We start from the raw sequence: 144,179 nt of genomic DNA, 5'->3' as shown, positions 1-144,179 counted from the left end.
TCATGTGCCCCAGCCCCCTAATCATTTTTGTTGCCCTATGCTGGACTCTCTCCAATTTGTCCACATCCCTTCTGTAGTGGGGGACCAAAACTGGACACAGTACTCCAGATGTGGCCTCACCAGTGCCGAATAGAGGGGAATAATCACTTCCCTCGATCTGCTGGCAATGCTCCTACTAATACAGCCCAATATGCTGTTGGCCTTCTTTGCAACAAGGGCACACTGCTGACTCATATCCAGCTTCTCATCCACTGTAATCCCCAGGTCCTTTTCTGCTTAGCCAGTCGGTCCCCAGCCTGTAGCGGTGCATGGGATTCTTCCTTCCTAAGTGCAGGACTCTGCACTTGTCCTTGTTGAACCTCATCATATTTCTTTTGGCCCAATCCTCCAATTTGTCTATGTCACTCTGGACCCTATCCCTACCCTCCAGCATATCTACCTCTCCCCCCAGCTTAGTGTCATCTGAAAACTTGCTGAAGGTGCAATTCATCCCATCATCCAGATCATTAATAAAGATGCTGAACAAAACCGGCCCCAGTACCGACCCCTGGGGCACTCCGCTTGAGTAGTACATTACATAGCTTAGATTAAAACATAAAGAGCATCCCCTCCCCCAACCTCATGTTATAATGAACTAAATAACTTCAGGGGACAAAGACAGGGAATCTAGCCAATAGGCTTCATGCCTGGAGATTCCACAACCAGCAGTTAGAAAAAGCCCTGACACAATATGTGTGGTCAGGCATGGGCTCAGATGGAGAAGGACTGCTACTGGAAAACCACTGCCATGGCTCATGCGTGATTTCCTCTGCAACTGAATTCCTACTGCTTTTTGATTGGTGGCAATAACTCTGTTGTAACCATAATGTAGAAATTGGAGGGAAATAGAGACTGCTCTCACTGTAGTGTTGCTGATTTTTTTTTCTGCTGTCTTGCTGCTGGCATTGTTCTTGCCCCTATATGTTACAAATTTATTGAGACAGAATTTAAACCTGTTGTCCTTTTTTAAAATCAGTCTAGGGTTTACAATTGTTAGTTTAGTAACATATCTATCTGAGAAATGTGTTGGTTCACCTCGATTTCTTTTTGAGACAGAGACCAACAAATGTTAGGTCAGCTAAAAAATCAGTGCAGCAAAACAGTGAGATACATTTGTTTGGGGGATTGCTCAGAAAATATTATTTCAAAGGTTTTCTGCTGCCTCTGCACAAATCCAATTTCTCTGTGGTAATTGGTCCCAGTATTGATGATACTTATCTCATTTGTAAAGCACTTTGACATTTACTGATGAAAAGCACTATGTAAGAGCTAAGTGGTGTTTTAATTATTATTGACGCAGAAGGGGAGCTAGATAAAATTTGATAATATTATCACTGTTCTGATAAAATTATTGCCCGTCTGCTGAGAGGTAGCAGGTGTTCATGGCCTTGCGGGTCAGCTTCCTACTGGAGGAGAAATCAGTGATGCAGGGTCTGGGTATATTCTATGAATATTTTTTTTTTTTTTTTTTTACACACACACACAAACCAGTCCTGGAACAGAGATGGTCAAAGAGCATTCAGGCAATCCCCTTTCAGGAATCTCAGCCCAACACCAGTTCCCAGGGAGCAAGTCTGCCTCAGAAGTGATTCCAAGCAAAAACCAGTGTAGAGAACACACTCTCCTGCTGTTTGTACTGCTTCCTATCTCCAGAACCTTGCATAACAAAACAAACATACAGCATGTCTTCCTAAGAATGAATACTTGATCACACAATAAGAAAAATAATTTGGAAGATTAAGTGTCACATAACAATATGTTCAAAAATATCTATTACTTTCTTCTCCTGTCTTTTGAAGAACAAGATCAAATGGGAACTGATTTTTAACAGATGCAAAAGTCCCTTGATTACATTTCTTAAAAATAGTATTAATTTAAGACAAGACCCAGGGCCTCCTGACTGAAAGAGAGTTTTGTGTGGGGTTATATACCACATTGTATCATTATCTAAGTTATGAGATTTTATTTTCTGAAAAATAGGGCCCTTTGATAAGTATTTTAGAAGACTTTCTTTGCCTCTCTCCCATATGGAAAAGAGTATATTTGGGGAAAGAGTATACAAAGACATCTGAAGCTTTGCTTAGTCAAACATGTTAAGAAGAAAATTGAGTGAATGGGACAGAATGTATTGATGATCTCAGCTTTAGCTTGGGAAAGCCAAGCTTGTAAGTTGTCTCTGGTCTTGAGAATTTACAAAAGCAAGTTTTACAAAAGCAAGATGTCTTTATTTTTCCAGCCACACTGAGGAATACATGTTACAATTTTTTTTTGTTCATTATGATGCAGCATTTTTTTGGCCATCAACTTTTTCTGTGCCATAATTATTTGAAGATGACATTGCCACTTATGACCATAACTTAGTGTAAGGCGACTGTTGCCCCCTTACTAACATTCAGTGGGGGTGTTTTGGTTGGCTAACTCCCAGTAACAAAAGGGGAAGGGTGGATGGGAAATCAGGACCCTGAGACTGACAGTCCCCAGGAACAATGGGGAGAGGCCAATGCTCCAGGTCAGCCTGATTGACAGGGCGGGCAGGCTAATCAGGGAGTCAGGAGGCCAGGGGGTCCCATCCTCCGTGTCAGCTGGAATTGCCTGGGTCAGACAGAGTGGGGCGAGCTAAAGAGAAAGCAGGGGCCCAAGCTGAGCTGGGGAGCAGAGCCGTGCCAGATCCACAGGGGCCAGAAAAACAGCCCAGGAAGCAGGTCAGAGTTGGGAGCAGAGTCACTCCCGGTCGAAAAGTGATCCTAGTGGTTCCTGTCAGTGGCACAGCGTGGTTAAAACAAGGTCCCTGCAGCTCTTGGAAGTGGCTGGCATATCCCTGCTGCCCCTAGGCTCTGGGACGTCCAGGGAGACTCCTTGTGCTGCCCCTGCCCCAAGCACCAGCTCTGCAGCTCCCATTGGATGGGAACTAAGGGCGTGGGCAGCGCACGGAGCTCCCTGGTCCCTCAGCCTAGGAGCCAGACATGCTGACGTGCTTCTGGGAGCTGCCTGAGGTGAGTGCCGCCTGGAGCCCACACCCCCTCCTGTACCCCAACCCCCTGCCCCAGCCCTGACCCTCCCTCCCACCCTAAACTCCCTTCCGGAGCCTGCACCCCACACCCCAACCCCCAGCCCTGAGCCCCCTCCTGCACCCCAAAGGCCTCATCCCTGGACCCACCCCAGAGCCTGCACCCCCAGCCAGAGCCCTCACCCCCTGCCCCAGCCTAGAGCCCCCTCCCACATTCCAATCCCTTTGGCCCCACAGCCCCGCCCAGAGCCCCCTCCCACACCTCAGCCCCCTGATCCTCAGCCCCACCCCAGGGCCCACACTCCCAACTGGAGCCCTCACTCCCTCCCACACCCCAACCCCCTGACCCAGCCCAGTGAAAATGAGTGAGTGAGCGAGCGCTGGAGGGAGGGGGGATGGAATGAGTGGGGGTGGGGCCTTGGAGAACAGGTGGGGCCCTGGGGAAGGGGTGCAGCTGGAGGCAGAGCCAGGGTGTTCAATTTTCTGCAATCAGAAAGTTGGCAACCCTATTTGCAGGGGCCCCAGGAGAGTGTACTCTCAGCCCTCTCCTGGTCCCAGGCTCCATCATGGAGCTGGAGACATCATTTATATCCAGGGGCACTGGAAATTTTTTTGTAATGGGGGGTGCTGACAGCCATTGAATAAAACTGTAAACCATATGTCTTCAGTTGCTGTTGTTACTTCAAGCCAGGGGTGCTGCCAACCCCTAGTTCCAACACCCATGTTTATATTCCTTCAGTTGGGAATCAGACTCAATACTGCTGTCCAGCTGGGTCAGCTGATTCCCAGTTCTTGCATGCTGGGCTTCTATCCAGAACAGAGTTGGCTGCCCCATGGCCCAGTTATATGATCCTTTTAACGAAGAGAAAGCACTTCGCTCTGTACCAGAGTTTTCCAAGAAAAATTCCAGGGGAAAGGGAACAGGAAGATAAATTTTAACATTCCTTATAAATTATGTTTGTAAAGTTCAAAAAAAGGCAGGTTTCAAGTCTCCTTTAGCTAGAACATCATAAAGAAGCAAAAAGGGCAAAAACCCAATATTATTTTCCTTTGCAGTTCACCTTTAAGATTGAATTACTTATTTTTAAACCTAATGCTAACTAAGTGAAAGTGAGGCAGCATTAACTGTTGTCTTTATAGTTTTTAAAACTGAATTGATTCACACTACTTGTAAGAAAATGTATACCAAATTAGCATGTAACCAAATGGCATTGTAGATGCAATTTGAATCAATTTAATCAATCTCTCAAGATAACAATTCTGCTTAAAAATCAGTTTCACTGGCGAAGGTCATTAATGAGGTGAGCCTCATCACTATTCATCAGAATGTGATTCGCCGTATTCTATAAGAAGCCTCTCTTAACATTAAATGGGCAATTAGACTCCAATAGAAGATATTACCTGCAGAAGAGTCATTATGATTCATTTCCTTCCTATCTGGTCATTACATCTTCTGTCCATTAATATATCTAAGAGGCTACTTTTCTTATTAATTCCTTTTCCATTGTACAGTGCATACAGTACATTAGAATGAACACTATTCCAAAGCAGCGTAAAAGTAATAAAAGCTTTTGCTTCCCATTAGCCTAACTAAAAAAATGCTTTGTTCACATGTCGCAAGCCTAATGACACATTTAATGTTAATGGACATGATTCATTGATAACCTTAATAACCTTCTTGATTATAGTATCGTGAAACAGATTTTTTAGCAGAATGAACCTTTTTTCCAGTTATCTTTTTAGTCACTGTAATGCTTAATATGGGTCTTGTGCCAGATTACTTGCAAATCCATCAAGGAATATTGTAATCCTTCCATGTCCTAAAGGCATCACCTGCTCCATCAGGTAGAAGAAAATACACTGTATGGTGAAAGCAGTGAGATATGTGTTTACTAAAACCTCCCTGTGTTTGCATAGAAAGCCAAGGCTGCAGTGAATCAATTTTTAAGTGACCTATAAACTTCTTTAGAGCTGTGGGCTTATTTTTGTGATGGATAATAAACATAACATGTTGAGGGATATCAGCCAGCCAGGAATGGTGTACATAAATAACAACATTTGCTGTTGCTACAGTTTTTATAATATAATTGAGAAATTTTGGAGAGAATGACATCTTAGGTTTCTGGTAACCCAAAAATGTCCCCCAAGAGTCAGTTCATCACAAACACTAGATGAAATGATGGCAGCAAAACCCAAATATGATCCAGTTCATTCCCCTTGTCTGGGCTTGGAATGAGAAAATTGCTTAGATGATGTGTGTGTTACCCTCTTTAATGGTGGTGTGCAAACCATTCTAGAAATTAATAGTGGCTCTTGACTCTTAGCATGATATTCCATCGTGGATTTTATTTTACAAAGGCTTCAGGAAATGATGAAAATGAGTGTTGTGAAATGTAAATGGAGGTAAAAGGTCAAGTTCATATTGTGACAGATGTGTGAGCCAGTGGTCCTGGTTTTTAATATAATGTTCACTCTCCCACTTTGAGGACCCTTTATCAAAGTGCACAAGTAAATAATATGTTTTGTGGGGGATTCAGAATTATTTCAGGCCTGATTCTCTTCTGTAGTCAAGTCTGTGCTGAGTGAATACAAAGACCTAAAATTCTAGTAAAGCAGGATGATAGCAATTTGCACTCATGTTGTACAGGTGTAAATAACTAACTACATGTGATACAAGCACAGGTATATAATCAGGGCTGTAATATTGTTATTGGGCCGTATGCTGCTCTGTTATAAATCCAGGGACACTCTGTTGATGTTGATAGATCTCCTTTAGAATTATACCAGTGTGTGAAGATCAGAATTCTGGGCCATCATATCACAATGCCTATCCCTCTCTGTCACTGGATCTTTCTTAGGAGGAATACATTTACATTGATAGGGTCAAGCAGAACTGTACTTACGAATATGGTTTCTGGGTAAAAATGTGAGTAACCTGGCGGCTGACTGAGAGTTGTTTACATCAAACCACTGAGACATGCTAAGGACATAAATAGCTGAATTTTTAGTTGACCACAGATACAATTTTCGAAAGGGCCTACATGAATTAGAAACAGTGGGGTAATGTACCCTACATGGATGTGATTTATAAGTGCACTAATGTTTTGTGCATTAATTGGTCTGTGTAGACCTTGCAGGTGTGCACTAATGGTTCTGTAGTATACTTTGACGTAGTGCTGTTTCAACAGTATTACGTTAAAGCACACTGCTAGGAAACCTAACTTTAGAAATCACATCCCCATACTGCTCATTGCTGCCATGTGTAGACAAGCCCTTAGACTTCTAAGTTACTTCAGTGCTTTAGAAAATTTTACCGCATATCTGCCCTGCATAAGTATTGACACAGCATTGGCAGTACTCCCAAAATCTAATCCCAGAAGGCACTGGGTATGTCATAATCAGTGGAATTGGAGTCTAGGGGCCAGTGTTCGTTGGAGGGACTGTTACTGATGGAACACCATTGCAACAGGCAATGTGGGGAGTTAGGCTGGAAGCAACTCAGCAACAAAGCAGTCCACAGGATTTAATAAAGTTTCACTTAAACTAGGGTTACCATCCGTCAGTATTTCCCCGGACATGTCCGGCTTTTGTGTCTTTAAATAGCCGTCCGGGAGGAATTGGTAACAAGGTTAAAAGGTCCGGGATTTCCCCCCCTCCCCTCCATCCCTCCCTTCCATGCAGAGTGTGGCATGGTGATTGGGCGGCTGGGCCTGATTGAGCTGCTCCCATTGGCCTCCAGCAGCCAGAGCCCCTCCCCTGCTCCCCCCCTGCTGCCTGCAGCCCGGTGTAACGACACAAACAGCCCCACCCCGGCAGCGTGTTTTGCCTACATGTGGAGCCAGCATCTGACCGGCATGGGCATGGTAAGGGGAGTCCCGGGGGGCAGTCAGGGAGCAGGGGGAGGGTTGGATGGGCCTGTCTGGGGGTGGGGGTGTGAATATGGGGTGGGGGGCGGCAGGTTATATTCTTTTGTGGTGCCCGAGCTCCAGCAATATCCAGGGCCAGGGGCCCTGCTCCAGCAATATTTGGAGCTGGGTCTCTCCCCTGGCCCTGCCTAGAGCGGACCCCGGCCTCCACCTGCCACCCCCCCCCCCCGTGCGTCCTCCCCCCGCGGGTCCCCCCCCATCCCTGGCCGAAAGAAAGCAGCGTTCCCCTCTCCCCTGCTTGTGTTGCCTGCTCCCGGCAGCAACTGCTGTCTGCTGCCCCAGGGTCCTAGTGCCCACCATCCACTTACCCTGCCCTTCCACCCTAGCCTTGAGCCTCTCCAATGCCCCAAGCCTCTCATCCCCCGCACCCTAATCCTCTGCCCCAGCCCTGAGCCCCCTCCTGCATCATGAACCCCTCAGCCTCAGCCCCAACCCTCATCCCCCCACACCCTAATCCTCTGCCCCAGCCCTGAGCCCCCTCCTGCATCATGAACCCCTCATCCTCAGCCCACACCCTCATCCCCCTGCACCCTAATCCTCTGCTCCATCCGTGAGCCCCCTCCTGCATCATGAACCCCTCAGCCTCAACCCTCATCCCCCCACACCCTAATCCTCTGCCCCAGCCCTGAGCCCCCTCCTGCATCATGAACCCCTCATCCTCAGCCCACACCCTCATCCCCCTGCACCCTAATCCTCTGCTCCATCCGTGAGCCCCCTCCTGCATCATGAACCCCTCATCCTCAGACCCAACCCTCATCCCCCTGCACCCTAATCCTCTGCTCCATCCGTGAGCCCCCTCCTGCATCATGAACCCCTCATCCTCAGACCCAACCCTCATCCCCCTGCACCCTAATCCTCTGCTCCATCCGTGAGCCCCCTCCTGCATCATGAACCCCTCATCCTCAGACCCAACCCTCATCCCCCTGCACCCTAATCCTCTGCTCCATCCCTGAGCCCCCTCCTGCATCATGAACCCCTCATCCTCAGACCCACAGCCCTCACCCCTGCACCCTCTCCTATCCCCAAACTCCATCCCAAACCCCCTCCCCCTTCCCACACACCCCCTCCTGCCCTCAAACTCCCTTCCAAAGCCTGCACCCCCTCCCTTTGCACCGCCTCCCACTCCCAAACTCCATCCCAGAGCCTGCACCCCTCACCCCCTCCTGCACACCGACCCCCTGCCCCAGCCTGGAGCCTGCACCCAGCACCCAAACCCTATCCCAGAGCCTGCACCCTGCACCCCTCCTGCACCCTAATCCCCAGCCCAGGACCTGCACCCCAGACCTCCTCCCCCCACCCAACCCCCCTCCCAGAGCCTTAGGCAGGTGGGGGGCGGGTTCTGGGCATCACCAACATTTCTACAAACCTGCCACCCATGGCTCGGGGCAGTCAGGGGACAGGTAGGGTCCTAGGGGGGCAGTCAGGGTGGGGGGTTCTCAGGAGGGGGCAGTCAGGGGACAAGAAGCAGGGGGGCTTAGGGGTTCTGAGGGGGGCAGTCAGGGGGTGGGAAGTGGGAGGGAGTGGATGGGGTAAGGCAGGGGCGGGGCTAGGGCGGGGCTCCCCCCCCCCCAGTGTCCTCTTTTTCGATTGTGGAAATATGGTAACCCTACTTAAACTGCATTTAACTTCTCTCTTTGTGAAAAAAACATGATGGCAGTGTCTGTGCTCCAAGTTCTCTGCAGTGCAGCAACTGGCAGTATGAGCCATGGAACTTGGTCTGCAGCCCCCAGGATCCTTGGATTTTACAGACACAAACCTAGCTGTACAATGGCCCCAGTGGAAGGAGGAGTTCAAACTGTGCACAGGCCCAGTCATGCAGGAGGATGACAGCAGCAGGAAAGTAAAACTGTTATTGGGGGAAAAGGCAGAGAGATCTGCACCACTCTGAAGCTCACCACTGCCTCAATCCTAACAGCAATCCTAAGAGCCCTGGGGACCGATTGCTCCCCAAAGCACAATAAAAGTGTGCAGCTACACAAGTTTTTCATTAGAGAGACCAATCGGGACAGGAGGGGATTGGTCCCTATGTTACTACCTTATATACATTGGCTGCTACATGCAATTTTGGGAACTTGACTGACTCCCCGATCTGGGACAGGATAGTCTGCTGCACTGGGAATCACCACATGCGGGAACAGCTTCCCCGAAAGGGAATCTCATATTAGGCAGATGCTTAGACATGGGGTGTGCAGCAGAAGATTCAAGAGAAAGGATGAAAGCCCTAAGAGGCACATCACCCCCAGAGGTGACTGCAGTGAGACAACAGCAAACAGCAGGTGGCCAGGGCTCCATACCCCAAGTGAGATGAATTTACTGTGGGAAACAGCATGAGCAGGTAAAGGAGAAGTGCTCTGCATTGCAAGGAATGTGACAAATGGAACCACTTTAGCAGTGTGTGCAAGAGCAGAGGAAGGTCTCAGAAATATTTGTCTGTCATGTACAAAAAAAGGAATGGCAAATGAAACAGCAGTGATGACATCTTGACTTTCTCCTTGAGTCCAGGAGCATATCAGGTTCAGGCTGCTGGGACAGGAAAACAACAAGGGACAATACCAAGTTCCACACATGCACCAATGTTAATAAAGAAATACCATGTGTGATTTTGGCGGGATAGTGAGGCCTCCTGCAATGTGATTCCTTATGGTGAATTGAACTCAAATATACCCATTACAAAGAGTAGGCACAATCTATTAAAGCAGCCCATAGGAAAATGTGACCTCCTTAGTAGTTAATCCAAAAAAATAACAGATGGCACCAACTGAAGAGTGTGGTGGTGGTGGGTGGTAAGGATCACAGACCCCTTTGGGGAAATACAGCCACACAAGCCATGATTCTGATGAGGGGACAGCATCAGAATTTTATAGCTGCAGTGCAAGAAGCAAAAGTGGGAGTCTCATCAACAATGGAGACAATTTTAAAAGTGTTTAGGGATGTTTTCAAAGACAAAGGATGCCTTGAAGGAAAACTATGACTGGAAATAGACCCCACAGTAGACCCTGTGCTTACCACAATGGAAAATTCCAGTGGCACTACATAATCCAGCATCCAATGAGCTTGAAAGTCTGAAGAGCCTGGGTAGCGCCTGTAGAGATATGTACAGCTTGGATAAGCAATGTGGTGGTTGTGCTGGTCATGGCAGTAAAGAAGTTATCAGACAAATTATGCATCTGCATAGACCCAAACTCATTGAACTGAGCCTTGAAAAGATGCCACTATCTACTGCCTATAATTTATGACATCTTGCCAGTATTTTCCAAAGCCAGACTTTTTATGGTGTGTGTGATGTGATGAATGGATTTTGGCACAGAAGACTGGATAATGAGTCCAGTAGGCTGTCGACTTTTGCAACACCATTTGGTTGCTACAGATGGCTGCACATATCAAAGGGCATAAGGCCCGCACCACAGGTATTCCAGAGAAGATTCACCCAAGCAATGGAAGGACTGCCTGGAGTCTAAATAACTGGAGATGATATCATCATTGCTCTCTTCATCTACAATGATACAGAATCTGAACGAGACCATGACAGAAAACAACAAACTTTTCTATTGTGATGCATGGACAAAAACATAACCTAGAAAACTTAACCTAGAAAAAATGTGACTTAGTGTGAAGTGACATACATTGGACATCTGCTCACAGCAGAGAAACTGAAAGCAGAACCCAACAAGATCAAGGTGGTCAGAGGCATGCCACCTCCAGTGGATGTGTAAGGGTTACAGCACTTCAGAGGAATGATTCATTTTCTATCATTCTTGGCTGCGGTAATGGAACCCCATATGTCAACTCACAAGGCAAGATGTTGAGTGGAACTGGGCAGGTCCCCAACAGCAAGCATTTGACATGCTGAAATAAATTATAGTGGATGCCCATGTTGTGAAGTACTACTAGCCAGGAAAGCTATGGATACTCCAATGTGCTGGATGAGAGAAAGGATTGAAAAATTGCAGAATTGGTCTAAAATAAAGAAGATGAAAATAAAGACAAGTGCAAAGTATTTCACTTAGAAAGAAAATATGAAATGCATGACTACAAAATAGGGAATAACTGGCTAGCTGGTAGTACTGCTGGAAAGGGTATGGGGGTCATAGTGGAGCACAAATCGAACATGAGTCAACAATGTGATGAAGTTGCAGAGAAGGCTAATATCATTCTTGGGTGTATTAACAGGACTGTCATATAGAAGACCTGGGAGGTAATTGTCCCATAGTACTCGGCACTGGTCAGGGCTCAGCTGGAGTACTGTGTCCAGTTTTTGGTGCCACACTTTTAGAAGGATGTGCACAAATTGGAGAGAATCCAGATGAGAGCTACAAAAATGATAAACGGTTTAGATAGCCTGACCTATGAAGAATTTTTTTTTTAAAAAAGAGCATGATTAGTCTTCAGAAAGGATGGATGAGCTGGGCCCTGATAAGTCTTCACATATATTAATGGCAGTTATAAAAGAGGTTAGTGATCAATTATTCCCCATGTCCACTGAAGGTAGAACAAGAAGTATTGGGCTTAATGTGCAGCAAGGAAAATTTAGGTTAGATATTTGGAAAAACTTTCTAACTATAAGAATAGTTAAGCTCTGGAATAGATTACCAGTGCAGGTAGTGGGATCCCTGCCATGGGAGGTTTTTTTAAGAACTGTTGGACAAACACTTCTCAGGGATGGTCTAGGTCTACTTGGTCTTGCCTCAGCACAGGGGACTGGACTGGACGACCTGCTGAAGTCCCTTCCACCCCTACATTTCTACGATTGGATGTAGCTGTTTTGCAGAAGCAGCCAGTCACTTATGCCAGCAGATCCCTGTCAGAGACTGAATAGGGATACATCCAAATAGAAAAGACCTTCTGGCTATGATATTTGGAGTGGACTGGTTCTATCAGTACATCTATGGGAAGCCAGTAATAGTGTAATTAGACAACAACCTCCTAGAGATAATCATGGCAAAGTTCCTTCTTAGTGCTTCAAAGAGATTGCAGTGCATATTGATGTGATGCTGGGGCCACCACATAGAGATCAGATATTGTCCAGGACAACTACTATTGTTAGCTGACATCCTGAGCAGGATACATATACTCTGCATCAGTGAGTTGGGGACTGAATCTGTTAACATGCTGCACTGTCTCCCAGTTTCAGCATCAAAGCTGAAGGAAACCAAAGAGGCTACTGAAAAGAACATCCAACTACAGATAGTCAGGAGAGTGAGACTAGCTGGCAAAGAAAACAAAAGCCATGTACCAGTCCGAGAAGAACCATATTTTCAAATTAATGATGAACTGAGTGTGCAGGCTGGAATCATATTTAGAGGACAGAATGCTGTTGTCTCCTGGCCAAGAACAAATACTCAACCCTGCTTCTTGATAGAAGGATGTGACACCTGCCTGTCGTGTGATAAGTGCCAGCAGAAAGAGACGGTTACCAGATGAACTGCCTACCTGACCATGGGAAAAGGTGAGAGTGGACTTATTTACTTTTAATGAAAAAGCAGTACTTGATTACAATGGGCTACTATTCAAATGTTTGGGAGGTCGGTACCCTGCCTGATACAAGAAGCAAGTCAGTGATTGGTAAACTGAAGGCCTGCTATGTGAGATATGGCATTCCAGGAACTGTATTCACCAACAACAGACCCCAGTTTGCCTCAGAAAAATTCAAGGAATGTGCACACAAATGAGAGTTTGACCACCAGAGCTCCTCCCCAGCATACCCACACAGAAATGGTAAGGTGGACTCAGCTGTGAAAGCAGCTAAGAGACTATTACACAAGCTTTTTTTTTTGTTTCAGACCACTGGTTAGTATTTTGGCACACAGGAATACCCCTTCACAGGGATGCAAAATTCCAGTGTGGGCACTCCTGGGATGAAGAACCAAAACCCTGCTATCAGTTAGGGGAGACCTATGGCAGTCAGAAAGATGGAGATAGTGTTGAGAGGAGATGGCCAACAATCAGAGAAAGCAGATACTAGAGTACAACAGGTCAGCCAAGGACCTGCTGTCTCTGGAGACAGACACACCTGTGAGGAGCCAGCCATTAAAGAGAGACCAGAAGGAGTGGATTAAAGGAGTCATGAGGGGTACAGTGGTGTCAAGTTCATATGAGATAGCTATGAAAGAGGGACAAGTGATCTGAAGGAACAGGAGGTGAGCAGACACAACACCAAGATTGTGCCTACCAAGATACAGAGATCATCACAGAAGAGAGAATCATTTGGAAGCCAACTCCACAGGGAGGGAGGAGATTCCACAAAGAGGTAGTTTGCTAGACTTGGAGACAGAGAGAGGTCCCTCTTTATGCGGTCACCTGCTGAGGAGACCAAACTATCTCAAAGACTATGCAACCAGCTGAGTCTGTGGTGAAGATGAGACTCCATGTGGCTATGTGGTAGCAACCTCTGGCTGAAAGGGGGAGGAAGTCTAGTTGTCAATTACTTGTTTTTTAATGTTTATATTTAAAATACTTGCAAAATAGGGAAGATATATCATCATAACTGGAACTGGAGGTAGAGGTCCAATGTTCCCTGGCAGGACTGATATTGATGAGGCACTAGTGTAGCAGGGAATGTGGGAGCTAGGCTGGAAGCAACTCTGCCACATGGACAGAGTAGTCCATATGGTTTAATAAAGTTTCATTTGTTCAGTTTACATTGCATTCAGCTTCACTCTTTGTGAAAGAAACTTGGGAATCAGTGTAAATCTAGAATGAATTCTCCTCTTTGGTTGTTGGAAAGTCTGGGTCAGGAATATAGAGGAGAGAGAAATTTCCATTTCAGAACATGGAAACATATTTCAGACAACTCCAAGTTCAGAAAACTACTATGTTGGAGTAATATTAGCCTGGTATACGTGTAAGTCATTGTTGTAAATCTAGTCCAGGGGCCTGAGTTTGCAGATTCTGGCCACAGTTATGTTGGTGTAAAGCCAGAGTAATGCCTCTGACTTCAATGTCACTGCTCTGGATTTACACCAAGATAGTTGAGATCAGAATCAGCCCTCTGTTGGTAGTGCCTGAAATTTCTTACCATCTGTTCCTCTTCAGTATCTCATATGAAATGTATTGGTTGTTTCAGTCCAGTTCTTAGTAGACAGCTACCTGTATCATGGTGCTATTATGTCGATTACCACTCTTGTTGAGTATCTCGGCAGAGAGGAGGTGTGTTGAATGGCATTGAAACTAAAATATTTCCTCATCTCTTTTAGACAACAGCAGAGCAAGCTTCTCATGCTGTATCTATTCTATGGGTAAATATGACTTCAGTCATTAAAATAGTAAAAGCATCACCTTTCACAAGGATTAAATTAATAAATTATAGTAAAAATACACGAACACAGGACAAATGGAATGGAATTTCTGGGTACTTCAGCCAACTGCTGAATAACTGAGAGGTCCTCTGAATGCTGCAGCATCATAACATATTATTGAAAAGCAACCTTAAACAAGTCATGTTTCTTTTGTAAAGGCACTACTCAGTACATATAAGAAACACTTTACTTATACAGTAGTACCACAGCCTGAGAACAAACTGCTTTATTCAACTATGTAACTACGCTTTGAAGGATTAGATTTTGATTGGTAAACATCAATTTCACCATGCACACACAAATCAGTGAAACAATATTTCCATTGTTGATAATCAAAATGTACATACAGGTAAAGTAAGAAAAATTCTGCCTGAGAACTTACTAGAGTTTGACTTAAGGGTATTTGCTTTGGATATTCTGACATGTGATATTGACAATTTGTGTTTTAATGATTCTAAAGATTTACATTTTTAAATCTCAGTGTCTACTGTCATTAAATAATTTCTGACCCCCCCCCCATAATTTTGTGAAAACTTAAATAAAAAAAAATTGAAAAAAGCTTAAAATCTATAATTCTGCAGAACTCTGAAATTTTAAACAAATAACAAAAATGCTTAAATGAACATCAATATTATCTGTCAAAATTATACATAAAAAAAATGAATTCTGCCAAGGCTAGGCACAGCACACACTGACTAAACAGGAAGTGTAGAGAAGTGAAGCATGGCTCCAACCCGGGGTGGGCAAACTTTTTGGCCTGAGGGCCACATTGGGGTTGCAAAACTGTATGAAGGGCCGGGTAGGGAAGGCTGTGCCTCCCCAAACAGCCTGGCCCCTGCCCCCTAGCCGACCCCTCCCACTTCCTGCCCCCGACTGCCCCCCTCAGAACCCCCGACCCATCCAACCCCCCCTGCTCCTTGTCCCCTAACTGCCCCCTCCCAGGACCCTCCACCCCTAACCGCCCCCTGGACCCCACCCCTATCCAACCCCCCTGCTCCCAGTCCCCTGACTGCTCTGACCCCATCCACACCCCCGCCCCTTGACAGGCCCCCCGGGACCCCATCGCTATTCAACCCCCCTGTCCCCCATCCCCTGACCTCTATCCACACCCCCGCCCCCTGACAGGCCCCCCTGGGACTCCCACGCTTATCCAACCCCCCACATCCCCTGACCGCCCCCCAGAACCTCTGCCCCATCCAACCGCCCCTGCTCCCTGTCCCCTGACTGCCCCCCAGGACCCTCCACCCCCTTACCATGCCGCTCAGAACAGCATGTCTGGCAGCCACGCTGCCCGGCTGAAGCCAGACACGCTGCCGTGCTGCTCGGCAGGAGCACGCAACCCTGCCACCCAGGGCGCTGACAGCGCAGTGGTGTGGCTGCAGGAGAGGGGGGAGAGTGGGGGAGGGGCCGGGGCTAGCCTTCCTGGCCGGGAGCTCAAGGGCCGGGCAGGACAGTCCCGCAGGCCGGATGTGGCCCGCGGGCTGTAGTTTGCCCACCTCTGCTCCAACCCATAATATTCTGGGTAACCCAGTCAACCCCTTTATTACAGTTTCCTTGTTGGAGTTTCCCCTTTTTCTGTGTTGAATTGCTGCATGAAGGAATGAAAGCAATCTACAAGTGTATCATGTTTGTTTTTGTCACCACATATTTTCCCATCAATGTTGTTACTGTTCTGCCACCTAATGGGTTGCTTGTTAGTGATTTGGCCGCTAGGTGCTATGGGAATACCAACCCATATTTTTTAATAATAATGCTTGTTAGACCACTGGGTCAACAGGTCACTAGTGGTGGTCCCACCATCCTTCGGCTTAATGTGATTATGCGTATTGTATTGTTCACTAAGAGCAAAGTGTACATTCCTTTTTATGTTTCCATAGCCAGAATAAATACAGCCATGATGGAAGTGGTGGCTGGTGACTTTTTTGACAAATGAGGCACAGATCACAAAGTAGTTATTTCCACTCCTGCCCAATGTATATCTTAATAGCTAATAAAACCATACATTATTTATGAAGAAGAAGCAGGCAGACCAGCTGTTGCTAGCTGGACTGGCACAGTGGGTGGAGCACAAGGTGGGACTGGAGATCAATGGTGGCTCCTCGTGCACACATGTGGGACCTGCCCTGTGAAGGAGGGAGTCCAGGATGCACAGGTCACAGGCCCCATTCCTGCACCCTGGGCTTAACTGTTACCAGGGCCATCCCTAGGACGGTGTGGGGCTCGGGACAAATCAGCCCCCCTTGGTGGCACATGGGACCAGCACCTGGAAGCTCAGGTGTGCAAGGCCCGCAGCCGGGATCCCGGGGCTGCTGCAGCACCCCCTGCACCTCTAGTTCCTGTGCCTATGTCTTCCAGGTCCGACCATGCCAGCCAATCATACCAGTCTGTGGGGCTCTCCAAAGTGAGGGGCCCAGAGTGGTCGCCCCTATTCGCCCTACCCAAGGGACAGCTCTGACTGCTACAGTCGTGCCGTGCCACACCAAGTAGTGGTTACTACAGAAAGGCCCTTATAAAGTGACTCCTGGATGTGGTAAATTGCCATGGTGACAAGGCAGCTTCTGGAGGCACTATTGGCAATGCCTCAGGCAGCCTCAGGCAGCAGTACAGAACTTTTTGGCATTGCGTTTCACTACTGGAGAGAGAGTTCTGATATTTAAATCAAATCACAATTTGTCCTTAAATCCATATATATTTATCAACTACATAAAAAAAGAATATTCAAAAAGTATTGTATAGCTTTTGGGTATTCTTAGTTAGGCTATGCCTAAGTTGCTTGGGCTGACAAACCGCCTCTGCATGATGCTATCCAAAGCATGACAGGTTTCTAGAAAATTAGCAGTAATACCAGTGGAATTTGTTGTGAACACAGTGAAGAACATATATTGCTCAAGGCATCTGTCAGCTTGAGACCATGACAGTACAAGAATGGCAACATGATGACAAGTCCGCAGTTTGGAAGGTACACTGATAGAATAGAAACAGCCTTTTTTCCCAGTGCCAAACAAGGGGGTAGAGGGAATCAGTGTTACTTCGCATGTTCAAGTCTGCTCATCTTTCCATTCTGGTGACTTAGCATGCATTTTTCCTTTCCCCATGAGAGGTAGTGTAGTCTGATGGACTGAGCACAGGAGTCAGGAACTCCTTAATTCAGATTCTGCCAGCCACTCTCTGGGTGGCCTTTCGTGAACTGTTTACAGGCAAACTTTTAAAAGCTCAACTGATCTTGGAGTCTTAATATTTGGGAACCAGACATGAGACATTCTGACCAAGAGCCAATTTTTCAAAAGTTGCTAGTGATTTTTGGGTGGCCCAGTTTTCGGGTGCCCAACTGGAAACTCTGTAAAAGGGCCTGATTTTCAGAAAGTGCTGAGCACCCACCTTCTGAAAAGCAAATTGTGCCAATCTCAGCTTTGATCTGGGCAAATAGTGTTGCTGTTGACTTTACTGAAGTTGAATCTGCCTACACTAAGGCTGTCTGTCTCTTTTGAGTTTCTTCTTTTAACATCTCCAGTTAGCAGTAGGTGAAAGTGTTTTAATATCCACAATCTGGATATATATATATATATATATATATATATATATATATATATATAGGAGACACATGTAGTTGAAGCTACAACTTTAATTTAGAGCTACTGCCTAGTATATGTAGTGCACATAAAAATAATAAATAGCAGCATGATGGAGTATAGTGGTTAGCAAGATAGCCTTTTCTTTCTTTGCACACAAAAGTGAAGTGCAAAAGTGTGTTTTCAGCGATCATCATCGTATTTTAGGTCTGTCTTCTGAAGCATAGCAAAGAAACATACTGTATAGCTAGAACAGAATTTAAAAGATCTTAAATACTAATTGAGCTGGAAAATATATCAAATTGTGCATGTGTATATTCAAATAAAATGTACAAGTTACTGTGAAAATAAGGTACCTCCATCTGCAACCATTCACACAAATATTGGAAGAAGAGGAAATCAGTAGTTCAGAACCTTTGACATACCTAAAATGTTTAATTCATTAACATCAGTTGTATGCAGTATTCTTTTATTCACTGAATATATCTTAATGTGTGGTTTCTCAAAGTTTCTGCTTGTCCTTCACTTGAAATCATAGCATACAATCATCCCACAAAAGATTGTTTAGGATTGCTTAGCAAAGGATGCATTGTGTTGTCAGCTCTTTCATCACAGAACAAATGATCTTGTCTGTCTTCACGTGTACATTGTGAAAGCTATAACCTTCCTAGCTTAGTTTATCAAAATTTTCCCACTGAGTTTCTATATGAAAAGTGCCCTTATCCATAGAAACCTTTAAAATATATAAATAAAATACCTGGTTTAATTGTAATTGGTTTGCAGTAATAGAGTTAGAATTAGATCTAGCAAAACTATTTGTAGTAAACAATTTATTTAACAAATGTTCTCTTTCTGGTATGCAAGTTGTTTGCAAACAGGCTTTAATTTTTATAAAGTTGAATATTCAAAATATTTATACTTAACTGTGAGCACACACCAGTTTATTGGTTGTTTACTGCCTATGTTTGCTGTTTCTTACCCCCATTGTCTGATAAGTCCACTTAGTCAGTTACATGACATTGTTTTTTTTTTTGTTTTTTTTTACTGATTGGATGAATGTAACTTCAGGGATCATAATCAAGTCACAGAGCACTTGAATCATTCAGGGAGAGAATGTGAGAAATTTGTCAAGACAGAAAGAGCTAAACTGGATTACAGATTTTTGGGGGGCTATTTTTAATTTTATATTTTCTCTCCCAGTTGAGCATCAGACAAAATCTGAGACATCACAGCTGGTAAAGTGTATGCTATAGATCAGGGGTCGGCAACCTCTGGCACGCAGGGCTTGCTCACCAGGGCAAGCACCCTGGCGGGCCGGGCCAGTTTATTTACCTGCTGACGCGGCAGGTTTTGTCGATCGCGGCCCCCACTGGCCGCGGTTCACTGTCCCAGGCCAATAGGGGCGACGGAAAGTGGCGCGGGCGAGCCAGTGGAGACCGCGATCGGCCGAACCTGCCGCGTCAGCAGGTAAATAAACTGGCCCGGCCCGCCAGGGTGCTTACCCTGGTGAGCCGCGTGCCAGAGGTTGCCGACCCCTGCTATAGATAGAACATATACAGGAATATAATGAGGAGTCAGATTTGAAATTAACTTTGTTCCCATGTGTAGTATGTGGGGACTCACCCGGTGGCACCTCCTGCTGGTCGTCTCTGGGAATTAGCTCATCCAGCCTCCGGAGCGCCCTCTGCAGGCCGGTGTCCCACTGCTGCTTGGTCCCCGTGTCCCTCCTGGACCCGGTGCCCCATTATCTGGGGTGCTGCCCCTGGCCATACACCCCTCAGTCACAGGGTGTCCCCTCCCCAGGGAACCCCCACCCACTATTCCCACCTTGCCTCAGTATAAGGCTACTGCCAGTCATCATCTAGCCCCCGTGCCCTGGGACAGACTGCAGTATCAGCCTACTCATCACCAGCAAGATTGGGTTTGGACCTGCTGCCTTTGCCTACCCCGGGGCTGCCCTCTGCAACCCCCAGTACCCGTTGGCCTTCTGCTAGGCCGCAGCCTGGGGCTTTCCAGGCTGGAGATCCCCAGCTCCTCTGCCTTTCCCCAGCCCTGCTCCACTCAGGTACTCTGCTCAGGTCCCTGCAGCCAGGTCCCTCCCTCTCAGAAGCTAGAGGGAGTCTGCTGAGCTCCTGGCTCCCAGCCTCTTATATAGGGCCAGCTGAGGCCTGATTGGGGCGTGGCCCAGCTGTGGCTGCTTCCCCAAACCCCCCAGGGCCGGAGCGGATGACCACCCCGCTACACGATGCAATAATAGTGTATTATGTGTGCAGGCTCAGTCTTGACTGCAAAGGGTGTGACCATATCTATATCTTGTTTTAGTTACCTTTTGGACCAGGGGGTGTCCAAAGGGGGACACGACTGTCCATCTAATTTAACTGCGCTAATGCCTGGGAGTCATGAGAATGCAGTTTATGGCCAGATGTACTATGGTTGTGTTAAGCATTGTACAATATTTCTATGTCTACCAAGTGTATTTATTAGTTTTCTACCCTTGAATTTTGTTACCTTTCACTATTCATCACAGTGACTGTCAGACACAAATTGCCAACTGTGATACGGGTGTGCATACAAAGTCCTAGTTATGAAGTCTGTGATCAGATACCCGGTATAGCCTTAATGTCAGCTACAGCCAGGTGTCTGGAGGGCAATAGTCCCTTGGAGGCTGTCTTCTTAAGAAATAAACTCTCTTTCATATGTAATGTCCCAATGCTATCTTTCTGATTCACTGGTTTCCAGTTTTCTGTCACATATCACTATTCATCACAGTCCTTAACACAAAGTAATTGCCAAGTTCATGTAAAAGCACAGTCCTAGATGGGAAAGGTGCATTCAATTCAAGGACTCTGGTCAGGCATTTGGGGAACATTTCAACAGGTCTGTCCCTCTGTTATGTTAATCAAGCATTGTCATCCACCCAAAATATTAAACAGAAAGGTAGCAGTGGAGGGAGAAAGGCATGTTTAGGTCTTGTGTGGATGCTGGATGCCTAACACAAGCCTCATTACAGTAGCTTCATTGTCACAATCTGGTACTTCTGCAAGAGGCAGACTATGTCAATCTGCTGTAAAGAAACATCAGTCTTGATTGGGCAACAAGAAAGAGTCTTTTGTTTGTCTTTCCATCTCTATTGAATGTTGTGTAATATAGAAATGATTGCAGACTGAACAAAACATTTTTAGCACAAATGTGAAAATTGTGTGAACATGGTTAATTCAAGGTTGGTTGGGACTTTGGATAGAAGACAGGTAAGATGATGACTGGTTCATGATTAAGACCTGTATACATATCTAATAGTGTTTCTGAGGAAGGGGATGGACTGGGAGCAGGGCGGAGCTCAAATCCAAGATTTTGCTTTGGGCTGAATTCTGTTCATTTATACATACAGGTACAGAAAGCTGATTGCAGGCAGATTTTGGCATGTTTTTTTGTATGTAACTTTATATCAATTGTATATAGGTATAGCACTGCTCTAAAAGTTTTACCTGAATAAATCATAGTGAAACAATAGTTTATTTTTGTAGTCTTATGTTTAGCCAATGTTCAATGACCTTCATCATTTCTCAGTTATTTTGTCTGGAAGCATTCTGTGGTAGGTGCTAATGTCAAACCATCTGTGACCACATTTTCTATTGACTTTGCTGTCTCCTTCTTATGTTTAAGGCCACTTTGGGTCCATAATTTTAAAATCGTTTCCCTTGCCTTCAGGAACAGGATTTTTTTTCAGTTTCTTAACAGGTGGACTATTATTTTTTGGTCTCTGGTACTCAAAATATGTGAGTCAAAGATCTAGAGGGATTTCATTTCATTATTTCATATATTGCTTCTCCCTACTGTACAATCTCCTTTCAAAATGTGTACACTTTGATATTTCTCAAGTTTTTGAAGGAGAGGAGGTTTCTCACTTCTATAATTCAGAAACTCATCTGAGGCAATTCTGTGGATATAATTTCAGAAGGACGAGGAACATACACAATCTATAGAGTGAGCGTATATAGACTGTGGTTCCCCTGTTTGGTTACCAAGAGAGGAGGTGATACCTTTTAATGCTTCTGCCCACTGCTTAAGTTCAATATCTTCCTATAGACAGTTACTTCCGTTCTGTTGTTTTTCTGAGTTTTGCTTTTAGGTATGGGTGCTATAAAATTATATAGTCTGGATATGATTCTGTTAGTTGGTTTTTGGTCATACTTTGTCATTGGTGCCCCTATTGGTATCAAATGTATAATTGTTGAACTTCATTGCCATAAAACCTTTATTTGAAAATGTTGGTATTTGTTGTAATAACTCATTCTTGTGGCCTTGTTTATTTCTCCTCTTTAGTTTTTTTAGGTGTATCATTCTGAATAAGTCCTGCCAAGTCTTGTCCCCCAGTCTTCAGTGCACCTTATGATGGTGTTGTCTTTATTGCAGAAGAAAATGTATACTCCTTGGTACAGTAATATGTTTATACACATGGAAACTTCTTTTTAATGTGATTCTTTTTCTTGAGCTGTGCTCAAACATTTTAAAGAGATGAGGTGGGTGAGGTGCTATCTTTTATTGGACTAACTTCTGCTGGTGAGAGAGACAAGCTTTCGCGCTTTCACAGAGGGGCTTGTATATAAATGTTCTCTCATTATTGAGGTAGTTGTAGGATGCATATTTGAATTGCTTATTCAAGAATATACACAGGCTCCACATATTTCTGGAGCCATTTCCTTCCCTAGGTTTTTCACCTGCTTAGTGGAGGGCAGAAAGTGAGGTGCCAAGCCCTTCAGGTATTTTGCCTACCTTAGCCCTTGCAGACAGAATGCCCCTAGGAACTGCCAGTGATTCAGCGACACTCTCAGCACAGCTCTGACTGGTAAGGCCACAATAGAATCCCACAGTGTATAAATAGATTGCTACTGATTAAAGTAATTTCTCTTGCTCTCACTCTCCCTCTTTTCTCAAAACTCATTAAATGTACTTTTTAGATTAAAATCATAAAGTGGAGAAGTAGAATTTTTAAAAAGTTTCTGTAATATTTTTTTTAAAAAGGCAAGCAATCAGCCTTTTGTTTTTGATCTCCTGAAAGTCTTATAGTTTAACTGTTTTTTTTTTAATTTTAGAAATGTTTTGAACTTTGCAAAATGAAAAAGCACAAAGGAAAATGTTGCTCAATTTCATTTAATGGAAAATTTTCTTGAATTCAGCATGGATGTCTGAAAATATGCTTTAATTATGCTGTTTTCATCAAACCTATTGTAGTCTTGCAAATTGTAATAGTTAAGAAAAATACTTTATTTTTAAAAAGCCTTTTTTTAGGTGAAAAGCAGAAGATTGAGACTAGGGAGTATACTCTAGCATGTTCTATATTGCAGCAAGGAAGAAGGAAGCAAACAGCTATTCCCCAGAACACCATTTTCTGAAGAATGAGCATGGCATGGATTATTTATTTATTCTATGCTGTTCATCACTATAGTATATGAACACCTCATAATCTTCAATAAATTTAACTTCCCAGCACCTTTGTGAAATAAATAAAGAAGCATTAGCCCCATTACAGACGAGAAATCGAGGCACAGACACATTCTAAGGCCTGGTCCACACTAACCCCCCACTTCGAACTAAGATATGCAACTTCAGCTACGTTATTCACGTAGCTGAAGTCGAACTATCTTAGTTCGAACTTACCGCGGGTCCAGACGTGGCAGGCAGGCTCCCCCGTCGACTCCACGTACTCCTCTCGCGGAGCAGGAGTACTGGCGTCGACGGCGAGCACTTCCGGGATCGATCCGGGATCGATTTATCGCGTCTAGACAAGACGCGATAAATCGATCCCAGAAGATCGATTGCTTACCGCCGGACCCGGGGTAAGTATAGACGTACCCTAAGAAAGGGATAGATTATACAGAAAATATCCTATTGCCTCTATATAAATCCATGGTACCCCCACATCTTGAATACTGCGTGTAGATGTGGTTGCCCCATCTCAAAAAAGATATATTGGAATTGGAAAAGATTCAGAAAAGGGCAACAAAAATGATTATGGGTATGGAACGGCTGCCATATGAGGAGAGATTAATAAGACTGGGACTTTTCAGCTTGGAAAAGAGACGACTAAGGTGGGATATGACTGAGGTCTGTAAAATCAGACTGGTGTGGAGAAAGTACATAAGGAAGTGTTATTCACTCCTTCTCATAATATAAGTACTAGGGGTCACCAAGTGAAATTAATAGTCAGCAGTTTTAAAATAAACAAAAGGAAGTATTTCTTCACACAATTCACAGTCAACCTGTGGAACTCTTTGCCAGAGGATGTTGTGAAGGCCAAGACACTAACAGAGTTCAAAAAAGAACTAGATACATTCATGGAGGATAGGTCCATCAATAGGTCCATCTATTAGCCAGAATGGGCAGGGATGGTGTCCCTAGTCTCTGTTTACCAGAAACTGGGAATGAGAGACGGGGAAAGGATCACTTCATGTTTATCTGTTCTGTTCATTCCCTCTGGGGCACCTGGAATTGGCTACTGTTGGAAGACAGGATACTGGGCTAGATGGACCTTTGGTATGGCCGTTCTTATGTTCTTATGTTCACAGACATCCTGAATCCTTAGTCATATGGAGATCCTAAGATACAATACAGTTCCTTGTAATCCCCTGAGCATGCTAACAGACATGATAGCTGTTGAGATGGAATCATGACCCCCTTGGCTATTGGCCATTGCAGCTGGCAAGCTGCAATGGGATCTGAACTCAGCACTGCATTAAAGGAAGCAGCAACTTGCATTCATGCTCTGCATACTTAGGAACTCTTAGAGGCATTGTCTCTCTATCAGAGGCAGAATACATCTTTGAGATCACACTGGGGAGGACAGATCGGCATCACTCAAAACATGAGCTATTGCCTAAAAGTTCCACTGAGCACTATATATGGTAGTATTAATAAGCCATAAATATACACAGAACTGTGCATCTTTAGCTGTACTAGAGAAATAATGTACTGACCTCCAAGCCATTGTAACTGGCACTTCAAGGTGTTGACTTTCCATTCAGTTATGAAGCCTCCACCATATTACTTGTTAATTATATCTGTTGAGTTTAGGGTATTTTCTTGAGGTTTTCTCCCATTATATTATGAGGAGATAATCATTTCCATTTGTTTTGCATGCATTGTTTTTACTGAGCTGTCTCTTAGGAAATTTCAACAATGAAAAACAATAAAAATTCCACTTAGAAAATCAGCTGACAGATTTTAAAAGGAAGTACAGTGTAATTTAATTTTGCATGCCCCCTGAAGTCACACAAAACAAACAAGTCACAGTAAACAAGTCACATAGGAGCCAAAATATGACAGCTTGACTCTGTATTATTCCTTATATTTCTAGTAATCCCAATATCTACTTTATAAATGCCCAGACATGTTTCCCTTTTAATCACAATCCTTTTTCATCTGAATGGGACATTTTACAGCTGCTTTGCTTTCACCGTCATCTGTTGGGATAACCATTATTAAGTTTAGAACTTTGCGAGTCATTCTTCATTCCCATCTCCCCCTGTAACAATGAAAGTTCAGGAATGCAAGAATTGTCATTCATTGTCTATCCTCTGATAATGTAATGAACAAAAGGTGGCTTGTGGCACTTAGCTTCTCTTTCAAGATGTGTGTTTATGCTCTCTGGCAACTATAAAAGCTTCTAATTTCTGATAGCAATTTCCATCTGGTTCCTTCTAATCACTAAGGACTCTGATTCGGTTTCGGTATGAATAACAGAAACGAAAGTCTTATCCTGCACTGTCTTCGTTGTTTCTTCTATTATACTAGCTGATAATTCTCAAGTTTCAAATCTTCATTCCAAAGAGCCTTTCATCTGAGTTCTATGACTGGGAAATATTTTCTTTAGCATCTCTGTTATCTGTCTGTGTTCCTATAACATATACTCTAAAGGTTATTGTAGAAAGGGGCCTGAACTGCAATGCCAGATTTATTCATCACTGTCTGGTAAAATTTGGATTTGGATCCAGGACTGGCAACTGGTACCTAACTCTGTAGTGGGACAAACCATGAGACTTCCGTGCTTCAGGGAAATGGGATTTGTATCTGAATCTAGATTAAATTATTGCAACTCAGGCTCATTTTTAATGTACACAATCTCACAGAAATAATGGAACAGATTTACCTTTGGAGTACCTCTCTATTGTCTTCTGTGGAATTACCCTGGGTATGAATTTTGCCATATAAATATTTCTCCCCACTCCTTAGAGAAAGACAACCCCTTCACAATTATACACCAAACTATATCTAAATACTAACATGGGCCTCTACGAGAATCTAGTCACATTTTTACTCTAAGTATGTTTAAAAACAAGCTATGAATTATATATAGTTTAATATGTATTTTCAACATACTCTGCTTTAATACAGTATATTTAACAGATGAAGTTAATTAGGGTCCTACCAAATTTACAATCCATTTTAGTGAATTTCATGGTCATAGGATTTTTAAAATCGTAAATTCCATCATTTCAGCTATTTAAATCTGAAATTTCATGTTGTTGTAATTGTAGGGGTCCTGACTCAAAAAGGAGTTGTTGGGGGTTGCAAGGTTATTGTAGGGGGGTTGCAGTACTGCTGTTCTTACTTCTGTGCTGCTGCTGATGGCAGCACTGCCTTCAGAGCTGGGCAGCTGGAGAGTGGCAGCTGCTGGCCAGGAGCCCAGCTCTGAAGGCAGAGCTGCCGCCAGCAGCAGTGCAGAAGTAAGGATGGCATGATATGGTATTGCCACCCTTATTTCTGCGCTGCTGCTGGCGGGGTGCCGGCTTGATAGCTGGCCACCCAGCTCTGAAAGCAGCACAGAAGTAAGGGTGGCAATACCACAACCCCCATAACATAACCTTGAACCCCCCCCACAACTCTCTTTTGGATCAGGACCTCCAATTTGAGAAATGCTGGTCTCCCCCATGAAATCTGTATAGTATAGGGTAAAAGCACACAAAAGACCAGATTTCATGGTGGGAGACTACATTTAATCATCTGTGACACCTTTTTCATGACCATGAATTTGGTAGGGCCTATAGATAATCTAATTCAGGGGTCAGCAACCTCTGGCACGCAGCTTGCCAGGGTAAGCACCCTGGTGGGCCGGGCCAGTTTATTTACCTGCTGACACGGCAGGTTCAGCCGATCGCGGCCCCCACTGGCCGCGGTTTGCCGTCCCAGGCCAATAGGGGCGGCGGGAAGCCACGGCCAGCACATCCCTCGCCCGCGCCGCGCCGCTTCCCGCCGCCCCTATTCCCTGCCGCGTCAGCAGGTAAATAAACTGGCCCGGCCCGCCAGGGTGCTTACCCTGGCGAGCCGCGTGCCAGAGGTTGCCGACCCCTGATCTAATTAATTGCAAAACAGTTAGCCTACTAATACCCTACATGCAAATTTGTATTTTAACTTTTGATTAATGATATTTAATAATGATGAAAATGTCATTCCTTATTGTCTGGGAACCTGAGACTCCCCAAAAAACTAAATGTGTGTGATTTTGCTGAAGTACTGAACTGTGACTATGTTCTTGAGACATGTAAGAAGAGAACTGGATGCAGTAGCTGGATGCACTCCAGAAGGGAAGAGCTAGGACTAAGGTTTTGAAATTATAACTTTGATGTTTAAAAAAAAAAATTATTAGGTAGAGCACAGAGGCTGTCCTATCTTCTCTGCTAGCACTTGGCTCTCTGCAAGTATATATTTCTTTCTGTCTTCCCTGTGGAGCCTCTGACCTTTTTCAATTGAAATCAACTGTAGATGAGTTGAAATTATTATCACAAAGATTTTTTTTTTTTTAAAGTGTGGATGGAATTGGATTCCAGTATCTGATTTTTGTGAAAGAATTGAGGAGTTAGCAGTATCTCTTTTAATTTACATGGCACATGTAACCATGGAACTACATAGTACTCTGTAATTACATTGCAAGAACATAGTAATTAAATATGTTTTTCCTGCAGATTCATTAGCATTTACATTTGAAGTCACACAATTATGCAAACATTAAAACTGCAAATTGCAAGATAATTATTATAAATGTATCTTAGAAAAGCAAAATATCCTAATACGTATGTTCTTACAGGGACAGATGAATTATTTGGTGGGGGGGGGGAGAAGGGGGAAGGGGACAACTCAAACCATAGCCTGAATATTAAATATAATCCAAATCTTTAAAATATGGATTACTTTATATCAGCAATGCCCCTTCCCTTCGTCACCCAACACCCAATAGGTCCCCTTAACTTTTGTTGATATTATGCAAAATCCATTGTGTGGCCTTACTGTACAGTGAGGGAATCCCAGAAGTTAGAACTAGAAAACAGCTATTAGGTTATCTACGTCATATCTGCCAATGCATGTCTGCCAGTCTCTATTAGGCTGTTTGCATCCCTTAAATCTCACATCCTCCAGTGTTTCTCTGGAATAATGATACAGAATAATAATACTTCTTTTCATTTTATAGTGTCACCCTTCTGAGGATATGAAAGTGTTTTACAAAGAGAAATTAAGCACATGATCCGAGTGAGATTGGTAAGTATTACTTTATTACACCTATTTTATAGATGGGTAAGCAGAGTCATAGAGAGACCTAGTTTGCATCAATTCACAGGTTGAAGAGTGGCAGAATTTGGTATAGGACCTAGGAGTCCTTACTGCCAGTCCTATGCTATTATCACTAGAGAGACAAGGTGGGTGAGGCAATATCTTTTACCACACCAACTTCTGTCTCTAATATCCTGGGACCATCACTGCTACAATAACACTGCAAAATATTATCACTAGTAACCACTCCCTATCAGAAATATACCACTCCCTGTTAGAAATATACAGTTCTTTCTGATGTGCCTCATCTGTTTAGAGAACAGACATGAATCACATAAGTTATATGTGATTTTATTATGAATCTTAATTTAAACTGAGCAAAACTGAAAATTTTTAAGCACTCTGGAACTAATTCCACTTCAAATGCGGTTATCAGGAACTCATTGTTTGAAAGCCCAGTTCCATCAAATGCAGTGGATTTGGTGAGTTATCAGCTAAGGTAGGGAAAAAACTTGAGGTCATGGATGGGAATGTTGGAGAGATTAGGCATCAGAATAGAGAAGCATTTGTAGTTGGAAGATCATGGGAGACTGAGTCAAGACAGAGGTGCAGCTAAGAGTCTGATGATACTCAGGACAGCAGGTAAGGAGAAAATCAAGGTGAGTTGGGGAATGGATGAAATTAGAATAAGACAAGGTGAGGTTTGGAGGAGGTAGAGAAAAATTGGGAAGAAAGAATATCTCAAAATGTTTTGATAAGTTTAGGAAACTTCATGTAAAAATTCACACTTGTCTGTGCTTATCCAAACTGAACTTCACCTTTCAACCTTTTCAGTTTTGCCTATGGCTAGCAAGTAGCCAGTTGTTACATAAGAATCATATACACAAAATGACAACCTCCTCTGCATCAGGCAGGGAGACATCTGTATGTTTAAGGATGTCTCCTTTTACTTTACATACCAACACACACCAACCTCCTGCTCCATATTTTTTAATATACATTTCATCTTATGGGAGATCTGTGCTTTGGACCTTCCTTTCAGACTTTCATTACTAATTTTTCTTCCCTGTAATTCCACAGCAAACCCCAGTCCCCTCCCCCCCCCCCCCCCAGTGTAGGCATAAAACCATCAGAGATATAGTTTGCGGTTCCATTACAGTGTCGTGTTTTTCATCCAGTTCCTCTTCTGTATCTTGTCTGGTCTAATCAAATCTAATTTGTAAATGACAATTAAGAATAAGCTCTGCTAGATATTTTTCAGTGCTAGTCTCTATTATACACGTTATATGATAGCAGAAAAATTGCAACTCAGTGTTGCAGGATTGTGCCTTTGCTTTTGTTTTCCTACTGCTCTTTTAAATTTTTGCACGTGTTCTACTGCCCTATCTGTTCCTAGATCACAAACATCAAATCTGGAATTACTTGTTGAATGTCTCCTGAGGAATAGTCAAAATTCTTTAGAAACATATGGAGAACCCTTATGATCTGAAATGACCACATCAGGTAATTCATATGTAGTGTGATTACCTAGGGAATGGGTTACCCAGGAAGGTGGTGGAATCTCCTTCCTTAGAGGTTTTTAAGGTCAGGCTTGACAAAGCCCTGTCTGCGATGATTTAGTTGGGAATTGGTCCTGCTTTGAGCAGGGGGTTGAACTAGATGACCTCTTGAAGTCCCTTCCAACCCTGATATTCTATGATTCTATGATTCTATATGTCCTGTTTTTTTTCCCAGGAATGTGTTGTTTTACCCCAGTTTGTCCTGGATATTTAGATGGCTAAAATGGGACACTTAGTGTCCAGTTTTGTGCTTAGCATCTTGTGACAGTCCTCCTCCTCAACAGGGGGCACTGGTGTGGGCTGTGGAAAACCATCCTTTCCAAACTCCCAAAGAAAATAGTTGCAGCAGTTCTTCCAGTTGTGATTTATGAATGATTTTGATATTTAAATGATTTAAGGCTGATTTTTTTTCAATACGTATATTCATTGTGATTTTTAATTTTATTAAGTGTGAAAGAAAAATTGTAAAACTATAAATCCTCTTTTTTTATCTTCTTCTTTCTTGCCACTTTCCTATTCAGAATCAACGACTTTTCGAGCCTTCTTCCAAAACTCATGATTGTACACCTATCTGTTGTGCAAATGGGTCTCGCTAAGGTCTATTGACATCTGGTCCATGTACAGAGACTTTGACCTCACCCTTGGTCATCTTCTGTCCACAGTCATCGTAAAAGCCATCCTACCAATATAACTCTCAGGTCTTCACTGGACATGCCCTGTGAAGGAGTGACCAACATCCATCAGGTACGTCCCAGGGTGGATGATAGGGAAACATTCTGCAGATGCAGGATGCTGTGAATATCCAATAAGCAACTGGTAGCATCTCTGAGCAGGTCATGGTGGGGTAGCTGGTGGTGCAGCTACCACTATAAAATATCACACAGGCCCTATGACAAGGATGCCAAGGTGAATAAAGTCTGCCTTAAAATAAGTCTTGTTGGAGCAGAAGGGGTTTGGTAGTTTCAGTAGGCAGTTTGCCTAGAAGAAGGGAAACTTTGATTTCAAACCAGGGATGTGTCAGGCTTGGGTAGCTGACTTACAAAGCTTTGTCCAGTAGATATGCTACTTGAACTGAGGTCCATGTCAAGTGTACCTCTTTAAAAAAACAAACAAACAATGGGAGTATACTAATGGTGTCATAATTCAAATGTTTTAAGCTTAGTTATTAAGTTTAACAAATCACCCTTACCCCCATCATAAGCCACCTTCCCAATAAACAGCAAATATTTCTTGCAATGCCTTAATATTCTTAGTGTTCACCATGTGTACTCACCTGGGAAAAGCATAAGCCACAACTAAATTCAGTGTATTTGATTATTATCTTGTGTGAAATCAAGTTATTGCCTTCCCAGGGCTGAGTGGCCCAGTAACCTGGATGATTTGGAACAGTTTTCTGACAGATTTTGGTGTCTGCTATGTAATTCATATTAACTGCTTTTCCTATAGCTGGCGTATCTTTCAGCCAGACTTTTCATTTTCACTGTGTCTTGATAGTGATCATTTATTTCAACCAGCATCCTTGCATGTAAGTTGTATACCTTTCAGCCACCATTCAGCTCTCAATATTCTAAGGCTACCTGGGGGGTAACCTAAACCCCAGTGCAAATCAGAACAGGTTTAGGGTTGCTCTAATTTATAATCTGACTGCATCCGACATCCAATAGCAGAGAGAAGGCAGAGTGAAGCAATGCTCCATCCATGGTTGCCCCTTCCCCATTCCCAGTCAGAGTCAGGGCCGGTGCAACCCATTAGGCGACCTAGGCGGTCGCCTAGGGCACTACAATTTGGGGGGCGGCGACCACGGCGGTATTTCGGCGGCGGGCCTTCCGCCGTTTCTGTGGGGGGCGGCATTTCGGGGCAGGACCTTCCACCGCCTAGGGCGGCAGAAAAGCTGGTGGCGCTCCTGGTCAGAGTGCAGCAATGCTGGGATGGGGGCCAGCATAAAGTTGTTTCTGTAGCTCTAATACAGCTGGGGACAACCTCTTTGTGTTGATGGTATTCCCCAGAGGTACTTCTACCTCGTTCATAGTTCCTTTAAATCTACAGATGGTGGAAAGGGGCCACAGAGTAATCAGTTGTTGGGCCCAGTGGATCTGATCCTTCATTGACTTCCAACTTTTGTAGTCATTTATATCTGTGCAAAGTGAAAGTAGAATGCAGCCACCATGGTGAGTGAGTGGAGAATTAAGATTTGGTGGTGACTGATACCCACTTTGCCTAGCTCTTGCAATGGTGGCTCTCTTGCACTGGTAGGGTTCAGGGTACGTTGGCCCCTGTACAGCTGAATGCAAGTATATAAACTCTCCCTTCATCATGAGCCCCATCTCATTCTTGGATTAGCATCTCCCGCCCCTGGGATTAGCACAGAAAAAAAGCTTTTTCTTTTCTTTCTTTTTTTGGTCTGCTGTGGGCATGGTGCTAGTCACCTCTTTGGGGATTGGAAAGGAGTTTTTCCCTCAGATTGTCTGGGGCAGGAGTGTTCCCCCCCCCCCCATCTTTCCCACAGCAGCTCAGGGACCCAGTGGGGTAGGTCAGGAGGTACAGTTCAGATTGTTGCAATTCAGCAGGCACTCCTTCCATGTGGGGGGGAGGCACTAGTTCCCTGATAAACCAGAGTTAGAAGTGGAATTAGGAGAAGGCATGCTCCTAAAGAAGCTGGGGAAGGGGATTAGAATTCTTAATGTCTGATACAGTGAGGAGACAACCTCCTTTCCCCAACCCCTTCACTTACAAATGTGTGTGTTGGTGGGAGGTGGGGGAGAAATGGAATCCTAGCACTGAGCTGGAACCAGCTGAGTGGTGGTAGGCTAACGGCAGCCCTCCTCCTGGTGGAAATGATTAAGTGAGGAATCATAACCTGTACAGTATGAGTTAGTACTGGATAGTTCCCAGGGAAGTTAATAAAATTGCAGCCTAAATAAACCACATCCCCTGCATCTTGTTTTTCTTCTCCTGTGTCTGGGACAATTCCAGCTTTCAGTGCGTATTACATATGTGTTACAGAACTACCAGGAGATGAGATGCCCAGAGTTGTGGGAGTCATGGTGGGGCAATGTATCCAGCTGCCTAGTGGTAGCTAGAGAGAGGGGAACACTCCTAGTTCCTTTGGCAGCTGATGGATCTGGTAAGGTCTGATGGAAGGGAACCCCACTTTGGCAACTATTTTTATGTGGTTAATTTATACTTTGCAGCTATTGTGCGGGGTGTTTTGTAACATGAACAAAGTTGCTGGTCACTGAGAATTTTGTATTTAATAGTGTGTGTGAACTCAGTGTTTAGTCCGGTGTCAGAATTATTTATGTAAACTTAGCTTCTGTCTTCCATATTTTAACAGGATTTTTTGTTCTTACTTTCTTTGTCCCTCTCCCCCACCCCATGTATTCAATAGAACATCTTCTTGAATTTCTCTTAGCAATCTTAACTGTTACTTAAGAAAGTGCTTGGGGTTTTTCTCTCTCTCTTTTTCTCTGTGTGTGCGTGTGTGTGTGTAATATATATAAATGAATTCATTGAACCTGGTATACTGAGTTTTTTGAGAACCTGACAAACTATGAGCTTTGTCAAGATAATTATGCAATTTCCCCCCTCAAATATGATATTGTACTTTTTTTCCAAAGCTTATCTGATGGACAAACCTTCTTTAAGGCCAGAACAGCCCAAGGTACACTGACATTAGTAGACGTGTGTGTGTGTGTGTGTGCATGAGCCTAATTATATAATCTTTGTATTTTCATGGGTGGTGGTGTTTGTTTTGTGGTGTTTTTGGTGAGGGGTGGAGGGAATTCTGCTATCTAATCCTCTTTTCTCCAACTGTCTTCCTCTTTTCAGTCTCTCCACATTGGAACTTGAGCCCAGTAGTATTTGGATTGGAAATTACTGTGGAGAGCTAGATGGGCGCAATTCCCCCTACCACTTGAGCAGTGTAAAGAAGAATTTCCTTTAGCAGTGATAGTATTAGGGCTTTTCTGACATAATTTATCAGTTCTAATTCCATCCAGAAGATGGCAGTGGTGTGTATAAAAACAATGAGGAGTCCGGTGACACCTAAAGACTAACAGATTTATTTGGGCATAAGCTTTCATGGGTAAAAAAAACACTTCGTCAGATGCATGGAGTGAAAATTACAGATGCGGGCATTATTATACTGACACATGAAGAGAAGGGAGTTACCTTACAAGTGGAGAACCAGTGCTGACAGGGCCAATTCAATCAGAGTAGATGTAGTCCACTCCCGATAATTGATGAGGAAGTGTCAATACCAGGAGAGGGAAAGTTGCTGTTGTAGTGAGCCAACCACTCGCAGTCCCTATTCAAGCTGAAATTAATGGTGTTAAATTTGCAAATGGATTTTAGTTCTGCAGTTTCTCTTTGAAGTCTGTTTTTGAAGGGTTTTTTTGTTCAAGTATGGCTACTTTTAAATCTGTTATAGAATGTCCAGGGAGATTGAAGTGTTCTCCTACTGGCTTTTGTATGTTACCATTCCTGATGTTCGATTTGTGTCCATTTATTCTTTTACTGTCTGGTTTGGCCAATGTACATGGCAGAGGGGCATTGCTGGCACATGATGGCGTATATCACATTAGTAGATGTGCAGGTGAATGAGTCCCTGATGGTGTCGCTAGAGTAGATATGGGGACAGAGTAGGCAACAAGATTTGTTACAGGGATTGGTTCCTGGGTTAGTGTTTCTGTGGTGTGGTGTGTAGTTGCTGGTGAGTATTTACTGCAGGTTGGGGTGCTGTCTGTAAGCGAGGACTGGCCTGTCTCCCAAGGTCTGTGAGAGTGAGGGATCTTTTTCCAGGATAGGTTGTAGATCATTGATGATATGCTGGAGAGGTTTTAGCTGGCGGCTGTATGTGATGGCCAGTGGTGTTCTGTTATTTTCCTTGTTTGGCCTGTCCTGTAGTAGGTGACTTCTGGGTACCCATCTCGTGTATAGACACACTCACCAAAGCCTGTATAGTGCATAAAATAAGAACAATCTAAGTGAATGGGGGTATATTGGTCAGTATGTTTTGATTAATTCCTTTATTTTCTGTCTGTACTACATCTGGGTTTTAACAATTTTTAGGAGGCAGTTTCTGTTCTGTTCTGTTCTGTTCTGTTCCTTCTCTGCCCCATCATTATGCTTAAATTAAGGCAATCCATAGTGTATGACCTGAAAACATTTGTATTTTAAAAAGAAAGAGGTGAATGGGGGCAACAAATGTTGAGATTTTTTGAGTGTAATCTTGTACAGAGCCCTGCTGTCCTGACAAGTGTCAATTCAAAACACTTTTTGAATGAAAAGGAAAACCCCTTTTATTGATACAAATCCTAGAGATTTTACAGAGGGTTAGAGCTTTGTATTAATAAAGTGACAAATAATCAGCGTTTAGAGAGGCACTGTGTAAGCTCAGCTCAAAATGATTGGAAGCTGGATTTGTTGATGTTGGAAATGTGCTCCCTTAAAGTGTCTATATTTTTAATTTGCATAGGTCAAGCCCTACCGGCCCATGGCTCAGCAGTGGGTATGCCAGTTTTGTGAAGGAAAAACTATTTTCCTGCAGTTCCATTTGTTACTTCCTTCCCAACTTTCTTATGAGAGTAGTTAATAGAAAGGTGAGATTCAAGGTGAGATTCCAAGGATTCTAATCTTTTGCCATACACACCCTTTTAGTATTGTTGATTTTCTGCATAGAAATATCACATGTATATAGGTCATCGGCAAGTTTTTAAAAATCTAATATAACGCAAAAATCCAGAAAGCCTATCAACAGTAATGTGAAATAGCCAGAGGCATGGCTGCCACCTACCAGCAAAGCTCCTGGACATATTCTTTCTAGAATGGACTGTCTTCTGGAGTCCAACATCCTGTTCCTTTGCTTGCCATCTGAAAGAATTGAAAAAAGTGGCAGGGATCATTTTGGGGCAAATTTTACCACTCCTTCCACAATTGGGGTTTTTGGGGGGGGGGAGCGGGGGAATGAGGTGGAGGCAGGTACTTGCTTGTCAAACATATATAAATGCTAATGTTTATTTGATCAAAATGAAAAAAAATGTTTTTGATCAGTCTGATATGTAAGAGAAGAATATAAAAGAAATGTAAATGCTTCTTCTTCTTCTTCCCCTTTGCCAGCTAGCTGGACTCAGTTTGCCAGATCAATCTTTTCCAGGTTTGCTGATCCAACACTCACTCCATATCTACTCCATCATCTCTCACACAGTCTAGCCACTGTTTTACCTGACCATCCTCTTGCTCTCAGCCCACAAACTCTAACCTCTCATCCCTCCCTAACAGGATTCCCTTCGTTCATCTTTCATACATGCCCAATTCATCTCAGCCTCCTCTCCGGTAGCTTCTCTCTGACACTGCAGACTTTGGTCTCACTCCTGATGACATTGTCCAACATAAGGTTCAGCAATGTCACCCCTCTTACTGCCTTCAAACATCTTATTTCAATGTCTTCATGTCTTCTCAAGTGCCTTTCTTTAGCTGCATGACTCTGATCTGTACAGAAGAGCTGGTTTTACCATCATTATGTATAGTCCATTAAGCTTTCTGGGCATCTGTTTATCATAAATCACTCCACTTTTTGTGCACCAGACTTCCCCTGCCATCAGCAGGGTTGCTTGCAATTTTCTGCTGATCTCTCCATTTGCTGCTAACCAGCCTCCCAGGTACTTAAAAGCAGAAACCTGATTTAGGCTCTGGCCTTTGATGTTAATGTTCATCTGTCTCGGTTCTGTACAAGACACCCATATGACTTCAGTCTTCTCTTTACTCATTTTGAGGCCATTGTGTGCTTTTAATCAATCATTTCATTAGGGTGTGCTGTCACCTGTAACTTTTTTATTTGTTTATAAAGACAAAAGTAGGATGGTTTTATAACTATGCTGCAATAAAAGACCTGCAGCACTGCAGCGGCTGGCCCAGGTCAGCTGACTTGGGCTTACAGGGCTCAAGCTGAACTTGTGGTGTAGATGTATGGGCTTGGGCTGGAGCCCAGGATCTGAGATCCCATGAAGTGGGAGGGCCTCAAATTCCAAACTTCTATGCTGCTCTTTTTAGTCCCAAAGCCCAACCCTCAAGAGCCTGAGTCAGCAAACTTGGGGTCTGAGACTCAGTGCCGTGCGTTTTTTATCTCAGTGTAGACATACTCAAAATGGCTTCTGACAGAGATACACTATTGATAAATATTTAACTCTGGGATGTGACAGACTCATATTTTCAGAGGCAGAATGGCCACACATTTCAAAAATTTCAAAATTTGGGCTGTGACCAGGTCTGATACCCATCAGGGACCCAGGATGGTCAGGAAGACGTGAGTTTCCAGACATGAGTAGTAAAGAGTGAACTCACCAGATCCCAAAACATCTGGGGCTCATTAGCCTTCTACGAAACTAGATCATAGCATTTAAAAAGAAGAAGAAATCAGTTGTTGGGAGTTGCTGTGCAGGCATGTAGCTGTGCTGAAGATGCTCACAGAGGGAAGGTTGTGAGTTAGTTTGCTGAAAGCCCATTGGAATTTTCCCAGGAGGAGGAATTGGGATTCTCTTTGTGTACAGATTGTTTATTTAAAGAAGATTGGAATTCCGTTTCTTCTTTCTGAAGAAAAGGAAGGAACAGAGACTTTGTTTTTCTTAAACCAGAAGGTCTAGGAGGCTTTGTTACTTTCATCTTGAGTTATGGAAACTTTAGTACCATGTCCAGAGTAACTTCCCAGAATGCATTTTCTTTTGTTTGTTTTATTTTCCTGCTTTAGTTGCCTGTGCTCCATTCATAGCTTGAAGGGCTACCAAAATTAGGCATCTAAACCCGTGTCTGTGGCCTGACTTCTCAGAGGTCCACCTATGGGTCCCACAATGTTAATTGACTTCAATAGGTTTTCTTATGAATGCCAGGGGATGCTCATGCAGATCTGATTCCAAGCTCAAGAATCTATATTTGCACATGCAAATCAGGTAGATACAGTACTTGTAACTTCACACTTAGCACACACACACACACACACACATACTTTTATTTGTTCAGGTAGATATGGGGCCAATGGTGCTGCAACTTAAGAAAATGAAAGTTTCAGTTGGAAGCTGTTTCTGAAAATGTTGATCCTTTCTGTACAAGTCACAAGACTGCAGTGAGTCTTTCCTCTGGATAGTTAAGTTCAGCAGTCCCTTTATTTTTGCTGCTAGAACAATAGGTTATCATATACCAAAGCCTTAGAAGCTAATTGAGGCTTTGAATAAGGCATTACTGACACATTCCTAGAACATTTTAAAATGAATAATCACTTTGATCTGTTTTAAACTTCATGTATATTTCAATGAAGAACAAAATATTGCTAATAAATTCTATTATAAATTGGTCTAATTATAATTTAATAGGATCCTAGAGTACTGCACCTCAGACATGTATTTAAAATAGTATTTTATGCAGGAGGGGGTTCTTCTATGTTTGGCTCTAATAAGCACCAAGCCATTTAAAATATAGCCCCCATTTTTAAAGCTTTTGAATAGTGATGAGACTTTATGCTCATCCTTCTTAAAAATTTTATACATTTCCTATGGTTCTGTGAGCAGAAGTGTCCACAGTGAAGAGTTCTTAAAGGTGAATTGGAAAGCAAACATGAAAATTGAGTTAAGCCCAAATTCCTTTGCAGATTCCCCATATTATTTAGGACTGGGAGTGGTATTCAGCACAGAATAGATTTAAATTCTGTTTTTTTCTCTATGAAATCCTTATGGTATAATACTTCCTGGTTTTTCTGACAGTAGCCCAGAATGCATCATTCTGTGACATCATAAATACTATGGATTGTAATGTGCCTTAAAGATATTGCTTTTGGGGAAACTAAATCAGAAAATACCAAGAGGATTTCAGAGGAGATTAACAGAATTTTAATAAGGTGAGTGAAATCTTACTTCTGTGTTAACATTCCCTATTTCCGGTTACTGTCGCCTTGCAGCTCAAAGATCTGGGCTCAGTTCATTTTCTAACTTTTATTTTGAAAATCTCTTAATGCACTGTTTTACTTGCAGAGCAATTTAGATAAACAATGAAAAGTCCAATGTATTAACCATATGTTTATTGTATACATAATTTGATAACCAATATTTGAACAACTTTACTAGCCTATAGCGATGAAATTAACATGGTGATAAATTATAAATATGTTGAAGGGTTTTAGATGTAGCCAAGCCTTTCTCTGCTACGAGACCCTTTAAGTTAAATTTTGAGTCAATGTAAATGGTGATCCAATATCTGTATAAGAACAGTAGTTTATTGATCTTCAGACTTGAATCATCCCAAAGAGACTGTAACCCCAAACGTTCCATTTTATTCTGACATCTGTTTTTCAGCTGGTCCTGAAATTTCAAAGTTGTCAGGTTGAATAGCTGGACCTGGCTGTCTTCTTGATTACATTGATGTAAAGTCATTAACTTCAACAGTTACTTGTGATTTATACCAGTGTGAATGAGAGAAGAATCAGGTCCATTGTTTTGGCAGCTAAATTAATAATGAATAGTGGGAAAGATCTTACCAAATCTCATTCACGGCATGTCTAAGGGTATGTCTACACTACGAGAGTAGTTCGATTTCACTTAAATCGAATATGTGGAATCGATATTACAAAGTCGAACGTGTGTGTCCACACTAAGGACAGTAATTCGACTTTGTGAGTCCACACTAACGGGGAAAGCGTCGACATTGGAAGCGGTGCACTGTGGGCAGCTATCCCACAGTTCCCGCAGTCCCCGCTGCCCATTGGAATTCTGGGTCGAGCCGTCAATGCCTTCTGGGGAAAAAAATGTGTCGAGGGTGCTTTTGGGTAGCTGTCGTCATCCGTCTGTCACTACCGCCCTCCCTCCCTCCCTGAAAGCGCCGGCGGGAAATCAGTTTGCGCACTTTTCTGATCAGTGACAGCGCGGACGCCACAGCACTGCGAGCATGGATCCCGCTGCGACCATCGCTGCAGTTGTGGCCGTTCTCAACGCCTCGCAGCTTATCATACACCTTTCCCTGAGGCAGATGCAGAGAAATCAGGAGAGGAGGCTACGGCACCGCCGTGAAGGCCTGAAGTCGGAGAGTAGCACAGAGCTGTCAGAAACCACGAGACCCAGCGCCCAGGACATCACGGTGGCAATGGGTCTTGTGGATATTGTGGAACGGCGATTCTGGGCCCGGGAAACAAGCACGGACTGGTGGGACCGCATAGTGCTGCAGGTCTGGGATTAATCACAGTGGCTGCGAAACTTTCGCATGCGGAAGGGGACTTTCCTCAAACTTTGTGAGTTGCTGTCCCCTGCCCTGAAGCGCAATGACACCCGGATGCGAGCAGCCCTGACTGTCCAGAAGCGAGTGGCCATAGCCCTCTGGAAGCTTGCAACGCCAGACAGCTACCGGTCAGTAGCGAACCACTTTGGTGTGGGCAAATCTACCGTGGGGGTTGTCGTGATGCAAGTTGCCAACGCAATCGTTAAGGTACTGCTCTCAAAGGTACCCTGGGAAACGCGCAGGTCATTATAGATGGCTTCGTCGCGATGGGATTCCCAAACTGCGGTGGGGCTATAGATGGAACTCACATCCCTATCCTGGGACCGGACCACCAGGCCAGCCAGTACATTAACAGAAAGGGCTACTTTTCAATGGTGCTGCAAGCACTGGTGGACCATAGGGGACGTTTTACCAACATCAACGTCGGATGGCCGGGCAAGGTTCATGACGCTCGCGTCTTCAGGAACTCTGGTCTGTTTAGACGGCTGCAGGAAGGTATTTACTTCCCGGACCACAAAATAACTCTTGGGGATGTGGAGATGCCTACAGTGATCCTCAGGGACCCAGCATACCCGCTAATGCCCTGGCTCATGAAGCCCTATACTGGCGCCCTGGACACAGAAAAAGAACTGTTCAACTACCGTCTGAGCAAGTGCAGAATGGTGGTGGAGTGTGCTTTTGGCCGTCTCAAGGGGAGATGGAGAAGCTTACTGACTCGCTGTGATCTCAGCAAAACCAATATCCCCATTGTTATAGCAGCTTGCTGTGTGCTCCACAATCTCTGTGAGAGCAAGGGGGAGACCTTTATGGCGGGGTGGGAGGTTGAGGCAAATAGCCTGGCTGCTGATTACGCCCAGCCAGACAGCCGGGCGATTAGAAGATCAAAGCGGGATGCGCTGTGCATCCGGGAGGCTTTGAAAGCTAGGTTCCAGACTGAGCAGGGTAACCAGTGACTGTTAAGTTTGTGGACACAGAAGCTGAACCTGCCCCCGTTTCTTTACCCAGTTAATGTTGACTATCCTTCCAAGTTACATACCCCCTTCACCACCTTCCCAAAAAATAAAATCTGTTCTGTTTTGTTAATGAACACCGTTGTCTTTATTACTGTTTTCACGGGAATGTTTTAAACCGGGGACGCAGACTGTGGTGGGGGGCGGGTTTAGTGTTCTGATGCAAATGATGCTTCTAAACTCCAGGAATGACAGGCTCCGCAGTGGTGGACTGGTTGTTTCAACGGAGCCTGCCAGCACTCCTGGGCGGGACTGCGTGTATGTGTCGGCTATGTGACTTTCTGGCAGGGGGAGGAGGGTCACAGATCCCCTGCTGCGGGGCTCTGTGATCCAGGATAAGGACCGCGGCATAAGATGTGTAACTGCCCTCCCCCGCCACAAAGTCACAGATCAAACCCCCCCCCCCCACAGAACATGAAAACCACCTCCCAGACTGACCAGGGTAACTAGTGACTGCACTGTGTATGTGTCCTGATGCTGGACCTGCCCCCGCCTCTGTACCCTGCTAAAGGTGACTGTCCTGTGCAATTACCAAGCCCCTTCCCCCCCTTCAGACAGAGTCTCCTCCAAAAGAAAATCATGGAAACAGTAATTAACAGAAACGAATATTTTATTATGAACCACACATGAAACGGGGTGGGGGTGAAACTTGGACGGGGGCTTGTGTGAGGTGGGTAGGAAAGGACTTTTCAAATTTTGGGGAATGAGAGCCTTCTAGTGCTAGAGCAGTCTGCAGGGGTTGACTGAAAGTTTTAACGGCCCTTGCCGCCCCTCCTTCTTTGGACTTTGGGTGAGGGGGGTGTGGGACTTGGTGGCGGGGGAGGGCAGTTAGAGATAGACTGCAGCGGGGCTCTGTCCTCCTGCCTCCGGTCTTGCAGAACATCCACAAGGCGCCGGAGCGTGTCCGTTTGCTCCCTCATTAGTCCAAGCAGCGTTTGAGTCGCCTGCTGGTCTTCCTGACGCCACCTCTCCTCCCGTTCCATGATTGCTCGGTGCATTTGGGACAAGTTCTCCCTCCACTGTGTCTGCTGGGCTGCCTGGGCTCGGGAGCAGCCCATTAATTCTGAGAACATGTCCTCACGCGTCTTCTTCTTCCTCCGCCTAATCTGCGCTAGCCTCTGGGAGTGTGATGCCAGGCTGGGTTGGGAGACAGTCGCAGATGTGTTTGTGGGAATGGGAAAAAGGGAGTGAATTCCTGAGACAGATAAATGAAGTTGTGAACAAAGAACACAGTCTTTCTCTGTGAACAAGACCATGCACTGCACCTCTCACATGCGCACTCAGGACAAGGTCGAATTTTCTGCCCTCGCCTTCAGTGCCTGGGGTCTTGCAGTGGCGATCTGAGAAGCGGGGCAGGACACCTGAACTTGTGTAGCAGGCAAACATGGTAAGCCGTAGACTTGTGGCTGCTTAAAACTTTAATAGTAGCACTGGGCTCCTTTCGCATTGAAAGCAATGCCAGTCTCTGCTGGCAGCAATCAGGCAAGCATGAACTCTGCCCCTGTCCCACCCCCTCGTGGCTGTCCCAGGGAAAGATCCCTGTATGCTGCCCCTCTCCCGCCTCCACCGCGTGGCTGTAAAGCAGTCCCAATACTAACATTCCCCTCCCTAATTCAAAGCAGGGCATCATGAGCGACATCACCCTGATGAGGATCTCGGACAGCGACAAGGAACGGATGCTTAGGGAAAGCATGCAAAAACCAGGGCCGTATGCCGCCATGCTCTGCCGTGCAATGATCCCTGAGTACTTGATTGACTCCTGGCGCGGAAACGTCTCGTACCATGGAGGACCCAATAAGATCGCTCTGCCAAGGAACCTGATGCACAGGCTTGAACATTACCTCCAGGAGAGCTACGTTGAGATCTCCCATGAGGATTTCGTCTCTATCCCCGGACATATAGACCGGATTTTGGTGTAGCTGTACTGGCAGGGACTACAGAGTGGAGCGTCTTGGGCAGCAGAATCATGAAAATCCGGACATTGTTAGATTTTTTTTAAATAGTTGGGACTAAATAGTTAAGCGCCTAAGGCAAAGAAATCATGACAAACCCATTGTTAATATTATAAATATTCCAGTTCTGTTAAAAATAAATGTTTAGATGTTTAAAGCACTTACTGCTTGATCCTTCCCCTGATTCTGTGTCCGGGGTAAGGGATGGGGACGGTTGGTAGGGGATCTCGGTAAGGGTGATGAAGAGCTCCTGGCTGTCGGGGAAATCAGCGGTGCAAGCGCTGTCGACTGCCTCGTCCTCCTCATCTCCTTCCTCATCTTCCCCGTCCGCTAACATTTCCGACGAGGAACCGGCCGCGGACAATATCCCATCCTCAGAGTCCACGGTCAGTGGTGGGGTAGTGGTGGCGGCCGCACCTAGGATGGAATGCAGTGCCTCGTAGAAACGGGATGTGTGGGGCTGGGATCCGGAGCGTCCGTTTGCCTCTTTGGTTTTTTTGGTAGCCTTGTCTCAGCTCCTTGATTTTCACGCAGCACTGCGTTGCATCCCGGCTGTATCCTCTCTCTGCCATGGCTTTAGAGATCTTCTCATAGATCTTTGCATTCCTTCTTTTGGAGCGCAGCTCGGAAAGCACGGACTCATCGCCCCACACAGCGATGAGATCCAAGACTTCCCGATCAGTCCATGCTGGGGCCCTCTTTCTATTCTGGGATTGCACGGCCATCTCTGCTGGAGAGCTCTGCATCGTTGCCAGTGCTGCTGAGCTCGCCACGATGTCCAAACAGGAAATGAGATTCAAACTGCCCAGACAGGAAAAAGAATTCAAATTTTCCCGGGGCTTTTCCTGTGTGGCTGGTCAGAGCATCCGAGCTCGGACTGCTGTCCAGAGCGTCAACAGAGTGGTGCACTGTGGGATAGCTCCCGGAGCTATTAGCGTCGATTTCCATCCACACCTAGCCTAATTCGATATGGCCATTTCGAATTTAGCACTACTCCTCTCGTTGGGGAGGAGTACAGAAGTCGAATTTAAGAGAGCTCTATGTCGAACTAAATAGCTTCGTGGTGTGGACGGGTGCAGGGTTAATTCGATGTAACGGCGCTAAATTCGACATAAAAGCCTAGTGTAGACCAGGCCTAAAAATGACATGTTTAATTATTAAATATCAGAACACAGCTGCACAAAAAGAAAGTAAACTGTACAGTTCAACTGGTTAAAATTTAGCAGATGCTATAATTGAGAAGGAGGATTTGAAATTGTTATGCCACAATTGGTCAGATTTCAAGCAGATATTCTCTACTAGTGTTCCTGCCTCCTGCCATTTAATTTGTTCAGTTTATTGAAGAATTGCAATATGGGGCTAGTTCTATGAAAGGAAATGCCATCAAAGGGCCAGATAATGCTGAGGGTCAAGATGTGCCGAGGCAGGACCAAGTAAACTAAGACCATCCATGACAGGTGTTTGTCTAACCTATTCTCAGAACCCTCCAGTGATGAGGCTTCCACAACCTCCCTTGGACTGTTCTTTTAGTTGGAAAGTTTTTCCTAATATCTAACTTCATGACAACTGGTCTGCCCTTCATCTCCTTCTGGACATCAGAATACGTACTTATATTCTTGATGTATAATGCAACACTTCCTCCTCCCCCACCCCACCCCAGCTTGTCCTTCCTGTACATGCTGTACCCTCCTTGCCAATATTACAGTCATAAGATTTGTTCCACCAAATTATACTGAATTGCTAGACTATCAAGGCACTGGGGCTGATTGTGGAGAACTTGATATTGAGGGTCAGGTAATTTCTCCCCTTTCTTTTTCTTTTTGTGGTGATATGTGTAGAAAGATTTGCAGTTATAGACAAGTGAGGTTGCTAGCAGCTATCTGGCGATACTTTTCTTCTTCTGGGTAGATTCTTTCTTGCTATCTAAGCTCATGACCCCCTGAGAGGAGGAATAAGAAGCATACTTCCTCTGCTTCTAGTATTTCTTTGGCCACTAGATCCTTATTTATGACAGTGTTGTGTGACTGTAGGAAAATAGGAATATCCATAACAGATCAGATAAATGGTCCATCAACTGTGGTATCCTATTTATGACAGTAACCAATATCATAGGCCTCATAAGAAAGTGTAAAATCCTCATAATAGACAATTATACAATAACAAGCCTGTGAGGGAAATTCCTTTCTAATACCAGGCAGTTGGTTGTTGGCTGATACTGAATCACGAGGATTGATATCTCTTCTTCTTCTTCTTCTTCTTCTTCTTCTTCTTGTGTCCTCATACTGCTTCCCACCACATCTACGCACATCCGATTGCCTGATCATTGCACTCTGCCAGGTCCCTGGAAGAATGTTCATGCTCAAGCAGCTGGCATCACAGGAGATGCTTCATATTTTGAGGCTTTCTGCCACAGTCACAGGTACTAGAGCCAGAGATGTAGCCTCACTTGACCATCATGTCTCTAGTCTGGCCAGCTCCAGTGCAGAGTTGATTTAGGCAACGCCATACGGTCTAGGGCTGATCTGCACCAGATGGTAAGTGCTTGACTGGTGGGAGATGCAGAACACGGGCTACAGGGTTGTTCTCTACTCTGGTTTGCCATAACTGAACCCATGTCTGTTTGGTTGACAATGTTGGGGATTTAACAGTGGCAAGAAAACTTTGTCGTGACTTCAGTGAACTCAGCATCAGTGTTATATAGATCTGGATCAGTGCATTGCTTGGTGCACTCTACTCTACTAGCAACTTCCCAGTGTATACCAGGAGGAACAATACGTGCAAGGATGTAGAGGCTGTTGATGTGAGTAGGCTTAAGGCATCTGTAGACGAGCGGACTCACCCCTGCGGCACCTCCTACTGGTCATCTCGGGAATTAGCTCTTCCAGCATCCTGGAGCGCCCCCTGCAGGCCGGTGATCCACCTGTCCTCTGGCCCCCGTGTCCCTCCCGGACCCCAGTGCCCTTGTATCTGGGGTGCTGCCCCCTGGCAGTACCCCTCAGTACTAGGGTCTCCCCTCCCCAGGGAACCCCCACCCACTATCCCTACCTCGCCTCAGAATAAGGCCACTGCCAGTCACCAACTAGCCCCCGCTCCCTGAGGTAGACTGCAGTATAGGCCACTCATCACAGGCAAGGAGGGTTTGGACCTGCTGCCTTGGCCTAGCCCTGAGCTGCCCTCTGCAATCCCCAGTACCCCTTGGCCTTCTCCTAGGCCGCAGCCTGGGGCTTTCCAGGCTGGAGCTCCCCAGCTCCTCAGCCTTTCCCCAGCCCTGCTCCACCTAGGTACTCTGTGTCTAGCTCCCTGCAGCCAGGCCCTTCTCTCTCTGAAGGCAGCGAGAGACTGCTGAGCTCCTGGCTCCCAGCCTTTTTATACAGGCCAGCTGTGGCCTGATTGGGGCATGCCCCAGCTGCGGCTGCTTCCCCAATCAGCCTTGTAGCTTTTCCTTTGCCCCAGCCCTGTACCCTGCCTGTTTTAAGCCCTTCAGGGCAGGAGCGGGGTAACCATCCCGCTATAGCATCCTGTAATGTAGTGGCAGGCAGAGTTAAGTTCACGGTCTAGCTTCTTTGTGTGAGGGGATCATGTCCATACAGACCATACTAGAGAGCAGAAGATTCTTTGTGACCTTTAGTGGTAAAGAGAGCCAGTGGCGATGACAGAAGAATGCTTTCCCACAAGGTAGTGTTTTAGTATCAACGTTAGTGAAATCTCTTATACATTTTAATCCTAGCTAGTGGTAATGAGAGAAGATATTCTTGTTATCCATATCTAAACCTTTTTTGAGTCTCAGTATGTTCTTTGCCTTAGCAATATCTCCCAATCCCTTTATAAATAGTTGAATGAGAAAGTATTAGGTTATACTTCTTCCCAACATCAAGCCTTTGGGAATTAGTGGTTGCTGGTTGTATTGTAATAAAATTGTCAAGTGGCAAATTTTCCTTATCCTGGTGAGTGTCTTTCTACTGTGGCAATCCTATTTATTAATTGGTAGGCAATAACTTTTTATATATATATATATATATATATATATATATATTCTCAAAGAATATTGTCTGCTCTGATTTTTATTTTGACAGGGAGGTATGGGAGAACAAATGACACTTCTATACCTTTTATGGCTACATTTAAGTTCAGATATTATTTGAAAAAGTAAACTTGATACAAGATGATTTGATTTATGTGGCCCATCCATCATGTTGTCAGGCAGTGGACAAATATTTTAGGATAATGTTATCAGATGTCAAAATCATCTTAAAGCAAATAGAAGCTGCAGCTATTATATAGGATTGCTCGCCTATAGGAGAAATTTGGTACCACACAGTGATATATACTCCTTTGGGGAATATTCTGACAGTATCATCAAATCAAACAATATAAAGTGGAAATGGAGCACAGTTTGGTGCTATGTAACTAAACTTATGTGCTTCTTGGTTTTAGTAATAGAAAACATAAATTGGGGAGGATTTTAAGGTTAAAATCGTTTATTGATATTACAGAATCACTAAATTCTCCTTCCCCCCTCCATCCCTTTTTTTCCCTTCTGTAGCTTCAAAAATAAGCTATTGGCCTCTTTACAGGCTTGATGTTTGCTGAAAAGGAGTATCAGCAGAGATTGCTGGTTAGTCCAGGAAAACAAGCAGAGTACTTCTAAAAGGTACCTATATGATCAAATCCAGAGTTCCATACTGCAGGCCAAATGCTTCCCTTGTATGGGAATGCTCCCAAATTGGGAACATAAATACAACAAAATGCAGTAATGACATAGACCCATATTCTGACCAGCAGTGTCCTCACATATAGCCCAGAGCACTAGCTCTGCAGCTCCCTTTGGCTGGGAACCGCGGCCAATGGGAGCTGCAGGGGCAGCTCCTGCAGGTGGAGGCAGTGCATAGAGCCTGAGCTGCCTACCGTGTATCCACCTAGAAGCAGCCAGGACAACTTCCCACTTGCAGGGAGCCGCCCGAGGTGAGCATCCCCCAGATCTGGCACCCCGCACCCGCTCCCATGCCCCAACCCGCTGGCCCGATCCCCCTCCCACACCCAAACGCCCTCCCAGAGCCCACACTCCAACCCCCTGCCTGCCCCACGCCAACCGGACTATAAACCGGAATTTCAATGAAGATCAGAAATGCCGGTTTATAGAGCTTTCCGGTTGGTGAAGTGCTTTTATTGTACCGACTCTCCTCTTTGTTTGCAATTGCACTAAAAGATGGCTAAAAATACATAATCACAGAATATTCTAGTTTGTAAGGATGGAGTAACCATAGAAAGTCACTACAGTACTTACAGCGCCATACTCCAACCAAAAGTAGAATCAGAAGTGCATGCACTTTCAGAGGTCTATTAAAGCATAAAGTTACAGTTGTTTCTATTTCAGTAGTGCCTACTATTGCAGGATTGGGTCCTGTCGCACTAGACATTATATGAACACATAGGAAGACATTGTGAACTCCTCAGGGCAGTGACAATGTAAAGGTGAAGGCTGTAATGAAGCACGACTGGGGTAATGGCAGGCATGTATCATAATATTTCTATATCCTTTATTTATTTTTACATATTTGTTTTATTTATATGACAAAATCTTAATTTAGCATGGAGTTCTTTTGTATTGAGGGAGAGGGAATTATTTGCAAGAATGTAACTGCAAGATTCATCCATAGATATTTACATACATTTCTGGGATAAGAAAAAAACCAGAAAGGTATGAAGTTTCCATTCTTCTTCCGTTCTTTACTCCATCCCTATAAGATGGGCTTTGTGAAGAAATTTTTGACTATATCGTCAGAGTGCTCAACATAAAAGCCAGTAATGATTGTCAAAGAACTAAATACTCATAAACAGCATAAAGCTTTTCGCAATCCTAACAGTCCTAGAATAAATTTCCCATGACTCAAAATTGCTGCATCCAAATGCCCCAGATTAAAACAAACAAAAGTGTTGGTTTAAAAAAAAATGATTTCAAGCTTTGATCATCCGCTCTCTTCCTTGTCTAAATAATCGTAGTGTTCATATAATGCTTATGGAGTGTTGCTTAATATAATATAGAGCACATGACATCTCATTGAAGGCTTAGACCATTTATGACCTATATGCAAAATTGCCTCTAAATAAGCAGCTTTTCAGTTTTCTTCTTCTTTTTTTTATTTCTTTGGGGTATTTGTGTGGAAGCAGGATATTTGCTTTTAAGATTTCATCTGACCCTGCTGCTTATTCTTTAGCTGAGATCATAACCCTCAATTTGACATCCCAATAATTTCCACTACAGCCAGTTGTACCCTCTGCAGTATTATGAAATCCTATTAAAACAAGAGGGTCCAGTTGTTTACTCCTTCAGAAAAATGTATAGAAGGGGAACAAATCTCATCTGCAAGTTGTATAAAATTCTCCACTCAAGAAGGATAAGCTTCTAGCCTTTCCTGGGAGGAAAAAACACAGCCTAGAAAATGAAAACTGTGTGCGACCGCTTGGAATTGGTTGTATTAGGAAAGTGGAGGATGGCTCTCTACAGTGCCTCCTAGGGGCCTAACCCAGTGCCCATTCAAGCCAATGAAAAGGCTCCCATTTGGCTTCAGCGGGCACTGGATCATACCCTATTTGATCCTGGTAGTAAGCATCCTAATGCTTGTCCCCCTATGTCCATTTAAGAATGTAGAAGAGAATGAATAGTTAATCCTGCTTCTATCAGCATTAATTCCTGGGTAGATTTCCACTTGCAAATCCATCCGTCATAAAAACAATGTGCTCAAAAGCTGCTGCCTTGCTCGGCCTCCCCTGCTGCAACCCCACCCATGGTATCTATGAAACCACAGTCCCATGGTGTGCCTCTGGAGGGGCATCTACAGGCTTGCAGAGTAGAGCAAGCAGGCAGCACAGTTCCTTCTTACCAACTTCCATGCACTCCTGGCTAATCTAACCACCTTTAATCCTCCTTCTTCAATATAAGTGGAGCAGAACATCTAGCCGGAGATTATAGTTATTTTTCAGGGATCTTTTATTTTGAGAAGGAGACAAGATAACTTCAGTTATAGGCCCAACAAAATATAATTTTCTAACTGCAAACTAATTCTAGAGTTAAGTTACATTCTTTCTGTGCCAATCATTTTTATTATTATAATTTTCTTCTTTGGTTATTTTTGTTCTCTTTGTAATGGTTACTGTCAGCAACAGCGCTTAAAGCAAATACTTCAAAAATAAACTTTAATTTAAGCAAATTTGCCAAGAAAACAAGTATAATGATGAAAAATTCCAGTAAAATACTAGATGTAATTTAATGTGTCAAAGAATGTATGGAACAGGAAATGTTTTTTTTCCTTACATTGGGTAGTCTAGCCGAGGACTAAGATGCTATCTAACATAAGTAAGGATGGCAGAATCAATTCATTAGCATATTTGCACGGATTAAATAGTCAGAATTCAAATTCAGGCAGAAAGACGGGTGTTTCTTTTCAACATGCCATATATTGTAACTTAAAAAGTTATTCTACTTAGGATTTGGTTAGAGCAGGAGGTTACTGCCAGTCAAGTGGTCTTGCTCTTGAGCATTCAGTAATGTGTCTAAAAAGTAGAGAGATGTGGAGATGGACTTTTTCCACTATTCAGAGAAAAGCCCACGCTGCACATGAGTGAGAAGAGCAGGAAATGTTTTGACCACCTCTATTAGTGTGTATGTGAACCACTGCCCTGCACTGGATGGAATCAAATTTGCTTGATTATGTCACCTGCTAGTGGCTGGACTATAAAGATAAGTCAGTCATGTTTTGCTTGTAAGCTCTTTGGGGAAGGGACTGCCTTTTTCTTCTATGTTTATACAGCACCTAACACAAAAAGAGTCCTGGTCCCCTCAAGGCGCTATATTAATACAAATAAAAATAATAGTAAAAATGCATAACATAAAATGTTGACAGAAAAGCCAACATCTATTAACACACTAAAAACAAGTTCATAAAAAAATAATGCAGTACAATAGAATAAGCCTGAACAGTTCAAACAGGGAGAGGTAAAAAAGATACAAATCTCTCTTTCCCAAAGACAGACTATGGCCATTCCAGTAGCTCAACAGTTAACAAGCCCAATTCATTTAGTTTGACTTGCTTGGTGGTCCTCTAAAAAGATGACAAGAACAGAATAGTTGGTTGATTAAAGATTACAAAACTCTGGGAGGTCTCCTTTTAGCTCAAGAGGAAGAGGCTTGTGTTTTATTTATTTTTTCAAAATAAAAACACCCTAGGTTTTGTCCTACGTTACTGATAACCACATTATCTACATATATGTACCCAGGGATTTATTGACTGTGCATGTTATTATTGAATCAATAAAATATTTTGGAAATTTCAAGTAAATATCTTTTGGCCTCAGTCATAACATTCTATGCCTATGTCCAGGCAAGGCAAGAGCAGGTGCAGGTTGGAGTCTGGTGCACTGCAAGGAAACAGGAGGTTTCCAGGCTAGATAGTGCTGTTGCTCAGACTGATCTGCAGCTCCTCTGAGGTTGTGGAAATACCTGATCCTGGGATCATCTGACCCAGGCTCTGCTCAGTGATGCCTGAGGGCTGAATCGCTGTAGGCTCCAATGAGTGCTGACTCATCTCAACAGCTGAGCAAGCAGCCCTGATCTGGCTGTGAGTTTGCTCCACGATCTAGGCCAGAAGCACATTAATCAATTACACTGCTCGACAGCCAAAATGCTTCTGAAATAAATATAGTCAAACGTTACTAATTCTGGGTCACTGAGAACGAAAATGATGCTTAAAATTGTTGATTGGCTCTAGTTTTCAAGATATGCTATTGGGTCAGTATATACGACCCTTGACTTGGGAATGGCGGAGGATAAGTGAGTTATAAAGGGAAGGGATCACAATTTAAACCAGAAATGACTAAAATACATCTTTGACTGGATCTATGAATAAATCTATGACTGGGTTTGGACAGTACTTGCTTTTTAGGCAAAACAATGAATGATGCAATCTGAAGCTGGTATTGCGTCATACATGATATGAATTGCATCATGTTATTCCTAGAAGTCATGGATGATGCAATCATAACGAAGCTTACATCACTCTGCTGAACAAATTGCCCTATATCAGCTCTAGAAATCATACAGTGTCGTGCTCTCTTATTTGTCAGTGTTTGATTTTGCAAAGGGACACATTTCTGTTTAGCCAAAGTGAGCAGAGATGCCTCGTACTTGTGTGAACAGTGCAGATAACTTCTGCTATGTTTGTGGTGAAGTGACTTTTGCATCACAAAAGCGCAGTATAACCACTATGGTTAAGAAAGCCTATCACCTTTATTTTGGCTGCAAAACTGGAGATCAGGAGAAGAGGTGGGCCCCACACATATGCTGCAACACTTGTGCAACAAATCTTCGCCAGTGGTTGAACAGGAAAAGGAAATCTATGCCTTTTGCAGTGCCAATGATTTGGAGAGAGTAAACAGATCATACCAGCAATTGTTAATTCTGCATGGTGCCTCCAGTTGGGAAAGGTGTGTCAAAGAAGAAAAAGTGGACTGTGCATTATCCAAACATTCCATCAGCTATACGCCCAGTACCCCACGGAGAAGGACTGCCGGTTCCTGATGCACCAGAATCATTCTCACTTGAGTCAGACGAGGAAGAGGATGAAACTTCTGGTCCTGAACCATCAATGTCACAGGACCCACATTTTCTCCCATCCTCCTCCTCTGAACGACACCTCATAAGACAAGGTGAACTGAATGACCTTGTCAGGGATTTGGAACTACCCAAGAGTAAGGCAGAGCTGTTGGGCTCCAGACTACAGCAGTGGAATCTCCTGGCAGGTGATGTTAGGGTTTCCATGTTCCGTGACCATCAAAAGGATCTTGTCCCATTCTTCTTCATGGAAGGTGATCTTGTAGCCTGCAACAACATCGATGGTGTGATGGCAGCCCTCCACATCGTTCACGATCCAGATGAGTGGAGACTGTTCATTGATTCATCGAAGACGAGTCTTAAAGCTGTTTTACTGCATAATGGCAATGTTTTGCCATCAATTCCAGTTGGTCATGCAGTCCATATGAAGGAAACCTATGACAACATGAAACAACTTTTGAGGTGCATAAACTATGACCAAGATCAGTGGCAGCTTTGTGGCGATTTGAAGGTTGTTGCTCTCTTGCTTGGTCTGCAGACTGGATACACAAAGTACTGCTGTTTTCTCTGCAAATGGGATAGTTGTGCAAGAGATTCCCACTACATCAAGAAAGATTGGCCACTCCGACAGTCATTGGAGCCTGGGAGGAAAAGTGTTCAGCATTCACCACTTGTTGAATCAAGGAAGATTTTGTTACCACCCTTACACATCAAGCTGGGTCTGATGAAGAACTTTGTCAAGGCCATTGACAAAACACAAGCAGCTTTCAAGTACCTCCGTGGAAAATTTCCAAGGTTAAGTGAAGCTAAGATAAAGAAAGGCATCTTTGTTGGTCCTCAGATTCGTGAACTTCTTCGAGATGATGCATTTGACCATGCACTGCGTGGCAAGGAAAAGACAGCATGGAAAGCCTTCCAGTTAGTGGCAATAAATTTTCTCAGAAACAACAAGGCAGACAACTACAGGTTGTTGGTGGAAAACCTCCTCAAGGCATACAAAAGCCTTGGTTGCAACATGTCACTAAAGATACATTTTTTGCACTCTCATCTAGATTTTTTTCCACCGAACTGCGGAGCAGTGAGCGACGAGCGATTTCACCAGGACATTGCAACAATGGAGAAACGCTGTCAGGGCAAATGGAGCCCATCAATGCTTGCAGACTATTGCTGGACAGTGACAAGAGATGCTCCATTTAATGAATACAAGAGACAAGCCAAGAAGCGCCGAGTAGACACTGAATAGGACTAAACTATGTACAGAATAGTTTTTTGCCTTTTGTTTCATAATAAATCTTATTTATATAACCCTTTTGCTGATTTTTAAAGTGTTACATAAACAGGACAGGTGAAATATTATCATGTAAAGCAACCATAAACACATGAAAAGACCTAGGTTTACAATTTATGATTAAAACTCTACTATCTACACAATATACATAGACATAAAATGTAAAAACTGAAATATCTTAGAAACAGTAGCCAATCAGTTGTTTTAATTGTCATATTTGAATTCAGCACATCAAAATACATAATAAATAGCACATTTTATCTCTGAAGCAGACGACTTCTCACAAACTGTAGACCAGTGTTATGGGGATAGTATATAATTTTCATATATTCCATGAGTGCTTGCAGTGATTGATGTACTAAGCTAATAAATACCATTGTGTTTAGAAAATATTTATATTCTATTGTTTCTTGAGATGCTGATCAATACGATGCCATTAGTACTATTTCACATAGGTGATGACTCTAGCAGAATTTTAGACAAAAAGGTTTCAGGGGCATGGAAACTGGTTATTCCTGTGGCTCAACATTCTGCTTGTTTTAGGGAACGGGCTGTTGCCACCTCAAAGTTAAACTGTCAGTTGTCGCTGTTGTAAAAACTCTTTTTTAATCCACATATAACTTTGGCTTGAAAAGTTGCCTTGGCCTGGAAATTGTCAGCTTTACTCTGAAGGGTGAGGAGAATATTTCTGCAAAGCTTGAGATAATTCATCAAACTATTTTTTTCCCCTAGAATGAAAAGTCATTAAGAAATTACTCTGATTTGAACTTGTCTAATCTTTTTTTCATTACCCTCTGACACAAAGGGACTTATTATCCTCTCAGCCTTCCTCAGATCTCTTTGAAAATTTGGCCACTGGCTATGTTTGAAAAATAAAGGCTTTTGTATTTAAGCAAAGTTGTTAATGGGTTTTGTTGTGGATAGTTATGAGTCCAATCCTGATCCCACGGATGTCAACAGATTTTTGCCACTGACTTCAAAGGGAGCAGAAATAGGCGTTATATGGGCTTATAAGCATATTGACCTCTATCATCTAGATGAGAGAAAAATATGCAATGAATATAATTTGTTGAACAAATTATTCAGTTACTATCATTTGATCAGATCTACTCAAGCTGGTAGGCCAGCTCTCTCCTTCAAGGGAGTTAAGAGACTGTCAGCATTTCCAATGTGAATCCGGACTTTTAAAAATATTTTTATTTGGCCCTGGAATTTTCATTGCCTAGATACATTTAAGCCAATAATTCAAATGAGGCTTATATATATTTTAAGTTATGGTGTGTCACTCTATATGTCATCCAGCAGAGGTGCTTGCACAGGGAGCAGCTGTCAGCTTCTCACTAGATTCTGGAATTTGTGCAAAGTTTTATGACAAGGATAATTTCTTTTCTTATTGAGCACTCACTAGCACATCAAGCCTGTCTGATTATCCATTGCCATGCAGCAAGTTCACTTAATTTCTCACAGACACACTTCTAGCTTATTCTCTTCTTCCCTCTAAATGCCTTATTGTCTTTAGGTTAGAGGCATGTATGACCTTATTAGAAATTTATGGATAGGGTGTATACATTTCTTAGTAAAACTCTTGCCATCAGTGTTCTATCTTCTCTTATATATAAATCCAGCTCATCATCTCCTGCTTTCCCGACCTTCTGTAAAGTGTAAAGGGAAAGAAGCATGGCTAGACCGTTGCAAATACATTCCAATCCAAAAGCTCTTAACCCTTTTGAATTGGAATGTGAAACTCAAGTGACTATGTGCATTTGCTGGTGTAAGTTGCTGGAATCTTAGCTGTGCATGCTGAAGGAGCAGAAGGGGAGAGGTGGTTGTGGGAAAAACAATTAAAAGGAGATGTAAGAGGATAAAAGGTAACACTCCTTCTGCCACTCAACTTTACACTTCTTAATCTCTCCTGTTGGTTTCTCTTGCAAGCTAAAGGCAGAAAGGCAAAGAAATTACTCTGTTACACCAGCCCTCTGTACTCTTGTAACACATGCTGTGGATACCAGAGCTGTGAGCCACTGTGTTACCTCTCTGTCTCAGCAAGAGTGAGCTTTGCTGACAATTAGATTATGTCAGCTCCCTTCCACGCCAGTCTGTTTTCCTCACCAGCAAACTCCTCAAGGCTCTCCCAGCACAAACTTCTCCTAGCAGGTAACAATCAATTAACTCCAGCCCCAAAGCTCCTCAGAGATGTTTCTCTTTTATGCTCAGCCCCTGCCACTGGGTGTTCACAGAAGATATTAGGTTCACTGCTCCATTAAAAAGTCAGTACAGCAATTTATTAATTTGACTGGGGCAAATTCACGCTTCCCTTTAAAGACAGCACTGAATTGGTTTATAGTAGAAGTAAAACAAGTTTATTAACAAAAGAGCATGGATTAAGTGATACTAAGTAAAACTGATAAAGGTAGAGATGGTTACAAGCAAATAAAAGTGAAAATAGTATCAAAGGGGTAGCCGTGTTAGTCTGGATCTGTAAAAGCTGCAAAGAGTCCTGTGGCACCTTATAGACTAACAGACGTATTGGAGCATGAGCTTTCGTGGGTGAATATCATGTTTGTGGGGGTGGCAGGGCAGAAAGAGAATCCCCGAGATAGGACAGACTCTTCTGCCGGGCTGAGTGTGTAGTTGGATAGATTGACGATATTGCTGGGTGGGTTAGGGTTACCACTGTTGTGGCCCCATGTGGCAGGTAGGATTTTAGACAGCTTACAGTCCTTTTTCCTTTGTAGAGAGGTGAAGTGTGTAATGTAGATCTCCTGTCTTATTTTAGCGAAGTCCATTTGTGTGGAAGTTTGGTTATTGATGAGAGTCTCCAGGTTGGAGAGCTCTTTTTTGATGTTTTTTCTGTTTGCTGTATAGGATGCTGATCAGGTGGTTCCGCAGTTTCTTTGATAGAGTATGGCATAATCTCTCACTGTGGTCTGTGTGGTATGTAGATAGCAATGGATTTTTCACCTTCAGTCCATTTGGTATGATGTCCATCTGTTTGCATTTGGAAAGGAAGATGATATCTGTCTGTACTTGTGCAAGTTTCTTCATTAGGTTGATGGATTTCCACTCCATACAGCTAAATTCAGTGCCTTGCATGGTGTCAAGTATCAAAGAGGTAGCCGTCTTAGTCTGGATCTGTAAAAGCAGCAAAGAGTCCTGTGGCACCTTATAGACTAACAGACATATAGGAGCATGAGCTTTCGTGGGTGAATACCCACTTCTTCGGATGCATGTGCATATGCAAGATGGTTTCTCTCAACCACAGTCTTCTTTCCAGCTTTTTACTGGCCAGCCTGGCCAGGACCCATCATGGAGATCAAATTGCTTGGCTTCATTGTCTCCTAGGTGAAGGATAAAGATGGAGTCTCTCTCTGTTCCTTCAATCCCCAAAGGAATTTCTTTGTCTTACAAGTCAGGAAAGCCTCCTGGGGATTTAGCCTTCTGTCTCTCTCTGGGCTGCAGAAGCCATTTTAATTCTCTGTCTCTTGAGTTCAGGATCAAGTTAACCCCTTTTGTCTTAGCTTGATGGCTTTGTTTACGGCTAATAGGTAAATTGAGGTAATCCCCACATTCCTTTGTCATCTTTATCTAGGCTAGGCTGTCCTAAACATGTTCTAGTAATATCATACAGGGGGAATTCAGAACTTTACACATAAGATTAACACATGCATTGTACGATGATATTAATAACCAGCATGTTCTTAGTTTTCATATGATACCTCACAAGACATATTTTGTACAAATATTATTGCAGGAGCATGTAGGGTGGAATACAGGCGTACCAATGGTCACAGCTCCCTCTTATTGCATTATAACTTGCATCGTGGTTTGTCACCTCTGAATTGGGCTCTAAATATATCATGCTGTTAAAATGGCAGATTATCATGGGCCAGCACATTATCATGGGCCTGTGATATCAGTCAAATATCACTGAAGACTACTCTCAATGATATTTATCCACCCTCACGCCATTGATTCAGCTTTGTTATTGGTTGGGATTCCTGGCCTTGACACACCAATTCAAACTGCATTGATATCAATGTAGGAGCTCCTAAATTGCCTGTACTGCAGCATAGAAGATAAATTTGAAGGATAAAATAACCTGAACTATACCACTCTCACAGGGAGATAACCAACAGAGAAAGTGCACTGGATTAATATACGGTATGTCTAAAGAAAAAGCAATTAACAAAATTTCTGGTGAATTGCAGTTGTTTCGTACAAGGAGATATTCCCTGTTAGGTATTGATTTATAACTGATTTGTACTCAATTATTCCTGCTCATGCTTATAGTACAAGCAACTTTGACCTTAGTGCCAGGACTGTCAACACTTCTGTACAGAAACATATTCTTTGTCCTTACTGTGCCAATGAACCAATGCTGGAACAATGTCAGCAATTCTAGTTCCTTCCATGCAAATATGCCACATATTTTGCATATTCAATAAAGGACAAAAGTAAAGTATCTCATTTTTGGACCTTAGCTTAATATTTTGGTGTAGTATTCTATTTTCAATTTATTTTGGTGAAATAATTTAGCCATTAAATTGGGTAGGGTCTTTTCCATGTTGTTTGCTTTTTTGTCCTTTACAGTTATGGCAAGTGGTTTCCACTGAATCCAAAACAGCACCTTAAGATCTCATGATCTGATTATCGGGTTGAAAGAAAAAAATAGATGTTGCAGATATAGGGCATCAAATGGCAAAGGGATACATGCGTTTTAGGAAAGCCAAATTATTTAAGTATTTGGGGGAAATGTCTGTCTGGATCAGTACTAACCCTTATATTAATGTTGTTGCCTAACACTTTGTTTTAAAAATTCTTCCAACCATTGTGACTAAGTTCCTCCTCTATCTTGGTGGGTCCTGTGCTTATTGGCAGATTTTCTTGCCTCAGAGATTCACCATGTGGGTTGGGGAACAGCCCAGAGACCTTCCCCTCTGGGAGAACCCACAGTCCAGGTCAATTGGGAGGTTTGGGGGGAACCTGGGCCCGCCCTCTACTCCGGGTTCCAGCCCAGGGCCCTGTGGACTGCAGCTGTCTATAGTGCCTCCTGTAACAGCTGCATGACAGCTACAACTCCCTGGGCTACTTCCCCATGGCCTCCTCCAAACACCTTCCTTATTCTCACCACAGGACCTTTCTCCTGGTGTCTGATAACGCTTGTGCTCCTCAGTCCTCCAGCAGCACACCCTCTCACTCTCAGCTCCTTGCGCCTCTTGCTCCCAGCTCCTCACACTCCCCCCACAAACTGAAGTGAGCTCCTTTTTAAAACCCAGGTGCCCTGATTAGCCTGCCTTAATTGATTCTAGCAGCTTCTTCTTAATTGGCTCCAGGTGTCCTAATTAGCCTGCCTGCCTTAACTGGTTCTAGCAGGTTCCTGATTACTCTAGTTTGTAGCAAGACTTCACAATTTAGTAGGGGCGTAGTCTTGGGTATGAGAGTTGCATTTTGCTAGTCCTATAAAATCCATCCAGATTTGGCCAAGCTATAAGATGTTGAAAATTGCCATTTTTCATCTGTGTTTCACTCGCAACAGCTTGTTCTTGATTTACTGCCAAAAACTGTCAGCATTCCATTAGCACAATGTATGCACTCCCCCGGGTGTGTTGCTTCAGTATGTCAAACAACTAAATCGCTGAATAGGGCTCAAATAAAATGGTGGCTACTGTTACCACCACCACTCCTATCAAAATAGCTTTTGGATTGGGGGATTCCGAGTTCTAGAATCACTGCTTCCACAGACTGGTTTTAATGATTCTGTGCCCTTCACAACTCTTGTTTATATATTGAGCAAGGCCACTGAGAGTTACACAAGCTGGGAATAGAACCCAGATCTCTTTCACCATTCCTTACTGCAATGACTTGTATCAATCCTGCTCTGATTGGAGTTCATGGCAATATTCCTTTTGATTTAAATGGAAGCAAGATTAAGGTCCATTGACGTTCAAGAACTGGATCGCTACAGTACTGTTAAACTTGAATGAATTACAGTACATTATAATTTGCTGGTTTCATTTGGTATATTTCAATGACATTGATTTACACTGTTTACTGATATAGGACGCTCTGCACAAAGATTAGTAAGTAAGAAAAAAGTTTAAATTAGAAAAATATGAGATACTGTACGCAAGATTTTTTTCACATTTTACACTTTAAGGTAGTGGAATAGTAATAGAAGTACTGAGCTGGCCAGATTTCAAAGTGTAAATGATAAATGTAATGATAGCATAGATGAGTTTAGAGACCTCTAACCATCTCTCTTGGCAGTATATGGCTCATTATTAAGAAAAGGTTTATGTGCTTAGAATTAGTGCTTGTCGCTTACTAACTTTTCTATTTCAAGTGTTATTTCCTGTTTTGAGTTCATCTTACACCTATATAAAAATTATACTTATTACGGCCATTAAGAATTTACTTTGTGTGCATTAAGTTTTTCCTTTTTGTAACATGTACATTTTTCTCAATTTAGTTTTCCCTTCCATACATATATTTCCCCCCCCCCTCTGTATTTGCATATAACATAATATATTTGATAGTATTCAAAAATATGTAATCTAAAATACTTAGAACAGTACTAATAAAAACAATGGCAAATAAGATTTTAAGTTTTACTGGGTGACCATTTATCACCAAATCCAGCTTGCCTGGGCACCAAGAAAGATTGGAAAATCTAAGGGGACTGACTGACTCTGTGGTGAGACTGTTATATGATCTGGGACTTCACATTTGTCACTGGATTAATGAAATCTAATTATAAAACTTACCATCAGTTTGGGGGGTCTGGTCTGTTTTTGACAGTCAGCCCTGAGGTAGGAACTCATGGTCATGAGCCACTCCAGAGAGTGTGACAACCTCCTCCTGTATTGAAGAACTTGGGGATGCAGCCTGAACACTAAAAAGCAATTGTAACCCTTCTGTCAGGTGGAGCCAGCAGCAACAAGGGCCGGGTTCAATATCTAGGGGTTCGTTTTCAACAATATAACACAGAACTGGCTCGAGCCCCCACCGAGTAAACTGGGAAAATTACACTTTCACAAAGTTTCTTCCTTGGGCGAGCTTTCCACTCCTCGGACAATGGCGAATCTTCAAAGTCAAACTTTGCAGGATCTATTGCCGGAACTTCAATTTCACACTGGGGTTTTACAGTGGTTTCAGGCTCAAAGAGGTTTGCTACGTTTTGCCCTTGTTCACAAAAACATCATGGCTTGTTTCATTAGCAATCAGTATAATCACCTTTTCCTGTGCTTCAGCAGGTAGGGTTATGACTCCACTGGGGACCAGCACTCCTTTGGGGAGTTCTCCTTCAGCTGACTGCTCTACCATTGCTAATGTCCCTTTACTGTCTTGCAGCCAGGTACTCATGACAAGCACTTCTAGCTCCGTCCTTGCAGGCACTACTAAGGGGGTTGTGCACACGTACCTCAATGCTCTCATTGGTAGCTCAGACATCTCCTTTTTAGTTCTCTCAGTTTTTCTATAGGCTTCAGCACAAAGTGTATGGATCATCAGGGTGTTTAAGTATCAGTCCCCACCTCATTGTCTGCAGTAATCCACAAGTACTTTGACAAGTCTGGAGTTGGTCCCTAGCAGCACAGACACATCAGAGATTCCTTTAGGATCAGGGCATATTAAGACAGCAGTGTCTATCTCTACTCTTACCCCAGCAACCTCTTCTGGAACTTCCAGGTGCACTATGGGGTATTTATCCATGATGAGGCCACACAGGCCAAGGCCTGTCAGTGGCTGTACAGGCAGGTGCCTAAGCATCCGTTGGTAGAATGACTGAAATATAATCGTTACTTGAGATCCAGTGTCATGCACTGCTTTACATTCTGCCCCTTCAGTCCTCTCAGTGACCTCTGCTCGGGGCCCTATCAGTCCTGAGGGGATCCCAGCTGGACAGTCTTTTCCAGAGGAGCCTTCAAGTCCTGTGGGTCTGGGTGGGCCCCTTCCCCAGACCCTTTGGCAGTTCCTCAACCCCGCCCAACTGGTCCTCAGCTTTCTATACACTAAGAAGGGCTTTTCTTCATTATGACACTTGGCATCACTGTGTCCATCCTGACCACACCAGTAGTAGAAGAATTGTCCTTTCCCACTTCGCTCAGGTGGGATGGTGGCTCTAAATGCTGACTTCTCCATCGCCAGAGCCAGAGGCTCCTTATGCCTGGAAGTCTTAGATCAATCATTGGTACTTTTCAGCTTAGCTATCTCTTCTGTTAGGACCTGCACTTGTTGGACAAGTTCCTCTCTGGTGCTCACCATCAGTGCATTGTCTGTTTGCAGGGGTGCTGTGCTGGCTGGCTTAGATGGTTGGGCTTCCCAAAACTCACTGACAGCCTGCCTTTCTTCCTCTTCTCTGACCTCTTTTGTCATCTGGGAGTAACTTGGGGGATGTTCCTGTTATTCTCTTAACCAGAGATGAAGTAGAATCGGATTCTGATATTGAGTTCCTCTTACAGTTTGAGCCACCCCTCCCCTTTGGACAGCTCTCTGAAGCAGTCTCTCCAGCCTCTGCATATAGGCTGAAACCGTCTCACCCCTTTGCTGTCGGGAATTAAGGAACTTACAATAAATGTCCTCAGAGCTCTCTGTGCTTCCAAAGGTATGATTGAGGGCCTCTAAGCAGTTCTTCACACTGACCTGAGGGTTAGTGAGCTTCGGGGTGCGAATTTCATCTAATGATGGGCCCCTGAAGCTCTGCACGAGACATCTTCACTTTTCTGAATCTGGTACGGCTCTCTCCTGCAGCATGTAAGTGGTATGTTCCAACCAGGGTTCAAACTCCTCTTCCCCAGGTATTGGGATGGGATCCCCAGCAAATAACCTTAACTTAGGATAGGAGCTTGACATAGTACGGGACAACACAACCTTTTCCAATGCTTGCCCCAGTGTTTTTGCCCACTCAACGGCCAACGCTGCAGCCCCCGAGCTTGGGGCTGCGGAGTCAGGGCCCAACAGACCTGACAGATTAGCCATTATACAAACTGTGATTTCCCCAAAATATAAACAAAATTGTTTTCCCAACTTAATGGATCAACATGTGCTTGTGAGGAATACTGACCCAGGATCCCAGACAAGCCCCCCAAAATGTAACTCTTCTGCCAGGTGAAGCCGGTAGCAACCAGGGCAGGTTCAATATCTAGGGGTTCCTTTTCAAAAATACAACATAGAACTGGCTCGAGCCCCCACCCAGTAACCTGGGTACATTACACACCACCCTTGGGTGCCTCTGAGAGGCAATACTTCCCCTCTCACAAGCACAGAGTCTGTGGTGTAGAAAAGAAACTTTTAATGAAAGGAGGGAAGTCATCCAACATTAATTGGGGAAAATGCCACAAGCAGGATTCATAATCATAAAACTCTGAGCAAGATACCCACCCCAGAGTGGGTGGGGCAGTGCCTTCTGCCTCATGTTCTTGAGTTCTACAACCAACAGTTCCTTTTCTGTGCCCCTCTCTGTTCCCTCACCAGACCCCACTCACAGTGGTTGTCCTTGGTCAGTGAGGACCCAGGGTTCAGAGGTTCTGGGTGAGTTCACCTCTCACCTGGGGAAGAAGTCACCTTGCTTGGTCTGCCATCTGAGCACATGTGCTGGCTGGCCATGCCACCACCTGCTCATTCCTCTCCGCTGGCCGCCCCGTCAACCGCACATTCCTCTCCGCTGGCCACCCCACCAGCCGCTCGTTCCGCTCCACTGGCCACCCCACCAGCCGCTCGTTCCGCTCCACTGGCCACCCCACCAGCCGCTCGTTCCGCTCCACTGGCCACCCCACCAGCCGCTCGTTCCGCTCCACTGGCCACCCCACCAGCCGCTCGTTCCGCTCCACTGGCCACCCCACCAGCCGCTCGTTCCGCTCCACTGGCCACCCCACCAGCCGCTCGTTCCGCTCCACTGGCCACCCCACCAGCCGCTCCTTCCGCTCCACTGGCCACCCCACCAGCCGCTCCTTCCCCTCCACTGGCCACCCCACCAGCCGCTCCTTCCGCTCCACTGGCCACCCCACCAGCCGCTCGTTCCGCTCCACTGGCCACCCCACCAGCCGCTCGTTCCGCTCCACTGGCCACCCCACCAGCCGCTCGTTCCGCTCCGCTGGCCACCCCACCAGCCGCTCGTTCCGCTCCGCTGGCCACCCCACCAGCCGCTCGTTCCGCTCCGCTGGCCACCCCACCAGCCGCTCGTTCCGCTCCGCTGGCCACCCCACCAGCCGCTCGTTCCGCTCCGCTGGCCACCCCACCAGCCGCTCGTTCCGCTCTGCTCACCGTCTTGTTATCCACTCGGCTGGCCAACTCTGTCAGTCATCTTCTGCTGCCACCTGCCTCTCTGCTATGGCTGCTGAAGGTCAGTCTCTTAGTGATTTTCAGCTCTTTGCAGGCTGGGCAGAAATGCTGTCCCACCACAAGTGATTTCAGTTCTCATTTGAGCACTTTGAAATAACAAAAGGCTCCTAATGAAGACTACTTAGCTCTATATTTGAACAGTGGGGAGGAACAGGTTAAACCAGACCGGGGACCCTTAGGGAGAGTCCACACCTTCTGGCTGGGACACCTGTCCCCACCCCTCTTCCTTTCACAGAGGGCTGGTGTTTGAGCCCCTGGCTTACACAATAAAGCCCTGGAGTGGATAACATGCAAGTAAGACCAATTTAAATTGGTGGAGAGGCACTCATTTGGGCATACCATAAACTCATCCCAAGTTTGATTTGGGAGTTTGGAAGACGACCCAGGACTTAGACACAGTCCCTGATAGTTCCTATTCATAAAAAGTCTGGGGGCACCAGCTGTTTGTGGAAATTTCTGCACAATTTCATTGACACAGCCTAGTAAAATCACCCTGAAGAGAATTGCTTCCAAGATAGAGAACTTTGTGGCTGAAAAACAAGCTGGGTTTAGACTCAAAAGAAGTACAGTGGGGTAAATATTCAATCTGCATATATTGTGCAAGAAAGTACTGGAGAATGATTTTGTGGAAAAGTGTTATAGAATTTAACAAAAATGAAACCAGTAGGATTGTACAGAGATTACCCTAAAAACTTGGAGAACCTAAATGATAATACCCTTTCTATAGGATTTTTTAATGCTCAATAGAAAGGATATAATTTGTATTAAATTCTATAGGTTAGTAAAAAAAAAAACTTTAAAAAAGATTTTTGATATGAATTTCCTATTAAATTTCTCATATGTATGGTTACACTAGTCACTGAATAGAAATGTCATTTATATGGTATATGACAAATAATAGATTAATTACATCTCCATATTTAATAGGTACATAACATGGAATAAAGTATTAACACATGTAACGCCTTTGCACATAAGTTCAGTATGATCTGGTGATGTCTTCAATTCATGATTCATTCACTGATAATATTTTCAGCGTGAATATAGCTGGCATCCTTAATGACATAAGCTTGCAAGATAAAAAACAGAACCAAAATTGTTTTAAAATACAGCAGCTGTGATTATATGATTTGTGGTTTGGTGTTTGACCCACATTGCTAATAAAGAATTTTGCCAAAAGATTCAAATAGAGGAGAACTTCCCAAAATGTGAGCCATGGCTGCCTTGGGAAGCCACAAAGTGCTCATGGGGGAACCACAAGTGTGTGGGAAATTTTTTTAATTGATATTCCCTTTTTGTTCTCTAATTGAGACTATTAAACCACTTCTATCTTATCTGGGTCTGCATCTTGTGCTGCTGCTGCGATCCCTTCTCTCCTGAATGAGGCCTTCAGCAGAGAGACTTTGGGCTGGGGGAAGCATTCAGCCAAAAGTCTCTCTGCTTCAAGTCCACCACTGGAGCAGATGACAAAGAGGCTCCCAGCCCCAGCAGCAGCAGCAAACAGTGAAAGGGGGCTGAGGAAGAGTCAGGTACATCTTATCTTTATATTGAAATCGTTTTTATGCAGTGCTAAGTCGACATGTAAGAAATGTTCAGCTGAATATGATGATCCTGGGCAGTGAAAACACAGTGTTTTAGTATGCTGTGCGAAGAGATGGGCAAAATATCTGTTTCATAGTGAAGTCACGTGTTTGTCATGTGGGAAAGTTTTACAACATGCTTTTGAATTACATGATGAAACCAGAATTTTCCTCTGTGGGAAACAAGACCTTGCAGATTACATGTGTAATGTGGATTTCCTGGCTGTTACCTTAGCTGGTAAGTGTATTTGGCAAACTGAATGCACTGAAGGGCAAGAATACAAATATATTAGATATGAAAGAGAAAACTGGTGGATTCAAGAAGAAGATTTATCTTTGGAGACGCCACATTGAAAAGAGTTACAGAGGTGTTTCCAGTGCTGTCAGACTTTTGAAAACAACAGAGTGAAAGTAATCAAAATGTTAAAGACCAAATATTAACTAACTGTCTGGATGTATTCCCATTTTGATGAATATTTTCCTGGTATTGTACACAAATCTCCAGATACTGATTGGATTTGAAACCCATTCTCCAAAACAGTTGATTTAATTCCAATCATCTGTATCTCAACTGAAGAAAATATCTTAGGAAATATCTGTCACGTGATCATATGCTGAAGATCAAGAAATCAAATCTAACACACAAAGACTTCTGTATTTCTGCTAGAGGATAGTATGAAGAACTTGGTGATGAAGCTGTGAAAGTACTGCTAATATTCACTTACAATTATCTCTGAATCTGGGTTTTCAGCAATTATTTCTGTGAAACCTAAACACAGAAAATATTAAGCTTGGAAAGGACTTGCATCTGGTGTTATCAGAAATTCAATCAAACCATGTGCAAACATGCAGTTTGAAACAGGCTCATTTTTCTCACTAAAATCTTAGGCTGTGTCCCAACACCCCAAAAATACATATTTTCAGTCATGGTTTTAAAAACCCAGATTATATAATTAAACTAAATGTATGTATTTGAATAAAGTCCCCAAACAGTCAAAACTCTAATGTCCTTAAATCTAGTGTCCTGAACTCTTGTATCTATTGTCCTGAGTTGGCTAAAATAAAACAAACAAAAACAATCAGTACAGTATTTGGTTTTGGGGAGCCACCAAGTTTTAAACTATCTGTAAGGGAGCTGCAATACTAAAAATGTTTGGGAACCACAGAAATAGAGTAACCCTTCTTATCTGTTCAGGGAACAATGTGATTTTTTTCATATTTCACACATTAGATGTTTGGGTGTTATCAACTCTTTCATTGTATAAATAACACAGATGGGTGAACTGATGGAGGTTGGCACCAAATTAAAAGTTGGTCAGTTCAAACTGACATCTACAGATGCACTTGGGAGCCAATTCCCAGCAGTTGGTAAACATCACAATATCTGCCCTACCTGACCTGAGGAGCCTCTAACTGGGATAACATTTTGGAGTTCTGGGTTTGAAAAGGTTTTGAAGCAGTACAGCAAAGAGGATAAAAAACTTTGGTTGCAAAATGATAATTTTGACTACTTTTCAGAAGCACTTACTAGAGAGATAAAGACACTTTTTAAACATACCTCAACAGATTTGTATAGCTGCTCGGGTTGAAGCTTGTAAAATTACATTACCTACTGCCCCCACTACTGCTCTGTTCCTCTGTTTACATGCAATTTCATCATTCATTAACCTACATAATATATGCATCCCAACAGGAATGTGAGCTATTGCAGGAAAAGAGTGACAACTGAAAGAAATGGTCACCACATGAGCAATCATTGTGGGTCACAGAGAAAGTACAGTGTGTGCTATGCACCCTTGAAAAGTGTAAGGGACTTTCAGGTTCTTGGAGAGCTTACTTTTTCCATTTAACCATTATCTAAGATTCTCTCCGTGAGATAACAGGGTTCCCAAAAAAGTTTTACAAGTTTGTTTTAAAAAAAAAAATTGAAAATTAGTTTCAGTTAAACAACCCCACGTCAAAAAAATTAAAAAAGCATATCACAGAAGAACAGCAGATTTATCATGTGGATCTGAACTCTTCCTGAATCATCAGACATCACTTAGATCAGTGGTGGGCAACCTGCGGCCCACAGGCCGCATGTGGCCCATCAGGGCAATCTGATTGCGAGCCGCGAGACATTTTGCTGATGTTCACCATCCGCAGACACCACCCCCCACAGCTCCCAGTGGCCGTGGTTCTCTGTTTCCGGCCAATGGGAGCTGTGGGAAGCAGCGGCCAGCATGTCCCTACGGCCCGCGCTTCCAGCAGCTCCCATTGGGACTCTAATGCCATTTTCCCATTGTTCTTGAGGCTTTCACTTGTCCCATACTTTGCTGAAGATTTCAGTGGTTTTATCAATGGTCCCATCTTTGCAAGCATTCAGCATTTGCTCAGTGACTTGTTCTTCAGCTGCAGCTTTTCTAGGTTTTAACATTTTAATTGTGTTCTTTCACTTTTTTGTTTTGATGTGAGATATCATGATGTCCAGTTTGGGATGTTTATGTTGTTAAAGTCAATAGTTTCTTGTGGTGTTGATATGTTCAGCACTCTTGAAAGTGCTTTGCCCATTCCTATCTTCGTTCATTTTCTGTTGTTAAAGTCTTTCCTTGTTGATCCTTGACAGGCCTCACTTACCTAGACTATTGATTTACTTGTCTGGAAACCAGCAGTGTCTGATACTGTTGTGCAGAAAGGACCAAGACATAATAATGTTGACTTTCATGGTGGATCTAAGTGTCATAGGACCTGAAACTTGGTTCTTCAGTTCAATTTTAAATTGCTGCAGTAATGTGTTTTTCAGCTGCCTTTAACTGTCATTTTTCTTAATTCTTTATGGGGTTTTGTTTTTCTTGATTTTAAATTTCAGTGCAGTGGTGCAGCTGCACTTCTGCAGCTGTGTGGCTGTAGCACTTCAGTGAAGACACTATCAACACTAATGGGAGGGATTCTCCCATCAGCATAGGTACTCCACCTTTCCAAGAGGTGGTAGCCAGGTCAAGGGAGAATTCTCCTGTTGACCTCCCAATGTCTACACCAGGGGTTAGGTTGGTTTAACTGCATTGCTTAGGGGTGTGGATTTTTCACACCACTGAGAGATGTAGTTATATCAACCTAATTTCCTGGGGTAGACCAGACCTCAGTCTTGCCACACATAAATTGTGGTCACTTGTGACATCAGCTCCTCTATGTGTTCTGATGTCCTGAAGAGTTGATCTAAATTTCGTTCCATTACATTGAAGGTCAGTCTGGTTCCTGGTGACTGCATCTGGGGAATTCCAAGTTACTTTATGGATATGTTTGTGTGGGAATAACGTTCCACCAATTATGAGCCCTGATACCAGGCACAGTTCTACTATTCTTTCACTAGTCTGATTATGTGGCTCAAGCTTATGCTTGCCTGTTGATTTCTGTAACCAGTGTTATCCTTCCCAACCTTGGTATTGAAGTCCCCCATTACTAAATAGATGTCATGCTTGGAAATTTTGTCAATCAGAGTTTGTAGTAATAGGATTGATCTTCGATCTCATTATTGTGGTTGTCTGTTGGTGTGTAACAATGTATAATTATCAGAGGGGTAGCCATGTTAGTCTGGATCTGTAAAAGCAGCAAAGAGTCCTGTGGCACCTTATAGACTAACAGACGTATTGGAGCATGAGCTTTCGTGGGTGAATACCCACTTCGTCGGATGCATATGTACAATTGTCATTTTCATGTATCATGTTTGAACAACACTGGAGCAATTGGGTGTTAATTGGCTCTCACTTTGATTGATTTTTCTGCTTTGGAAATCATAATTAATGGTGCGCCTTCTTACTGATGATAATCTTGCCTCTCCAAATATCTTACAGTTTTGTTTTCATTCTTTAAATTGCCTTTTGCGAGCTCCTGGCCATCAACATTGGTTTACTCCAAGGATGTCAAGCGTATGTATTTTTGGTTATCATGAATGCTTGTCACAAAGAGAGTTCCTGTACTCAATAATTTTGTGTGGGTATACTTTGAGAATGGCCATTATAATGGCTGTGTGATAGGCAGAAACATAAGGCATGTACTTTGGGCTTTCCTTACTAGTTGTGAAACATATCTATGAAGAATTTTCAAAGCATATATTTCCAGTCCTGCATTTACGTTTAATGCTTATAAAAAAAGGGAAGAAAATAGCTTTTTAGAGACACTGATATAAATATAACAGTAGACAGATGCAATGAGAAAACATTTGATTAGCTTGGAGTGTAAGTGTCATGCTTTGTAACCAAGTGCATTGCCAAAAAGCCTTGAAGTCATTGTAGAAACCACATGAGTAAGTGACAATACATGCACGAGGGGTGAAATAACAGTTCTAGGTCCATAATAAATTTGCCCAGGATGTGCTTATGCATCTGTGATGTGCCATGTTTGTATTTTTTAGCACTCCCAGAGATATTTACACTTTGAAGGTGAGCACTGATATCAAATATGGTAAAAAGGGTTAAAAACAAAATAGTCTTATGTACAGTTTCCACCGGGGCCTAAGCTTTGTTTCTCTATACCAGGGATCGGCAACCTTTGACCACCAGGGTAACACCCTGGCGGGCTGGGCCGGATTGTTTACCTGCTGCGTCTGCAGGTTCGGCAGATCGCGGCTCCTACTGGCCGCGGTTCGCCGTCCCAGGCCAATGGGGGCTGCGGGAAGCGGCGTGGGCCGAGGGATGTGCTGGCTGCTGCTTCCCACCTCCCCCATTGGCCTGGAGCGGGGAACCGCGGCCAGTGGGAGCCGCGATCTGCCGAACCTGCAAATGCGGCAGGTAAACAAACCAGCCCGGCCCGCCAGGGTGTTACCCTGGCGGGCCGCATGCCAAAGGTTGCCGATCCCTGCTCTATACACTCTTTTTTAAAGTTAAAATTAAATGGACTTGGATTACTTATTACATCATTTGCTAGATCACACAAATACCACACTTGGTGATGTAGCCATATAGATTTATCTGGCTGTTAGAATGAATTGGAGTAGTATTTTCTGGCCTAACTAGACTGGGAAAGACATAATATGCACAAGTCATTTATTTGCAGATGTAACAATTTTTACCTGCAGGTGCTGGCTTCCCAATTCCAATCATGCTTCTTGGCTTCAGCACTCAGTCAGTTCTTTTCCTGGCTGCCTTAGGGCCCTCTTCCCCTATCAGTCTTCTCTCCTTTCCCTGCTAAGGTTTGCAAGAGGAAAGCCCCATTTATCCTAATATGCCCTCTAAGCAGTGCTATTAACTCTTTGCCATCACAAGTGTTCTTTGGACCACTGCTCCCATTCATTGTGTGGAGAAGAGAGCAAAAGAAAAAAAATAGTAGTGCAAATGGCCCCAGCTGAGAGGAAGCAAGTGCTAAGAACTCAGATACCAAGGTATGGTTGTGGTAGACGAAGCTGAATAGTTTGGTGGCATTTTCCTCTCCTTTCCTGTGAATCCATGGAAGCCTTTCTGGATGTTGTGGTGTAAATAGCTTTGTTACTCTTATGCCATTTTTTAAAAAGTACTGCACCTTTAAATCTCTAAGGACTGACAGAGATTTTGTTTTAACTGAGCAAATATTGTTAGAGGGTTCCTAGTCACTCGAGTAATACAAATAATAATATTAGTGTTAGAATCCCAATGGGCATCTTCTATTTCAGTGGTATCTTGAGTTATGACTTCTCCAATTACTTTAAACTCTGGAAATTATCCAGTCTGTCAGAGGCTGAGCAATCATACTAGCTCCCGAGACATGGGAAAGATAATTCCGTTTTGTAGAAATGCTGTGGCTAAATGCCACTCAACAAGAGGAGGATTAGAACTTTAGTAGCAACAAATAGCATGAGAGAAAATCATGGTCTCTGTTGTACTATCATTTATGGAGTGTGTAACTTATTTTCAAAGAATTGTAAATAGGAGATCCACATAAAGTGGCTAATTAATCCTAAATAATGCAAGCTCACATCTAAATTATTCTATAAATCGTAGATCACAATGTCCTTACTCAGTGATGTTTGTGGGAGAAGAGGCAAAGAGAGAAGAGAGGTATAGTCTGTACATATCCTTGAAAACAGGCAATGAGTAAATTGAAAATAAGTTAATATGGATAAAGTAATGCCTAATTATTTTTTTAAAGATGAAATGTGTTGCAAAAAAGTAATAAAATAAATAAAGATGGTCTCAGGGTTTGGTTTTTTTCCCTCAATCTGCCAGTTTATAGTCATCCATTGTAAAGTAAGCAAGTTCGGCATATCATCACTTCAGTTGCTTAAAACAGTGAGCAAATGTACTGCTGCATTCTGAACCAGCTGCAGGCAATGGAACTGTCCTACTGTAAGACCTATGAAAAGTGGAATACAATAATAGATCCTTATGATCCTGAGGGTTGATGTTGCTGTGGTGAGGTCATCACAGGATAATTAAAGGGGCAGACTGCAAAACTTAGAGAAAAGGGCACTTTCATCACATTTCCCAAACAAGGCTTTCCATGGAGACGGCATGGTTGAAAGTGACACCCAGATTCTTAATGTGACTTACTATCTCTGAACATATCCCCTTAATAACCGGAAACATGAAGGAAGAGTGATCCCTCTGATAGCGTTGACCTCTACTCGCTAACAATACTTCTCTCTTCCCAGGTGTGAGCTTGAGGTACCTTTGATGCATCCATGGGGCAATATCATTTAAGAATTCTGCTATGGCAGGGTGAACTTACAGGCACAAAAAATACCACTGTGTGTCTTGAGCATACCATTGATACACTCTGACTTGTGCAGATCAGAGCACTGTTGGTAATATTGTGTATTCAATGAACAGCCTGAGTGAGATGTTGGATCTTCGGGGATGCCATATTTCAAATCCTTTACTGGTAACATATAATTGTCTACCACCACCAACTGACTTCTTTTCTTCTGGAGAGTAAAGAGCTAACAAAAGAATTTTCTGACAAGTCTTTTAGGAGGTGCTAGTGCACTTTGTCTATGCCAGGGATTGGCAACCTTTGGCATGCTACCTGTCAGAGAAATCTGCTGGCGGGCAGGGATGGTTTGTTTACCTGCAGCGTCTGCAGGTTCGGCTGATTGCAGCTCCCACTGGCCCCGTTCCGGGCCAATGGCGGCTGCGGGAAGTGGCGTGGGCCGCCTGCCAAAGGTTGCCGATCCCTGGTCTATACACACACACACACACATCTGAGGTTGTCATCCAATTGCAGTCTCTAAAGGGCCTGAATCTGTGTGATATTAAACCTCCTATGTAAGGAGCTGAACAATTTAAGTTCTCCCTGAATACAAGGGAAGATAAGGATTCTCAACACCTAGAAAGATCAATCTCTGAGACCAGAAAACAAGGTTGTTTAGTACATTCTCATTTTCCCTCTTTATATAGTGTTTCCCCTATGTTTCAGAATAGGGTATATCTAAAGTCATGTGTTCTGCAATTACATTGTGGCTGAATCCACCCCTTGTTGTAGAACTGTGCTCCAAAATCTGGGCTTTTGTTGAAAAAAATATTTCTAACCATTCTGATTTCAGAGAGAACCTGGAAAAATGTTAATTGAATTTAATTAATGCAATGTTACCAGCTAGAGTTTGCAGACAGCTTGAAATAACAGCTCCATGAGGTGTTTGTTGCCCTAACCAAGGAAGATGCAATGGGTGAGATCCAAGTTCAAATCCCTTGATGTTAGACAGAAGGGGGAATTGAGCCAGGATTTCCCACATCCCAAGAGAGTACCCTGACCACTGCGCTGAAGTTATAAGGGAGGTCTTCTTTCCTTCCCCTGGTGTTCTGTGAATCTAGTTCTTTCCTTTTTCAAAAATGCCCCAAAATGAAAAAAATATTGGGTTGAAACATTTCAATTTGACCCAATTTGAAACTTTTACTTTGATTTGATGATTTAATTATTTTTTTTCCAGTTTGATTTGAAACAAAACTTGTTTTTATTTATTTATTTTTGGAATTGTTAGCAAACTGAAAAATCCATTATTTAGCCAGTGCTACTCTCAACTCTTTTGGCCCACCCTGCTCAAGCTCTTGTTAATGAAACCTTGGGCTAGGAAGGGAAAGTAAGAGGAGAAGAATTACAGTACAAGTTGTCAGAGACCTGGACCTTGCAGCTCTACTCCAGAGGTAGCTGCTACCTTTGATGGACCCACCTTTCGTTTGCTAGAGGACAGCCTCAGAAAAGTATTTGAGAAACCTTAACTCTAAGTAAATGCTCAAGCCTTATGTACTCAAAAATAAGAGGGAATCCCAGTTAGTATATTTGTCTGTTAGTTTGTTTGTTGTGTGCTTACTTGTTTGCCACAGGCCTGCTTGATTGAAATTTTGGTTGATTGTGGTGTGTTTTGGGGACTGTACGCTGAGCCATGTGATCTGCTAGGGTTGGCTGAGCGCTCCCTAATGAGGCTTTAGTCTGCTATGTTTTGATATCTAATTTTTTTAGGATCCCTTGACAATGGGACGGGGCCAATGTAAAGAGAACAGGGGTTTAAAAGGCCAGCTCCTAAGTGACCAAAGGAGAAGCAAACAGGAAAATTTAGAGAGGGAGCATGAGTGCCAGATACACCTAACAAACATACTCTAATTCCCCCCTTCGCACCCTAAAAACCCCCTCAAAAGAACAAACAAACAATAAAAGCCCCTGCAAGAGTAAAAATAATGCAGGCAGAAGTCCAGCAGCAGAGTGGCGGCTATCCAGTTTATTGCACTGATTGCAGCATTTACAATTACCTGCCTTTTGGGCAGGTAGCATATGTGTGAATTTGATGCAAGCAACTCATTGCTCTCAGAGACTGAGTACATGATTTTGAGATTAGAGAGGCTGAACTGGAGGAGCTAAGGAAGACAGAGAGGTACATATACAAGACTTTAAGGAACGCTGTAGAGTGGTCCCCACCCGTCTTGAGTAGCACAGAGAGACTTGGAGAAGGAAAACATCAAGCTGAAGTGGAGGGAAATGATCCCAAAGTTGAGAACCTGCTTCCAGATGCTATCATAGTATCCTCTCACACTGAGAATACCCTAGTTATTAGGAATACAGGTAATATTAATAGGGGATTTGATTATTATAAATATAGATTGAGTTTGTGATGACCAGGAAAACCTGGTGAATTGCCTGTCAGGGGAATTGCCTGCCAGGTATAGGCACCGACTCTGTGGGTGCTCCAGCCCCACTATCAGAACCTCCCCCTGCCCCCAGCGCTTCCTGCCCACCAGTGGGCCCTGCCGATCAGAACCTCCCCCTCCCTTCCAGCGCCTACCGCCTGCCACGGATCAGCAGTTTCGCAGCATCAGGAGGCGCTGGGGGGAGGGGGAACGAGTGAGGGCACAGCACACTTGGGGGAGGGAGTGGAACTGGGCAGGGAAGAGGTGGGGCAGGGTGGGATGAGGCGGCGGGGAAGAGACCGGGCGGAGCAGGGGTGGAAAGAAGCAGGCCGGGGGTGGGGCACTGGGGAAGGGGTGGAGTGGGGGTGGGCCCTGGGCAGAGCCAGGGTGGGGAGTACCTCCCGGCAGATTAGAAACTTGGTGCATCTGCTGCCAGGCGTGAAATTTGCGGACCTCTTGAGATATCTAGATAGACTTATGTGCAGTGATGGGGAGAAGCTGGTGGTTATCATACACATAGGTACCAATGACATAGGGAAAGGTAGAAGAGAGATCTTGGAGGCCAAATTTAGACTTCTAGGAAAGATTACAATCCAGAACCTCCATGGTAGCATTCTCTGAAATTCTTCCAGTTCCACACACAGGGCCAGTTTGACAGGCAGAACTGCAGGATCTCAGTGTGTGGATAAGATGATTGTGTAGGGAGGAATGATTTAGGTTTATTAGAAACTAGGGACTATTTTGGGAAAGGAGGAGCCTGTACAGAAAGGATGGGCTTCACCTAAATCAAAATGGAGCCAGATTGCTGGCAAATCAGGGCTGGATTAACCTTTTGTGGGCCCTGGCGCCAAACATATTTGTGGGCCCCCATGTAGTCATTGTGGACTCTGAGTGTGGGCCTGGTGTGGCAGTGCCATTGGTGCCATAGTATACCCAGAGCTGAATCTCAGAGACATTTTTCATTTTGATCACACACCTCTACATATGCATTGCCATACACAGCTCCCTCAGCACCCAGTTTTTCCTCATTGAGCTGTATACCCCTGTGGGTTTACCAGTGTCCACAGTGAGCAGAACTTTCGTAGTGATCAGGGAAACTCCCCACAGATTTATCTCCTTCCTCATTCAGACCTTCTATAGCCATGTCTCCAGTACCACCCTATTTCACCAGTCACTGTATGTGGTCCTAGTCTCATCTCGAAGTTCTAAAGCCAGCAGATACCTGATCAATTCTGACAGATCCCTCCCTCAGCACCCATCCTGCCATTTGAGCAAGCCACTTGCAAACACCATTTCCCAAAAGTGAGGACTTAGCTCTTGGGAATCTGAAGACACCAGCCTTTCTCCCTCTGCTCCCATCAAAATGCTAGTCTACTACCTGATCACCACTACCTCTCCCCATACTTGTTTCCTTTCTACTTTGGACATGCTCCCCAACCAGCTGGGGCTATTCTCCCCCTGCAAGTCTGACCTGCTTCCTCTTTTCCCTGCTCCCCTTGACATTCCTTTCCTACTGGTGACCTCTGTTCCTTGAGGTTAACTCCAGTTTCTTTATCTACTCTAGCTTAATGGCCCCCAGTAGCCACAGAGCCACCTGCAGCTTCTCTGGCTATAGCCATGGGGCCAATTGCCAGAGGCCAGCCTTAGATAGCTGCAGCTACTAGTAAAGGGAGGGTGGCAATGCCAAGGCTGAGCATGCTTGAACCTTGCAACAGCGGCACTAGGGACTCTAAATCCTCAGCACCGGCCCTAGGCAGCTGCAGACTCTGCAGTTAGGCACTTCCCTCCTCTAGGCCATGGCTTTAAGTACCTGAGATGCCCATCACCTGCAGCAGAGGCCACCAATTCCCATGCACCCCTCAACTAGCACATAGTCATGCAGAAAGTGCAGCCTGAATGATTTTGGAGGCTGGGGTGCCAGGAGGTTCCCATCCCTGAGCAGCAGCTCTGCAACAAGCTCACATGCCCCCCACCTCCGCTGTGGGACCAGGACCCTGTGAAGACAGTGGAGTTACCCTGAGTATAACCAGTTCTGTCCAAAGCCTCTTGAATTGAGTGGGAGTCTTTTCATTGTTTTTAATGGGCTGCATATAGAAGCAAAGGACCCATTCTAGTCTTAGGAGCAAAGTGCATTCTATGCTGCACTGGTTTACTATTGTAACAGGAAGGTCTCACATTACCTAGTGAATAAGCAATATCTCCTACAGCACCTAACTTTTTCTGAGAGGCTTCCCACCCAATTACTAAATGTAAACCTGCTTCGCTTACAAGGGCTGAAAATATCGGGAAGCCGCGGCCAGCACATCCCTCGCCCGCGCCGCTTCTTGCCACCCCCATTGGCCCGGGACGGTGAACCGTGGCCAATGGGGGCCGCGATCAGCCAAACCTGCTGCGTCAGCAGGTAAATAAACTGGCCCGGCCCGCCAGGGTGCTTACCGTTGCCGACCCCTGCAGTAAGAATTTTGGATGTGCACAGAACACAGACAGGACTGGTTCCTGCATGGTTACAGAACTGCAGTAAAGTGGAACAATTTTCAGCTTGTGTGATTGGAGGATATCTGGATCCATATTATAAGCCTATCCTACATAAATGAAAAAAAGTTGAGGTGCCTTTATTATTCTTTTGTTCCACTCTTTGTTTCTATGGGGAATTTACCAATGGAATATTACTGTCTTCCTTTTAAACAAACAAACAAAACTAAAGAAAATAAATGGTAATGGCTGTTGAACATAGCAATTCCAGTCCTAGTTAGCACTGGGAAGACCCCAGCATTTGTTGCTCAATTTTATCCTACTTTTTCTACAGCAAATTACAGTGGATCAGTATATTTGATTTTGGAGAAATGACATGACATAGCTGCCCAAATTGAGCTTGAGCATTCCTGAATTTTGAGAGTGTTCAAATCTGGAAGGCAGATGCTAGATTCCCTTTCTGAATATTGGATAAATCTGGAAAGGAAAAGTCAATTTCTGCTTCCATGGCTCAGAAGTGGAAATCCTCCTGCGTGCCTGGTACTGTACCTAAAGCTGCCCAGGTCCTCTAGTAGAGCCTCCCCTCCCTTACTTTTCATTTTAACTTCTCCTAGTGAGGTCCACATACCTCCCTTGCTAGCCTTCAGATAGAGAGGTGCACTGTCCATTCATTCCATCCAGTTCCTTCTTTGGGGGCTGCCAGGCAAGGTCACACCACCATCCCTAATCCAGTCTGGGGAAGTCTTCTGAGGGCGATATCTTCTACTCCTTGGGCATACTTGTTCCCCATTCACACTGCCACTCCCTTCTAGCAGCCAGCTCTCCATTCACAGCAAGCTGCGATGCATGGGGTCTCAGCTTCCCCACTCCTTCGCCCTCCCTTTCCTGTTGATAGCGGCCAAGGGAATGCTGGGAAATGTAGTTCCTTCCCTGCTCCAGGGCAGGCTCTCTAGGCAGGGAGCTGGCCAAGGAACTACAGCTCCCAGGGCCCCTTGGGTTCTGAGCTCCCATGCTGGATCCTGCTGCTCGGTGGCTCCGCTTTTGCAGCACTGCGAGAGGGGAGGGAGTGAGTGTTATGGCCCCCTTCTGAGCTTGGGCCTGGCGCCATGGTAAATCCAGTACTGGCTGGCATGTAAAATTTAAAAGGTTGTAGAGGAGTTTTTTTAAACCGACAGGTGCAGAGAAACATATAGTTCAGACAGAGACATCCCCTAGGGGACGATTTATTGAAGCGGATACTCTATATCAGGGGTCGGCAACCTTTCAGAAGTGGTGTGCCGAGTCTTCACGTATTCACTCTAATTTAAGGTTTCGCGTGCCGGTAATACATTTTAACGTTTTTAGAAGCTCTCTTTCTATAAGTCTATATTATATAACTAAACTATTGTATGTAAAGTAAACAAGGTTTTCAAAATGTTTAAGAAGCGTCATTTAAAATTAAATTAAAATGCTGATCTTACGCCACCAGCCTGCTCAGCTCGCTGCCAGCCTGGGGTTCTGTTCACCTAGGCCGGCAGCGGGCTGATCAGGGCCTATGGCCGGGACCCCAGACCTGGGGGGGGGGGTTTCAGGGGTCAGGGCAGAGGGCTGGGGGAGGGGGTTCAGGGCAGAAGGCTGGGGTGTGTGTTGGGGTGTGGGGGCTTCAGGGCAGAAGACTGAGTGTGGGGGGGTTCAGGGCACAGGGATGGGGCTGTGGGGGTGCAGGGCAGAAGGCTGGATGTGTATTGGGGTGGGGGGTGCAGGGCAGAGGGCTGGGGGGTGTGGGGGGTGCAGGGCAGAAGGCTGGGTGTATGTTGGGGTGCGGGGGTTCAGGGAAGAAGGCTGGGGGTAGGGGGGTGCAGGGCAGAAGGCTGGGGTGCTCAGCTCGTGGGGGTGCTCCCAGCCCCCTGCCCTGAGCAGCTCATGGCAGGGGGCTGGAAGGGATATGACCTCTTCCACCCCCTTCCCCCAGGCTCTGTCCCTACCTCTTCTCTGCGTCCTCTACGGAGCTCTGTGCATGCTGCCTCTCTTCCCCCTCCCCCTCGCTAGGGCCATCAGCTGATTGGTGCAGGGAAGGAGAGGAGGCGGGGCAGGAAAGCACCACGCTGGGTGAAGAAGCGGGGGAGGGGGGAAGCTTGGCTGCTGCAGAACCAAGCTTCTGCCTCCTGCCCCCGCAGGGGAGAGCAGTGGGCGGGGGGGCTGAGTGGGGCTGGGGGCCGGGACCGCGGCAGGGAGCTGCGTGCCACTCAGAATCAGCTCGCATGCCGTGTCTGGCACGCGTGCCATAGGTTGCTGACCCCTGCTCTATATCCTAGTTCAGAGGAGAGGATAGAAGTTGATAAAGTACAGGTAGAAACCAAAGAGAAACTGTCAAACAAAAAAAGAGTTCTATCCAGTTACATCACATGAAGGCAGACAATTAAACACCAACAATTTTTATAAGTGCTTGTATACAAAAGTTTGAGGTCTAGATACTTAGATGGGTGAACTTGAGAGCCTGGTATTAAATGAGAGTATTGATATAATAGGCAACATAGAAACTTGGTGGAACAATGATAATGTTCCCAATCAATGGGACATGCTAATACTAAGGTACAAAATATATAGGAATGACACAGTAGTTTGTGCTGGTGAGGGAGTGGCACTATATGTGAAAGAAAACACAGAGTCAAATGGAGTAAAAATCTTAAATGACTCAAACTGTATCATAGAATCTGTATGGATAGAAATTCCATTCTTGAATAATAAGAGTTTAGCAGTAGAAATATACTACCAAACACCTGACCGAGATGGTGATAGTGATTGTGAAATGTTCATGGAAACTAGAGAGGCTACAAAAACAGAAAATCCAATAATAATGGGGGATTTCAATTACCACATATTGATTGAGTACATGTCACCTCAGTATGGGATGCAGAATTAAAATTTGTAGACACCATTAATGACTACTTTTTGGAGTCCTGGAACCCATATAAGGAGAGAGGCAATTATTGATTTTGTCCTAAGTAGAGCACAGGATCTGGTCTAAGAGGTGAATATAGCTGAACTGCTCATTAATAGAGATCATAACGTAATTAAATTTAACAACCTTGGAGGGGTCAAAATACCAAAGAAATGCACTAGAGCAATATTTAACTTCAAAAGGAGGAAATACACTAAAATTAGGAAGCTAGTTAAATAGAAATTAAAAGGAACAGTCAGAAGAGTGAAATGCCTGCAAGCTGCAAGGAAACTATTTAAAAACATGATAATAGAGGCTCACACTAAATGTATACCCTAAATAAAACAAAAAACATTAAAGAGACTAAACAAATGCCACCCTGGCTTAAGAACAAAATACAAGAAGCAGTTAAAGGCAAAAAGATATCCTTTAAAGATTGGAAGTCAAATCCCACTGAGGAAAATAGAAAGGAACATGAACTCTGGCAAGTCAACTGTAAAAATTCAATTGAGCTGGCCAAAAAAGAATTTGAAGAACAACTAGCAAAAGACACAAAAACTAACAGCATTTTTAAAGTACATCAGAAGTAGGAAGCGTGCCAGACAATCAGTGGGGCACTAGACAAGATGCTAAAGGAGCACTGACAGGGCCTTTCCAGAGACGCTAAATGTTGGTCTTCACTGCAGAGGATGTGAGGGAGATTCTCACAGGTGAGCCATTCTTTTTAGATGATAAATCTGAGGAACTGTTCCAGATTGAGGTGTCAATAGAGGAGGTTTGGGAACAAATTAATGAACAGTCACAAGTCACCAGACCAGATGGCATTCGGCCAAGAGTTCTGAAGAAATTCAAATATGAAATTTCAGAACTACTAACTGTGGTATGTAACCTAGTGCTTAAGTCAGTTTTCACAGTGGAGAGAAGTAAATAGCAGGGTCCTTCAAGGATCATACTGGGACCAGGGATGTTCAACATATTCATAAATGATCTGGAAAAGGGGGTGAACAATGAGGTGGCTAAATTTGCAGATGATACAAAATTACTCAAGGTAGTTAAGTCCAAAGTTGACTGTGAAGAGTTACAAAGGGATCTCACAAAATTGGATGACTGGGCAACAAAATGGCAGATGAAATTCAATGTTGATAAGTGCAAAGTAATGCACACTGGAAAACATAATCCCAACTATACATACAAAATGATGGGATGTCAATTAGCTGGTACCGCTCAAGAAAGAGATCTTTGAGTCATTGTGGATACTTCTTGGAAAACACCAGCTCAGTGTGAAGTGGCAGTCAAAAAAGCTAACAATGTTAGGAACCATTAGGAAAGGGATAGAGAATAAGAAAGAAAATATAATGCCACTATGTGTATCTACAAGATGATTCCATAACTTGAATACTAAGTGCAGTTCTTGTTGCCCTACCTCAAAAAGATATATTAGAATTGGAAAAGGTAAAGAGAAGGGCAGCAAAAATGATTAGGGTATGGAACAGCTTCCATATGAGGAGAGATTAAAAAGACTGGGACTGCTCAGCTTGAAAAAGAGACAACTAGGAGAGGGGGATATGATAGATGTCTACAAAATCATGAATAGTGTGGATAAAGTGAATAACACATGACACAAGAACCAGAGGTCACTCAATTAAATTAATAGGCAGCAGATTTAAAACAAACAAAAGGAAGTACTTCTTCACACAACACATAGTCAACCTGTGGAACTCATTGCCATGAGATGTTGTAAAGTCTAAAAGTATAACTGGATTAAAAAAAGAATTAGATGAGTTCATCGAGGATAGGTCCATCAATAGCTATTAGCCATACTCTGCATGTTCCTCAACCTTTGACTAATAAAACCTGGGCGTGGACGACAAGGGATGGATCATTCAGTAGTAGTTCTGTTAATTCCATCTGAAGCATCTGGAACTGGCCACTGTTGGAAGACAGTATATTGGGCTACATGGACCATTGGTCTATGGCCATTCTCATGTTATTTTGAAAGTTCCAATCTTTTGTGTTATAATGTGTTACGGACCTGTACCAGATAGGAGCTACTCCTTGCTGATATAAAGAGGGTACAAGTCTACTACTACAGTTAATATTTTCTTTTAACTCCATTGGTAGAAGCCTGTGCTTTCTTCTTCCCACATAGTGTAGTCTTTTGTATGCCGTTGTATATAAAACAGTAAATGACCGTGAAGGGTACATGGTAATGGATAAAATTGGAGGGCAATCGCTCCCCTTCATTGCATCAGGACAGGCTTTCATGTGTATATATGAAGGTGAATGGCACACAAGATACACATACAGAATTTGAGAATAAAGCTCTCTGCATTTAAATGCCTGCAAAACTAACTTTAACCACTTTGAAACGAGGAGCTTACCCTCTGAAATATAACAAGACTTGCTGAAAAATATATTTCTTAAAGTACCAAATTGGGCAGTTACCTAAAAGTAATGAAAGCTGAGTAAGCAGCAGAATTTATAATGTTTTGTGTTTTAATAAAACAGAGGAAATTTAGGAAATAGTGTGACAAAGCTTGGGGGCGGGGGATATATTACATTTATCTCTTCTAAAAATATAACATGTCAAAGGTTTGACCAAGAAGCACTGAAGTAAAATGCCTTTAATAAACCTACCAAAAATACCCATAACATAGTTTAGTGGGAACGCTGTTTTGGTTAGATTGTGTATCCTTACTCAAGTTGGTATTTACTTTCATGAGTAATCCTATTGATACTCTGCAGTGTATGTGAGGATTCCACATTCAGGCTCATATTGTAGAAGTCTCAAGTTAAGGATCAATATTTTGTTGTCAAAGAGGAAGTTAGAAGCAAACAATTAAATAACTGTGAATAAAAGTGTATTAGTTACTCATCATTGAGTGAAATGTCTTCCATGGAGAGAGGCTCTGCCAGTAAATGATTTAATTTCATTGTTTTGTTGACTGTTCACCCAGTGGAATTTGCTTTATATACTAGTTGATATATTTGTAGAAAGGGGCCAGTGCATGAGGAAATGACAAGGTCTAGTTTCTAAACTCTGTCTGCTCTTGGAGATGCTGTATAATTTTGCAATCTGTACCATTCTGAGCATCCTCTGGGGCACAATAAACATACTTTTATGCTATTGTGTTTTATTTAACAGACAGTAGCTCCGCAGCTCTGCATTAATGGTAACTTTGGTGAACAAATAAAAGTTTCACTTAAAGCTGGGTCTGAACTTAGGGAGGTAGGATGGTCTAGCTGATAAGGCATGAGACTGGGAAATCCGATGCTGGTTCAGTTCCTGATTCAGCACAGACTTCCTATTAGATTTTGGGCATGTGAAGTTATGTCATGCCTCCATCACCCACCTGTATAATGGGGGAAATACTTACTACATAATAGAGGGTAAAAATCTATCAGTGAGCCCCTCAGATACTGTGGTGATGAAGGCCATAAAAGTAGCTGGATAGATACAGCCCTATTGATAACTTTGGTTTAAAACAGGGATCGGCAACCTTTGGCACACGGCCCACCAGGGTAAGCACCCTGGCAGGCCGGGCTGGTTTGTTTACCTGCTGCGTCCGCAGGTTCGGCCAATCGCGGCTCCCACTGGCCATGGTTTGCTGTCCCAGGCCAATGGGGGCTGCGTGAAGTGGCACGGGCGAGGGGTGTGCTGGCTGCCGCTTCCCGCCGCCCCCATTGGCCTGGAGCGGTAGTGGGAGCTGTGATCGGCAGAACCTGCAGACATGGCAGGTAAACAAATGGGCCTGGCCCGCCAGGGTGCTTACCCTGGCGGGCCGCGTGCCAGAGGTTGCCGATCCCTGGTTTAAAATAACCTAACCTTTTGCATGCCACAGAGCACATCAAACTTAGAGAGGGCTGTGGAAAATATTTTAAACTAATAACAGTTTAAAGAGAGGGAGGAAAAACAAACCACCACCTTGGAACTGTCAATTACAATAGAAAATAGCTCCTCTTCAACATTAGAAACACCGAGTAAGATTAATCTGTTCATTGCATAAACCTTTGACTAGATTATTTTAATATGCTAAAAAGTAGGGGTCATTTTTATAGTTTACCCATAAACTTGTTTAAATTTGAATCCTTAAAAGGGTATTAGGAAATCTTAATTTCAGACAGAAAGAACTTGGCAAGTCCAAGAGGGAAGTGGAAGGCCCAGGAGAGCCAAACTAGACAAAATGTGCTTCTCATTAAATCTGGAGCCATGAGGGCTTAATGGACTTGGCATGTGGTTGAGTCTAACCAGCTGTTTGGGAAACTCTATGTTGTGCACCTGTTCAAATATGATTATTCCTCCCTATAGCCTTGTCAGTGTTGGCTTTATATTTGTTATCTTTTTATATCTGAACTTGTAAGTTTTTGAAAATCCTTTAACTGGCAAATTGGAAAGCAGGAAAAATGTATAGAATAAACTGGTAAACTGATTGCAGTGGAAAGATACGTGGTACAGGACAGAGGATGTCAGCTTCATTGCTCCCTGGTCGGAAGTGGTGAAATTTGGAATCATTTAAACATGAATGGACAAAGCAACAGGGGATGTGCTGTGTGGCATACAAATCTATATCAACAGAGAGAGGAACTACACTGATCCCTTATGGCAGGGGTGGCCAAACTGGCTCGTGAGCCACATGTGGCTCTTTTACCTATTGTTAAAGTGCGAATTGCAGAGCCCCCCCACCGCTTTCCTCCATTCTCCACCTACCAGACTGTGGAGGATTCTGCCCAGCGGGGAGGAGGGCTAGGGGCTTGAGTCCCACGGGTTGTGCCTGCCAGGGCTCGGGGCCTTAGCAGGAGCAGGGCTGAAGCCCCGAGCCCTGTCAGGCAGCTCCCACGGGGCTGAAGTCCCGAACCTGGCAGGTGCGCCCTGGCTCTCGAACTTCTGAAGATTGTCGTATGAGGCTCCGAGGGTCAGTAAGTTTGGCCACCCCTGCCTCATTCCTTTTTTAATCTTTAACTTTATAAACTCACCCTGCCACATTAGATAATACAGTGCCTGAATGAAACAAATAAAAATTCAAAAAGAAAGCAATTTTGCTGATGCATCACAGTGAAAACTTAATAATGGCAGAGAGCAATATGTATTTTTGAAGTGTTAGTTTTATATTAGTTAATGTCTTTAACAGTTCACCACCAAGAAGTTCTCCACAGGTCTAAGGAATTTATTAGTAGACTTTAAAAAAAGAAAAAAAAGTGATTTAAAAAAATTGCTATATATATATATAAAAGTGTGTGAGTGTGTGTGTATGTATGTATATATATAAAATAAAGTGGTGCCTGGCTGTAGCTGCTCAGGAAGTTAGAATATTAGAATAAGTACAAGGGAAGATGGATTAATCAGCAAATGGCAAATGAGACAGTCAAAGGTGCATGATAATTGAAATTATCACATAGCGCTGCAATTTAGCAGAAAAGTATCAACCTCATGTGATAGTGTGTGTGTGTGTGTGCAGGTACATGTACATATGCATATGTTTGCTGTTCCAATTTTATATACCACCCCCTGAAAATAATCCAACCAACCAACAGCTGTCAGAGTAGTGTTTCTTCCTCCTCCTCCTCCTTGAGTTTCTATCCAAAATAATTGAGGTTATTATTTAAGGCTCCACACTGACAAGCTTCAAATTGTACCATCAATAATACATGTGTGTATACATATGTATATAGACAGAATTGTTCCACTTTTAAAGCCTGTCTCCTGCCCATATAGGACTAGAAATAGGAACTTCATAATTTTTGGAAAGATGAGCTTCCTAGCTTTCCAACGAGATGCTCAAAACTTGCTTTGAACTCTGGAAAGGCCAAAAATAATGCAAATTAAAGTTACGATATTTTTAAGTATGGAAAACTTTTTAGTTCATTTTTAGAGAGGTTACATTTATTAGTGTTTGTATATTTTTATTTTTATTCCTCTCTGCATGCTGCATGGTTAGAATAATGGAAAATAAAGCACTTCTAGATAAATCAAGATTTAGAAAAATGTTGGTTTTACAACCTACATTGTGTTTCACAGATTCCAGTCCCTACAAATAGAAACACATGATTACTGACGGTGTTTTTAAAAGTCACCAATTATTGCTTGGTTTTAGAAAGTAGTTTGGTAGGTAAGCAGAGATCAAATCTATTCTTTGTCACCTTAAAATTCTTCCGAAATCAGTGGGGTCTGATTCTCCACTGCCTTGCAAGTTATAAGTTGGTAGCATTTTGCACCCATTTTGGACAGGTGCATGATTATGCAAGATGCAAGGGACTGGAGAATCAGATTCTAGGAATTTTGTGTGTACAATTAATGTGGGATCAAGCCCCAAGTTTTGAAGCTGAACCATACATATATTATGTATTAGCACACTTCACCTTACAAGCAATTGAAAGCCTGCAAGAGTCCTCATCCAAGATTTCTTGCCAAAAGACCTACAAATATCTCTCAGCATACAAACAGAAGACATATTAAATAGTTTAGAATAATCAATCCCAACCCATCTATTCATACATGGAGATCAGAAACTTTAACCAAAGAGTAATTAACAGAAGAAGAAAGTGCTAGGAAAGCCTGTTTGAGTGTCTAACAGAAGAATAAACAGGGGAAAAAAATCTTGCATATACAATATAATCAAATCCTTGTGATGGGGTTGTCATGAATGCTATGTTTAATGGGGCGTGAAAACACAACAGTATGAGAGTTTTGAGGTGCCCTGATTTTTTAACTAATTCTGATGTTTTGGGAGGGTTGTGTGCATGTGTACTACAGACACAGGCTAGCAGAGTCATTTGGATACAGGCATCAGAATCATGGAGGCTGAAAAGTCTGATTTGTGTTGTGGCTTTATGCTTTTTTTTTTTTTAATTGAGTGACCCCGAAAAGTGTGTCATGAGCAGTTAAACTTGCTTGCAGTAATAAAACACTCCAGTTTGTTCAGAGAATACCAGTCTCCTTAACTTCTTTTACAGGCCCATAAACAAGCAGCTTTCACATCTTTAAAAATAAGTGATTGATATAAGAGCTTCTTTAAAATTCAGTAAGCACTAGAGATACTAAGGACTTAAGTCTCTCTGTCTGCTCCATCACCTGCTGTGACACACAGGGGAACTCTTTTGTCTCAAATAGTGCATGAATTGACAAGTGGCTTCTGCTGGGAAGGACTTAGCACAGCAAAATGCACATTGACGTTGGTAGCAAAATTCCCAGCCCTGAGGCTGCTGCTTCAGCTGGTCATCATGGCTGAGACAGCAAAGTTACACCAGCAGGTATCACTTTTAGGGTTCTACTTCCAGAAGTAACATCCAACAACAGTGACTTCAAGTTCGCAGCATCCCTGCCATTTATATTTGGTCAGGTCTTCAAGGACAAATGTTGGCACCTCAATGTCTGGTGAAAATGGTCCCTAATCCTGTGATTCTGTTGGACAGAGGATGAGGGAGAAATGGTGAGGCCTCTATGCTGTGGAATATTATTTTACAGGTGCTCCTGCTGTGGATATATACTGTGGGTGAGAGATTTGGAGGATTGACTGTGCAATTTCTCCAGCCTTCAAAGGAATAGAGGGTCCAATGGTTAGGGTGTTAGTTTAGGACTTGAGAGATCCAGCTTCAAGTGCATGCTCGTCTCTCCTCCTCTCCCCCCCCCCCCCCACCTGCCTCCAACGCCATGCTTTCTATTTGACTTTGGGCATGTTACCTTTTCCATTTTGCCTCAGTTCCCCATTTGTGCAATGGGAATAATAGTACTTCTTTATCACACAGAGGTTTTGGGAGTATAAATACATCAAAGTTTGAGTTACTGAGATACCATGGTAATGGAGTACCTTAAATGGTGAGTTAGGAGGAGGGGAGGGAGGCACAAGGAGTATACTAGTAGGCTGGTAGAGTGGCCAGGGGGCATTTCTGCAGCTGCTTATTATTTGCTTCTGTGTAATTCACTAGCACTTAGCTGAGTAGAGCTAAGCAAAACTTTCTGGATGAGTGGTTTATTTGCTGCAAGACACCGTCTTGGTCAACCTGAAACTATTCATGAATTTGACACATATTTGCCAAATCCTTTTGACCAATGTTTTAAAAATCTAGATGCCATTCACAAAACATCCAGAGTGCAGTGGTTAGGGTACTCTCCTGGGATATGAGAGACTTGTGTTCTATTCTACCCTCAGCCCAATGTGGAAAAGGCATTTGCACTTGGGTCTCCCATGCTGCAGAAGAGTGCCCTAACCACTGGACTGTAGGATATTCTGGTGTGGGCTTTCTTAGTCTCTGCAACTGAAGCTGTTCTACTTTGTATAAATAATTAAATAGTCACTGGAGCAAGGACATGAATTTTCGTGTCCAGCCTCCTAGGTGAGTGCCTAACCCACCAAGCTATAGAGTCATTCTCTCTCTGGCTCAGTGACAATACAGGTATTTTATACAAAGTGAATAGCATCAATAGGAGACATTGCGACCCCCATCAGAATGTCATGTAGCCCATTGGCTAAGGCACTCTCCTGCAGCATGGGAGACCCAAGATCAAATTCTCCATCTCAGGAAGAGGAGGGAATTGAAACTGGGTCTCCCACTGTGTAGAAGAGTAACCTGGCGAAGAGGGGCTCCTGCTTTAGTTGTTTTGTGAATCTAGCTGTTCATTTCCTTTACTTTTATGTTAAAAAATGGAAACAAAACTGTTTCATTTCAGGTTAGAAGAAATGTTTCATTTGATCTAAAATGAAAATTGTGTTGACTTTTTGACCAATTCCAACATAATTAGATCTAATTGTTTAGTAGGTTCCCCCCCCCACCGAACTACCAGTCAACTGAAAAGTCAGTTATTTGTCATCTCTATAGCTGAATTGCTGGAGCTTGCCACTGACCTTGCTTTAAATGAATAACCAGTAAAGGGAATAACTGCAAAGATACACGGACACTACAACAATATGGTTATTAGCCCCTCATACACTTTCACTTATTAAATGTCATCTTTCCTTTAGACAGACATATGTATGTAGATCTTTGAGTTTGGTACAATATAGCACAAAGAGAATCCATCCATAACAGTACACAATCTCCACCTGTTGTGATGGTGTGCCTTATTATTATTATACTACAGAGACAAGGTGGATGAGGTAATATCTTTTATTGTTGGTGAGAGAGACAAGCTTTCTCTCTTACAGGGTGGTCTTCTTCAGCTTGTCCCCTTAACCCACAGAAGCTGTTCCAATAAAAGATGTTATTTCACCCACCTTGTCTCCTCTAAATTATCCTGGGACCAATATGGCTACAACACTTATTTTTCAGTGTAATTCAGAGATTCTAACCCCAAAGGGGGCCATTGTGATTATCCAGTCTGGCCTTCTGCATAACATAAGCCATAATTTCTTTGAAATAATTTCTCTTTAAACTAAAGCATTTCTTTTAGAAAAACATCCCATTTTGATTTTAAAAAATAATTCAGTGATGGAGAATCCACTACAGCCCTTAATATTTTGTTCTAATGATTAATTACCCTCACTATTCAACATTCAAATCTATTTTCCAGTCTGAATGTGTCTAGCTTTAAATTCTAGCCATTGGATCTTGTTACACCTTTGTCGTCTAGATTGAAGAGCCCACCATCCAATATTTGTTTCCCAGATAGCTACTGTGACAAAGTTCCTCCTCTATCTTGGTGGGTCCTGCGCTTATTGGCGGATTTTCCTGCCTCAGAGATTCACCATGTGGGTTGGGGAACAGCCCAGAGACCTTCCCCTCTGGAAGAACCCACAGTTCAGGTCAACTGGGAGGTTTGGGGGAAACCCGGGCCCGCCCTCTACTCCGGGTTCCAGCCCAGGGCCCTGTGGACTGCAGCTGTCTATAGTGCCTCCTGTAACAGCTGCATGACAGCTACAACTCCCTGGGCTACTTCCCCATGGCCTCCTCCAAACACTCTTCCTTATTCTCACCACAGGACCTTCCTCCTGGTGTCTGATAACGCTTGTGCTCCTCAGTCCTCCAGCAGCACACCCTCTCACTCTCAGCTCCTTGTGCCTCCTGCTCCCAGCTCCTCACACTCGCCCCACAAACTGAAGTGAGCTCCTTTTTAAAACCCAGGTGCCCTGATTAGCCTGCCTTAATTGATTCTAGCAGCTTCTTCTTAATTGGCTCCAGGTGTCCTAATTAGCCTGCCTGCCTTAACTGGTTCTAGCAGGTTCCTGATTACTCTAGTGCAGCCCCTGCTCTGGTCACTCAGGGAACAGAAAACTACTCATCCAGTGACCAGTATATTTGCCCTCTACCAGACTCCTGTACCCCACTGGTCTGGGTCTGTCACATATCCCTCCCCCCTGCTCAACACCAAGGGGTTGGGCAGCTTGGGACGCCAGACAGTGCACACGTGACAAGCCATCGGCATTGCCATGACGGCTCCCTGCTCTGTGTTGCACACGGAACTGAAAAGGTTGGAGGGATAAGAACCATCTGGTCACCCTTGTGGTGTTCTCCTTGTTCCGCTGCATCCATTGAAGAGGGGCATGGTCAGTCACAAGGACAAATCTGCGCCCGAGCAGGTAGTAGCGCAATGTTTCCATGGCCCATTTTACAGCGAGGCATTCTCTCTCCACCACTGCATATTTTTGTTCCCTTGGAAGGAGTTTCCGACTCAGGTATAGAATTGGGTGTTCCTCCTCCCCGACCATCTGTGATAGAACGGCCCCCAACCCTACTTCCAATGCATCCGTCTGCCGGATAAACTCCTTGGTGAAATCAGGGGCTATCAGTACAGGGTTACTGCAGAGGGCAGTCCGTAGGTCTGTGAATGCTTCCTCTGCTGTGTCGGACCATCTCACCAGATCAGGTCCACGGGCTTTCACTAGGTCTGTCAGGGGGCTTGCCCTTGTGGCAAAGTGGGGGATAAATCATCGGTAATACCCCACCACACCTAGGAACGCCCGGACTTGTTTCTTGCGACTTGGTCGGGGCCAATTTTGGATGGCCTCTAACTTATTCACTTGGGGTTTTACCAAACCTTTTCCCACAATGTAGCCAAGATATCTGGCCTCTGTAAACCCTACAGCGCACTTGGCAGGGTTTGCTGTAAGGCCAGCTCGCCTGAAGGTATCGAGGACTGCCTCCACCTTCTTCAGGTGGGTTTCCCAGTCTGGGGTATGAATGACCACATCATCCAAGTAGGCAGCAGCATAACTGTTATGCGGGCGTAATAACTTGTCCATGAGGCGCTGGAAGGTAGCTGGGGCCTCATGTAGTCCAAAAGGGAGGACAGTATATTGAAAAAGACCCTCTGGTGTAGAGAACGCAGTCTTTTCCTTTGCATCTTCTACAAGGGGAATCTGCCAGTACCCCTTTGTCAAGTCTAGGGTAGTCAGGTACCGGGCATTACCCAGACGGTCCACTAGCTCATCTATGCGAGGTATGGGGTACGCGTCGAACTGGGATACTTCATTTAGTCACCGGAAGTCATTGCAAAATCTTGTGGTGCCATCAGGTTTGGGCACCAGCACGATTGGGCTGGACCACTGACTGTGAGATTCTTCGATGATCCCCAACTCCAGCTTTTTACTTCTGCTTTTATTTCCTCCCTTTTTGCCACTGGCACCCGATAGGGCCTCATTGTTACTCTGGGTTCGTGACGATGTGGTGATATGTCTCGGTTGTTCGACCCAGTTTTGTTGAGAACACATCTTGGTTCCGGAAGATCATTTCAGACACCTCATTCTTCTGGTCTGGTGTTAAATCGGGAGACACCCTCACCTGTTTGGAAGGCTTGTTTTCCTGGGTTAGGTCGTTTTTGGACCGTTGTGCATGCCTCTTGTGCATGCCAGGGTTTCAGAAGGTTAACGTGATAAATCTGTTATTGTTTTCTGCGTCCTGGCTGCCACACCTTGTAGGTTACTTCCCCCACAGGTTCAACCACTTCATAGGGCCCCTGCCATTGGGCCAGAAGCTTGCTTTCTGCCGTGGGTACCAACACCATAACCCGATCCCCTGGTTGGAACTGTCGCACTTTTGCCTGGTGATTGTAATGGGTTCACTGGGCCTCCTGTGCCTTCTCCAAATGTTCCCGTACAATAGGGGTAACCCGGGCTATCTGGTCTCGCATCTGCATTACATGCTCTATTATATTTCTCCCCTCATTGGATTCCTCTTCCCAAATCTCTTTGGCGATATCTAGTATGCCACGGGGGTGACGCCCATATAATAACTCGAAGGGGGAAAACCCAGTTGAGGCCTGAGGTACCTCCCGGATAGCGAACATATGGTAGGGTAGCAGGGTGTCCCAATCCTTCCCACTCCGACTTACCACCTTCCTTATCATAGCCTTGAGGGTTCGGTTAAAACTTTCTACCAACCCATCAGTCTGCAGATGGTAGACCGAAGTTCTCAGGGTATGTATATGGAGCTGCGTACAGAGGTCCTTCATTAGCTTCGACATAAATGGGGTTCCTTGGTCGGTTAATATCTCCTTCGGTAGCCCCATTCGGGCAAAGATCCCCACCAGCTCTTTGGCTATAGTTTTAGAGGCCGTGTTCTGCAGGGGGATGGCTTCTGGGTAGCGAGTAGCATAGTCCAAAACAAGAAGTATATATTGGTGGCCCCGAGTCGTCTTCTCCAGGGGTCCCACTAGGTCCATGGCTATTCGCTCGAAGGGGACCTCTATGATAGGAAGGGGTACTAAAGGTGCTCTCAAGTGGGGACGGGGACTGTGCAGCTGACACTCCGGGCAGGAGGCACAGTACCTCCGCACTTCTTCATGTACTCCGGGCCAGAAGAACCATCATAGGACTCGTGCCAGGGTCTTCTCTACCCCCAAATGCCCCCCAAAAAGATGACTATGAGCAAGACTTAATACAGCGTTCTGGTGTTTTTGAGGTACTAGGATCTGCTGTACCTTCTGCCCTGTACTGGTGCAACCCGGTATAAGAGATTCTTCTTCATTATGAAGTAGGGTCCTGGTCCCTGGGTTTTCCCTTCCACGGGGACCCCATCTATTTCAGTCACCTCCTTCCTAATGTTGTCATACCTTGGGTCTTCTGCCTGGCCCCGTCCAAAATTTCCTCTCCCGGGGCTAATCTGCCCAAGATCTAGGGGCCCAGTCTCTGTTGCCTCTACTGGTTCAGAAGCATTAGGGTGGGGGTCAGACTCAGGTGCTTCTCCCTCCTGCGTGGCCTCCTTTTCAGCTGCGCGGGTCCGCCTACCTACAAGAGTGACCCTCTGGCTTTGGGTCAGTATTCGGGTTCCCAAGGCCTTAGCTGCCCTCCTTTCCCTTTTTGTCTTCCTACCCTGTCTGGGAGTGGAGAACAAATCTGGGGATATTTCAGAGAAGATTGAGGGTTGACAGTCTGCTGTGGATGCCTCACCAATTTTAGGGTCCCCATCTTTCTCCAATCCCCCTACTGGAAGTAAGTTTCCAAACCCTGGGAAATCCCTCCCTATGAGCACCGGGTATGGGAGTTTAGGGACTACACCTGCTGCTACCTTAGTAGTGTTCCCTTGGATCTCGATTTTTACCGGGATGGTGGGGTAGTAGCTAACTGTCCCATGGACACATGTTATCCCCGTACGTTTAGCCTGCAGCAGCTGACTACACTTCACGAGCTTCCCTGAGATAAGCGTGATAGCACTCCCCGAATCAACCAGTGCCGTGGTCCCTACCCCATTTAGTTTCACTGGTCTGGTATACATATGTGGGGTTAGTGAGACCCCCACAAGGTGGATTAGAGAGCATGGATCTGCCCAGTTCCCCAGGTTACACTGCATATGCTCCTCAGCATTGGGACACTGTGCAGCTATGTGTCCCCACTCCCCACAGGCATAACATCTGTATGGAGCCCTAGGCGTTCCCCGGTCTCTTGGTTTGGGCAGTCTAACATCACGATCCTCTTCTCCCTCAGTGCTCCGACTCTTTGTGGCCTCTGATGGGCCTTCAGCCTCTCTCTTTTTCCACCTGGGCCCTCCTGGTGGCCCAGTCACCCGAACTTTAGGGCTTGGTGCTGCTAGTTTAACCCGGGGTGCCTCTTCCTTAACTGGTCGGGTCAGCTCCCTCGCTGTCCTTCGCCTCTCTACCAGGGCGACCACCTCGTCATAGGTGGAGGGTTCGTTCTGGCTTACCCAGGCACGAAGGTCTGGTGGTAGTCCCCTCATGTATCGGTCGATGACCAGAACTGCTAGTATCTCTTCCGGACTCCGGGACTCTGTTTGCAACCACTTTCTTGCGAGATGGATGAGGTCATACAATTGGGACCGCGGGGTTTTGTCTTCCTGGTACCTCCAACCATGATACTGCTGGGCCAGCACTGCTGTCGTTACCCCAGATCTGGCCAGGATCTCTGCTTTCAGCTGGGGGTAGTCTGCCGCATCCTCTTCAGGCAGATCATGGTAGGCCTTCTGGGCCTCCCCACACAGGAATGGGGCAAGGATGCCAGACCACTGATCTTGAGGCCAGGCCTCCCGTAGGGCTGTCCTCTCAAAGGCCAGAAGGTATGCCTATATCATCCTCCCGTGTCATTTTCTTCAGCCAATGGCTGGCCCGTATGAGCCGCGTCCCATCATGGCCGCGATTCAATTCTATAAGGGACCAGTTCCCGCAACATAGCTCCGTCTTGAGCAGCCTGTTCCATCAGCAGGCAATTAGTCTCTTGCTGCAGCCGCACTGCCTCCTGTTGGGCGGCTGCCTGGACACGGGTAGCCTCCTGCTGCGCCGCCGTAGCTTGTATCAGTGCCCGCACTACGTCATCCATTTTGGTGAAAAAAAATAAACCCTCTCCCTTTTCTTTTTTTTTAATCACCCTCCTTCTTCCGCCGCGCTGTGCACCCCAAGATCCCACCTCTGACACCAGTGTGACAAAGTTCCTCCTCTATCTTGGTGGGTCCTGCGCTTATTGGCGGATTTTCCTGCCTCAGAGATTCACCATGTGGGTTGGGGAACAGCCCAGAGACCTTCCCCTCTGGAAGAACCTACAGTCCAGGTCAATTGGGAGGTTTGGGGGGAACCCGGGCCCGCCCTCTACTCCAGGTTCCAGCCCAGGGCCCTGTGGACTGCAGCTGTCTATAGTGCCTCCTGTAACAGCTGCATGACAGCTACTTCCCTGGGCTACTTCCCCATGGCCTCCTCCAAACACTCTTCCTTATTCTCACCACAGGACCTTCCTCCTGGTGTCTGATAACGCTTGTGCTCCTCAGTCCTCCAGCAGCACACCCTCTCACTCTCAGCTCCTTGCGCCTCCTGCTCCTTGCTCCTCCTGCTCCTTGCTCCTCACACTCGCCCCACAAACTGAAGTGAGCTCCTTTTTAAAACCCAGGTGCCCTGATTAGCCTGCCTTAATTGATTCTAGCAGCTTCTTCTTAATTGGCTCCAGGTGTCCTAATTAGCCTGCCTGCCTTAACTGGTTCTAGCAGGTTCCTGATTACTCTAGTGCAGCCCCTGCTCTGGTCACTCAGGGAACAGAAAACTACTCATCTAGTGACCAGTATATTTGCCCTCTACCAGACTCCTGTACGCCACTGGTCTGGGTCTGTCACAGTACTCATAGACTATGATCAAGCCACCCCGTATATGTCTCTTTGTTAAGCTAAATAGACTCAAGGCGCTCAATCTATCATGATAAGGCATGTTTTCTGATCTTTTAATCACTCATGGGTCTTCTCTGAACCATCTCCAATTTATCAACATTCTTCTTGAACTGTGGTGACCAGAATTGGATGTAGTATTCCAGCAGTGGTTGCACTAGTTACAAATACAGCAGTGATATAAGCACTCTACTTATATTCAAGATTCCCCTGTTTATGCATCCAGTTGATGCTTTTATTGTCATGATGCAATTTTATACTTTAAATTTGTGATACCAATACACAGAATTTAAATAATAATTTATATAATATTTAAATTCTGTGTATTGGTATCACAAATGTAAAGTATAAAATTGCATATATATATATATATATATATATATATATGTATACACACACACCAAAAATCTGAAAGCTAAGCATATGAAGAAGTGAATCACCTGCCTCCCATGAATAGTCATTTTTTACCTTTTTACACATTGCCAGGATCGAATATTTGCAGTTCAACTGTAATTGTGCCTGAAAAAGGAAACTTGATAATATCTTCTGTGGAGATAAGAGAGTAATAACAACAACCACAGCAGAAAAGAAAAAAATGCACCCAAGGCACCAACGGATATCTACAGCATTTGTGCTTGCAGCATTTACTTCCCACTGAGAAGAGGAAAATAGTGTATGTTTCTTTACACCTCAAAACACAATGGGCTAGCACTGTGAATCACATTAATTCATTCTTTATGTAATACTAAGCCAGATGTGATGAAGAAATGGGAAGTGGTGCAGCACAAAGGAGATTCAAAGTATATGGCTCCTACCGGAGAGAACAAGTTCAGGAGAGAGAGAGAGAGAGAGAGAGAGAAAGAGAGATAACAAGTCTATTTAAAGTGATTCATTCATATATATCTGGAAATGTGGCTTGCAGTCGACCCATAGGTATTTGGCTGCATTCATTGTCTGATGCACAGGTGTTGCTGTGAGTATGCACTGGGGAAATTCAGAAAATTCACTGGCACTTGGAACAACGCTTCACACTGTGTGGTGCTTTAGGTTAATCCACTGAGCTGTAATGAAAAAAAAAAAAAGTAGAAATACTATCTGGCTCTTGACCCCTCCTCTCTCCCTTTTTATAATTTCTTTTACCAGCTGTGCTTCTTTATATCTAGCTGCATCTCTTTTTTGTTTCCACATTTATTTTTAGCACAAATAGGTAAGCAGCAAAGTGAGTTTTATAGATGCTGGTTAAATGATAATAAGGATAATAAAAAGCCATGGAACAGATGAAGGCTTCAACCAACCAAACAAACAAACAAACAAACAAAACCCGCCTTGTATTTTTGTGCTTTTATAATTACCTCACTAACGGAGGATTGTATGAGGGTTTTGATGTTGCAAGGTGCTGAGTGCCTTCTGCTGCTACTCATGTCAATTGTGCCCTCAGGAAGCACTTGGCACCTAGCAGACTCAGTCCTTAAATACCTAGAGCAGGGATCGGCAACCTTTGGCACGCGGCCCACCAGGGTAAGCACCCTGCAGGCCAGGCCAGTTTGTTTACCTGCCGCATTCGCAGGTTCGGCCGATCGAGGCTCCCACTGGTCACGGTTCGCTGCTCCAGGCCAATGGGGGCTTCAGGAAGCGGCGGCCAGCACATCCCTCGGCCCGCGCCGCTTCCCACAGCCCCCATTGGCCTGGAGAGGCGAACCGTGACCAGTGGGAGCCTTGATTAGCCGAACCTGCGGGCGCGGAAGGTAAACAAACCGACCACGTGCCAAAGGTTGCCGATCCCTGACCTAGAGAAATAAATTAGATATATACAATGTATTTGATCCTCTTTTTGAAAAGGCAGTGAAGTCCTGTACACATGAATAAACAAGCGTACTGAGATGTAGTGACTTTTGTATATGTGCCATCCTCTAGCGAAGGGAATGTCAGACCTGCTCAAGTAATTATGAGTTGGTCATGGTTTCACCCTCTAGCACCTGGAGGCCTGCAAAGAGATTATAAGCATTGAATGGAAAGCCTGCTTTCACTCAAGAAGCTGCTACCTTTGGAACAAAGCATCCCTGGTTTGAGTAGTGCTGAGATGGAAACCAAATGCTACTTCAAAAAAAAAAAAAAAAAAAAAAAGGAGTTTCAACAAACCACTTACAGTTGCTAAGTGACAACCGTGTATATACCTATCATGTCCTTTACAAATTCCAAGCACTTAAAAACAAGGAAATGAATATGCAAGCCCTACTGCATGCACAGGACTCTATCTGATATCATTGAAATCAATGGGAGTTTTGCCATTCACTTCACTGGAACCAGTATCTTGACTGTAATAAATATAAACTGTAAAAAATATTTAAAAAATCAGGAACAAGTAAATGCCTGTTATTTTAACTTCAAGTCCTAAACATTTTATTTTAATGTTTCTTCTGTGTATGTAAATAAAGACAGTTAAAAAACATGGGATGGACTGGTTGCTAGATCCTTAAATTAAATGAGTGAGTAGCATTGGCCAAGCTAATAATGATGCTATCTTACTGGCTTTGAAATTACAAAGAAAGTCTGTCAGTGAAAATAAGAAGGGAAATGACATATGTCTGTCTATAAAGTAATGAACAGTATATAAAAGGTCAGTTGGGTGCTTCTAGTTACCCTTTCTACAAGTACAGGAACAATAATATGGCCTATGAATATTGCCACAATTATACCATTGAGGCTATGAAATCAATGGGATTTGAGAAAGGATGGAAGGCTTATATAGGGATAAAAACATTTGCAGTGTTTTTAGGGCTAGGTTGTGAGAACAGATTTATATGGGAGTGGAGGTGCACACAAAGGTCTGGTCTACACTGGGAGGGGATCGATCTAAGTTACGCAACTTCAGCTACATGAATAACGTAGGTGAAGTCGACTTACTTAGATCTACTCATCGCGGTGTTTTCACTGCAGTGAGTCGACTGCTGATGCTCCCCCGTCAACTCCACCTGTGCCTCTCTCTCCGGTAGAGTACCAAAGTCGACAGGAGACCCCTCGGCAGTCGATTTATCGCGTCTATACTAGACGCGATAAATCAACCCCTGCTGGATCGATCGCTGCCCGTCGATCCAGTAGGTAATGTAGACAAGCCCCAAAAGTCCCTCCCCAGCATCCCACAGCAGCAGTCTTTGCAATGGGTGGCACTTAAGGTTGTACTGTAATGATTTACTGTGAGGAGTTCAAGGACTTTTCACTCCTCCTCCTCCCATACAGGGATCAAAGTGCTGACAAGTTGGGGAAGAAGGATAAGGAGGAGGTAGGTCATGGCCCTGGTCCTGTTCACCAGCCTGCAAGTGGAGTAAGCAATCTATACCTCCCTAATGACTGGTGCAAAGCTCCTTTCTGTATTTATATGGGTTAGCTCCAGATGAAACTCAGCCTGACCAAGATACAGTTTCTTGTTTCCAGATTAGTGCCACAATCTAGAATTTAAGGCCCAGTCACTCAAAGTGCTGCTCAAGGAAAGTAAATTTAGCAGAACTGGACTCTTACGAAGACATATACCATGTACTTCAGGGTATAAACCAATCTCTAAGGGACAGATTTTTTTAAAGGGTATTTAGATGCTTAGAGATACAGATAGGCACCTAGGGGGATTTTCAAAAGTGCCTAAGTAAGCACCTCACTCGTATTGATTTCAATGAATTAGACACCTAAGCACTTTTGAAAATCCCCCCTAGATGCCTATCAACATCCTTAAGTGCTAAATTTCCTTTAAAAATCTGTCCCTAAGTGTCTGTAGGAGGAAATTGCTGTTGTTCTCCATGAAGTTCCTTGCATCTTGCTATGAAGCACCTGGTTTTGGCTATTATTGGTTGCAGGATACTGCAATGGACAACTGATCTGATCTAAAATGGCAATTCCTGGTGCCCTAATACATGACACCCCATCTTTGCCTTGCTTATTGAAATAGTATTTCTTGAGAGAATGTATGCTGTCATCTTATTCTTTTCTCCGTTGGCTGCACTGATGGAGAATTGTGTCCTAGTTTCTGCTAATAACAGTTGCTTAAATATTTTACTATTCCTGTCCTTAAATTGCCTGTTGCATGAGCCAAAATCAAAATCTGTCTGTCAATTTTTAAAGTGATTATCAAAGCTCTGTACGTGGATTAAAAAAATTAAGCTCTGTGGAGCAACATACAAAAACATTATACATTTCACAAATATTTTTTAAAGAGCTATGTTTTTAATCTTAAAAAGTACTTAGTCCTTTTATTCAAAAATTTCAGAATATGTTCTAGTTGTCAATGAGACTTAAACCTACAAATAAAAAACAGGGAGGTGGGTTTTTTCCCCCCCCTTGTGGGTTTATGTTACAAGTAGGATAAAAACCTTATGGAACTTTGGTCTCAACCTCAACTAGAAAGAGCTTATCACCTCTCCTTAGTAAACTGTACACAGCTGTAGAACAAGAACTGGAATGCAGGGTGCTTGGTTCCAAAACCAGAGGTGTTCCAATTACATGAGCTAATGGGATCTCGAAGCTAGTGATTATAAAAAGTACTCTTATGTTCATTCTGAGATACAACCAGACAGAAGAAGGGGGCAGAATTGATCTTTGGAGACCCTGGTCACCTTGTTCCCTCCATCGGGTTCAGCACTACGACAGAGAGAGGAACTCCCTTGAGAATTATTTTCAGAAGTGTTGAACATTCACAGCTCAGTGGGAGCTGCAGTGCTCAGTACCTCTGAAAATCATCAGACCCAGATGACTCAAGTTGGACATGTAAAAATCGAGGCCCCCCAAATCGATGGCCACTTATGGAAATTAGTGCATAACTGACTTACCCAAACTCACATAGAAAGTCACTGGCAGACCTAGAAATGGATCACAAGTCTCACAACTTGAAATCCAGTGCCCCATCCCCTTGACTATGTTCACACTATTTTGTAAACAGGATATAAAAGTTTGAACTGTCAGTATCAAATGTCTCAAATACAGATGAGTCAAAACAAAAAAATTGGATCCAGATTTGCACTTTGCCATAATTTGGGGTGTTTGGATAAGGATAGAAACATAGAATCATAGAACTGGAAGGGACCCTGATAGGTTGTCTAGTCTAGCCGCTTGCACTCATGGCAGGACTAAGTATTATCTAGACCACCCCTGACAGGTGTTTGTCTAGCCTGCTCTTAAAAATCCCCGATGGAGATTCCACAACCTCCTTAGGCAATTTATTCCAGTGCTTAACCACCCTGACAGGAAGTTTTTCCTAATGTCCACCCTAAACATCCCTCACTGCAATTTAAGCCCATTGCTTCTTGTCCTATCCTCAGAGGTTAAGAAGAACATATTTTCTCCCTCTTCCTTGTAACAACCTTTTATGTACTTGAAAACTGTTATCATGTCCCCACTCAGTCTACTCTTTTCCAGACTAAACAAACCCAGTTTTTTCAATCATCCCTCATAGGTCATGTTTTCTAGATCTTTAATCATTTTTGTTGCTCTTCTCTGGACTTTCTCCAATTTGTCCACCTCTTTCCTGAAATGTGGTGCCAGAACTGGACACAATATTCCAGTTGAGGCCTAATTAGTGCAGAGTAGAGCAGAAAAATTATTTCTCATGTCTTGCTTACATCACTCCTGCTTATACATCCCAGAATTATGTTCACTTTTTTTTTTTTTGGCAACAGTGTTACACTGTTGACTAATATTTAACATGTGGTCCAGTATGACCCCCAGATCTCTTTCCGCAGTTTTCCTTCCTAGGCAGTCATTTCCCATTTTGTACGTATGAAACTGATTGTTCCTTCCTAAATGGAGTACTTTGCATTTGTCCTTATTGAATTTCAGCCTATTTACTTCAGACCATTTCTCCAGTTTGTCAGATCATTTTGAATTATAATCCTGTCCTCTAAAGCACTTGCAACCCCTCCCAGCTTGGTATCGTTCGCAAAGGAGTGCTGTTTCAGTGTATGATAGGAGTAGGGGAATTCAGAACTGGATTCAAACTTCCTTTACCATTTGAGGGGCTCATATATGAAATATTTGATTTGTGCCCATTTGTAATCTTACATTGTCCTATGTTTTATATTGTGATCAATGAGTGGCCACTGCATTATCAGAGTTAAGAAATTTAATACATTAAAGCTATTGATGTAAAATTCACCCACTTATCTAGGATATTCTTGCAATTCTGTTTGATGCAACTGTGGGGGAGAATAAAAGGGTGGTAGATACCAATTATCACTTAGGTCCTTGGTAACCTGGAAAGACATTTCTGCTGAGGCAAGGAAATCCAGCCATGGTAAAAATTAAAAATTTTAAGGTGTAAAATTCGAATTTTGCATCATATGCATTTTAAGTTATGCTGTTGTATTTTTGAAGTTCTAATTATATGCCGCCCAAAATACAGACATCTTTAAAATGTCTAAGCTCAATCTGTGTCATTTGATGATTCTATTTATTTTCATAATTGAGATTCTGGGTTGTAAAACAGCTAAAATGAGGTGAGTGAGAAATTGCACAAAGATATTTTGTTAAAAAATAAAGGATGCCCTATTTTTAAGTAGTAATAACTTATAAAACCAATAATAAGTGAATAATTTTTATTTTTATTTTTGTATTGTGCCCTAAACATTTCTGGCAATCATTATGGGTGAAATTCACCATTGCGAACATTGCCCACACAAGGTTGATGCACTATTTACTTCCTCAAGAATGGCTGTAATCAGTGATTTAAGGATGGATCGCTCCCACCACTAATAATAAACATATTTAAATGTATTGTAGTTAGTAGGTATTTCTAATATATATTTTCTCTATTACACTGTATCTAATATGTGTTGGGTAATTGAATAAAGGCTCCAGCATGATTCAACAAGAAGAGAGCTATTATGTTCTGTTGTGACAATAATCCATGCAGTAAGGAGTAAAGAATATGTGAATTATAATGGGTATGTCTTGATAATAACTAAAGGCTTTTCTGACAGTTTAAACTTTTTTGTAATGTTGGTACCATTTAAAAATACATTTATGCCATAATATAGATTTACATATAAAAATGTGTATTAAAAGTCTGACTCAAAGTGCAGTCTTATTTTACAAAAATGTATTTTCCCTCAGTGACTCCGCAGAATCAATGTCAAAAGGTGTTTGTTTTTTCCCCTAACTGCTAGCCCTGCAGATACAACCTTGTGTCTAAAAATCAGGACATGTTTTGTCTGCCCATGACATCATCACCACTATTAATGATCCTATAGTCAGAATTTAGCTGACAAGTCTGTTGATGACTCATTAGGTAAAATAAAATCTAGTTCATTCTTCAATAGCTGTTGTCTGTCAAGTTGTAACAATAACAAACCACGGTTTATCTATATGTAACCCCTTTGGGGTTTAGAGAGCATGGCCCTTTAAACCTTTTTTCCTAAGGGGGAGGGGGAGAGTAAGAAAAAAGGTGGGAAACTCCAGGGGGCAGCGCTGGAGCTCGAGGGAGAGAGAGAGGCAGCCTGCAGGCCCTGGAAAAGTGAAGCAGAGAGAACCTGCCCGAGGCCTGAGATGGACAGGGCCGATCGGGAACACCCCAGGACAGGAGCCAGGAGGAGCACTGTGCCAGGAAAGAATTGCCCGAGAAGGACAGGCCGGAGCTGGACCCAGTATCACGGCTACCCAGAGCTGCATGGGGCTGTGAGTACTGGGGCTTCTGACTCTGCATTGGGAACAAGGAGGAAGGTTGCTAGATAGTTAAGTGGGGAGGTGGTCGCTCTGTGTGGCTTTGCAGAGAGCGGCAGAAGAGGGCACCGGAGGGATTTGTTGGGGGAAAGTTCACTGGCGCCGAAGACGACCAGGAGCACCCAAGACTCACCACTGGACTGGAACTTTGCTCAGGACTCCTGAACTCTGTGTGCAGACACATTGCTCAGTGTCTGCCCTTCCAGACTGTGCTACCACTGGGCCTGTGGGGCCTTGGCTTGGATGCAGCCCTGTCTTACTGCTCCCCCTATATTTCCCCTTGTTGTTTTTCTCCTCTCATCCCTCTGTAAATAAATATTTCCCTTGTTATATCCACTGTACTTTTCCTGAGGGTGGGTGTGTTCACTCTGGGGGGGTTGGAACAGGTGCCCCTGGGGTGGAAGGGATTTCTCCTGCTGCATTCCTGCGCATGCCTTCTCTTGGCCAGAGCTGCCTGCAGAGCAGACTCCATCTTGGCCATGAGGGCGCTAAAGTTACATGTAAACTAAGCAGATATGACCCAGTCACGCAGAGTATAATCCTAGTTCCACAGAAGTCAGTAGCAAAACTCCCACGAACTTCACTGGGAACATGATGGGAAATACCATCTGCACTTCAACTGCAGTGGAATGAGGTGTTATGCTTGCCAAGGAAATTCAATGAATCTTTCTTCTTGAAAGGTGTAGCCTGTTTTCTCCATGTGCTTTCTCAATAAGTTGTTTATCTCTACCCTAATGTGCCCTCTGTTTGGCAGTTAATACCGCTACCAATATAGCAAGTCTTATTCTGCTTAGTACTAGTAGACAAACTATAATTACTTACTGTCACACTGTCTGGAATGGTTCATGACCATGAGTGTCAACTGCAGAGCACACTGTCAAAAAGCAGGGCAGACACCCCAAACTGGTGATAAATTCTATAATTAGATTTTACCAACCCAGTGATAAATGTGAATTCCTGAAGCACTGGGTCAGTCTTACTGTGGAGTCACAGACAGTCCTCTTCAGCACTCCAATCTATCTTGCCAACCAGGTAAGCTAGACTTAGTGTTAAATGGTCATTTATACCAAAGATCACAAAATAGTCAGGTTGCCCCCAATCTTAAGAGACCAGTCACTTACCCCAGGTCAATTTGTACCTTAGATCTCACACTAAAGAGAATGCTTGTTGCCAATCCTATAGTAAACTAAATAAGTATTTATTAACTAGGAAAAAGAAATGAGAAAGTTATTTTCAGGTTAAAGCAGGCAACACATATACACAAATGAGTTACAATCTATGGTTCCAAAAGATGACAGAGATGCAGTAATCTGTCAGCATTGAATGTGTTTTAGGACTAACCTAGGTTTACACTGGGGATCTCTGCTTTTGTTTCCTACCTCCAGCCCTTTAGAGTCCAAACAGTCAAGAGATGAAGAGTGTTCATGTCAGCTATCTTTATTTCCTTTTTCCAGAATTCAAACTGATGGGATGAGCTTTCTCGCATGTAGCACTCTCATAGGTGAAAGAGGACCATCAGCTCATTCTTTGTATTGTGATCTTTCAAGATGGCCCACTTAGGGTAGGTCTACACTTACCCGTTAGTTCGGCGGCAAGCAAATCGAACTTCTGGGTTCGACTTATCGCGTCTTGTCTGGACGCTATAAGTCGAACCCGGAAGTGCTCGCCGTCGACTGCGGTACTCCAGCTCAGCGAGAGGAGTACGCGAAGTCGACGGGGGAGCCTGCCTGCCGCGTCTGGACTGAGGTAAGTTCGAACTAAGGTACTTCGAACTTCAGCTGCGTTATTCACGTAGCTGAAGTTGCGTACCTTAGTTCGAATTTGGGGGTTAGTGTAGACCTGCCCTTAGTTTTGATAGTCCTACTTGATGAGTGGGTGAATGACTCCTCCCGCCTGGGTTCACAAGTTGAAAGCAGGCATTTTTACAGTTATAAAGCAAAACTTACATATTACCATACAGCATAGGATACAGACATTAGAAGAAAGATTAATGAATGCAACAATTTCAAGCATTTTACATAATTTAAACACTAAACCCATCCTTACAAGTCTAACACCTATCTTGAACGATACTAACATACAGGTGAGCTGGTCTGGTTTCCAGCTATGAATTTGTCACTGGTCAGCTGACACCTACAGCCTTGGCAAGAGCTGGCACCTGGTCTACTAGTGTCATACTTATCTATGGTTCCATTAGGAGAAAAGGGCTCTTTGCACCCACTCTCTGCTGGCAATACCTGCATAATCTAGTCTGTATAAAGTAAGAATCAGCCAGTTTTACTGTTACCTTTCTAAACCACACTTTAAAAAACTATTTCAGTCTCTTGAGAAAATATGTATTTAGACATTTATTTTTCAGATACAAACTGCATTATGTGCTCAATTAAACTAGCATTTTGTTAAGCCTTGTGGTTTATCACATAAAACATGTCCTGATAATACATTTAAAACACACATTATACACTTGTGATGAAGTTCACCCCAGTGCAGAGATCCAGTCAGTGGCTATGCACCAATTAAATCCTATGTTGAGGGCATAAGAGGCATGTGAGTGGTTCATAGGCTCTCTGTGCTGATATGGATTTTAAACTTAATAAGCCTCCACAGTTGTTTTGATCCTCAGGATAAGTATATACCTTTAATTATTATTTAAAGAGTGAGTTTTAGGAAACATTGTCCACCCTGTTAGTTTACAGATGCTAGTTTATGGATTATTGATTCAATGTATCACCATGGTATATTTTGGTACAGTTGCATGCCTGCTGAAATATTTATAACTTTCAGCACTTATGAAAAAACTAATTTCTGGGTAAACAATTTAATGGTTATCTCCCTTATGTTTTCAGATACTAAAGAAGGAAACAGATTCTACAGTGGGGGAGGGACAGGCAACATAAAATGCCTATAAATATTTATCTGAATTTATAAAAGATTATCACCCACTGAAACAACCTGCTCCCCTGCGAACCATGCCAACCACCCAAAATCTCTAGTCATCCTCCCATGTGTTCCCCCAAGATAGCCTGGAAAATAGATGAGCTTTTCAGCACATCCTGAAGGTCACCAATTTGATTAGAAGACAGAGGGGAAGTCAGTTCCAGAGCTCAGGACCTCTCACTGAGAACCTCATTGAGGCTGATGACACAACTTCACTGGAGGCCCAGAGCCATGTCTTCCCTCTGACCGCGTCCCAAGGTATGTTAGTTTTGTGGGCCCATTTAATGAATTATCCAGAAGGTACTTCAAAAGGGCAGCCTTGTGGAGCTTCACTCCCTTCCTGCCCTCTCCTGAGGCTTTTACCAGGGGAGGGCATCTATCTGGCCCATTAATTCTAGACACAAAGGGTGTGCTTTTTCAAATGCACTCAGAATTGGCCTTAGGCTTTTGAAAATTCCACCCCAGATGGTTGTGAAGATCCCGTGGCTTCTAAATCATGAACGTTTGCAGTTTTTAATTCCTCAGAGAACCAGCCCATTCCTGGGTATACTTTTATTTTTAGTGAAATTTATGTTCATAAAAGGAGTCTGACTGAAAGCCATAGACATGAGGTCTTCCCCAGGGATTCCCCCCGCAAAGGGGGATATGCAGGCTGTATCGGGTTCAGAACCTCTGCAGGGGCAGAAGAGGGACATGTAAGTTGAGTGGAGTTGTTATTAAAAAGGAAATAAATAATTTAAGTTATGGTAAAATTATTATGGAACTCTGCAGTCCTTATTCTGTCCTTCAACCCTCAGCACATGGGTACTCTCCACCTGTACAGTAGGTGGGGGGATCCAGGGGCTCCGCACACTGCTCCTGCCTGCAGGCACCAACACTGCAGCTCCCATGAGCCGTAATTCCTGGCCAATGGGAGCTGTTGAGTCAGTGCTTGGGGCAGGGGCAGTGCGCAGAGCCTCTGCCTCCCCCCCCCCCACCCCAATGGGACATGGGGAAATGCTTGCCACTTCCGGGAGCAGCGCAGGGCCGGGGCAGGCAGGGAGACTGCCTTAGCCCTGCTGCGCTGCCAGACTTTTAGCGGCCTAAAATCTCCCGGTTTGGCTTCAGTAGCCTCCAGGAGATAGAGCCTGATTCCGGTAGACTCCCGGCGAAACCAGGAGGGTTGGCAACCCTAACAGTAGATGGGGCTCACTGGCCTCTGTAGCTCCATCTTTCCCTCCCCCACAGGAAACTGCAGAAGATGCTATAGAAGCTTGGGCTTTTGGCCCATCAATATCTCTGGCATAGATTCTTGGACCTGCTGAGTGTGAATTGTGTGCTCACAAAGATGGTTTGTTATAAAACCCTGGAGGCTAAAGTAATCTATTTAATCACCTAGCTACAACATGGGCATCAGTCCTGCGACTTTCTCCAAATAAATGCATTAGTGTGGTTCACCTCTGGCCTGGAATGCCTGTTCTGTAGTTGGGAAAGTAGCTCAGCTTCTAGAATTACTCTGTCATTGGCCTGTCTGCTGAGATTGAGAGTCAGGGTGTCTATTAATACAGGCATTAGGGGTGTGTTTGTGTTGAGAATATTTATTCACTGGTAACTGGGTGGGACCACCAAACTCATCTCACTAAGGCCACTGATCATAGGAAGATTTTTTTCACTGCTCCAGTTTGAAAATAATAGCAGTTTGACCAATCTGATAAATAATAATCTGATCAATCTGAAAAAAATATTTTAATTATCTCATGATGGGTCATATTATGCCATCATTTTTTGTTTGTTATTTTTGAAAACCAAAACTCTCCCCCATTGGTTTCACTGGAGAGGTCTGCATATAAGTGGATGACATGATATGATCCCCAGAGTGATTTTTGGGCAAGGGTCTTCTCTTCACAGCAAGGAGCAAGTTCTTGCTATATGTCATCTCGTTTGTTCAGTTTTTCATTCTTCAACATCTGAACTAGCAGATATGATCCTTACATTATGGTCTGTGTTTTAGTGGTTTACCCAGGTTTCTATTAAAATATTTATATTTCTTTTTTTCCCATGTTTGTCAGGGGTTTATTCTTTTTATTTGTCTTTGCTTTGTTTTATTTATTATGTATCATCATTTATTATTAAACTAGAGAAACGCCGAAGAAGGGTAACACAAATGCTAAAGTTTAGATAACATGGCCTTATGAAGAGAGGGCAAGGGAAGTGAATTTATCCAGCCTAGAGAAAAGAGGGGCACTCCTGCCCACACTGGGATGCTGAAAGCCCGATATTTTCCTCTTGGCTGACTTCCTCCCCCAACCTGGTGTGTCTCCGAAATCTGACAAAATTAAAGTTGAACATTTTCTTGATTTTTACGTTTCCTTATTTCAGGAAATGCTTTCTTTGTTGTCTGCGTAGGCAGGACCCATTTATCTGTCCCTTATCAGTGTTCAAGCTATGGCCCAAGGTGGTTGACAGATGGTCCATAGAGGGCTGGTTGGTCATATGGTGCTGTATATTCTCCTTGTATCTACAGTAACAGACAGCCAAAATATATTAAGGGTGGGATTTTCAAAAGTGCTGGCGTTAACTTGACTGCCAATGAAGTAAATGGGAATTTTTGAAAACTCCACCGTAAATGTTTTCTTAATATTACTGCTCTATGTAATCAATTGCTGTAGCTGCCACAGGGATTTTATGCAATTATGAATGGGAGAGAATGTGCTTTGCATGACTGGGAAAGGGAGAGGAGGTGCCCTCAATTTCTCTTTGTTAAGATATGCTCCGTGCTATAAAAATCATAATTTGAGATATTATTTATTCTATACAAAGCCATTTTTGGCTCCTGTAACCATAATACTTTTGGCACCACTAGCTACAGCATGATCGAATTTCCTGAGAGCCTAAGAAATCCCCCAAAACTGGAGGTTAAGTAGAAATAGTAAAGGTGATCCAATATTACTGGTGAGTACACCAGGACTGTATATGTGCAGGGCCATTCCATATTGCCAGCACTGCTGGGGGAAAAAACACACTGACCTTGGGCATCACTAAAAAAGGACTTCTTATATCTTCAGTTTTCTTCATCAATATCTTGTAACTAATATTTCTGGTCCGTATGTGGTGTGACAGAGTCAGGCCAGATGGCTACAGGAGAGTGATCCTATTGGGATCCAGGAAGTGGGCGGGTGATACAGGAGAGTGATCGAAGGCAGATATATTACCCTCAGATTAAGCAGGTCCCATTTCCCTGGGTAAGGTAACAGGGGTGGTTACAGAACAATCAGGAACTTGCTGGAACCAATTAAGGCAGGCAGGCTAATTAGGACACCTGAAGCCAATTAAGAAGCTGCTAGAATCCATTAAAACAGGCAGGCTAATCAGGGCACCTGGTTTAAAAAGGACCTCCCTGCAGTCAGTGAAGGGCGTGAGAGGAGCTGGGAGCAGGAGGCGTGCAAGAAGCTGAGAGTGAGTAGGTGTACTGCTGGAGGACTGAGAAGTACAAGCGTTATCAGACATCAGGAGGAAGGTCCGGTGGTGAGGACAAAGAAGGTGTTGGGAGGAGGCCATGGGGAAGTAGCCCAGGGAGTTGTAGCTGTCATGCAGCTGTTACAGGAGACACTAAAGACAGCTGCTATCCACAGGGCCCTGGGCTGGAACCCGGAGTAGAGGGCGGGCCCAGGTTTCCCCCATCCCCTCAACTCCCTATTTGATATAAGAGGAGTTGATCTGGACTGTGGGTCCCACCAGAGGGGAAGGTCTCTGGCCTGTCCCCCGACCCATCAGGTGGGCCAGCAGAGACTGTGCGGGATTGTTCTCCTCCTTTTCCCCATGCTGGCCAGTGATGAAGTTAGATGAGTGAATGGCAGGTTTGAGCCACTAACAAAAGGAACCAAACTGAGGACTGCCGAAAACCTCTTAGGCAGGGATCGGCAACCTTTGGCATGTGGGCCGGGCCGGTTTGTTTACCTGCGCGTACGCAGGTTCGGCTGATCGCGGCTCCCACTGTGGCGCGGGCCGAGGGATGTGCTGGCCGCTGCTTCCCACCGTCCCCATTGGCATGGAGTGGCGAACCGCGGCCAGTGGGAGCCGCGATCAGCCGAACCTGCAGACGCGGCAGGTAAACAAACTGGCCCGGCCCGCCAGGGTGCTTACCCTGGCAGGCCGAATGCCAAAGGTTGCCTATCCCTGCTCTGAGGCGAGCAAATCCGCCAGAAAGCGCAGAACCCACCAAGGCAGAGGAGGAACTTTGTCACAGTGGGCACTTTTCATAATGGACCACTCAGTTTCTTTAATTTTAATCTAATTTCTTTCTATTATTGGCAGTAAAACTTCCTTTTCTTTAGTTTGATTGGTGTTTAATGTGAAGAATGCAAAATTGAGAATGACACTTGGGAGAGACAAATAATCTAATCTCTGACCTCAGAGGTGACTGGGTCATAAACAGAGCAATTAACTGAGGTTGTGGCCAAAGGGGATTATACTTCCCCTCTTCATATGTGCTCTGGCACAGGCCATGTAGATGCAATGAGACCTGGACAATTTGAAAGGTACTAGGCTTTGTTACAGTATGACATTAACATGAAGCATCAGCGAATCAGTTACCTCTCTTCCCTGGCATTCCGCAGTAGAATAATACATTTTTCTCAAAATGGAAAAAAGACTATTTAAGCCATAGCCCATGGGTTCGGTCATACAGAAATCCTTAGTACTTCTTGTTGTTTTGTGCTATCTCCCAAAAGAATGAAATGTTGGTAATACTCTGTGGCCTGAACAAATTAGATTGCTCTAATTTTATTTTTTTTATTAGGTACACACAGTATACACTGGAGGCTGAGATGTCCAGGTCTGTTCTTTGGAGGAGTGCCAGAGGTGGGAAGAATCAACTGTAAACCCCTTTCAACTTCTGATGCAATCATTATTGTTTCGGTCTGAAGGAGCAGAAATTGAATGGGATAGCTTCCTACAGCTCTACAGGTCTTGTAAACACTTAAGGGAAATTTTTACTTTAAATGTTTTATCCTAATCTCTTCATCAGAAAACAATGAACACTGGTGACAATCCAAGAAGAAACTAACATCAGTCCAAAAAACTCAGCCTTTTAATTTTTAAAGCACTATGTCACATCCTTGGCTTCTACCATAACATGAAATGATTCCAGTCTAAGGATGTTACTATGTATTACATCTGCATTGGGAGGTGGCACGAACTACTGAAGCATTCTTGGGCTTGTTTGTTTTTTGTGAAATTATTTCATAATACGATTTCTGTATAACATAATTATAGAATCATAGAACTGTAGTGCTGGAAAGGACCTCAAGAGGTCATCTAGTGAGTTCATCCCCCTGTGCTGAGGCAAGGGTAGGTATACATAGACCATTCCTCACAGGTGTTTGTCTAACCTGTTCTTAAAAACCTCCAATAGCTGGAGCTGGTGTGTTACCTTTTAAATAAAGGTAAATTGTAAGTAGTGCAGACCAAACTATTCATTACAAACAATGGGTTCAATGGATTGGGTCCTTCTTTCTGTATTTCTTTTCAAACACATAATTATATCTAATTGTTCAACTCTCTTGGTTAAAAAAGCATATTTCCACTTAGAGCGTTTTTGCAAACCATTTGTGAAAGTATATCTTTGTGTGATTGGTCACCTAAGTGACATGGTATGGCAGCTCCTCTCTGACTGAATATCCTAACATTCTAAGATAGGAAGAATGCTCATCATCTGCTCACATGACTGGACTATCAAGAGAACTGAGAAATGGAAATTCCCTTAATGCTGAAGCTGTAAAATGTGAATGACTCCAGATAATGTTGAATGTTATCCATTATGTGAAAGAATTATATACCAAAATTCCTCTTCACTTTAGATTGATTGAGACTGCATAAATGGCATCCTAGAAATAGTAAGTCTCTTCAATCAGTAATTGTTAGTGAAGTCTCATCCATGTTCACAGTTCAGCTACAGTCAAACACTGAAGTAAAGGAAAATGGGTATAGATTACCTTTATTTGACAGCACCCAATACTGACTTGTCTTTTGCTATAAGTTACCAATCTCTAAAATATTTTTAACTCCTGACATGACAGCAGAAATAAATCTGAATATTGATTTTTTTAAAAATGCATATGTCCTTAAACTTGAACATAGATCATATGATCATATTGTGTCCCATGGCAATATTGATACATATGTATTATATTATATTTGTTGCATGTCAGTATCAATACAACTCATTATGCATGTCATAAAACTCCAAAGCATGTTTAGGGTATATACAGACAGCTCGCAGACATGCATTTCCTTACCATTATTAGGGAATCATAGAATCATAGAACTAGAATGGACCTTGAGAAGTCATCTAGTCCAGTTCTCTGCACTCGTAGCAGGACTAAGTATTATAATATAGATGTTGAAAGAGAGAAGATAAATCAATGCATCCCTGTGACATTGCACTCCATATGTTTTATGGAAATATGCATATGATTGTGAATATGATGTAACTGGAATATGCTTTATGCAAAAGGTCTTTTGTAAGGTATCATAACAAAGGTTATAACCAACTGAATATGTTCCTCCTATTTGTATGCATCTATCATTCTTGTATCTGAAACTAGAAATATGAACTATAACTCTGAGGTCCTATTGTAACTATGCAAAGTGTGGGCCATTAATGGTGGTTTAGAATCTTGATGGCTCCCATTGACTAGGACAATTGGATGTAAATGGTTTATTTACCTGCACACCTTCCTGTGGGCCTGTGGGCCGACCCAGGAAGAATGGAGACTAGGGGTCTTACAGTGACATGTGACCATGTCACATGATGCTAGAATCTATCTTAATCCTTGTACTTATCCATTGATGAGGCAAGGGTGGGGAGAAGCACAGACAAAAGATTCCCGCCTTGTGCCAAAGCTATACAAGGGGGTGGAGCTGCCAGTCATGAAAAATACCCTGCTTACCACCTGAGCTGTCCGTTGGAACTAACAAGGACTGTACCAGGGGAAAGGATTGGGCCCAGACTAGGAAGGCGTCTAGTCTGTGACAGAAGCTTATTGGAACATCATTGAGGATGAGATATTACCTGTAGTCAGTTTCTTAATGTATTAGGCTTAGACTTGCATGTTTTGCTTTATTTTGCTTGGTGACTTACTTTGTTCTGTCTGTTATTACTTGAAACCACTTAAATCCTACTTTTTATACATAGTAAAATCACTTTTGTTTATTAATAAACCCAGAGTAAGTGATTAATACTTGGGGGAGCAAACAGCTGTGCATATCTCTCTATCCGTGTTATAGAAGGCGGACAATTTATGAATTTTCCCTGTATAAGCTTTATACAGAGTAAAATGGATTTATTTGGGGTTTGGATCCCATTGGGAACTGGGTTCTGGGTGCTGGAGACAGGTAACCTGCTGAGCTGTTTTCAGTTAAGTCCGCAGCTTTGGGGGCGTGGACCAGATCCTGGGTCTGTGTTGCAGCAGGCTCCATATCTGGCTCAACAAGACAAGGTTCTGGAAGTTCCAAGCTGGTAGGGAAAATGGATTCAGAGGTAATTTCAGCACATCAGGTGACAGACCCAAGGGGCTCTCTGTGACCGAACTCATCACAATCCCATTCAGCTAAAATTTTGCATGGGAAAATCTAGTGTCTAAATCAGATAACAAACAAACATCCTAAGCTATCAGCCGATGTGGTCAACTGAAACAAGAACATCCGAAAAAAATCACAATGTTTGTATTACATCAGAATGAATTTCACTCAATATCTGGCTTAGGAAAATGCAAATGCCAATGAGAGGGAAAAAAGGCTAAGCAAGAGGGATGTTAAATATATCAGTCATGCTCTACTCACATCACATATGCTCTTGTACAAACACCTGAAGGGATTCCACTAGCTGAACTAGGGGAGGAGGGGATGGAGCCCCTCCCTCATCCTCCCTCTTCACTAGCATTGACCCCCCCCCCAAACAACAATAACAGATTGAAAAAATAAAACCTGTGTTCTCAACTATCAAATATTGCCTCAAAGCCTGTTTTTCAAGACACCCGGTTTTCAGTGCAAAAAATAAATACAGCATTCCCCACTGGAACAGCAAGTAAGGGGATGTCAGAATGTCTTATGTTAATTTCAGAGTCAATTTCATTCATGATGACTGATTAATTGCTTCTTGCTGGCACCAGAGCAGCCTGAATCCTCCTTCAGATATTTGCCAAAAACTAATCTCTGCCCTCAGATTTGTGTGTATAACATCTGCTGATCTCCAAAGGAGCCACATGTACATATTGTAGGACAAAATTTAGACCTTAAATTTTCAAACACATCTGTAGGATATATAGTTTGCAGCTTGTTATGGCTTTTTTTTCTCCATACTCCATACAAAGCAGCCATTTTGTTGTCAGGATTGCTGTGGCCTGTTTTAAAGGGGATGCACACACTGTATTGTGACCTTTACTTTTATTTTATTGCTATTATTTTCCCTTAAGCTAAAAATAAGTCATTTTAGATCAAAACTTCATGTTTTGCTCTGTGTTTGGATACATAACAAAATTGTAACAGTTCAGATGAAGTTGTCTTTGATATTTGCATTGCAGTAGTACTTAAAGGCACCAGCTGAGTTAAGGGCCCCATTGTGTTAGGCATTGTACATATATACAGTAAAAGATGATCCCTGCCCCAAAGAGCTTGACATCTAAATTTCTGATCTTTCAGGAATCTGAACCAGAACACAATACCACTTGTTTTAATACATAATGCTAAGATTAAAATTTGGTACAGGAAGCAAACTGCATATCTGTCTATGGTCTGGTCTACACTAGGAGCTTATATCGAATTTAGCGCCGTTACATCGAATTAACCCTGCACCCGTCCACACCAGGAAGCTACTTAGTTCGAAATAGAGCTCTTTTAAATTCGACTTCTGTAATCCTCGAAAACGAGAGGAGTAGCGCTAAATTCGAAATGGCAATATCGAATTAGGCTAGGTGTGGATGGAAATCGACGGTAATAGCTCCGGGAGCTATCCCACAGTGCACCACTCTGTTGACGCTCTGGACAGCAGTCTGAGCTCGGATGCTCTGACCAGCCACACAGGAAAAGCCCCGGGAAAATTTGAATTCCTTTTCCTGTCTGGCCACTTTGAATCTCATTTTCTGTTTGGACAGCGTGGAGAGCTCAGCAGCACTAGCAACGATGCAGAGCTCTCCAGCAGAGTTGGCCGTGCAATCTAATAGAAAGAGGGCCCCAGCATGGACTGATCGGGAGGTCTTGGATCTCATCGCTGTGTGGGGCGATGAGTCCGTGCTTTCAGAGCTGCGCTCCAAAAGAAGGAATGCAAAGATCTATGAGAAGATCTCTAAAGCCATGGCAGAGAGAGGATACAGCCGGGATGCAACGCAGTGCCGCGTGAAAATCAAGGAGCTGAGACAAGGCTACCAAAAAACCAAAGAGGCAAACCGACGCTCCGGATCCCAGCCCCACACATCACGTTTCTACGAGGCACTGCATTCCATCCTAGGTGCGGCCGCCACCACTACCCCACCACTGACCGTGGACTCCGAGGATGGGATATTGTCCACGGCCGGTTCCTCCTCGGAAATGTTAGGTGACGGGGAAGATGAGGAAGGAGATGAGGAGGACGAGGCAGTCGACAGCGCTTGCACCGCTGATTTCAACGACAGCCAGGAGCTCTTCATCACCCTTACCGAGATCCCCTACCAACCGTCCACAGCCCTTACCCCGGACACCGAATCAGGGGAAGGATCAAGCAGTGAGTGCTTTAAACATCTAAACATTTCATTTTAACATAAGTGGAATATTTATATTGTTAAGAATGGGCTTTTCAGTCACTCAGTTAAACATAGAAACTTTTATTAATAACAAAACAGGAATAATAACTATATCAGTAATTTGTTGTTCATGATTTAGTTGGCTTAGTAAACTTTTTTCTACTAACTATGTATAGAAAATCAAGTACTGTCCGGATATTCATGATTAGTCCACAACACGGCCCCTCCACTCTGTAGTCCGTTATGCTCAATTTAAAGGAAAAGGCGGTCAATGTGCCCGGGAATGGACAGACAGTCCTCCTGTGATAGCTCCGCATAGCTCTCCTGGAGGTACCGCTCCAGCATGCGCACGAGGTTCAACGGCAGGGCAATCTTGTTTGGTCCCCCGTGGTAGCACACGTTCCCACGCCATGAGTCCATGAGGTAGTCGGGGATCAGTGCGCGGCACAGCATGGCGGCATATGGCCCAGGCCTCTGCATGCATTCACGCAGCATCCTTCCCCTCTCGGTCTCCGAGATCCTCATGAGGGTTATGTCACACATGACGCCCTGCTTTAAATTAGGGAGGGGAATGTTAGTATTTGGACTGCTTTACAGCCACGCGGTGGAGGCGGCAGAGGGGCAGCATACAGGGATCTTTCCCGGGGACAGCCGCGAGGTGGTGGGACAGGGGCAGAGCTCATGCTTCCCTGATTGCTGCCAGCAGAGAGTGGCCTTGCATTCAGTGCGAAAGGAGCCCAGTGCTACTATTACATGTTTAAGCTGCCACAAGTCTACGGCTTACCATGTTTTCCCGCAGCAGAAGTAGAGGTGTCCTGCAACGCTTCTCTGATCGCAACTGCAGGACCCCAGACACATAAGGCGAGGGCCGAAAATTCGACCTTGTCCTGAGTGCGCATGTGAAAGGTGCAGTGCATGGTGTTGTTCACAGAGAAAGACTATGCTCTTTGTTAGCAACTTCATTTATCTGTCTCAGGAATTTACTCCCTTTTTCCCATTCCAACAGACACATCTGCGACTGTCTCCCAACCCAGCCTGGCATCACACTCCCAGAGGCTAGCGCAGATTAGAAGAAGGAAGAGAAAAACTCGTGAAGACATGTTTTATGAACTTATGGAGTGCTCACGAGAGCAGGCAGCCCAGACGACACAGTGGAGGGAGAACTTGTCACAAATGCACAGAGCAGTCATGGAACGGGAGGAGAGGTGGCGCCAGGAGGACCAGCAGGCTACTCAAACCCTGCTTGGACTAATGAGGGAGCAAACGGAGACGCTCCGGCGCCTAGTGGATGTTCTGCAAGACCGGAGGCAGGAGGACAGAGCACTGCTGCTGTCTATCTCTAACCGCCCTCCCCCGCCACCAAGTCCCACACCCCCCTCACCAAAAGTACAAAGAAGGAGGGGCGGCAAGGGCCGTTAAAACTTTCAGTCGGCCCCTGCACACTGCTGCAGCACTGGAAGGCTCTCGTTCCACAAAGTTTGAAAAGTCCTTTCCTACCCATCTCACACTAGCCCATGTCCAAGTTTCCTTCCCCCCCCCCCCTTTTCATGTGCGGTTCGTAATAAAACATCGGTTTCTGTTAAGTACTGTTTCCGAGAGTGTCTTTTGGAGGGGATTCTGTCTGAAGGGGGGGAAGGGGTTTGTTACTTGGACAGGACAGTCACCTGTAGCAGGCTACAGAGGCGGGGGCAGGTCCAGCATCAGGACACATACACAGCACAGTCACCAGTTACCCTGGTCAGTCTGGGAGGCGGTTTTCTTGTTCTGGGGTGCGAGGGGGATTGATCTGTGACTTTGTGTCGGGGGAGGGCAGTTAGAGATCCTATGCCGCGGTCCTTATCCTGGATCACAGAGCCACGCAGCAGGGGATCTGTTACCCTCCGCCCCCTGCCAGAAAGTCACTTGGCCGACACATACATCCAGTCCCGCCCAGGACTGCTGGCAGGCTGCGTTGAAACAACCAATGCAGCACTGCGGAGCCTGTCATTCCCGGACTTTAGAAGCATCATTTGCATCAAAACAGTAAGCCCGCCCCCCGCCACAGTCTGCGTCCCCAGTTTAAAACATTCCCGCGAAAACAGTAAAAAAGAGAACCTTCTTCATTAACAGAACAGAACAGATTTTATTTGTTGGGAAGGTGGGGAAGGGGGTATGTAACTTGGAAGGATAGTCAACGGTAACTGGGTAAAGAAACGGGGGCAGGTTCAGCATCTCTGTCCACAAAGTAAAAAGTCACTGGAGACCCTGTTCAGTCAGGAACCTGGCTTTCAAAGCCTCCCTGATGCACAGTGCGTCCCGCTGTGATCTTCTAATCGCCCTGCTGTCTGGCTGGACGTAATCAGAAGCCAGGCTATTTGCCTCAACCTCCCACCCCGACATATAGGTCTCCCCCTTGCTCTCACACAAATTGTGGAGCACACAGCAAGCAGCTATCACAATGGGGATATTGGTCTCGCTGAGATCACAGCGAGTGAGTAGGCTTCTCCATCTGCCCTTGAGACGGCCAAAAGCACACTCCACCACCATTCTGCACTTGCTGAGCCGGTAGTTGAATAGTTCTTTCCCTGAGTCCAGTGCGCCAGTGTAGGGCTTCATGAGCCAGGGCATTAGCGGGTATGCAGGGTCCCCGAGGATGACTGTAGGCATCTCCACATCCCCAACAGTTACTTTGTGGTCCGGGAAGTAAATACCTTCCTGCAGCCGTCTACACAGACCAGAGTTCCTGAACACCCTAGCGTCATGAACCTTGCCAGGCCATCCAACGTAGATATTGGTAAAACGTCCCCGATGGTCCACCAGTGCTTGCAGCACCATGGAAAAGTAGCCCTTCCGGTTGATGTACTGGCTAGCCTGGTGGTCCGGTGCCAGGATAGGGATGTGAGTCCCATCTATAGCCCCACCGCAGTTTGGGAATCCCATCTCGGCAAAGCCATCTCTGATGAGCTCCACGTTTCCCAGGGTCACTACCTTAGATAGCAGTAGCTTGACGATTGCCCTGGCTACTTGCATAACAGCAACCCCCACGGTAGACTTGCCCACGCCAAACTGGTTAGCGACGGACCGGTAGCTGTCTGGCGTTGCGAGCTTCCAGAGGGCTATGGCCACTCGCTTCTGGACAGTCAGGGCTGCCCGCATCCGGGTGTCCTTTCGCTTCAGGGCAGGGGACAGCAACTCACACAGTTCGAGGAAAGTCCCCTTCCGCATGCGAAAGTTGCGCAGCCACTGGGATTCATCCCAGACCTGCAGCACTATGCGGTCCCACCATTCCGTGCTGGTTTCACGGGCCCAGAATCGCCGTTCAACAGTATCAACAAGACCCAGTGACAGCGAGATGTCCTGGGCGCTGGGTCTCATGTTCTCAGAGAGGTCGGAGCTAGTGTCCGACTTCATGTCGTCACGGTAGTGCCGTAGCCTCCTCTCATGATTGATCTGCAGCTGCCTCTGGTACAGGTGGAGGAGAAGCTGCGAGGCGTTGAGAACTGCCACAACTGCAGCGATGGTCGCAGCGGGATCCATGCTCGCACTGCTGTGGCGTCCGCGCTGTCAGTAATCAGAAAAGCGCGCGAACTGATTTCCCGCCGGCGCTTTCAGGGAGGGAGGGAGGGAGGGCTTGAGTGACGGACGGATGACGACAGGCGCCCAAAAGCACCCTCGACACATTTTTTTACCCAGAAGGCATTTGGGGCTCGACCCAGAATTCCAATGGGCAGGGGGGGACTGCGGGAACTGTGGGATAGCTGCCCACAGTGCACCGCTTCCAATGTCGACGCTTGCCCCGTTAGTGTGGACTCACAAAGTCTCACAAAGTCGAATTACTGTCCTTAGTGTGGACACACACGTTCGACTTAGTAATATCGATTCCACATAGTCGAATTAACTAAAATCGAAGTACTCTCGTAGTGTAGACAAGGCCTATAATTGCCCATTGTTAGTACATACTCACATATGTTAGTAATATCACATACTTTTGGTATGTGATACTACTTATGTATATATAGTGCTTTAATCTGCACACCTACACATGCTTGAAGACATACTTAATAGAATGCCTCCTAATTAGGTCTTTTGATATTATACTCCAAATATTACACAGTTGTAAATTGGGCACAAGACCTCATTAAGGCAAACTAATTAAAATAGGAATAGTCTGTCACAAAATGCTAAGGTTAAAATGGGATGTGTTTGTAAAGCAAACTACTTATTTGCCTAAAAAAGTAATATTTTTAAATATCCAAACTTTTCACCAGACCTTCTATACCAGTTTATTATATAGAGACAGGAAAAGAGTTACATTTTAGTAATGTATTCCTAAGATCAAATCCTGGACTATCTTTGGCTGAGGAAAAATGCATATTTAACTAAAATTCTCATTGACTCCCATTTGTTACATTGACAACAATGGGTATTTTGTCTCATGAGGAGAAAGGTGAAGGAGTTTGCTTCTTATCTTGAATAACTTAATTGAAATCTCTAAGTAAGTATAACCCATTAAGTTATTCTCAATGTATTATTTTCTTGGCAATTAAGCCTTCATTGGATTGGCAAATGAAATCTTTTCAGGCATTGTGTCTCCTGTATTTGAAAAGGCAACTGTTTAAAATATTTTTGTTAAAAATAAAATAATAAATATAATCCTGACTATGTGGGTTGCTGCCATATTCAACTGTCACTCCATAAAAAAGAACTGTGATTTATTTGTTTACAATGGTTCGAACGATTAATATCTAGTGGAGGAATGTCCTAAGCATTCTAAATATCTATTTTTTTAAAAATCCCCCTAGCTGTGTCACATGCACAATTAATTAATTGATTAAAAACTAATTATGAAATAACAACAGCATAGTATAACATGTGCACAGGTAAGTTGAACACCCCCACCTCCTTCCATGCCTGTCCTTTCACATATTGTGTTAAATACCAGGTAAAGTAGCAAACACTTCAATGGCCTTTTTAATGGGGATTAAACTGCTGCTACCCTCTTCCGACTGCATCTGGTGTCTGCTCAGGTGGAAATCAAAGGTCATATGACTCATTTGAGAGAGCAGGGAAAAGCCTCGATGTCCTGCCCAACATTCTTCGCTCAATAAAAACAGGTTTAAATATCCCGTGCTGTGTCTGGAGGTATTGCTAAGTTCAGACCTTCAGCACGAAACCTAATAAAAACAAATTGTATTCCAATTCTGCTGTTCACTTAAATGGAAAAATAAATAGAGAACAGCAGTTGTCAGAGCTATGCCTATGCCTTCTAATATTATCAGTGCTATTAAAATATATCAAAGGAAAGGAAAAGGGAGGGAGAAGTAAACAAAGGATGTTAAACTAATATGCCAATATGTTTGTTTTGAGTGTGTGTGTGTGTGTGTGTGAGAGAGAGAGAGAGAGAGAGAGAGAGAGAGAGAGAGAGAAGATTTCTAAATAAAGAAGGGCAAAATCAGTAGAGGAAAAAACTTTGGTCCTTATTTTGGCTGGTCACTATGCTGGTGCATAACAGTGATAGGGAGTGTGAGACGAACTTTCCCTACTCTTCACGCCTTTCACCGTGACTGATCAGAATCTCAATTCTTAGGCTTACCTGAAAAAGGTGGCCTGTCCCATGCAGTCCTTGCAAAGTGATAGTGAAGGGTATAAGGAGTGCTATGAGTCCTTCACAACGCCCACCAGAAGATCTAGTTGGCTTGGAGGAGAGCATGTATTACCCCTCCTTAAGCAAATGTAGCAGTGGCCATGCTTCCCTATGCATCAGGAACCATAGGAAGGCAATGGAAAATGAACCAGCCTCTTCCTCATAGTGCTATTGGTCTAGGTCCTCAGCTGATGTAAATCAGAATAGCTCTATTGGAATCAATACAGCTACACTGATTAGACCAGTGAGGTGTTACTCCCCAAAACTGGAATTTGGGACGCTGCTATAATAACCTGCCTATCGCCCCCTTAGTTTGTTACAAGTGTCCAGTTTATAACAAATCGCTGACAGCAGTTCTTAAATAGCTTTAAAGTTTGATAGCTTGCAATTAATAACAGAATTTTATGCATTCTTATAAACACACATGCTAACCCGATATACTATCCTACAGTATGCTTTTACTATGCTCTAATTAAAGAATAACAGGCTTACTTTATAAATCCATTGATATCGCTTTATATATTCTTTAGTATTTTTTTCTAATCACTGTTGCTATTCAGTTCCTGGTCAGTCTGCTTTGCTCCGCTCCAGTTTTCTTCTCTCTTTCTGTAGCAGCTTTTCTGACTTCTTCCCAGCAGCTTTTCTCGTTGTCTTTCATCTTCTCCCAATCGTCTCTTTCGCTGACTCAGGCTCGGACTCCGAAACTGCCTGATGACAGCTGGCCTTCTATGCGACATTGTAGCTGCCTTCTACTATACCTTTCTATTTTTAGAAACAATTACCTCACTCACATATGCCCAGTATCAACCATTACTTCAGAGTTCTGATGGACAGCTCTGACTTTTAAAACAAGTTGTGACCAGAATGATGGGGCTATGACTGGCTAGCTGCTCAGTTAACTAACTTCTCTGTCACCCCTTACTGCACATGCTCAGTAGACACTAATTTTGAACATGCTCACTATTGTTTATTACCTTCGAGCTGTGATTCTGCTGATCCACACACACATACTTGGCCCTTTGTCAGGGCACCATTTTAGAAATTCTGAGTTTTCAAATGAGCATTCTCAGGGCCCATCTCAGGGTGGAGTGACTTTTGCTTATTTAGAATAAAGATTAGAAAAAGAAAGTAGAGACTGAAGAATTTCTCTAGTAATTGAGGATCTGGCCCATTGCCTCCAAGTCAAGTAGGGCTGAAGCATATTGGCATGGCAGTGTGGGAAGCTTGCTCCTTGTACTGCTTTTTCACATACTAGTATTGCACCTGAGGATAGAGGCACGCCTCACACTGAAATGAAATTAAAAGAAATTACTGACTTTGAACATTAGAAAATAATAGTAAAGATCAGGTATGCATTCTACATAGCTTTACAGAGATGCAGTTCTATTGCAGATGACTAAACCCCTCAAATTGCCTTCGTATTTTTGCCAGGGAAAATCTTTTGTTAACCCTGACCTTTTCTTTCACACATTCTTTGCTATCTCATGCACATACTGGGCCGTGCATAATCTCTTCCAACATCAAACTGCCTCTTATACCTTTTACTTTTCTTGGAGGAACACATTTGTCATACCTGACACACACACATCTCGACATGGGACATCCATTGCTTCATAGGGAAAAAAAGTTGCCAACAAATCAGGATGGAAGATAACTTTACAGGGTAATAAAAAGATTTAAAACACAGAGGACTCCCCTCAGGACTCAGCTTCACAGTTACAAAAACAGGAATAAAACTACCTCTTAGCCAACAAATCTAGCATGTCATGAGATGGATTTATATTTTCTCTCAGTACAACATTCTCTATCCTTTTTTAAATTAAGTAAACAAAGCAAGTTTTAGGCAGACAGTAAACAGTCTGACTGATGAATTCTTTGTTTATCTTTCAGAAGTGTTCTGCTAAAAGTTATCATGGCAATAAACAAGACATAACCAAAAATAAATAAAAATAAATAAGTCATTATTTCCTCAGCAATTCCAGAAATCACACCTGCAAAATCAGGATGGAAGATAACTTTACAGGGTAATAAAAAGATTTAAAACACAGAGGACTCCCCTCAGGACTCAGCTTCACAGTTACAAAAACAGGAATAAAACTACCTCTTAGCATAGGGAAAATTCACAACCTAAAAGAAAATATAACCTAACACATTTCCTTGCCTTACTTACAATTTTTGTAATCTTAGATGGATTATTTCAGATATGTTTTCAGGAGATGTTGTACCTGCTTGGTCTCTCTCTCTGTCCGGAGAGGGAACCAACAAAGAGAGCACAAACAAAACCTCCCCCACTAGATTTGAAAGTATCTTCTTTTCTTATTGGTCCTTCTGGTCAGGTGCCAACCAGGTTATTTGAGCTTCTTAACCCCTTACAGGTATAGCAATTCAGTACAGCTACCAAGGAGGGATTTTATGCTACTCTTTCTTTATATTTATGACACTCCCTTTGCCTCACTATCCCTCATAACTTCAAGTGAAACAGTAAAGTTACTGGGATGGAGTTGGTGAGGTAAATTGCTGGTGCCCATCTTTGGCAGTGACAAAGGGCCACTGAGACACACACGCACACACACTTTACTTCCACAGTCCAGCCTGAAGCCCCTACCCCAACCTTTACATCTGGGCTCTTTCCCTCCCCCCTCCCTCCTTCTGCCCCGCCCCATTAATCTCCACCTTCACACAAGGGCTCTCCTCAATTACCCTGCTATTGCCCAGCCCCCACTTTCACTCCAGGGCTGTCACCTCCCTCCCTTCTACTGCCCCCACACACCCAAACCCCACCTTCACACCCCTCTTCTCCTACCTGCCCCCCCCCACGGAGTCACTGCTAGCTCCCCCATTGCACCTGGATTTGCCCCACAACTGCTCCTTCCCCCAAACTGTGCTCTACCCCTTTCCCTCCTAGGAGGGGTGGGAGTTTCTGGGAATTCCCACTGGCGGGGGGTGGGGGGCACCCAGCCCCACTGTCACCACATGCCTCCACATACATACACCCCGGACCTGAGGGTCACAGACAACCAGCCACCCCTGCGCCACCCCAGATGGCAGCGGCAGGGAGATACACACACAGCGCAAAGCTGCAGGGCCAAGACGGTGGTGCCCAGGATCCCGTGGCCAGGCATCAGTCTCCAGGGGCTGCACACCGGGAGTCACAGCACTGCTGCCACCCCAGGAGAATGGGGGAGACTTGCAGGCGAGGGGGCCGAGCCATGAGCCCTTACGCTGTGCCCCATGCGGTTGGTGGCGTGGTGGGATCAGTGCCCCAGCACCTGGAAAGCCCTCCCTGAATTATTTCCTTTTGTTTTGCTCTGCTCCGCTTCCACCCACTTCAACCGGGGTAGCTCACAGCATGGTGCAGGGCATTCTGGGACTAGTAGTGTAGCTGGCGGCATGGGTGGAAGGCAGCAGTGCACGAACTACAACTGCCACCACATCTTGCAGCACACAGCTTGGCTGTGGCCAAGGCTCCATTAACCCTTTGTGGGCCTCCAAGTAGTTATTATGGGCCCCTTCCAAGTGTGGGCCTGGCACCAGGGCGCTCCTGGCACCATTGTAAATCCAGTAGTGCAGGTAGGACAGTATCAATACAGTAATGTATTCTATTTTTTTGTGTTCACTGATTAAATAAAACTGTTTGTGGTGGATGAATAAGTCCTCTCAGAGTTTCTATTTTCTCAGGGTATAACTATGGGATCAGAGTTAAGATTTTTTGAAGTGCCTTAATTGTAATGTCCCTTACTTTCAGATGTGTGGATTTCTCTTAGTTACCCTTAACTCTGGATTTCCAGGATTTGTAATCGGATTCTTTGTTTAATGGGATAGTTTTTGCTTAAATTATTTTGGTTATCAAACAAATCCTGGTTTCTGCATGTCTTGTTATTCACTGTTTGGAAGTAATGGGGATTTTTAGATGGGAGGAGATTTAATTCCTTTAATTGGTGTTATAGCTTTCTGGCTCCATTTTTGTCCTTGTGGAATTGGTTCTGCAACTGAAATACATATATGTGATTTTGAGAATTACAAGTAAAAAAAAAAAATTGGGAAAAAATACAGTAAGGGTGTCAGAGTGCAAAGTCTGCTTCCTAGTTTTTAAGATCTTCATGCATGCATATTTTCATGAAAATGAGATTTAATACTGTACTCTGTCAATAATGTTTTATTAAACAAGAAAAAATATTTACTAAATACAGGATATTTGGGGATGAAAAAATAACTAATGAACTTAATGATCCATTGACAGTGACAAAATAAAATATTGGAAATTCTAAGAGAACTGCTTTCCTTCTTGCACATGATATCTTGGGAAGAGATTTTATCCACTAGAAAACATACTTGTATTAAGCAGCCAAAAGAATTAAAAGGTATTTCTTTACAATAGAAGCATAATGAAAATTACAACAAAAATAATTTAAAAAATCAAAGAAAGGTCTACAGATTTTAAACAAAGCCTGATCCCTGGCTCATACTAGTATTGACATAGATTATTTGCAAAATTAGACATAATTGTTCATGTTTTTCTTTCCTCAACAGAATAGGATTAGTAATTAACCCATTCTACAAATGTATTTCTCATTAGAGGCCCTGATTCAGGATGGCATTGAAGCATGTGCTTAACTTTAAGCACATGGGATTTAAGTACATGGTTAAAGTTAAGCATTTGCATAAGTATTACCTTAATAGGCATGGACATAAGCAAGTGCTTCAGGGCTTTCCTGAATTGGAGCCAGAGTGATTAAAGACCTAAATCTGCACAACTGAAGATAATAGGAACTTTGCCATTGACTTCAGTGGGAACAAGATCAGGCCCTAGGGTATGCAAATGCAGAGAGAGAATCAAAGGCCAGTGTTTAGTATTCTCAGAACAACAAAAAATCAGAAACCTCATAACATTTAGTCCTATATAGATAATACTGGAAGTATTTTTTCTGACTATACTGGCTCCTCTGTTGTAGCATTTAGTATGTAAAAATCAACTTTTTAACAGTCCCTGGTTGGGATGTGGGACATATTCCCTACAACTCTTCTTTGCCCTGGCTAAGTCTCCCCCAATATACATGTTAACAGAAATATGTGTTTTCCCCTCCCCCTTGTTATGTTGCTGATTCCAAGCTGTCCCAGTAAAAGGTGGGAAGGGGCTCTCAGCCTAGGTACGCAGACTTGTGTGTACCTCAAGCATAGGACTCAAGCATGGGAAAAGAGGAAAGGGGCTGTGGACTTGAGACTCCAAGCTCCAGCCCAAGCTGCAAGGTCAAAGCATGGTCAAAGCAACATCCACAAAGCTGTTAGTGGGAGTCCTGACCCCACAAGAGCTGACATAACCTTTGGCTTCCTCAAAGTTCTTTTTGAAGATGGAAAACCATTAATAATTTTCCCTTGTCTAAATGGTCTGGCATGCCACAGCACAGAATGGAAATTACCAGTAAGGGTGGCAGTTACCGTGGGCAGAATTCTCTGGTCTGTAATGGCCACTTTGTCCTGCTCAGGTAGAGTGACCAGATGTCCCGATTTTATAGGGACAGTCCCGATTTTTGGGTCTTTTTCTTGTATAGGCTCCTATTACCCCCCACCCCCGTCCCGATTTTTCACACTTGCTGTCTGGTCACCCTATGTTCAGGAGGTGTAAAGTGGATGTGTTTTGTCTCATGAAGGATTCCCTTTGTGAAGTAGAACTGTCTGTTGGCATAAAGTCAGTAGAGGCTGAGTATCCACCTCCTGCATCAGTTTTCTTCCCGCTATACCACCCAACTTGAGCATAGAGGGTGTGCTGAGGATTTGTCAGGTGCTGTATCAAAATGGATCTCTCCACTGTGCTTGTGTAAGGTAACGGAGGGTACTTATGTCAATGGTATAAGCTAAAGCAGCTCCTCAGCTACTCTGATCTATGTTTAGGCTAGGCAGCGCAGGATTGGCTCTTTGACAGACTACCAGACACTTTGTGCAGAGTGGAGCTCTGGTGTAGGGGACCACTCAGCCCAGTATCTTTAGTAGAATGGTTTGATCTGGAGAGGGAACTGGGAGGAGTGTACTCAGCCCCTTTATTTGCTTAGTTAGAAGCGAAAGCCAGGCTCTCAAACATGATAGCCCATGTATGATTCTTGATAGGTTTTGAGAAATCAGGACTTAAATCTGTCATTGATCCAGGAATAAATATTATCTGCTTTGGACTACTAGCCTATGAGATTGGGGGGGGGGGGGGGGAATGAGATGGAATTGTGAGTTTTATATAAAAACATAAAATTTGCCACAGTCTTAGGACATGACTTAATAAAGATTTTCAGATATGGGGCTATAGCCAACTCATGCCATGTTGGCTGTGGCAGCCATTTTAACAACATTGTCATAATCAACAAATAACATTGTTTTACAGTTGGACATACAATGGCAATATTCTTGATTTTCCTTTAATGTGACTTTAAAATTGGTGTAAAGACACATTTTGCACTAATTTTGATTTTCAGCATGGTCTTGGGAAAATTTAATCACATTTGTGCTTTTTCTTTTAGATACTACTTTGTTTGTATGAAAGCTGCTTGGTGATTGGATAATATTAACTATACACTGTAGCAAAAGATATTAGATTACTATTGGCTATTACTAGTGCTTCAAACATGTCAAAAAGATACAACCTTATCCGAGGTCCATCAACACAGACATTTATTTTCTCTACTGACAGGGGCAAATGTGTGCTTTGTCAGGAAGACACAAGTTCAGAGCTGATTAATACAGTAGAATCAAAAAGAGAACATGCTTGATCTGGCTTTCAAACTGTAGCAGAAAACATCAGACATTTCCATATGCTGAATGAACTTTCCGTATACACAGACATATGTGGAGTAGGTGATGGTGATGGTATTGAAAAGACTTTCAACAAGAACAATGGACCTCAGCACAAATCCTGCTACATCAAGTTTAACAGGACCGAACTTAAAAAGGCTGAGGAGAAAGAAAACCAGAGAAAGCTGTGGATCACCCTGATGAACTGCAGAGGAAGTACACATGGTTAAATGACAAACACAAGGACCTCTAGAAAAGTAAGTGTGATTTATTTCTGAAATGAATATAACACAAGAAGACCTCCATAAAGCTTCTACCGTTGGCATTCATAGTTGAGTCTGCAAGCATGCACTTCAGCTACAAGATCAACGCTTGTTTGCAGGTACTTAGTGGCCCAAGAGGCAAAATATCATGCCAGATGTTTGGTGTCTCTCTACAACAAAGTCAAGGGAGAAGAAAACTGAGCAAAGCAAAACAGAGAAAATGCCCCATGGGTTTGCCTTTGCTGAACTGATAGCATGCATTGAAAAGATAAGACTGAATGAAGACATGGCTTCAGTCTTTAAACTAGCGGACCTCATGAGGTTCTATACAGCCAAATTAGATCAGCTGGGGGAGTGACAATGGCTGTGCACATTCACAGCACTGAACTAAAATCCCATATCCTTTCACACACTCCAGATTTCCAAGCACATCAAGTAGGATGTGATGTGCTCCTTGCTTTCAAACAGGATATTGGACATGCCCTCTGAAAAGCATGTGAGGGGAAATGCTAACAATGAAGCATTTCTTTGTCTCAAACAGGTAAAACTATTCAAAGGGGCATGTTTCAAATAAAACACAGTTTACTGGATCACTTGACCCAGGATGCCAAGCAAAATCTGTACCTGAGTCACTATTGGCGCTGATGTGCATGATACTGGATCACCCAAACATTAAAACTCAGTCAGAATAAGTTTCCATTCATCCATCTACCCTTTCTGTTGCAGTACAAGAGCAGCATCTGTTGCTGTGAGAGAACAGAAAGTTTGTACCACAACAAAGGTTGAGAAATGCCTTTACCAGTCTATGTAGGTTTGACATTTCATGCACAGACATGAAAAACTGAGCTAGTAGATACCTTCTTTAAAATTGCACAGTCCATCTCCTAATACAGAATGTTGAAAATCTCTACCAGCATGGCAAATGATGCATGCCAACAGTTCGAGGAGGAGAATGTAGTTTGTCCTCTAAAGCTTCATGATGATCTGTTCACTACTGGGGCCATAGACCATTTAGACCATAATCCCAGCCTCACCACTTCTTCCATGGAACTTTTTCAGCATCCCAGTACTCAAGTGCAGGGAGTTGTTGTGAGGCAAACCCACATCCAAACCAGGGCTGCTCGCTCAGTTGCCCCGCCAAAAGAGCTACAGTGAGTCACTACTCTGACATACAGCAACAAGCCAGCTGCACTAACTTAGGCTACGGGAATACTAGAGAGCTCTCAGGGGCACCGATGCACTTGTGCCGCTGTAAGGTCTCTAATGTAGCTGCTCTAAGCTGATGTGAGATAGCTCTCCCATCAGCTTAATTACTCCAGCCCCTGCAAGCGGTGGTAGCTATGTCGGCATGAGAAGATGTCTATACTGGTGCTTGGGTGGGTATAACTTATGTCGCTCAGAGGGATGGCTTTTTCACAACTCTGAGTGACATAAGTTATACTGACATAAGTGGTAGTGTAGACATAGCCTTATTGTTGCCACAGAGCCTGCAGTGACTCAGCCTCCAGACATGTGGCGGCAGCATATCCTGGAGTAGGACCTGGGTCAGATGACCCCCAGGCTCAAGTATTTTCCCAGCCCTGCCAGAGCTGCAGGTCAGTCTATGCCACAGCACACCTGGCCATGAACACTCCTGCAGCCACGCAATGTACCAGACTCTCCAGATTTCCAGCCTGCTTCTGATCCAGTTTTGGCCCCAGCCTTGCCCAAGCCCTGTGCCAGCCTTGTCCTTTCCCTACTTTGACCTTTCTCCAAACCTGATACTGACCCACTCCAGCCTTGCCTCTGCCTCCTGACCCGCTCAGACTCTGACTACCTAGCTTCGATCTTTGGCCTGTAGTTAGACTCCAGTTACAGTACTGATTTGGCTTGTCCCTGGCTCTCAGTTCCAGTGCTACTCTTGGCCAAGTCCCAATCCTACATCCAGCCTCAACTTATACTCCAACCACTAGGCCTGACTACCAGGAGGCAGCCCCTGACAGTTGTCACTGAAATTCCCACTCTGGACTGTGAGCCTGCAGCATCAGTGAAAAGGACTATATTGTCACTTCCTTAGTCTTAACCAATTGTTTCTCCATTGGTCTTGAAGACAACCAGTGATACCATCCCTGCCACAAATGTTGAAATCAAGACTGACTGCCAACTGATTATCGAAGCCCTGCAAGAAGAATGCAGGTGGCTTGAACAAGTAAGGCAAGCAGTCAGTCTGGATACCTTCAATGGAGATTGACGATGCCTGGGCAGCTTACCACACTAGCAAACAGCTGGTGCCAGACTTTGCCATCACTATGCTTCTTTTCCTCTCTCCAGATAACTCCAAGTCCATGGAAATGATTCATCATGACATGGATGTGATAAGGAAACCACATAAACCTTTGCTAAGGGCCGTTGATCATTATGAATCAGCTCCTTTTCACCCTAACCAAATAGATACAGTGGACTTGCCCTGCTGAGTATGGAGAGGGAAAATTTCTCATTAGGCTGGACTTCATCTGGAAATGTCAAGTGTAAAACTGATTGGAGGTTGGCTAGAATATAGTGGATGGATGGAAGCCCTTGCTCAGGCCAAAGTGGCTTCCCCAGGAATGGCTGACTCCTTCTTCAAAGCATATTATGTTACGTGTACTAGGCGTGCCAACCCAAGTATGTGGAAACAGTCTGTACATCTTGTTCCAAAATGCATATGCACAGTATACTCAAGGTCTCGGGGAAGATGAGGCCCCATGGGGTATGATAAATGGTGTGACAAGCAAAAACTAGAAAACAGCCCACCAGGTAAACTTTTCTCTCTATGTTGAATGCCTTGGAAACATGTCACTCTGGTATTTTGTGGTTGATCGGACTAATTATGTTCGTTGGGTGCCTGTTCACCTTTGAAATATGGTAAACTTTCACACAGTGCATCCAGACACATCTAGAGAGTTCCTAAAGGGGAATGTCACTATTCAGAAGACACAGCATATTTTCTCTGCAATTGTGCTTGACCAAGGTCATGAGCAAAATAATGCCGTAATCAAAGGGGATATAGTGGAGCTGTTGGTCTAAAACAAAGTCCTGAGGCCCTTTAGCACTTGACTAGAGGTGGCCAGTTGATAAGAGAATTTGAAGCCACCAGCAGAGAAAGGAACCACCCAAAAAAAGGTCTAACACAAAGCAGCATGAGCAGGTGAAAACTGCCCAGACTTCTTCTGCACGATTTGTCAAGGTACTTGTTGAGGTCAGAGAAGACATGAGCAACCCCTTCTCAGAAGAGAGTATAGAGTTAGTTAAATAGGACACCAAAGCCATTGCAGATTCTTCTGTGATTGTCTCTGTTATGGAGGTTGCAGCTGTATACAATGTTTGTAACAGAGAGGTTACAGGACAAAACCCAGCTATTAACAGAGCCTATCAAGCAAAATAAATTCCCCTTGTTCAGCAGACCTCCTCCAAGACCAAATTGCAGGTCTCCTCCTTGAAAAATGGCAGGGAAAGCGATGTTTCAATATATTTAAGACTGTGAAAGATTTTCTTGTTTCTTAATTCATTTTAGGCTGCATGTACAAGCTTACTTTTCAATCTTTTTGAAATACAGCAATAACCTGTTATGCACAGATCAATTTGAAATATCATTATTAGCAAAGAGAAATGTAACTTTTGTTCATGAACAGAAAGTTGTAAACATTGTTCTTTTTCTATATCATTAATATTTTAGTAAATACTCCCTGCTGACATGCTACAGAGCATGTTAAATCTTTATTTTTTTGCATAATCTCAATCTCAAGACATCACAATTCATAGCTCTCGTTTATAGGACACCCAAGACAATAGGAATTTAAATGCACCAAAAATAATGCCATAAACAAATACTATCAGTGGAAAAAACAACATTCAGAATTCAAATTGGCTGCCACAGCCAACATGGCATGAGTTGGTGATGGACCATGCCTGAAAATCTTTATTAAGTCATGCCCTAAGACTGTGGCAAATTTCATGCTTTTGTCATAAAATCCAAAATTCTTTCACAAATCTATCGGATAGAGTGTAATTTTTGAGAGGGAAATTCCACATATTGGAAAGAAGGAATAATTTCTCTGGCAGGCTGATGTCTTTTAAAAATAGTTGTGGTCAAAGGAGTAGAACCTAATGGAGTTTATCACATCTATCATGCCCGCATACGTGGTACAAGTATATATCATGGTTGAGCAGGAATAGAGTCGGGGTGTAGTAAACTATATTTAGGGGGTACACATTCCCTGTTGGTATTTCTGCTTATAGGCTTGAAAAGATTATATAAAGGTGAAAATATTTTTAACCTCTCAGCACAGGAAAAAAAAAAAGAGTATGAATGATATACTGTACTAAAGTACCAGAATTGAAATAGCTTTGAAAAGTCTCTTAGAGGATTATGTCTCTTCATTTAATTTAACTAAAGAGTTTCACCTTTCTTTAAATGTGCCCTCAGAGGCAGTCATGTAGTAAGGGTGAACAGAAGGTGCCTTTTATTTTAACAGTTAAACTGCATCCACCTATGAAATCAAAGGGTATTTTTTCAGTACTTTTAATATTTAACTTGTTATTGTAACACTTTACATGGTCACCACACTGACTTTCCTTTTTTTAATCAGTGCAGAAAACTGTCTGAATTTTGGCATGCTTTTAACCCTCAATAAATATACATTAATTTGAATATATTTATACAGTATATTCCTAATTTCATCTGTTTTTTTTTAATCTATATCCATATGTCGAGAGACATGTTGCATTTGATTTTCCACTACGGTTGCCCCATACTGCCAATGGATTCTGTGCGCAAAGCCAGCTCAGAGCGAAGGAGAGGATCCCCCAGACGTAGGCAGATCTAAGGCCTGGTCTACACTACGACTTTAATTCGGATTTAGCTGCTTTAATTCGAATTAACGCTTGACCCGTCCACACAACGAAGCCATTTAATTCGAATTAAAGAGCCCTTTAATTCGATTTCTGTACTCCTCCTCGACGAGAGGAGTAGCGTCAAAATCGGTATTGTTAATCCGAATTAAGGTTAGTGTGGCCGCAATTCGAAGTTATTGGCAATTCAATGTTATTGGCTACCCACAATGCAACGCTCTGGAAATCGATGCTACTACGGTAGCTTGGACGCACACCACCGAATTAATGGTGCCTAGTATGGCCGAATACATTCGAATTTATAATATCGGTTTCCTAAATTCGAATTATATAAATTCGGATTAATCCTGTAGTGTAGACATACCCTTACAGTAGCACAGAGCCAGCAGAGTGGCTCTTATACAAGGTCCCTGGTCTGGCACAGGGGACATGGCAGTTCAAACTGAAAATACATCAAATACTGCAAATGGTTTATGAGCAATTCACAGACTGAAACATGTTCACGTATAACACTTGTAGAATAATTTAAAATAATGAATTAATGGAGATTGTGGTCTGTTTGTGGTTAACTAGCAAACAGAAAAATAAGGGCAAAGTCAGCACTCTCCTACACTGCGTGTGATTAGTTTTGCTCATCTCTGCCTGATGCCTGATCTTACTTTTGTCATTAAGAGCTTAAGTGTCTTGTTTTGAGCACTGGCTGTTTTGGTCTGTTGTCTTGTAAATGTGGGTGAGGTGCGTTCAATTAGCTGTAGGCTCCCATTTTGGAGTTTTCTTTAGGATTATTATTCCTGGGTGGGGAAAACTCTTTACATCACTCACCCTAGTCATGCAACTAAGCTTTAATGGGGTGTTGATGTAATTTACTCTCACTTTATGGCCTCTTTACACTACCAGAATGGAATAAAATGGCTTTTGTGTAAATAAGGTTCAGACTCCTAATGTGCAGCAGTGTTGCTCAACCTCTTTTAGATTTAGTTGGGAATTGGTCCTGCTTTGAGCAGGGGGCTGGACTAGATGACCTCCTGAGGTCCCTTCCAACCCTGATATTCTATGATTCTCTTTAGATATCAGAGGGGTAGTCGTGTTAGTCTGTATCCACAAAAATAATGAGGAGTCTGGTGGCACCTTAAAGACTAACAGATTTATTTGGGCATAAGTTTTCTGAGTAAAAAAACCCACTTCTTCAGACTGATTGCTGGTCTGGTGTTCTCTGAAATGGCAAAGTTAATGTAGTATTGACCCAGAATATTAGCATGGTTGATGCTTGGTGAGTGGTACCTTTTTTTTTTTCTTTCAAATTCTCCTTCTCCCAACTCAACCTCTTCTTTCCCTGTCCTTTGCACTCCTCCATCCTCTGTTCTTCACTTTGTCTGCATTTCTCCTCTGTCTGTGGATACCTCTTTAGTGGTAGTGTTGGGAAGGGTTGGCTGCAGGGGTGCTGGAACAATTGATATAGTGGGGGTGCTGAGAGCCATTGAAGCAAACTGTAAACCCTGGATATAATGGAAACCACTTAAAGCCAGGGGATGTGGCAGCACCCTTAGTTCCAGCACCTATGGTTGGCTTAGCCCTGTTCACTCCCTAAGAGTGCAACATTCTTTGTAGACAACCCCTGGAGGCCTATACCCTTGCCTGCTGGAGGCTGCATTCTGCAGGCCGTCTCCTGGCAGGAAGATGATGATGACGGTAACAGGCTCCAGCAGGCAGTAGTGGTATTGGTGATTCTTGGAGCTCTTTACACTGGAGAGCTGCAGCGGCTCTTACTCACTCTGGTCAGAAATGACCAGATGGTCCTCAAACCTTTTTGATAAACAGCAATTTGAAAAAGTCATCTCTGCAAAGTGTTTCAGATTCACCAAAATTTCATTTAGTCACAAATGTTTTGACCAGCTTTGACAGTTAGTAGTCTTAGTTAATTTTTAAGTATTGAAAACCATGTTTCATAGCACTACAATATTCTGAAGAGGAGGGGAGATCATTAAAGTTGTATTCTGGAGTTGTAATGTGACCCAAGGACACTGCAGAATTACTTTTCTATTTTTAAAACTGGCTAGTGTATTGAGGCATAGCCGTTTAAATATAAATATATCCTCTAGGTTTCTGATTTACATGCAGCCCAGGCCAGCAGTGACTGAAACTCATTATCATCCAATAGTTATTGGATGGCTTATTTAAAACAAGCCAATGGTGTCAGTTTAGTTTCTAGTGGGCAAGAGTCTCTATAACAAAAACATTTCTGCAGCACTGACAATGATTAACACATTTGTAAGCAGTCTCAACCAAGAGGCCAAGAACTGAAGGAAATAGGGAATGAAGCACTGATTTCCTCTGGAGATAGCCCCCTCCAAGTCGAGGAATGCTGGCAGGACACTGTGGGAACATTTTCACTTTTGCTGCCCATGCTGTACCTATTTTGTGGATGAGCAGAAGACTTCAATTTCCAAAATTGCCAGTCTTGTACTTTTCACAATCGCTAAACTGGAGGAAAGAAAATGAGTAAATAAATTCATGCATCTACATTTACCAGTTGGATTATCATAATTACTAGCCCATATTAAATAGAAGGCATTAAAATGCCAAGCATTACTTACTAACTATAGTTACACAGTTATCAGTTAGTCCCTATTCTAAGCATAGACGCTATGAAACTAGTTATTTCATATACCACTGTGCAGGAGCTGTTGACAAATGACTTTTTAATGACAACTACTATATTTGTAATGGATATTTCTCTCTTCACCAGTGCAGTCAAATATCCTTCTCTATCTTCCTTCATTTTACACTATATTTATGGTAGAAAATACTAGAACTAAGATGAATTGTTTCCTTTCTATGTTATAAACTCAGAATCCTATCTGGATAGGTCTCCAAAGAGAATGTCTGTCTGTGAGAAGATGCTCCTCTCATCAGAGTGTAATGACTATTCTGGTGAAAAGAGGAATGAAACATAACATTGTTTTAACGTCTTTATCACATCTCCACGTTAACTTAAGTTGATGAGGTCCTGACAGATCTGCTGACTTTTTGCCAGAATGCCACTTACAAGAATGATTCAATTATATTGAAAGTAAAAGTGTTTTCCTCTAGAGAGAGTGCATGATGGATAAAAATAGCCTTTCTAGTTTTTGACCAGATTGCTTTGAAGGAAGATTGCTCATTTCAGTGTACAGTCAAACAACTTTTTGAAAGGTTTTCATGGTCTAGATAATATTTTTTTCATTCAAACACATCTATTCACTAATTACTTTTGGAATTGGATCAATTAACATGTCACTTAGAATCCACCTAGAGGGCATGTCGTAGGAGTTCAGTTTTATAAAAAAAGGAACAACACACAATGCCAATTGGCTACTAAACTGCTTGCTGTGTCTTAGAAATTACATAAGCAATTATGCGAGACAAAACTGAATTTATTTCAGTATCAGACATGTACTCTACTTTTTTTTAACCTGATGGGAATAAAGATGCCCATCACATAAGTGTCATAATGCCCAATTTTTCTCATCATTGACTAATTCATAACTTCTGGCCATGCTTGGTCAATATGTCCTGCTCCAATACATGCTTGCCAACCAAATTATTCACAGCAAAGTCTACAGCACATAAACATTTAAACATATTAATTTGATCAGTTATTTCACAAATGTGCTCTGTTTCTCCTGAAAAGGAGGGCAACAAGGTGGATTCAAGGCTAAACTTGGATCTACTAAAATGGCAGAGCCACTAAAATGTTGATGTGAATTTTAGTAGATGTAATTAGGAGCGAGTAATGAAAATATGTAGAATGTTTTGTTTCTGTCTTATTCATGTAATTCTATTTATATATATATTATAAATATATATATTCTGACATAACACATTTTGCTTAAAGATACATAAAAGACAAACAAACAAAAACACCCCAGTGTTGAGGCAGATGCTGCTAAAACTAAACCAAATAAATTTACATCTCACCCATATCACATCTTTATAACCAACTCCCTGATGGCCCACTCCCCTGCAATCTGCTGTACTGAATTTCATCTTAGCACAGCAGAGATTCTGAGGTGACTATGCATGGGGTGACTATGCATGGAGGGGGTTAGAAGCCCCAATGGCTGTGTTTGTTGTGGGCTCATGTTTCATGAATTCTAAGAGTAGTATCCAGTAAGAGCAAAGGGATGATGAAAATACAAGCACTTTTCATAGTCACAGTGTGATTAACAGTATTAATATACACATCAGCATTCTTACTTGCTAATGATGACCCTCAATCACAGTGCAGGGAATTGAATGATTGGAAAATAAATATAGAGTTGTGGGTCAGTAAGTAACTTGTTATTGTAACGCTTTACATGGTCACCACACTGGCATATTTAGGAGTATCTTTCCTTTTTTTAATCAGCGCAGAAAACTCTTGGTAAGTATTGTTCTCTGATTGGCTGACACAATTCCATTTCAGTTTTACAGGAAGTAATGCCTTTTCAATTAACATACATAACATTTCTCATTATTTGTAAGGGAAAGAATGTTTTGTGAACATTTGACTCACTGACAGCATTCATGGTTTGGCACACTTCTGTATATAACTGTTCTGCCCAGGGCCGGCTCCAGGCACCAGCTTACCAAGCAGGTGCGTGGGGCGGCCAAGGGAGAGGGGCGGCACCTGTGGCAATTCGGGGGCGGCAGGTCCCTCACTCCCTCTAGGAGCGAAGGACCTGCTGCTGAACTGCCGCTGCCGATCGCGGCTTTTTTTTTTTTTTCAACTGCCGCCGCCGATCACGATCGCGGCTTTTTTATTATTATTATTTTTTGCTTGGGGCGGCAGAAATGCTGGAGCCTGCCCTGGTTCTGCCTTCTGTACAAGAACAAGAGCTGGTCAAATAGTACTCAATAAATAAAGAGTTGGGCAAGTTTTAACTTGTGGCTTCCTGAACCACTTGTGAACCAGTCCATTATCTGTTAATCTTTTGGTTTTTTTTTAAATAGTCAATGAATAATGCAAGCAAAGTATACAAAATTGTTATTCTGTATTCAAGCTTTCAAATGCTCACCAAAGACACTTTCTAATACATAGTTTTGGAGTCTGTTTTATATATTTGACCAAATTAAACAGACAAGATTCAAAGCTTGGCAAATTGCTTGAATAAAGTAAATTCAAACCAAATATTCACTGTTTGCCTCCAATACTTGACCAGTGTTATTAATCACAGCCTTCTTCATGTATCATTATCACCAGTACTTGATGAAGTTTTACTATAGCTACAAGTTAATTTCATACCCATCTTACATTGTAGTATTCAATGTATTGCATTTTCCACAAGTTGTCCCTCATTGTAGCATATGACAAATGCTGCTAGAATGTGAACTTAGTCTATTCTGTTGCCTGATTATTATTGTTATTGTTTGTTTATGGTATCCCTATAGTGTGCTACACACTTTCCAGACATTCAATAAAGAATGATCCTTGCCTCCAGGTGCTCACACTCTAAGGAAGGACAGATAAGAAGTTGGGGAAGGGAAACAACGAATAGGAAAATTTAAATATAACTCAGGCAAGGCAGAAGTGACTTTTTAAGAAGGATTTAAAGGTGGACTGGATAAGGGCTTTGTGAATGAGTACAGGGCAATTGAATAGTGAACAGGGGTTTCATAAAAGAAGTCATGGAGATGATTGTGTGAACAGCTGACAAATGTGCCAAAGTGGATATATTAGTGGAGGGAGTGGGTGGTGACAGTGCAAACTGCAACAATGGAGGATAAGCTGGGAGGAGGTAGAATTGTGTCAACCATTAATGATAGGGACAAAAAGTTTAAATATGATGAAATAGCCAATTGAAAGATGTGAAGAGTGTCATGATGAAATCAATGGGCAAGGAAGATGATTTTAGGGCTTGTCTACACTGGCAATTTACAGCACTGCAACTTTCTCACTCAGGGGTGTGAAAAAACACCCCCCTGAGTGCAGCAAGTTGCAGCGCTGTAAAGTGCCAGTGTAGACAGTGCACCAGTGCTGGGAGCTATGCCCCTCATGGAGGTGGGTTTTTTAGAGCGCTGGGAGAGCTCTCTCCCTGCGCTGCACTGCGACCACACAAGGCATGTTAAAGCACTGCTGCGGCAGCGCTTTAGCGTTGCCAGTGTAGACTAGGCCTTAGAGCCTGAATTTGCCTAGTCACTTTTCTTAAGATTTTATTTCTTTTTCAGAAAATCATTTTACCTGTAATCTTGCCTTTATTTTTGCATTTATTTTTTTCTGCTTCTACTTTTTCCTTCAAGCTAATAATAACTGTACTGTTTAATTCCTGCCTACATAGATGTTACTTCTGTCTCCAATTGTCTCTTGTAGGTTTTAGTAGAAGTGTGAAAACTTGCCCTATAATTATTATTTCTTGGTCTGTAGTTTTACTGAATCACTAATTAGCCTTCTTATTAGTTTTAATATGAGTAATTATTTTTACATTCTACCTGCTTTTTAAGGTTTAAAAGCTATTTTTAGTTGAAATGCAATGTGTGTTTCTATAGACACAAATCTGCTGTGATATGAATCACCAATTGTGCTTTAAAAACATTAGAAATTATTAAAACAACTGACCATTAAGTCAACCAGTGCCTCATCTGTACAGAGAGGTAACAGGATTTGAAGTATGATACTTTACAGAATGATTTTTCTTTAAAGTTTAAAGATGACCATAATTGGAACCTGGATGAACCAGTTCAGGTAGAATAAAGAGTCTCCACTTCTTAAATGTGCACCTATTCTGAAACAGTTGTGATGTTAAAAATGAAACAAAGTCCCCCTTATTTTTCACAATTACGCATCTTTGCACTTATGTCTTGTGCTCAGTATCAGAATTTAAATAATCAAAATATAAAAAAAAGTCTAGAATACGTGTGGTAAATCCTGTCTGAACAAAAGTAGGAAGTACTGAAGTCTCATGAAATGCAGGTCCAGGAAGTTCAGAAAAGCATTATAAAAATAAGTACACAGATATGTGATTCAGATATGTGATTGGTTATCTGAATCAAAATTAACCTCCAGCCGTATCACTTTTGCATAATGTTCATAGAAAATGTTTTCAACTGAGGAAAGTGGGCTGAGGCAATGTAAAAATGAGACCTCGTGTAACCAATCTACTACCATTGGTCTTATTTTGATTATTAACACCCTTGTCCAAAAAAATCACACACTATCCTAACATTTAATAACTTGCAGATTCTGTACATATGGAAGCTTTCTATGTTTCTGGAGACTTTGAAATGCTAATGTAATAGATTTTGTTTCTCCTGCTAGCTGGGTTGTACCTGTGGGAATGTAAGGAGATGATATTAGGGAATGGAAACGTAAAACATATCTTGTTGCTATGGTACTGCCTTTAACTTCATCGAGGGTTCAGAGGCACTTGTGGAATAAGAGCTCTAGATGCATTAACAATTATTGGATTTTGATAAATGTGGGCACACCTTTTTAATTTGGATTCATGTGAAGTCACAATATGTATTAAAGTATGTTTTAGGGATGGTGGTTCACTATTATGACATGTCAGGAAACCTAACCTTCATTCCAGCATGTGTGTGGGCAGTTGAAGGATTTTCAGGATGAACTTGGATTCATATACTTTTAGGCTAGAAGGGACTATTTTGATCATCTATCTAGTCAGCCATCCTGCATAACACAGGCCCTAGAAATTTTCCCAGTAAACACTGCATCAAGTCCATAACTTCTGTTTGAGCTGTAGCACATTTTTGAAAAAGATATCCAGTCTTGATTGAAAGAGTGCAAGTGATGGAGAATCTACCATGTCACTAGGAAAAGTGTTCCAAATGTTAAATCTCACTCTTCAAATTTTGCTCCTTATTTCTAGTTTGAATTTGTCTAGCTTCAGTTTCCAACCTCTGGATCTCGTTATGCCATTTTTGCTAGATTAAAGAGCTGTTTACTGTTAGAAATTTCTTCCCCATGTGTATACTTAGGTCTGAATGCACAAAAGGAATTAGGCCCATATGTCCATCCTTCAGTTTTAGGACCACTGTGATGCACAAAACTCCTGCTAAACCCTGTAGGTGCCTAAACTCACGCAGTACCTATGTTTTTGCAGTAAAAAAGTTCCCCATATGCCTATGTTTCTGACTCTGTGCATGCACACTGGTGCCTCCCTCTAATGGCCCAGCTGCATCTCTCCCACCTAAGCCCCAGAGTGATTCACAAGCAGGTGGCGCCACCTAAATCAGATATGGGCCCCGCTCCAGTAGAGCTGCTTAGAGGGCATCTAACAGACTGGGTCTCTAGGCAAGTTCACACAGAACACCAAAAAAGGGCAAGGCATTGGGGAAGAGGAGCAGGACTTCACTCATAACTTTTAACCTAGTGGTTAGGGGACTCACTTGGGATGTGAGTCATTTTCATGCTTGCGCTCTCTTTCTCTCTCTTTCTCTCTCTCTCTGTCTCTCTCTCTCTCTCGCTTGCCTGGACAACTCTTTGAAAGACAGAATGTGAGAGAGCAGCATGAGAATGACTCTGTAGCCTGATGGTTAGAGCATTCATGTGGGAGACCCAGGATCCGCTCCCCCTTGCTCCAATCACAATTTAGTTATTTATCCAGAGTGTAGCAACTTGAGCTGGAGAGATAGAGGGAGCCCCATTTCAGAATATCCTGTTGCCCACTGGTTAAAGTATTCACCTGAGATGTAGCAGAACCCAGTTCAAATCCCATTTCCCCCTAATGCAGAGGAGGAAATTGAACTGGGGGGGTCTTCCACATCCTAGGTGAGTTCCCTATCCACTGATCTAAAAGCTCTGAGGGAAGTTGTCTAGTTTGTTTCTAACTCTTAAGCGCCTAGTGCCAAGAGAAGATTTGCAGCTGAGAATCCCAAGCAGACAAAGGCACTTCCCTGCAACCCATACTTAGGCACCGATCTCTGACATGGAGCTTAGCGAATACCTCTCTCATTGACATCTCCTATTGGGTAGTTTAGGTAGTTCTCTGCCTAGTATGCTGGCTTTTGTGAATTGCAGTCTATGGTGCCTATTTCCTGTTCATTGTATAATAGTGTAGGTTCCTAACTCAGGCTTTGTTAATCACACTAATTTTCTGGGTTCCTTGCTCCTTTTGTGTATTTAGGCCTATTGACTATTATCAACCTTCTGTTGGATAAACTAAATAGGTTGGGCTTTATTAATCTCTCACTATATGTTCTCTAGACCTCAAATAATTCTCGTAGCTGTTTTCTGAAACCTTCCCAAGTTTTCAACTTCCCTTTTGAAGTGAGGACAGCAGATCTGGACACAGTATTCCAGTATTGCGGTGTGGCCACGGTGCCCTGGAAAGAGTCAATTACCACCTGGCCACTCCTTCTTAATATTCTGCTGTTTAGGCATGTGAGGATTGTGGTTGCCTTCTTAGTTACAGCATTGCACTGGGAACTCATGTACAATTGGTTATCTCCAGGGCTGCCTGGGGGGGGGGGGGCAAGTGGGGCAATTTGCCTCAGGCCCCAGGCCCTGCAGGGGCCCCCGTGAGAATATAGTATTCTATAGTATTGCAACTTTTTTTTATGGAAGGGGCCCCCAAAATTGCTTTGCCCCAGGCCCCCTGAATCCTCTGGGCGGCCCTGGTTATCTCTCATGACTCCTAAGCTGTTTTCAGTGTCATTGCATTCCAGATCCAGTCTACATATTGTAAACATGGCCAATGTTCTTTGTTCCTAGATGTACGACCTTGCCCATGGCTGTGTTCATATATAGGTTGTTCAAATGAACCCACCTTACCAAGCAATCCGGGGTAGCCTCTTTAACTGACTTGTTTGCATCGTTTTATGACTCCACCAATTGTTTTCAAACTTCTAATTTTACCAGCCATTGATGTTATATTTCCTTCTTGATAATGGTGTCAAACAGCATTGTGTCAAGAACAGATCCCTGTAGACTTGCATGATGTTTCCTTATTTACAATTACTTTTTGAGGTCTATTAGTTAACCAGTTTTAAGATGGTAGAGTAATAATTCTTTTTGTTTTTCAGAATATAGTGCAGGACTAAGTCAAATGTCTTTCAGAAGTTTAAGTATACTATGTGAGGAGGGCTTTAAACTAGGTTCACCGGGGGAAGGAGACCAAAGCCCTGAGGTAAGTGGAGAAATGGGATACCAGGAGGAAGCACGAGCAGGAGAGTGCAAGAGGGGAGGACTCCTGTCTCAGACTGAGAAAGCGGGAGAAACAGCGAGTTATCTAAAGAGCCTATACACAAATGCAAGAAGCCTGGGAAACAAGCAGGGAGAACTGGAAGTCCTGGCACAGTCAAGGAACTATGATGTCATTGGAATAACAGA

Source organism: Emys orbicularis, chromosome 2 (assembly GCF_028017835.1).
Source record: "Emys orbicularis isolate rEmyOrb1 chromosome 2, rEmyOrb1.hap1, whole genome shotgun sequence".
Taxonomy (NCBI): domain Eukaryota; kingdom Metazoa; phylum Chordata; order Testudines; family Emydidae; genus Emys; species Emys orbicularis.
This window is presented reverse-complemented; position numbering follows the sequence as displayed.